Raw genomic sequence first — 124584 nt, forward strand, 5'->3', positions numbered from 1 at the left:
TGTGTTCTCTTGGTGAAACTCTGTTAGCTTTTGCCCTGCTTCATTACTCGAAGGCCAAACTTGCCTGTTACTCCAGGTATCTCTTGACTTCCGTCTTTTGCATTCCAGTCCCCTATAATGAAAAGGACATCCTTTTTTTGGGTGTTAGTTCTAGACAGTCTTGTAGGTCTTCATAAAACCGTTCAACTTCAGCTTCTTCAGCATTACTGGTCGGGCATAGACTTGGATTACCATGATATTGAATGGTTTGCCATAGAAATGAACAGAGATCATTCTGTCATTTTTGAGGCTGCACCCAAGTACTGCATTTTGGAATCTTTTGTTGACTATGAGGGCTACTCTATTTCTTCTAGGGGATTCTTGCCCACAGTAGTAGATATAATGGTCATCTGAGTTAAACTCACCCATTCTAGTCCATTTTAATTCACTGATTCCTAAAATGTCGATGTTCACTCTTGCCATCTCCTGTTTGACCACTTCCAATTTACCTTGATTCATGGGTCTAATACTCCAGGTTCCTATGAAATATTGTTCTTTACGGCATCAGGCTTTACTTCCATCACCAGTCACATCCACAACGGGAGTGTTTTCGCTTTGGCTCCGTCTCTTCATTCACTCTGGAGTTATTTCTCCACTCTTCTCCAGTAGCGTATCGGGTACCTACCGACCTGGGGAGTTCATCTTTCAGTGTCATATCTTTTTGTCTTTTCATACTGTTCATGGGGTTCTCGAGGCAAGAATACAGAAGTGGTTTGCCATTCCCTTATCCAGTGGACCACATTTTGTGTAGAACTCTCCACCATGACCTGTCCATCTTGGGTGGTCCTACATGGCGTGGCTCATAGTTTCATTGAGTTAGACAAGGCTGTGGTCCATGTGATCAGTTTGATTAGTTTTCTGTGACTGTGGTTTTCATTCTGTCTGCCTTCTGACTGATGAGGATAAGAAGCTTATGGAAGCTTCCTGATTGAAGAGACTGACTGGGGCGGGGGTGGGGGGTGGGTGGGAAACTGGGCCTTGTTCTGATGGGCAGGGTCATGCTCAGTAAATCCTTAATCCAATTTTCTGTTGAAGTGTGGGGCTGTGTTCCCTCCCTGTCGTTTGACCTGAGATCAAACTATGGTGGAGGTAATGAAGATAATGGTGACCTTCTTCAAAAGGAAAACTAAAGAGCCTCTTGATGAAAGTGAAGGAGGAGAGCAAAAAAGTTGGCTTAAAACTCAACATTCAAAAAACTAACATCATGGCATCTGGTTCCATCACTTCATGGCAAATAGATGGGGAAACAATGGAAACAATGAGAGACTTTATTTTGGGGGTCTCCAAAATTACTGCAGATAGTGACTACAGTCATGAAATTAAAAGACCCTTGCTCCTTGGAAGAAAAGCTGTGACCAACCTAGATAGCATATTAAAAAACAGAGACATTACTTGGCCAACAAAGGTCTGTCTAGTCAAAGCTATGGTTTTTCCACTACTCATGTATGGAAGTGAGAGTTGGACCATAAAGAAAGCTGAGCACTGAAGAACTGATGCTTTTGAACTGTGATGTTGGAGAAGACTCTTGAGAGTCCCTTGGACTGCAAGGAGATCCAGTCAGTTAATCTTCAAGGAAATCAGTCCTGAATATTCACTGAAAGAACTGATCCCGAAGCTGAAACTCCAATACTTTGGCCACCTGATGCAAAGAACTGACTCATTGGAAAAGACCCTGATGCTGGGAAAGATCGAAGGCAGGAGGAGAAGGGGATGACAGCGGATGAGATGGTTGGATGGCATCACCAACTCGATGGACAGGAGTTTGAGCAAGCTCCAGGAGTTGGTGATGGAGAGGGAAGGCTGGCATGCTGCACTCCATGGGGTCACAAAGAGTCGGACATTACTGAGCAACTGAACTGAACTGAACTGATAAGCATTTCAGGATTCAGATCAGATCAGATCAGTCGCTCAGTCGTGTGCGACTCTTTGCAACCCCATGAATCGCAGCACGCCAGGCCTCCCTGTCCATCACCAACTCCCGGAGTTCACTCAGACTCATGTCCATCGAGTCAGTGATGCCATCCAGCCATCTCATCCTCTGTCGTCCCCTTCTCCTCCTGCTCCCAATCCCTCCCAGCATCAGGGTCTTTTCCAATGAGTCAACTCTTCACATGAGGTGGCCAAAGTACTGGAGTTTCAGCTTTAGCATCATTCCTTCCAAAGAAATCCCAGGGCTGATCTCCTTTAGAATGGACTGGTTGGATCTCCTTGCAGTCCAAGGGACTCTCAAGAGTCTTCTCCAACTCCACAGTTCAAAAGCATCAGTTCTTCAGTGCTCAGCTTTCTTTATGGTCCAACTCTCACATCCATACATGAGTACTGGAAAAACCATAGCCTTAACTACATGAACCTTTGTTGGCAAAGTAATGTCTCTGCTTTTGAATATGCTATCTAGGTTGGTCATAACTTTCCTTCCAAGGAGTAAGTGTCTTTTAATTTCATGGCTTCAGTCACCATCTGTAGTGATTTTGGAGCCCAGAAAAATAAAGTCTGACACTGTTTCCACTGTTTCCCCATCTATTTCCCATGAAGTGATGGGACCAGATGTCATGATCTTCGTTTTCTGAATGTTGAGCTTTAAGCCAACTTTTCACTCTCCACTTTCACTTTCATCAAGAGGCTTTTGAGTTCCTCTTCACTTTCTGCCATAAGGGTAGTGTCATCTGCATATCTGAGGTTATTGTTATTTCTCCTGGCAATCTTGATTCCAGCTTGTGTTTCTTTCAGCCCAGCATTTCTCATGATGTACTCTGCATATAAGTTAAATAAACAGGGTGACAATATACAGCCTTGACGTACTCCTTTTCCTATTTGGAACCAGTCTGTTGTTCCATGTCCAGTTCTAACTGTTGCTTCCTGACCTGCATACAGATTTCTCAAGAGGCAGATCAGGTGGTCTGGTATTCCCATCTCTTTCAGAATTTTCCACAGTTTATTGTGATCCACACAGTCAAAGGCTTTGGCATAGTCAAGAAAGCAGAAATAGATGTTTTTCTGGAACTGTCTTGCTTTTTCCATGATCCAGCAGATGTTAGCAATTTGATCTCTGGTTCCTCTTCCTTTTCTAAAACCAGCTTGAACATCAGGAAGTTCACAGTTCACATGTTGCTGAAGCCTGGCTTGGAGAATTTTGAGCATGACTTTACTAGCGTGTGAGATGAGTGCAATTGCGCAGTAGTTGGAGCATTCTTTGGCATTGCCTTTCTTTGGGATTGGAATGAAAACTGACCTTTTCCAGTCCTGTGGCCACAGCTGAGTTTTCCAAATTTGCTGGCATATTAAGTGCAGCACTTTCGCAGCAGCATCATTTTTCAGGATTTGAAATAGCTCAACTGGAATTCCATCACCTCCACTAGCTTTGTTCGTAGTGATGCTTTCTAAGGCCCACTTGACTTCACATTCCAGGATGTGTGGCTCTAGGTCAGTGATCACACCATCGTGATTATCTGGGTCATGAAGATCTTTTTTGTACAGTTCTTCTGTGTATTCTTGCCGTCTCTTCTTAATATCTTCTGCTTCCGTTAGGTCCATACCATTTCTGTCCTTTATTGAGCCTGTCTTTGCATGAAATGTTCCTTTGGTATCTCTGATTTTCTTGAAGAGATCTCTAGTCTTTCCCATTCTGTTGTTTTCCTCTATTTCTTTGCATTGATCGCTGAAGAAGGCTTTCTTATTTCTTCTTGCTATTCTTTGGAACTCTGCATTCAGATGCTTATATCTTTCCTTTTCTCCTTTGCTTTTCACTTCTCTTCTTTTCACAGCTATTTGTAAGGCCTCCCCAGACAGCCATTTTGCTTTTTTGCATTTGTTTTCCATGGGGATGGTCTTGATCCCTGTCTCCTGTACAATGTCACGAACCTCAGTCCATAGTTCATCAGGCACTCTATCTATCAGATCTAGGCCCTTAAATCTATTTCTCACTTCCACTGTATAATCATAAGGGATTTGATTTAGGTCATACCTGAATGGTCTAGTGGTTTTCCCTACTTTCTTCAATTTAAGTCTGAATTTGGCAATAAGAAGTTCATGGTCTGAGCCACAGTCAGCTCCTGGTCTTGTTTTTGCTGACTGTATAGAGCTTCTCCATCTTTGGCTGTGAAGAATATAATCAGTCTGATTTCGGTGTTGACCATCTGGTGATGTCCATGTATAGAGTCTTCTCTTGTGTTGTTGGAAGAGGGTGTTTGTTATGACCAGTGCATTTTCTTGGCAAAACTCTGTTAGTCTTTGCCCTGCTTCATTCCGTATTCCAAGGCCAAATTTGCCTGTTACTCTAGGTGTTTCTTGACTTCCTACTTTTGCATTCCAGTCCCCTATAATGAAAAGGACATCTTTTTTGGATGTTAGTTCTAAAAGATCTTGTAGGTCTTCATAGAACCATTCCACTTCAGCTTCTTCAGCATTACTGGTTGGGGCATAGACTTGGATTACTGTGATATTGAATGGTTTGCCTTGGAAACAAACAGAGATCATTCTGTCATTTTTGAGATTGCATCTAAGTACTGCATTTTGGACTCTTTTGTTGACCATGATGGCTACTCCATTTCTTCTGAGGGATTCCTGCCCGCAGTAGTAGATATAATGGTCATCTGAGTTAAGTTCACCCATTCCAGTCCATTTCAGTTTGCTGATTCCTAGAATGTCGACATTCACTCTTGCCATCTCTTGTTTGACCACTTCCAATTTGCCTTGATTCATGGACCTGACATTCCAGGTTCCTATGCAAATTGCTCTTTACAGCATCGGACCTTGCTTTTATCACCAGTCACACCCACAGCTGGGTATTCTTTTTGCTTTGGCTCCATCCCTTCATTCTTTCTGGAGTTATTTCTCCACTGATCTCCAATAGCATATTGGGTCCCTACTGACCTGGGGAGTTCCTCTTTCAGTATCCTATCATTTTGCCTTTTCATACTGTTCATGGGGTTCTCAAGGCAAGAATACTGAAGTGGTTTGCCATTCCCTTCTCCAGTGGACCACATTCTGTCTGATCTCTCCACCATGACCCACACATCTTAGGTTGCCCCACGGGCATGGCTTAGTTTCATTGAGTTAGACAAGGCTGTGGTCCTAGTGTGATTAGATTGACTAGTTTTCTGTGAGTATGGTTTCAATGTGTCTGCCCTCTGATGCCCTCTTGCAACACCTACCGTCTTACTTGGGTTTCTCTTACCTTGGGTGTGGGGTATCTCTTCAAGGCTGCTCCAGCAAAGTGCAGCCATTGCTCCTTACCTTGGATGAGGGGTATCTCCTCACCGCTGCTCTTCCTGACCTTCAACGTGGGATAGCTCCTCTAGGCCCTCCTGCGCCCGCGCAGCCACAGCTCCTTGGATATGGGGTTGGTCCTCCCGGCCACCGCCCCTGGCCTCGGGCGTGGGGTTGCAGTTTTATATATAGAAAAAAGATCAGAAATAATTATGTGAGCATGTGGGTGTATTTTGGATGATGAATGTAATGTGATTTCCCTCGTGTTAAAGTTTAAAATTTTTTTCAATAAATATGCAGATGCGTGTATTTGTACACAATCAGTCCTGTCTGATTCTTTACTACCCCATGGGCTGTAGCCCACCAGGGTCCACTGTCCATGGGATTCTCCAGGCAAGAATACTGGATTGGGTTGCCATTTCCTCCTCCAGTGGATCTTCCTGACCCAGTGGTCAAACTCGAGTCACTTTCATCTCCTGCATTGACAGGCAGATTCTTTAGCACTGAGTCACCTGGGAAGCCCTAATATGCAGATCAGTTTAGTTCAGTCAGTCATGTCTGACTCTTTGCAACCCCATGGACTGCAGCATGCCAGGCTTTCCTGTCCTTCACCAACTCCTGGAGCTTGCTCAAACTCATGTCCATTGAGTAAGTGTTGCCATCCAACCATCTCATCCTCTGTCGTCCCCTTCTCCTCCTGCCTTTGGTCTTTCCCAGCATCAGGATCTTTTCCTAATGAGTCAGTTCTTTGTATCTGGTGGCCAAAGTATTGGAGCTTCAGCTTCAGCATCAGTTGTTCCAATGAATATTCAGGACTGATTTCCTTTAGGATTGACTGGTTTGATCTCTTTGCTATCAAAGGGGCTCTCAAGAGTCTTCTCCAACATCACAGTTCAAAAACATCAATTCTTCAGCACTCAGCTTTCTTTATAGTCCAACTTTCACATCCATACGTGACTATTGGAAAAACCATAGCTTTGATTAGATGGACCTTTGTTGGCAAAGTAATGTCTTTGCTTTTTAATATGCTGTCTAGTTTGGTCATAGCTTTTCTTCTGAAATTAAAAGGAGCAAGCATCTTTTAATTTCATGGCTGTGTTCATCATCTGCAGTGGTTTTGGAGCCCAAGAAAACTAAGTCTGTTACTGTCTGTTGTTTCTCCATCTATTTGCCATGAAATGATGGACTGGATGCCATGACATTAATTTTCTGAATGTTGAGTTTTAAGTCAGCTTTTTACTCTCCTCTTTCACTTTCATCAAGAGGCTCTTTAGTTCCTCTTCACTTTCTGCCATAAGGGTGGTGTCATCTGTGTATTGAAGGTTACTGATATTTCTCACGGCAATGTTGATTTCAGCTTGTGCTTCATCCAGTCTGGCATACTGTGTGATGTACTCTGCATATAAGTTAAATAAGCAAGGTGACAGTATACAGCCTTGATGTGCTCCTTTCCCAATTTGAAACCAGTCCATTGTTCCATGTCTGGTTCTAACTGTTGCTTCTTGACCTGCATACAGATTTCTCAGGAGGCAGGTAAGATGGGCTGGTATTCCTATCTCCTGAAGAATTTTCCACAGTTTATTGTGATCCACACACTCAAAGGCTTTAGCATAGTCAATGAAGCAGAAGTCGATGTTCTTCTGGAATTCTCTTGCTTTTCCTATGATCCAAAGGGTGTTGGCAATTTGATCTCTGGTTCCACTGCCTTTTCTAAATCCACCTTGAACATCTGAAAGTTCTCCATTCATGTACTCTTGAAACCTAGCTTGGAGAATTTTGAGCCTTACTTTGCTAGTGTGTGAGATGAGTGCAATTGTTCATTAGTTTGAATATTCTTTGGCATTGCCTTACTTTGGGATTGGAATGATAACTGACCTTTTCCAGTCCTGTGGCCACTGCTGAGTTTTCCAAATTTGCTGGGATATTGAGTGCAGCACTTCCACAGTGTCATCTTTCAGGATTTGAAATAGCTTAGCTGGAATTCCATCACCTCCTCTAGTTTTGTTCATAGTGATGCTTTCTAAGGCCCACTTGACTTCACACTCAAGGGTATCTGGCTCTAGGTGAGTGGTCACACCATCCTGGTTATCTGGGTCATGAAGAACTTTTTGTATAGTTCTTCTGTGTATTCTTGCCACCTCTTTTTAATATCGTCTGCTATTTTTAGGTCCATATCAGTTCTGTTCTTTATTGTGCCCATTTTTGCATGAAATGTTCCCTTGGTATCTCTAATTTTCTTGAAGAGATCTCTGGTCTTCCCCATTCAATTGTTTTCTTCTATTTCTTTGCACTGGTCACTTAGGAAGGCTTTCTTATCTCTCCTTGCTATTCTTTGAAACTCTGCATTCAGATGGATATATCTTTCCTTTTCTCCTTTGCCTTTGGCTTCTCTTCTTTTCTCAGCTATTTGGAAGGCCTCCTCAGACAACCATTCTTCTTCTTGGGGATAGTATTCTTATATAATTGAAACTTAAAGAAGGAGAAACAGGAGAGTACCAACTCCAGTGTAATTCCACCAAGAATAACTCAGAGGCTGGGGGGAAGGGGTTGAGCCTGTGCTTTGGGGCAGGTCTGGGTCTCAGATGTGAGACTCTGGAGGGCACAAGAGTGAGGAAACGGGCCATTTTGAGCAGAAGTGATGATCATCCACCACCAACCCCCAAGAGTACACACCACAGTTTCCCCAGAGACCTCCTCCAGGATATCCAGCCTCCCTCTGGTACTTCTCTTTGGGTGTTTTCCTCACTGAGGTGTCAGCATGTCCTAGGATTTCATTCATTCATCCATTCATTACTCAGCCAGTATTTACTGAGCACCAACTGTGTGCCCCGGTGCTTCATCCATGGAGTCATGGTGCAAGCGCGCAGCTGCGTCAATCCAACCAGCAGGGCTGGGTCAGCACACCAGAGTTTTTCAGGGTTTCTCTCTTTCATTTTCTAAAAACAGATTTTTTTCTCCTTCTGGTCTGTGCTCCAGCCCCCTCTCTCAGTTCCCTTGGGTGGGGAAGAAGTATTTTTGCCTCTTTTTGTTTTCACTTCTCTGGATGATGCCCGGAGTCAGGCTGGACACTGCAGGCAGGACAGGTTCCAGAGTGGCAGTCATCTATGAAGTGGTGTTGTCTATGAAGTCTCCCCAAGCAGTGACTCCTCTTCCTGGGTCCACACCCCACACAGGAGCCTGGCTGGTTTACTCTGAGTGACTCTTCAGCTTTGATCCACCTCTGCTTCTGCACCAGCCCTTTCTCTCCAGTTATGACACTTCCTGGCCTCTGGCTTCAACCTCATAGGCCACGTCTTTTCTGCTCTGGGCCCGGATCTGTTATCTCCCATTTAATTTTTCTGTCATTATTGCCCTCTCCTCATGACACTGATGTGGCCCAAATGGACATGCATATTCATGGGTTCTCACACTCTGGTATGGCCTTAGAGGTTCAGGAAACAGTCTATTTCTTCAAAGGATCAAAGCCAGAGGTAAGTCTGGACTGTGGCCTCCTGATGCCGGAGCCTCCTTGGTGACTTTCTGTATCTCTAGCTCCTGGCCTTGTGTCTGGCACACCATGGGTGCCTGGTTTCAGTTCAGTTCAGTCGCTCAGTCGTGTCCGACTCTTTGCAACCCCATGAATCGCAGCACGCCAGGCCTCCCTGTCCATCACCAACTCCTGGAGTTCACTCAGATTCACGTCCATCGAGTCAGTGATGCCATCCAGCCATCTCATCCTCTGTCGTCCCCTTCTCCTCTTGCCCCCAATCCCTCCCAGCATCAGAGTCTTTTCCAATGAGTCAACTCTTCGCATGAAGTGGCCAAAGTACTGGAGTTTCAGCTTTAGCATCATTCCTTCCAAAGAAATCCCAGGGCTGATCTCCTTCAGAATGGACTGGTTGGATCTCCTTGCAGTCCAAGGGACTCTCAAGAGTCTTCTCCAACACCACAGTTCAAAAGCATCAATTCTTCGGCGCTCAGCCTTCTTTACAGTCCAACTCTCACATCCATACATGACCACAGGAAAAACCATAGCCTTGACTAGACGAACCTTTGTTGGCAAAGTAATGTCTCTGCTTTTGAATATGCTATCTAGGTTGGTCATAACTTTCCTTCCAAGGAGTAAGCGTCTTTTAATTTCATGGCTGCAATCACCATCTGCAGTGATTTTGGAGCCCAGAAAAATAGTCTGACACTGTTTCCACTGTTTCCCTATCTATTTCCCATGAAGTGATGGGACCGGATGCCATGATCTTCATTGGGTGCCTAGTTTACACCTGGGGAAACAGAGTCAAGACCAGTATCTATGTACATGGGTGGCAGACTCAGGGCAAAGAAAAAAATCAATGAAATGTTGTATTAATTGTTGTTGTTCAGTCACTCAGTTGTGTCTGACCCCATGGACTGCAGCACACAGGCCTCCCTATCCTTCACTATCTTCCAGAGTTTCCTCAGACTCATGTCCATTGAGTTGATGATGCCGTCCAACCATCTCATCCTTTGTTCCCGCCTTCTCCTTCTGCCCTCAATCTTTCCCAGCATCAGGGTCCTTTCCAATGAGTTGGCTCTTTGCATCAGGTGGCCAAGTATTGGAGCTTCAGCATCAGCCCTTCCAATGAATGTTCAGGGTTGATTTCCTTTAGGATTGACTGGTTTGATCTCCTTGCTGTCTGAGGAGAAACAGAATCAATAAGATGTATAAATACAGAAAGATTTACTGTAAGGAATCTGTAGGGTTGGCCAGCAGGCTGGAGACTTGGGGTGGAATTACAGTTCAAGTCTGAAGACTGTCTGCTGGCAGAATTTCTTCTTCCTCGAGGAGATCAGTCTTTCTCTATTAAGCTCTTCAGCTGACCAGATGAGTTCTACTCACATAATGGAGGGTTATCTACTTCATGCACAGCCTACTAATTGAAATGGTCATCTCATCTAAAAATACCTTCACAGAAACACTGAGAATCATTTTAAATTTTATTTTTATTTAAATATTATTTAAATTTAATTATTTTTATTTAAATATTATTTAAATTTATTTTTAATTTATTTTTTAAGGTAACATTGATTTATAGCATTATATAAGTTTAATGTGTACAACATTATATTTTCTACTTCTGTGTACAACTGTAGCATGCTCACCACTAGAATGATGTTTGACCAAGCACCTGGGTACCATGACCATGGCCTTGCCAAGTTGACACAGATAATTAACCATCTTGAATATTATTGTTGGGTTTACTGTTTGCTCTTTAGGTAAGAGCCCTAGGGCAGTAAGAATAACATGTGAAGTGGAAAATGTTGTGTTTCATAGACATGATCTCATTTGTTCTCCTTGGGAGGGACTTCCCAGTCTTGCAGAGAATTCTGACATTCCACGTGCGGTCCTAGTCCCCTCGGCACTTCCAGTCGACACTCAATGGCAGCAAGTTTGTAAGCATGCTGACAGCACCCCCTCTCTCATCTTTGCAGCTGATTCTTTTTATTTACTTATTTTGGCAGCACTTCACAGTGTGTGGGATCCTAGTTCCCTGACCAGGGTCGAAGTGCGCCCACCTGCAGTGCCCACCTAAGGTGGAGTCTTAACCAACAGACAGCCAGGGAAGTCCCTGCAGCTAACTCTTGATTCTCTGTGTCAGTCCAGGTATTTTCCTTCCTGCTCTGCTCGTCATGTTTACCCACACACCCCTGCCAATGCCTCAAACTAAAAACCAAGTACACCTGAATGCAAGATGTGGTAGTTAAGTCACTAAGTCATGTCCGACTCTTTGCAATCCCATGGACTGTAGCCCACCAGGCTCCTCTCTCCATGGAATTCTCCAGGCAAGAGTACTGGAGTGGGTTGCCATTCCCTCCTCCAGGTATCTTCCCAAGCCAAAGGCTGAACCTGGGTCTCCTGTATCACAGGGAAATTCTTTACCATCTGAGCCACCAGAGAAGCCTGCAGTAGTTAAAGTGCTCACTGAATAGCCTGTCTGGGCTGGAATCCCAGGCTGGCCGCATGGGCACAGCTTCACAGAGACTATCTGCCTCCGTCGCAAGGACAATAGCACCTTCTACGCAGGAGGAAGTGAGGTGCTGGGCAGGGTTGCACCTGGTACCTAGCTGGCAGTCGACACTCAGTAAGTGTTCGTGCTCATTGTTAAGGGTCATTCTCCCTTCCAGACTTCCACGTTCAAAGGGGAGAATCTCACTAGTGACCCTGACCTAATCTTTCAGGTCCCGTTTCCACCCCTCCTATCCCTCTATATAAAAATGTCATATTTTTAGCAGAGAGCTTTCAGATTTTTTATCCTTATCCCCCACCAGAATCCAAAAATAAGCTTGATGAGAGTATAAATTTGCTTATGGAGAGTAACAGAGAGAATAAACAAATATTGCTTCAGAGAAACAATGTGTGACACCCCTGTGACAGAATGACTGTGAGAATACATACATGTGTATGTCCCAGGTCACTCAGTCATGTCTGACTCTTTGCGACCCTGTGGACTATAGCCTGCCAGGCTCCTCTGTCCATGGGATTCTCCAGGCAAGAATACTGGAGTGGGTTACCATGCCCTCCTCCAGGGGATCTTCCCCATCCAGGACTGAACCCCCATCTCTGCACCTTCTTCATGGCAGGCGGGTTCTTTACCGCTGAGCCACCAGGGAAGCCTGGTGAAGGTATATAAACATACATAAAGAAAAACCATGTAAAGACACGCACACACACATAAAGAAAGAATGTGTGACTCCAAAGGTCAAACAGTGGAGTCCAGCCAGTGTGAATGGGCACTGCTCCTTCTGCCCCACTCACCGCAGCATGGAGTTTTAGGTTTTATGATTTGCTAGTTTGATAAGTGGAAAATGATTTCTTGATGCTTTAATCTGTATTTTTCCTCACTTCCAAAGTTGAATACTTTCTTCATATATTCATTTCCAACTTGTGAATTGCCTGATCATGCCTGTTCATTTTTTTAAAAGACTTTTTTTTTAAGAGCAGTTTTTGGTTCATAGCAAAGTTGAGAGGAAAATACAGAGATTTCCCATATGCCCTCTACACTGACACATGCACAGCTTCCCCCTTATAGACACCCCTCAGCAGAGGGTACACTTGTTACAACTGATAGCCTACATTGACACATGATAATCATTCAAAGTCTGTCATTTATATTTTACTCTTTGTGCTGTTCATTCTATGGGTTTGGATAAATGTATGACATGTATCCATCATTACAGTTTCATGCAGAGTATTTTCACTGTCCTAAAATTCCTCTGTGCTCTGCCTGTTCATCCCTGCCCCCCTGACCTCCAGTAATCTTTTACTGTCTCCATAGCTTTACCTTTTCCAGAATGTCATAATCACCCAAATACATAGCCTTTTCAGATTGGCTTCTTTCACTTAGTAATATGCACTGAAATTAGCTCCATGTCTTTCATGGTTTGATAGCTCATCCCATTTTAGTTTTGAATACTATTCCATTGCCTGGATGGACCACAGTTTATTTATCCATTTGCCTTCTGAAGAACATCTTGGTTGCTTACAAGTTTTGGCAATTATGAACACAGCTGCTGTAAATAGCTGTGTACAGATTTTTTGGGGTGAATATGTTTTCAACTCCTTTGAGTAAATATCAACGAGCATGATAATGGACTGAATGCTAAGAGTATGTTTAACTTTATAAGAAGCTGTCAAACTGCCTTCCAAAGTGGCTGCCCCATTTTGCATTCAGCGATGCAATGACATTCTAGTTGCTCCACATCCTTGTCAGCATTCGGTATTGTCACTGTCCGGGATTTTGGCTATGCTGACAGGTATGTAGTAGCTGCTGCTGCTAAGTCGCTTCAGTCGTGTCCGACTCTGTGTGACCCCATAGACGGCAGCCCACCAGGCTTCCCCGTCCCTGGGATTCTCCAGGCAAGAACACTGGAGTGGGTTGTTATTTCCTTCTTCAGTGCATGGAAGTGAAAAGTGAAAGTGAAGATGCTCAGTCGTGTCTGACTCTAGCGACCCCATGGACTGCAGCCCACCAGGCTCTTCCATCCATGGGATTTTCCAGGCAAGAGTACTGGAGTGGGGTGCCCTTGCCTTCTCCATGCAGTAGCAGTACCACACAATCCACCAGTCACGCTCCTTAGTGTGAGTTGCAACAACCTGGCGTGACTTAACTGTTTAACACGCAGAGCCAATTCTTGCATCATCTTATACTCATGGAAACTTATTTACTGCAGCTCTCTTTCTAAATCTACCTCACATATACATTTTATGTATTGCCTAAGTGATATATACCACTGCACACTGTTAAAGATAACCAAGTAAAGATATCCGTTTGCTTAATCATTCCCAAATGTAAAGAGATTTCAGTTGTTTCACCCCTTTAACATCATGATGTATGCAGCTGTCCTCTTCCATCTCAGCAGAGATGTCTTTTTGTTTTTCAAATGTATCTGTTTTTTTGTGTGCATGTCTGCTTGTGCACAGCCAGGCTTCTATTTGCTCACTTTTCTGCGTGTTTTTCTACGTTATTGTCTGAAAGAGGATTTGTTGGATCAAGCAACACGGTCAGTTTTATGACTGTTATTAACTAGATTAAAAAAAAGAATGGGGCAATTTTTCCTGTCCCTTGGTAAACTTTTACTAAATAATATTTGTTGGTGAATTACTCATTTCTTTTAGAAGAAATCCCCACCCAGAACCTTCTGAGGTGAGGTCCAGGGTGAGTATTCAGGTCAGCCTTCCTGTTATGTGGACACACCAGTCCTGGGGTCTCCCAGATCTCCAGACCCACCAAACAGGAGTCTCATTTGAATTACATGAAAGGCCAGAGACTCTGCAGGGAAAAGTCCTACATAGACTGAGGTGAAAAGATTAATTTCTAATCACCTTTCTTTTCTGTGGCATAGCCCCATTTCCCCTGCCCCCAATCTAGTCATTTTCACATCCTGGTGACACAGAGGTGACCCCAGCTTCATCTATAGGTACCTCTCATACAGATAGATAATTCCATTATAAGTTTAGACCCTGATCAGTTGTAAAAGGGATTTAGTAGCTAATTATGTTTGTCACCAGCAAAGTCCATTAACAATAACCAGGAAATAAAAATAGAATCTGAGTGATGAAATAAAGCCTGACCTTGTTTCTGTGCTGAGTCTAGTTCCCGGGCTCCCAGGGCACTGTGTGCAGAAGCCTGGAGCTGGACACCTCAGACTGGGGTTCCTGGCACAAAATGGTGGTGACGACCCCTCAGCTCAGGGACCTGTGCAGAAGCTCCGCCCCCAACTCTGAGTTGCCATGGCGGGCCCTGTGCAAAGATGCTGCATCCAGCACTGCCATCTGGAGCAAGGGCAGCAGCTGTGAGATGCCTGAGAGAACCCCGCCCCTTCCCCCAAAGCAGCCCAGCCCTGCTGTTGGCAGAGCGGGTGTTCTGGAGCATGACCTCCCATCTCTCCATGTTTTGATTGAAGAGTCAAGCTTTCCTTTGCTTCTGAACTGAACCTGGCTTCAGTTCTACTGGCTCCAAGGACACTGGGCAGGACCCTCACGGGGGACAGGAGGGCAAGTGAGCTGCTGAGTCAATGCTAGAGAGCCGTGAGTAGAGCACGTGCAAGCCCAGGCAGAGACCTCTCGGGGAGGTGGCTGCTGAGCACATCTCTGGAGGTTAATGGGTTCTGCCAGCAGGCAGAGAAGAGGCTGGTTTTGGCGCAGCGTTATCACAAGATACGCTTAAGAGTTAAATTGCATCTTGTAAGTGCCACCGAGGACTTCACAGCAGTGAAAAGCATAAATTCAAATTAGCCCAATGACCTTTTGGTTTACAAAGATTTCACAGGAAACTTTTGCCTATTCCATCTTTTAAAAATTTGATAAGCCCTCAGTTACATACCATTGGATTTTTATCTCTGCTTAAGTTACATCAGAACCTCTTCGCATTTGCAGAGAATTCCAGAGGAGTCAGGCTGGGCCCTTCTGACCGTCATCCTAAAGTATGATAAACACATTCCTAGGGAACATTATACCTTTAACAAGTGGAGACCTACCCTGGACAGACACTCCCCAAATGCGTCTGGGAGCAGCCACTGTCTCTCCTGCCTGGGAGGGCCTGGTGCATCACTTTGGGGTGATCCCTGGGACCAGGGTTTCCTTGAGGCCAGTTCTTAAGCTCCCAAGGATGACTTGGCCCAGGAGAGGGTATAAATCCATGATGGTGGTCCACAAAGTGTTGGCACTTTGTCAAGAGCTCGCCTGGTCAGAATGAGACATGAGTGAGGAGATTTTAATGGGGTGAGTGTGGGGAGAATAAAACAGATGGGTGATTCTCAGGGGGAAAGCCCGGATCAGAAACTGCTAGGGAGGAACTAAGAAACCACACAAGCATGGCAGACACGGAGGCCAGCGCAGAAGCGAGAGGAATGGGAGGAATGAAAGAAAAACAGGGCATCGGATGAGAAATTCTGCCAGCCCACTTGTCTGGGGTGGTCCTGCCCTTAGGGACCTATTGCAGTGTTAATGGAAACGCCTCCCACCCTGGTTTAGCTAACTTTCAGGAAGTGAGAACTGGGTTGGTTGACTTTGGGGAAGTGAGAAGCAAGGCCAAAGGGAAGCAGTAGGACATGGAGATTCAAGTTGTTCTGCCAGGGATGTGAGGTGGCCTTGCCAGAGCTGCTTGACCATGGTCGCTCTGCGGCTGTGTGGCACTTGTCCTCTGCTCAGGGATCTGAAGACAGGAGGCCCAGTGCCCAGTGCCCAGTGCTGGGAAACTCTGGGCAGGCCTCTTTTCATCCTGTCCTTGCTTTAGATACTAAGCCAAGGACAGGTATCGATACAATAATCTCCATGCTGAATAAGACCTATATTTCATCCATGGCTACTTTTTAAACAATTTAGTCCTGATTTATGTGAATGGGTGATCCTCCAAGCCTGCCCAAGCCAGGGGAAGCTACTGCCCTGGAGGATTCACTGCCAACGGTCAGGGCTTTTATTTGAGAGAAGGGCACTATTTTGACTCTGGCCTTTTAGAATTTCTCTCTGGAGGTCGTGATTGGACGTTCCCACAGCATGGGGTCACCTGGGTGGTGGGTAGCTTCAACGTGGCATCAATAGGAGCAAAACCCAGATAATCAAGGTGGGGCGGTGGTTCACTGGAGAACTGCAAGGTCAGGACAGAGGCCTGAGAGTTTGGTTAGGGGATAAAGTTTAAAGAAAGTTGTTTCCAATCTGAAATGCCACACCTAACTCAAGTACCAATGTCTAAAAGGCTGACATTTCTGTAGTGGATGAGGTGTGCGCTCCACCGTGGAGACAAGCCCGCAGACCCCCAAGCCCGCCTCCGAAGGATGCAAAAAGTCCACCGAGCCGCCTGTTTCTAGCCGGGGCTCTGAGGCCGGGGGTCTGACCCCAGGCCGCAGCATTTTCTGTACCCTGCATAGCAGCTTCCTGCCTACAATGCGCTTCCCCTTTCAGACGCGGACCAGCCTGCTTTGGGGGTAGGAATAGGCCTTTGCCTCTAGAATCACTTCCGATGACATATGGAAAAGCGAACGTGGGGCTGAGACTGGCAAGCGACCTGGGTGTGCACTGAAGCACCCTCCCCACCGCACGAGGAACAGCGGGAGAGGCGGGCTGCATGATCAGACCCTCCTTCCGTCCGACTGCCTCTGTCCAGTGCGCTTAGGCTTCAAAGTGCTCCCAGCAGATCCCGGGTGGACAACATCCCCTTTACCGAGGGGGATGCAGTGTCCAGTCGTGGGCCCCCGCCTCCGCGGGCCGGACCGGTCCTGCCTTCACCCCGTGGCCTGGGAGCGGGAGGCCGGGGGTAGGGTGAGCTCTGCTGAGCCGGGTCCGAGGCCGGGCTGGCCGGAAGGAGGAGGCCCGGTGCCAGGACGCCAGTGGCACGCGGGCGGGGGCCCGGGGGCTGACGACGTCAGGGGCGGTCCTGGGAGCCGGCCGGCGAGGTTCCCCGCACCCCCGGGAGGAGCCGGCGGCGGCCACGTGACCCTCGGCGCGGCCAGAGGCCCAGAAATAGCAGCTGCCGTGGATCCGCCCGCGGGCGGCGCAAGGGGAGGCGGGGACCGCAGGAGCCGGCTGGCGGGGCGCGGAGCGTGGCGGCCCCGGAGGATGCGGAGCCCCTGCCTGGCCCGGCCCCGAGCTCATGATGGCCATCCGAGAGCTCAAAGTGTGTCTTCTCGGGGTGAGTCCTGCGCCCCTGGGGCCGCGGGGCCCCCCCGCCACTCTCAGCGATCTCTTAGTCACCCTCCTCCCTGCGCCCTCCTCGTCCCCGCTTCCCCGCGCCCCCTTTTCTTCAACTTCCCCGCCCCGCCCCCTAACCAGCCCCCCGGCCCCGACGTCTGTGCGCCCCCCGTGTCCCCTGCGCGCACCCCTCTGGCCGGCCAGCTCTCTGTCCCGGCCCCGCCGGTCCCGTCCGAGCCTCTCTCGGGTGCTTCCTGGCTCGTCCCCTCGCCGCGCCGCGTTCCCGGAGCCCTCGTCCTCTCGGGCCGCGCCGGGCCGGGGACCCCTGCGCGGTGACACCAGGCCAGGACCCCGCCTCCGTGGGCTTTCTCCTTCGCCTTTAATAATTTCCTTCCGGCGGAAACTTTAAGTTACTCAGCCAAGGCGCGGAATCCTTTTGCCTCCTGGGGGCAATTAGTTTATTTACTTTTTTAAAAAAGAAAACAGAGCTCAACTCGGGGTGAAAAAATGCGCGAGGGGACGACCTGGCGGGAACGTAGAGGGAGAACGCACCGTAGAAAACTTTTCGTGCGGCGGATCAGGGCAGGACGACAGAGTCCTCCCCTGTCCCCACTTCCCCTCCCGAAGTGGGTCCTTCTGAGCCCAAAGAAACGTGGAAGAAGCCGGAAACAAAGACAGACACAAACTCCCCAGTGGTGCGGACCTGCCCCCGGGGAGTGCTTAGGGAATTCAGCTGGCGTTTTGGATCGCTCGCTCTTGGGTACCCACACCACATTCCGGAATTGCTTCTTTGGGAAGAGCTGGTTTTCAGCCCTGGTTTTAGCAGCTTTTGGCACAGACGGCTAGTGTTCAGCCCTTGGCAGTTCTGGTCTCCCAAGAAAACAGTTTCCGAAAAAAGCAGCAAAGGTTGGACCGGTTCTGTTTATATCAAAGCAGTGCTAACTGGTCTGTCAAGAGGGTTGTGCAGAAGCAGATAAAGAAGGAATGGTTCTAGCTTAGGGCCGGATTGCCCCACACCCTGAGGCTGGGAAAGATTAAGGGCAGGAGGAGAAGGGGGCAACAGAGGATGAGATGGTTGGATGGCATCACTGACTCAATGGATATGAGTTTGAGCAAATTCCAGATGGTGAAGGACAGGGAAGCCTGGCGTACCGCAGTCCATGGGTCACAAAGAGTGGGACACGACTGAGTGACTGAACAGCAACAACAAGGGGCTGTCTGGACTCCCTGGAGGCCCTCCTGGAACCTGGGGAGGTCTGGCCTCACTGTCCTTTGCTAAAGCCCTGTTTACACTAGGTTGTCCGGTTGGCCTTGGTCTCCTGATTCATCCAGGGGCGTCAGGCAGAGGCCCTCCCTCCTCTGTGCCTGCCCCCATGTTGGGCCATGGCCTGGATCTGGTGGATGCTGTCCTGGCCTCCCTCTGTTGACCTTTGTCACAGTTGCAGGGGTAGGTGTCACCGCCAGGCTCTCTAACATAAGCCAGATACAAATTCCAGGAATCGCGTGTTTTCCTCCTGAGGAGTCATTTCAGCCTCCAGAAAGCGCTTCAAAGACTCAGAAGGTCGGGTCCCCGGGAAGCAAGAGGCAACTTTGACGTGTGTTATGTGTGTCAAGATTGGCCTTGTGAATAAATAAAGTCAGAAATGATATGCTTGTCCCAGCACATGAATTATGTTCAATTTTTCTGCTTATAGATAAGTCTGTTTCCTTCTACAATCAGGTAGAAGAGCTCTGATCCAAAGCAGTAAGCCTGGGTTCTTATGCTGTCCTGCTCACTGGCTGTGCAGTTCTGGAAAAGTATCTTGATCACGGTGTCTGTGAAATGGACGTAATAACATCTTCCCGTTTAAGGCAGAGGACTAGAGCAGACGATCTCCTAAGATACACAGTGCCATTTCTTGCTACCCTGTGACTCCAGGATGATAATTAGCAAGGCTGGGAGATGAGAAAGCTGGGGGAAGCCCTTGCACTTCTTTTTGCCTTATCTCTAAGGATGGAATGCACTTGTTCAGTGACTTCCTGGAGACAATGCCTCTCCTTGTGTGCTGGTCCTTTGCAGAGTCCCAGAGGTAGGAGGCTGGGCTTGAAAGAAAAGAACAGCCCCACAGCAGTTCAGGAAGATAAATCTGAGCAGATGAAGACTTTGAAGTTTCAATCCCATCACCCTGTATCTGTGGTCTTCTTTTTTTGAGGGGCTCTAGGTTTTGTTCTTGTTCAGATCAGAAGCCATTTCTTTGAAATCTCGGAAAGGGCCATCGCTCTTAATATCACACCAAATAATGTGTCTTAAGTCCCCCGGTTTGGCTGGTCCCATCCTGTGTGTGTGATAGCTAGGTTCTCAGCTGCTCCTGAAGCAGGGCGATGCTCTGGGTGAGATAGCACTGTTGGTGATGGTGGTTTAGTCGCTAAGTCATGTCTGGCTCTTTTGTGACCCCATGGACTGTAGCCCACCAGGCTTCTCTGTCCATGGGATTGTGTAGGCAAGAATACTGGAGTGGGTTGCCATTTCCTCCTCCAGGGGATCTTCCCTACCCAGGGATTGAACCCAAGTCTCCTGAATTGTAGGCAGATTCTTTTATCACTGAGCCACTAGGGAAGCCCTGAGATCGCACTGGGTGTGGCCAAAGCCAATCTAACTGCTGGTTTGCTCTCTTGGCAGATCCACAGGAGAGAGAATCCTGTGGATCCGCCCCTGGAAAAGAGATTCGGTGCCAAGCTCACAGTCCTCTCAGAATTTTAACGGGAGCCCTGGTTCCTCTGTTCTTTGTATGGGAGGCCTGTCTTTTGTGGATGAAGTGTTGCATATAGTCAACACTCAGCTTCCTATTTCAGCCACTTCCACACCTTCCTGAAATCTCAGGCCCTTGCAGCCACGCCTGCTGCCAGCATCACTGTCTGTCAGCCCAGTTGAGCAGGTGATGGGAGCGGGACCGTTTAGCCTTGCTGGCTCACCCGAGAGGCTGAGGGGCTGGTCCTTTAGTGCCTGGTGATCATCCCTGGCACTCGGTGATCACTGGGAGACCTGCTTCCCATTTAAGGCCGTGGTTGTGCTCAGCTCGGGTGGTGCAGGCGTACCCCCCTCTGAGCTAAAGGTCCCCACGTGGATGAAGATTCCTGACCCGAGGGTAACTTGCAGCAGGTGGCAGCAGGGTGTGCCAGGTGGCATGCACCTGTGCTTTTCAAAGCCCTGCTGTTAGGCCCTGGGGTTCAGAACCCTGATCTCACTTCTCTCAGTGCGTGCTCCCTTGTGGAACCACAGCCATCTGTGGAGCATTCCCCAGATGCTTTGTGCTCGTGGAAAAATGAAGGACCGAGAGCGTGGGGTTTATTTAGGCTACCTGTTACAAATTCTTGGCTCTTGTTTCCATGGGAGGACTTGGTCATACATATTTCTCCCATGCCTTCGTGAGTGCCCTTCCCTGGGATTACCCCGGATGCCTTGGGATCGAGCTGGGCAGCAGACTGTCCGAGTTGGACTCTTAGGACCCATGAATCTCACTCTTGCCAATTAAAGTGCCAATCTTCCCGCTTTGTGAATCTCAGTTAGTATTATGAAACACATAGCTAAAAAACAACTCCATTAAAAACAGCAAAGTATGTTTAAAAAAAAAAAGTAACAAAAACAATATTGAGGCAGCAGCTGTTCCAACCCCAAAAGTGGAAAGCGTCCCAGTTTGCGTTTTTAACACACATCACCACGTGGCAAAAAGCAGGAGGAGGGAGAGAGAGAGAAAGAGAAGGGGAAGGAGGGGTAGGGCCAGGGGAGGGGGAGAGGCGCTTTCTTTTCTTTTATTATTTCCTCTGGGTGTGTGCACTTAAAAACTGCTTCCGAATGGAATCCCAAAGAGATTTATATCTGGATTTTGGTTGTCTTGACGACAGTTTAGAGATTTCTGCCACTTCTTCCGCAGGCATCAGGGGCCTGGTTAGGCCTCTCCTCTGGCCTCTGTTCAAAGAGCAGGCAAGTCCCTGGGATTCGCTGTGACATCTGGGCGGTGAGGACTTCACCAGAGAGGGCTGAGGGGTCCCCGGGGGCACCAGGACCTACGAGGCTGCTCACAAGAAGCAGATCAGCCTGACCTGTGGACCCTGGCCTGGCTGCTCTGGGTCAGGGTGAGCACCCCTTACTGACAGTATTCTGTAAGGTGATGTGAACGTGTGGGGTCCTCTCGGAAAGAACACATGCATAGCATGGGGAGGAGCCACCCAGGCAACCATCAGCGTTGTCTAAGTCTGAGGTTCTGTTGGTGGTGCTGGTGCTAAGCTGTTCAGTCATGTCTGACTCTTTGCGAACCCCATGGACTGTAGCCTGACAGGCTCCTCTGTCCATGGAATTCTCCAGGCAAGAATACTGGAGTGGGTTGCCATTCCCTTCTTCAGGGGATCTTCCAGACCAGGGATCAAACCCGGGTCTCCGGCATTACCGGCAGATTCTTTACCATCTGAGCCGCCAGGGAAACCTACACGTTAAGGCACCAGGACGTGAGGAGATTTGAGCTCAGGCGTTAGAAAAGGTCTTCAAGTTCACTTGTGTCCAACAGGTTAGACTAATGTCTAACTTACTGTACTTCCTTTTGTCTGAGTTTGTATAATTTGTCACATGTATTAGAAATTGGAATAGGCTTTCCTTCCCTCGGGCTTCCCTGGTGGCTCAGCTGGTTAAGAATCCGTCTACAGTGCCAGAGACCTGGGTTTGATCCCTGGGTTGGGAAGATCCCCTGGAGAAAGGAACAGCTACCTACTCCAGTATTCTGGCCTGGAGAATTCCATGGACTATATTGTCCATGGGGTCTCAGAGAGTCAGACACAACTGAGCGACTTTTACTCATTTTCCTTCCCTCAGTTATCCACTGATTATCAACAGCTTCTCTCGTGCCGGGAGCTGAGGGTGGCAGCAGGTAGACAGCACAACCACGAAAGTTGCTCAGTTGTGTCCGACCCTTTGAGACCCCATGGACTGTATAGTCAGGGATTGCGTGTTACATTTGGTTCTCAGCTCTTTCATCTGAGACAGTCCCTCTCTTTTTTTACCACCATGACATTGGCACCTCTGAAGCATCCAGGCCAATGGTCATGTACAAAGCCCTGGGATCTCAATGTTTCTGTTTTGTTTCCTCGTTGCTTCTTCTGGGTTCAGATGGGAAGACTGTGTAGGTGGTGTTGAATGGTCTTAGTTTTTTCTGTATAATGTGGGGAACATCTTTCTCTTTTAGCTCTATGGCTCTCACTCAGTGAACACTCCTGGCCTCTCTGACTGTGCAGTGGTGTGTCTGAACAGAACAAAGGGCCTTGCCCTTGTGGGTCTGGCGCTCTAGCAGGGACTGAAGCCTGAAACCTACTGGGGGTGAGTGAGAAGCCGAGCTCACCCGCCCACCCACCCCGTTCTCCTCTCGGGGCTCCGGGCCCGGTCTTTTTCCATGAGCAATGACCACCTCTTAACAGACCAGATGATTTATTTTCCCCACTTGAGTGCTAAAGCTGCTGAGAGTCGCGGGTGTCCTGAGGAGTTTGTTGGCAGAAATACAGAAAAGTGGGATTTAACATCAGGGGCCCCTGGAGAGCTTTTCCCCGCAGAACCACCAGGAGTCTTTTCTGATCAGTTTCCTTGCTTCTGAGGCCCAGCCTTCTCCCGTTCTCTGGAGGTCACTACTGCGCCTTCTGCTTACTCCAGATCTAACCCAGAATGCAGCCTGGGCCACTTTCAGTCTCCATGGAGGCATCTGGATGACTCGGGCTGGTAGAATCCAGGGGAGGTCACGTCCCTCCTACTTTCTTTCCTTTGAGCAAGATCTGGGGAGCTGGATCCCTTTGTATCAACAGTCTGTGTTTTTCTAGAAGAAACAGACACCTGAGTTTTCCAGAATAACTTCCTTTCTGCTCTCGTGGAGTCGGTAGTCTAATGAGGACATGCAAATGAGATGCCTGGTCCTGAAAAGTACCTCTTCACCAGCCAGCCCTGGAAGGGGAGGAGAAAGAAGGGTGGGGGAGGGGATGGGGAGGAGAAGATAAGAGGAAAGAAGTATGAGTGAGGGAGTAAGAGGATGCAGACCTAGGCTTGCATGCGCGCACGCACGCGCACACACACACACACACACACACACACACAGTGTCACATAACATTTGCCCTCTGTTGGCAAGAGAAGAGAGCAAAGCCTTTCTTGTTCTCCTTCCTCCCTTTCTTATCAAATAATTGGCCAGGGCATTTACATTTATAGCGAGCTTAATTAAGAAAGTCTTTCTTTGTGTGTTTTTGAAGAACATCTCATAGCATCAAAGCTTAATACTTCACAGACCCCTTTCATTTTAGGAGCTAAGATACTTTCTAAACTTTTTCATAACAAACTTCTGAAAAGCTACTTTTTTTTTTTATTGTCTGAGTTCGTCTTCATTGAATTTTGAATCTGATGATGAGGTTGGGGAGGGATTAGGGGTGAGATGGCAGAGACGGGGTCCTCACCAGGATGACGCCTTCAACCTTGTCTCTTTATTAGGACATGGAACTGTACTGCCTCGCCCGGGTCTTGTTGCCTCTGGTGCGATGGAAATTCCGGGGCTGTGAAGACAGCATCCTGCCTGCCCTCCTTCATCTCACGGACACCTCCTGGTGGTTCTTCTCTCCCTGTCTTTTATGTTCAGATGACACCTTCATTTTATGATCAGCATCCAGCCCACTGTCCGCCCCCTGGTTTTCTCTGTGCTTTTCAGCCCCACAGGCTTCCATTGTTGTGTTTCCTTATTCTCTTCTCTTGGGTGAATCTCAGTCTGTCCTTTAAAGAGACACCAGGGCTGGGCTCTTAGAGGAAAATGTTTCTGACTCTGCTTTCCAACCCTCTGAGCAGGGAGGTGTGCTGAGTCCCAGCGAGGGAACTTTCCTTCCGCTGCCAGTATAGACCAGAAACCCAGCCAGCTCACCCTGTGGGGAGTAACACAGGCATTTCATGAGGCTTCTTGTTTTAGTTTTTAAAAAGGGATCTGTAAAAGTAAACGGGGATTTCACTAATGGGAAGAGTGCTGTGGGGATGAAAAGAGACCCTCACGGGTGTGTGCGTGTAGGCAGGTATGAGGACTTGCCACAGAGCTGGGGTGCTGAGGGAAGCTCTGTCCCTGGGTTTCCAGCCCAACAGGGTCCTTGGGCTGATAGAACTGGAAGGGGGAGGTGAAGTAACAGCACCAGGTGACCCCTGGGGTGTCACATGACGTCATGTCACATGACGCTCAATTGCCAGGTAAGGGAGTGGAGCTTGTAGGGCCTTAAAAGGGCCCCAGAAGCACAGACCAGAGAATATTTTTTTAAAGAAAGACATCACTTTAAAAAGATGGAGTGTATTATTTCTAGATCTCCATCTCAGGTTAGGTTAATCTTGGTAAGATAACTAGTAGAATCTTTTTTCAATAAGAGTAGAAAGATTTTTGAAACTCTTGCTAAAGTTATAATTTATGATTTGAACATGTTGCTGCTATTGATGTGAATTGCATGATTGTGCATTTTACTCCTGTCAGCTCTGTGCTTCCAGTTTGTTAATGATAATTATTGTGTCACAACTAACCACGTGCACACCCTTAGTCTTGCTTGTGAGCAGTGTAGTTACAGATGCTCTGCTGGTGTCTTCTCTGTATGTCCTTGACTTCTTCCTTATTAAAATTATCCATGGATAGAAGAAAAACAGTAATTATAAACTTACAAGCACCATAATAATTTTCAGTTGCCCTCAGCCCTGATCACAACAGCGACATCAGTAACATTTGAGGAAGATTGAACACAGGCCTGGAATTGAAGCCAAAACTTACTCTGTTCTTTCTCAGGCAAGAAAGTGCTTTGAGAGAGTAGCGTTGAAATAAACACATTACCCTGTGTAAAATAGCTAGCTAACGGGAAGTTGTTGTATAACACAGGGAGCTCAGCCTGGTGCTCTGTGACAACCTAGAAGGGTGGGATGGGGTGGGAGGTAGGAGGGAGGTTCAAGAGGGAGGGGACACGTGTAAACCTGTGGCTGACTCATGTTGTATGGCAGAAATGAACACAACATTGTAAAGCAATTGTCCTCCAATTCAAAATAAATTTAAAAATTAAAAAAAAAAAAAAAAAAAGAAAAAGAAAGCACTTCAGAATGCCTTGGATGAAGAGGGATGTCTTGAAATTACTCTAGTTTATGAGTATTTCTGTAACCAGGACAGCTGACATGTACCAAGGGTAACTCATGCCAGACACTGTGCTGAGTGTTTTGGCTTTCCGTTGCTTTGTGACAGACCGCCCCAAACTTAGTGCTTAAAACAACAATTTATTGTTCCTCCTCACTGACTGCTCTGGGGGCTGACTGGGCTCAGACGGGCAGTCCTTGCTCAGATGGTGGCCAGGGCTGGAACTGAAGCTGTAGTGGCTTGGGCTGGGCTGGCTGCACCCGCGGGGTGACCAGACATCTGTCTTCACGTGGCTTCTGCACGCCGTCACGTGGGCTTCCTCACAGTGTGGAGTCTCGGGGCAGTCAGACTGCCTCCACGGTGGCTGGCCGTCTCCAGAGCAGGAGTTGTCTTGTGAACTCAAGTTTTCATACATGACATATAGTGAGTCCAAACGAACTGAAACGTCAGAGTTTGCAGCAGAGAAGGGTATTGCAGAACGAGCAAGGGGAACGAACAGCTCACGCTCAGAAAGTCTCAACTCCTCAGTGGTCTGGGGGGAAGAGTTTTATAGGAAAATCTGGGGTAAGGGCAGGAAGCAGGTTGTGTTCCAGGAATCTTGTGCTCAGCCTGAAGTTAGAATCCTCCACCTGGGTGACAGGATTTTGAGCATGACCTTGCTAGCATGTGAAGTGAGCAGCAGTTTGAACATTCTCTGGCAATGCTTTGGCCACCTGATGCGAAGAGCCAACTCATTGGAAAAGACCCTGATGCTGGGAAAGATAGAAGGACATCAAAGCCTGGCGTGTTGTGGTCCATAGGGTCGCAAAGAGTTGGACACAACTGAGCAACTGAAAAACAACAACAGCCTGGTTAAGGGCCTTAGTTCCTGCAGAAGAGCGCAGAGATATTTGCTGTGCGTCCCTTGAGGAGGAACCAGGACCCTGCCCAAGCTGCACTATGATTTCCTGGGTGCTTTCCCTTTGTTTCTGCATCTCCTCCCTTCCACAATTAGAAACTGCTTGAGTCTGCCCTTTGGAACTTGGGGAAGGTCTAGGAGGCCGAAGCCTTTTTCCTACAAACAAGAAACGGGGGACAAAGAAAGGCTTTTGTGCCCACGAGGGCCCCACAGGGTCCTGCTCGGTCTCTGTTCCATGAGCTTTGGGTGGATGCTAACAGGCTCCTTGCTCATAGATCACAGAATGTCATTTCTGTCACATTTCACTGATCGAGTCAGACGGCCAGCCCAGAAGCAAAGGGAGAATTAGACTCCATCTCTTTTTCAGTCTGTTGGACTGCACGAGCATTTCACCCACATCTTGCATTAAAGGAAACTGAAGCTCGGGGCCAGGTAACAGCACAAAGACCCCCAGCTGATAATAATAATAATAAGTGAGCTTTCAAGGATTACAACCAGCTCTGCATGACCCTGGAACCAGCGACACAGCCTTTGCTGGGCTGCAGACTTTCTCAGTCACAAATTACTAGTTCAGATTGGCATGTGGCACAGTAGCATGGGGTCACAAAAAGAAAGAAATAAAATAATTCATCAAATTGAACCAGGTTTGAAGTACTTCCCTGGATAAGAAAGTGAAAGTGTTAGTTATTCAGTTGGGTCCGACTCTGGGCGACCCCATGGAGTGAGTATCCTCCCTGAAAGAAAAGGCAAATAGCCTCAGTGTCAGGGTTCTGGCCAGGGTTGGGGAGGTGAGATGATCGGCCTGAATTAGCCGTGAAGACGTGAAGCGGTGTCTGCAAGGAGGCCGGGACACATGCAGGACACACCGTGCTTGGGACAGTGACGCCGGCCCACCCTGGGTTCACTTAGCGCCTCGCAGCGGCAAACGACTGAATGCAGAGTTGTTCCATTCAGTCTTTGGTCAGCCCTGTGTGGCAGCCCCTGCCTGTGTTTTGTGGTATGAGATGAGCTTTGGTAGGTCCCAGGCATCCCGGACGTCACAGGGCTGTGTGTGCAGAGGGACCTTGGGCTCAGCTTTATCCGTTGCCCTTTTCCCAGTTTGTTTTCAGGAAGCCCTGGATTCCAGGCCTTTTTTTCCTTCACTCCCTCAGGGGATACGTGTTGAGTGCTATAATTGTTTCAGAAAGAGTTGGTTCGCAAACTGTGATCAACCTGCTGGATGGTGGAGCTGTAGGCATTAGGAGTTTCTAGGGCTACAGTTCAACTGTCTTCACAGCTAGATGGGCCTCCTGCCAGCTGAACACAGTGGACTCTGGGTCACCCTCAGGTCGGCAACGTGGCTTGCTCTCGCTTTGTCACGTCCTAGCTCGATTCCCCTGGGAGACCACATAGCTACTGGGGTCCAGATTCCCGCTTTGTAAAATGCTGGCAGTTTGCACAGACAACCCCTCTGACCCGGCCTGGCGTGTCATGTTGAAAAGTTCTCTTACCTCTGCTTCCAAAAACCATTTTACACCCTGATAATCTTGAGGCTTAAGAGAGTCTAAGTAGATTCTTTGCACAAGAGGATCTCCAATTAAGTTTTATTTAATCTGCTTAGCCATGGGATCTGGCAAGGCATAGGTGATAAGTAATAGCTTTTGATTTACTGTGTGATATTGTAGAACTTCATTCTTTTCATGAATTTGACCCAATTTGTAACATACTCTTTAATTAAAAAAAAAATAAATTTGACATTAACACTGAATAAGTTTAAGGTGCAAGCTCAGTCGCTCTGTTGAGTCCAACCCTTTGCGACCCCATGGACTGTAGTCCACCAGGCTCCTCTGTCCATGGGATTTTCCAGGCAAGAATACTAGAGTGGGTTGCCATTTCCTCTTCCAGGGAATCTTCCTGACCCAGGGATTGAACCTGAGTCTTCTGCGTCTCCTGCCTTAGCAGGCAAATTCTTTACCACTGAGTTTAAGGTTAGGTGTGTGTACACTTATGTGTTATAATATGATTGCTGATGTAGTCATATTTGTCACATTGCATAATTGTAGTACAATTTTTGTCTATATTCATCATACTGTGCCCTAAATCTCAATGGCTTATTCACTACTTGTTACAACTTTGTGCCCTTAACAATAGCAGTCTTACCCCTTCCCCCTGGCTGAAGCCCCATCCCCTGGTTACCACCATTTTACTGTCTGTTTCTTATAGGTTTAACTTTTTCAGATTTAACATATAAGTGGTAGCACCCAGTACTGGTCTTTCTCTGACTTATCTCACATAGCATCATGTGTTCAAGGTCCATCCATGTGGTCACAGATGAGAGGATGTCTTCCTTCCTCAAGGCTGAATAATACTCTCTTTTCTGTTTGTACTACATCCTTTTCATCCATTCATTCTTTGATGGGCATTTGGATTGTTTCCATATCTGGGCTCTTGTGAATAATATTGTGGTTAACATGGGGTACAGATATTTCGTTGAAATCCTGTGTTCATTTCCTTCGGATATAAGCCCAGAAATGGAATTACTAGATCATATGTTAAATCTATTTTTAATTTTTTGAGGAACCTCAATATTATTTCCCATAGTGTTAGACCAATTTACATTCCCACCACAGAGCACAAGGGTTCCCTTTTCACTACATTTTCACTACAACCTGTTGTCTCTTATCTTTTTGGTCATGGCCATTCTAACAGGTGTAAGGTGATATCTCATGGTGATGTAACATATTCTTTACATTTTTGTACTAAAGTGTAAGGTTCTTGCAAAAAAGCTCATAGATCTTATAGTGCACAATGGATTTTGACAAATTAAACTGACCTATGTAAATGTCCAGATCTAAGAGTAGAATATTCCTGGGAATTCCCTGGAGGCCTAATGGCTAGGATTCTGTGCTTCCATTGCCAGGAACCCAGGTTCAATCCATGATCAGGGAACTAAGGCCTCACAAGCTATGAGGCATAGCCAAAAAAAAAAAAATTAAAACCAAAATATTCCCAGTAAGTGTTTATGAATGATTTTCTGCACCTTTACCAACACTGAATATCATCAAAACTTTTTATCTTTGCTGATATTATCGATAAAAGTTGATAACTTGTTCTAATTTGATTTCTTTAATTATGGATGACTTTGAGCATCTTTTTATGTTTATTGACTAGCTCTATTTCTTGTTACCTACACATTCACATCATTTACCTAATTTTTATTGGGTTATTTTTCTCATTGACTTTTGAGACGCTTTGTATATTAAGAAACCAAACCCTTTGTCATTTGTATTGCACAAGCCTTTCTTCAATTTGTTGCTCTCTAGTTTACTTTTTTTTTTACTGAATTAAAAATCGTATTAATATTTTAAACTCTTTGTTTAGTCAAATATATCAGTATTTTCCTTTATAGTTTTGGTGTTTATGTCTTGCTTAGAAAGTGCTTCCATATTCTAATATTGTAAAATTTTAACCTATATTTTAATTTTTCTTTTGTTCATTCATAGTGTTTTACATTTTTTTAATTAAAAAATATTTTTTTATCATGTGAAATTTATTTTGGTACAAAGAGTCAGGTTGGGATTCACATTTTTTCTTCTTTACTCCAAATGTCTAGGTAGTTGTTTTAATGCTGTTTGTTGATTAATTCATCATTAGTCACTTGTCTGATATGTTATTTTTTGTCATAAATGAAGTCCCTGTATGTATTTGGGTCTGTTTATGGACTCTGTATTGTTCTACTAAAAAATGCACTGATTTCTGAATCTATCAGATACAGGAAAATTTAGAAATCGTGTGAAGGAACCTGCTTTCGGGTACTGAATGGTGCATGGGTCTTGGACATCCAGGGCTGTAAGTACGATCTAGGTGATTGGTTTGCTCACGGAACGAATATTAATATTAATGAGCACAAGCTTTCCTAGGTGCTGAATGTATTGCGAGTTTTGTTCATCTGTGCCAATGTTCATCTTACCGAGAATGATAATCTGGGACATTGCATATATGGAATTCATTCAGTGGTTAGTGGAAGATGCTTTAATGAGTGAAAAATTTGAGAGGAGCTAAAAGGAAAGAGTGATGTAGTAAGCTGAGCCTTAGCTGGGTGGTACCCAGCTCTGAAGTGTGATGGCTTCTGTGTTTCGACCAGTTTTAGAAAAATACGTAGGCGAAATGATGAGTTAACAGTTTCCACCATCTACAGCACTGGGATATTTTCCATGCTGTGTTTCTTTATTTTTCCCCCTTCAGTATGAGTGGGATTACTTCTACTGGAGTTGGTCCAGAAAGTGCTGTGTCAGTGGGAAAGTGAGGGATACATTGAGCTTAATGTGTAGGATCCTTCATCTCCCACAAATAGAGCAGGGCTGGAGCCCTTCTTGTGACAGGCTGAAGCTTTCTGATACCTGTGGTGATGGACTGTAGGGCATACTCTCTGGTCAGTGAAACAATGACCCCGCATCACAGCGGGTCCAGCACTGCTTGTTGCCGGTCAGGAGGGGCAGAGGCTACTTTCAGAAGGACACTCTTCAGTATCAAGTGTGAATCCAGAGGCACAGGTTCTTCTTTCTAAGTCTGATTCTTCCTCTCTGCCAGGAGTCCCAACCTGAACCCGAAGTGTCATCCCATTCTCCTGGGCTCCCATCATTTCCAGGAGTCGCCCAAGAGAGGTATGGACACAGTTCCTGGGACCATGGGCTGCCACCTGCCTCCCAGCTGGCAACCTCTGCTCCTGCTATCGGGGCGGATCCACATCTCCTGGGTGCTGTGTCCCAGCCTCTCTGCCACTGGCCCCTCCTCTGTCTTTAGACTCATCTTCCCCGCCATGAGCCCTCATACGTGAATCCACGCACATGACTGGTGAAATCTCATGGGTGTGAAATGGGCTCATTGCCCTCTGATGGACAGAACTCCCTTTGACTGGAATGTTAATACTTCTGTTGCCTGTAATCCTCACATATCATGGTATGGTAGACTTCCTTGGGTTAGTTTCCAGGTCACATGTAGGGTGGGCAGGATTCTCAGAGCCCCTGCAAAGTGCCTGAGGAAAGAGCTGCTTCTACCTGAGAACTAAACTGAGTTTCATCTGGAGTTGGGTGTGGCTCCCAGTCGGAGTTGTAGAAGCCACAGAATTACCCGGAACGAATGTGGTCGGTGTTTGTGTGTTATTTTAGGAAATTCCTTAGAGTCTTAATTTTGGAGGGAAGCAGATCCTGCCTCTGAATAAACTCAAGGAGGCTGAGTACCTCTCGGGCAGCGCAGCTATGGGCAGGTGACCTAGTTTGAACAGCCTGAGGTCTGCGCCCCAGACCTGGCCTGGGAGCAAGGCGACAGTGGGGAGCTGTGCCTGCAGACTCATGGTTGGCCTGGGGTTGAGGCATGATTTCGGCTGTGACCACGGCTCTCCAGTTTCCTGAGAATCCCATGAGTAAGCCCTGCGGCTCACCACGTCCCGCAGTGGTGCTCTTCTGGTCCTGAAGTCTTAACAGAGCTCACGCCTCACGGTGCCAGGTGATGGAATGGTGGTCTTACATCAGCAGCATGTGCTGGGCATCTTGCTTGTGATCTTATTCTCACAAAATCTATTTCTTCTTTTGAAAAGGGGCACTTTTCCTCACTCTTTGCCATCTTGATGTAGAGAGTAAACAGCATCTTCTTTGCCATTAAGACGTGTAATTTTGAGTCTGGACTTTGGATCTTGAACCCAGAGCTGAAGCTGTGGAAGCTGGCTGCCTATTGTTGTCACCGATCTGTCTCCCTGTCGTGTCCGCAGAGGGACAGAGCTGGCCCGGGGCCTCCCCATAGGCGGTGCCCTGTGATGCTGGAGGCAGCGGAGCCTTTCCTGTGACAGAGAGGGAGTTCCTGCTTGTTCATTCATAGTCAGAGCTGAAATTTGTTCATTTATAAATTTCTTGACAACTTAGAATAAGAAAATAGTGGCATTCAACCTGGGAGTTCTTGGTAAATATTTACTGATTGTGTTAGCATGATATTGGGTGCCCAAAGGCAATTCGGCAAATGTTAATAATTAATTAGACTTACCAAAGGCAAAAGAAGTCTCCAGTGGGTCACGCTTTCAGTTTCTAAAAAGCCCTCAGACTCCAGTAGTGATAAATTTGCTTGAAATATTGTATAATCTGTGTTAGAATACACAAATGTATATTAAAAGCAGAGTACTGTTTTATGTGAATTTCCAAGCTTTCCCCTAAGACTAAAAGGTAGTGCTTTGAAATATTGGATGAGAAGAACCAGAGGTCATTATTTTTGTTTTTAAATCTGTTTGGTCTTCACTTTACTCTTTCAAGTGTCTATTAAAATGTATCACCTGTTTGCACTTATGAATGTTTTATATGCCAGTTGTAAAAATGGATCAATGGATTTATGTGTCTAGCAGAAGATCAGTTAATTGGTTTTGAATGGTGTGCCAAGGTGACACAGTCAGCTTTATGATTTCCATAGATGATGGATTTTGCTCCCGTGACAAGGTCAAGCACATAAAAATTCCAATCAAATGCCATAAAAAGCACAGTTCCGTATGCCAGTCTGATTCTGCAGGAGTCTTATTGTGGCAGGGCTGGCAATTCCATCTGTCCCAGCTGAAGGTCAGCCCCAGTCATGTCTCTGTAGCAGATGATCACACACACAGCTTCCTGATGCACATAATATAGTGAAAATACATGGATAATATGGATTTACATTATAGGTCATTTAAATCTGAAAGCGTATTTATTTCGATTGCAGTCGAGGCTGAGTGGGAGGTGGAGTGTAGCTGCTGTAATTCAGCAGGGCAGGGGCGGTGTTGGTCTGTCTTGGTGATAGTCTGTTTTCTCTCTCCTGCTTGGTGTCCCAGGGGGAGCGGGTAAATACTGCTGTTAATTACGTGCCTTTCCTAATGGGCAGATGTCTGTCATCCCTGACTGCAGCTCTTGATCAAAAATGGAGTAGCCAACGCGAATAGCTTGTGTTTATTATTCTGGTCATGGAAGACAGCAGGTGTCACAGCACATCAATCTTAGATTGGTAATAGGTCGTTGAGAATGCAGAAAATGGCAGGCTGGGACAAATTGACCCATACCTGTCATATAGTCTCAGGGAACGACGGTAGATTATGCGTGCTGCAGCTGAAATATATAGCTTAAGGCATCTAAGTCAGGGTCAGGGGGTTCCAGCAGATACCCCCTTCTGCTTCTTTCAAGGGCCTCTGTTACTGAATGGTCTTAAAAAGAGTTTTGTCTGCCCTAATGGTAACCAACAAGACAGGATTACCAACGACTTGGTCTTGGCAGGCAGCCAGCGTGTAAAGGACGCTGGCTGTCATGGCACCCTGCTGGGCCTTATGCGTGGAAGTGGATGCAACTGCTGAAGAAGGGGCCAGAGCTGCCCTGTGGGGCAGAGAGCGCAACCCGGATCAGATGATGTCCTGCCAGCCCCGGGTGGTGGAAAACTGAGTCTGGGCAGACAGAACATCTGCCCAATAGCTAAATGTGGGTAAGGGGCATTTTCCAAAGAAGGGCGTAGTCTAGAAAGAATATGGGTTTAAAGAAATGGGGTACTGTCATACTTGTATATAGATAAATAAGTAAAGCTTATCAATTTAGATTTGGAAATTGTGAGATTTCAGACACAGGGCCAGAATGAATCTACCTTATAAATGAGTGAGGAATAAGCAGATGATGAGGTCCAACAAGCTCTAAGGATAATTCTCAGTTTGTTTAGAGGGATGTGTGGGTTTTTAAATTCTTTAATGCACTGTGTTGATGAGGATACAGGCTGAGACCCCAAAGTCCAGGGACTTAGGCAGGAGAGAAATCATCTTTTTCTTCTTGGTCAGCTCTGGTAGCTGATTCAGGACTGCTGTGATGGATTTGGGGGTCAATTTATTGCCTCTGCTTCTATCCCGTTTGCTGGAACCTAGTCTCCTGACCACCTCGACAGCAGGGGTGACCTGCTAAATCTCAGGGCTCTTTTTCTAATGGATGAACGGCAGCAATGATCCTCTCCCATATGCCCCTTTCATGTCCTAACAAGGTCACTGCCGGCATATAAAATTTGAAGACAGCGGGTTTATTACTTGACTGGATCTTTGACATGAGCCATTTCTCAGACTCTGGATTCTAAGGAGAGAGAAACAAGCTTTAAGCTGGTTTGTGGGGCTTCCTCAGCTCAGATCCCTCACTTGTATAATGTTGGTAACAGTGTCTGTCCCAGCGAGTGACAGTTACGCAGCACAGGTAACATGAGACCACGGGGGCCCCTACCTGTCATGTGATAACTTCTAAATAGAAGGAAGTTCTTCCTCTCCAGGAGGACTGGTAAAGGTCATCTACTTCCCTGATGCTTCTGGAAAAACAAGTTGATTTGCTCAGAAGTTACCTTAGTTTGCCTTATTGCACCAGGATTACACCATGTTACTGTAAAAGTGTTTTTACTTCTCCAAATGCAAATTTTAAAATTCTGTGATGGGCTAACAGCGTTCACCCAGAGGCAACTCATACCATCCAGACACATCTGGCCCCATTGCACCAGTGCTAGAAAGAAGGGACAATAGAGCAGGTGTCTGGGGCATGAGGCATGCCCCGTGAGCTAGTCCCCGAGGCAGAGTGGATCTTCTCCACCTGGCCTGTAGCCCGGATCCCTGGCTCTCAAGCCCATTCCTGTCAGGCGAGCTGCTGGTCCTGGGCAGGCCCCTGGCAGGTGCTGCTTTTGGGCAGGTATGATTCCTGCTGGGGAATCTTGTGCTGGAAATGTGAGATGGCCAGTGGCACCCTGGGACATGGCAGCTCCAGATTTGGGGGGACATTGCTAAGTGATGTATCACAGGGACTAAAGTCCTGAGGTTGGAATTGATGAGGCTTTAGTGGGAGGACCCGCCGTTTGGGAAGCCACGTTCTTTCCCATCACTGCCCCTCCCCAGCCGGGGTCCCACATGTGGGCTCCCAAAGCAGCTCCCCTAGTGCTTTGCTGGCTTCCCTGGGCTGTGTGAGGGGGTGTTGCGGAGCACGGACTTTAGGCGTGAGCTTCAGTAGTTGCAGCTCCTGGGCTCTAGACCACAGGCTCAGAGTTGCGGTGCACGGGCTTAGTTGCTCCACCGTTTGTGCGATCTTCCCAGATCAAGAATGGAACCCATGTCTCCCATGTTGGCAGGTGGATTCTTTACCACTGAGCCACCAGGGAAGCCCCTGAATTAATTGTTCACTTTAAAATGATTAATTTTGTGTTATGAAAATTGCACCTCAACAAAAACTACAAGTGTAGACTACTTCCACATGTGATATGGTTTAAACGTGAGCAGTTAGGAGGCAGAGGGTTTAGGTCCCAATATTAACATTTTGCCATCAGAGACACACGACACATGGGGCGTCAGCGATGGAGCTGGCTTCCAGCAGGGTTCCTGTAAGTCCGCCTTTGTTTTGCTCACTCTGATTAGCACAATCACAATGAAGCGCATCCCATAGAGGCCAGAATCTGTGACTCGGGTGATGGCCCTTTAAAATTTGGATAATACAAATGAGTGTGGGGAAAACTTGTTAGTGGAAAAGGTTACGTTTATACAGAGAAGCTTAAAGAAGGAAACAGAATGTGCATGCTGATTCCTCTACGTAGGATCACATCTGTTCCTACTTAAAAATAGACCCAAGGAATCCTTTGTGTAGAATTACAAAGTTCAAAGGCTACAAAAAGGTACGTCATTCCCAATCTTTGTTGTTGTTCAGTCGCTTGGTCTTGTCTGACCCTCTGCGACCCCATGGACTACAGCACACCAGGCTTCCCTGTCCTTCTCTAACTCTTGGAATTTGCTTCCAATCTTGGATGGCTACTGTTAATGTATCTGTGTGATTTTTTTTTTTTTAAGGATGTGTTTCAAGCTTGTGCTCACACACCCAGATATTTTTTTAAAATAAAAAAGTCATTACAGACCTGAAAACGGATTTTTTCAATCTATAGATCTTGGAACGCTTTCCATACATAGCGGCTCATGCAGGTAGGCTTCATTGTTTTAAATGGCTGCATAATCACCACGATGATAGTTAGCCAGCACAGTTCTCAGTGCTGTGGATGTATTATCTTGTTTAATCTTTGCCACAGTCCTACTTGGCGGGCCCTGCTACTGCTCCTGTTTCAGAGGAAGGAACAGAAGCACAGAGAACTAGTAAGAAAATTAAATCTCGTGTGTCAGACCCCAAACACACACTCTGACTGCTCCCAAATTCTGCTCCCCTGCACAGTTAGTTCGTGGGTGGGCTGGGGGCTATCATGAGTTCCGGTTTCCCTACAGGCCACCTCCTGACTGTTATTTTCCATTCTTCCTTTGTCACAGCATCTCCTAGGATGTACGCCCCATGTGTCTCACACTCTGGGTTGTGATCTCTTGGGGTTTGTTTCCTTGGAGTTCTCTTCATGTTTTCCTCCAGTTAAAAGAGACAGGGAACAACTCAGAAGAGCAAAACAATTATGATTAAGGTTTACAAAGTTATTCCCGAATAGTTATCAGATTTGGATCTTCTAGCCCAGAAAAGAGAGCATGCATAATTTCTTTTGCACACAGGAAGAAATCTCAGAGACTCCTCTCCTGTAGGGGAGGCAGGTCCTGGGTGTCCCCCTGGGATGCCATCTGGTTGAGAACCACTCTTGAGATTTTCTGGGTGGCCCTGTCTGCCCTGCCACGTGGTGAGTGGACTCCAGGGTATACAGTGGGGCTGAGGAAGCCCCCACCCCGGGTGCCAGGGCCCTTGCTGTTTATTTCTTCCTTGTCTTGGCACTGGGTCACCTCCCATGCTGAGCTCTAGATTGAACAGTAGCTGGTAACCCAGCCCATGGATCAGAGGGTAGGACGCTGGTACTTGGTGACTTCATGGCATTATCAGATTCAGATGTTACAGAGAAAAGATGTGCACTGATGCTTCACCTTTTTTAGAGAAGCTAATAGACACCTGGGACTTCCCAAGTGGCGCAGTGGTCATGAATCTGCCTGCCAATGCAGAAGACTCAGGAGATGTGGTTTGATCCCTGGGTTGGAAACATCCCATGGAGGAGGGCATGGAAACTCACTCCAGTATTCTTGCCTGGAGAATCCCATGGACAGAGGAGCCTGGCGAGCTACAGTCCATGGGGTCACAAAGAGTTGGCCATGACTGAGCAACTGAGCGTGCAGGCAAATGGACAGTGCAGTGATGCTGGCCAGCCTTGTGGCTACTGTTTTGAGACGCATGAACATTGAGCTGGTTTGGATCTAGAGTCCAGATCAAACGTCATAGAAAACTCAAGTTCCAAAGTGTTTTCCTTCAGTCAGCAGAACGGCAGAATGCTGCCGCTATCTACTTGTCCTGGCTGACTCCGTGTTCCTGGTCGCCAGATACAGTTTGCAGCTTAGATGCATTTAGCAGAAAAGGATTCTGTCTTGTAAAAACACAGGCTTGACGTGCGCCAGCTCTCGGGAAGCTCAGTTAAATATTCTAATCCTTTTCTGGGATAGAGGCAGGCACACAAACAGGATCGTGTCACAGATTTACTTGTGTGTATCTATACACACAGTCAGACCTTGGGCAAGTCTCTTTTGTGCTAGATTGGGTAAGGCACCAGATTCGTGGGTAGGAAAGCAAAGTTTGAATTGAGCTGCTTGGGTCATGTGGTCAGGTCACGGTGGAACAGAAATTTGTGCTCTCAGGTTAGAGAAAGTCTTTAGTTCCATCCCTGACCCCTCAAGCTGTCCAAACCACCGAGTGAAGAAACACTTCCTTTGGTTCGTCTGACCAAATTATTATCTAGCAACTTCTGGCCTGGTTGCCTCAATCAAACTGCAATCTTCCTGCTTGCTTGAGAGAGAGTCCGGTGGGGGAGGCGGGGGCAGTGTGAATGGGTCCCCAGAGTCAGAGCCTGAGTGGACAGAAGGGTCCAAGTTGAAACCTGAATGGTGAGCTCATCCCTGGAACAAGTCATCGTCTTTCCCAGATCATTGCTTTTTCTTCCTTGTTTTGTTTTTTTAATAAAGTCAATCAGTTGTATTTTTGTAAAGCTAGAATGTAGAAATGGACATTCTCGTCTTGTCACTTGGTTTCTGAGTGCATGTGTAGCAATGCCTTTAAGCCATGACCGTGACCTGAGATGCAGATGAAATACGCCCGAGGTTCGTGAGTGGCCGAGGGGGTGCCCCGGCTGGCGGCAGCCAGACTTTACTGCTGGCCAGGCCCAGACATCAGGTGACATTTTTCAGCCTCCTGTTTGATGGGAGAGCAGCACAGGACGTTATGGTTTGGTTGTAACTGCCTGCAAAAAGCAGTAGGTGTGATGATGTGATGGCCTAGTCCAGGGGCGGGAGGAGTGGGCCTGGAGGTGGGGGAAGTGACCGGGGTCAGCAGTAAAACCCTTACAGATGCTTCCTCCTGGGGGTCCAGCTTCGGAAGGGCAGCCTTCTGCTGTGCTTCCCGTGGCCGGCGGGGCAGGTTCCAGTGTACCCTGTGCTAAGTCACTTCAGCCACATCCGACTCTTTGTGACCCCATGGACTATAGGCCGCCAGGCTCCTCTGTCCATGGGATTTCCCAGGCAAGAATACTGTAGTGGATTGCCACTCCCTTCTCCAGCGGATCTTGCCAAGCCAGGGGTTGAACCTGAGTCTCTTGGGTCTCCTGAATCGTCAGGCAGGATCTTTGCCACCAGTGCCACCTGTAGCTTCCTGTGGCCGTCAGGGGCCTTGCACGTGCCCGGAGACCCAGTTAAAAAAGAAGAAAGATACAGAGTGTCCCGCAGAACCCAGAGCAGGAATGTAGCTGGGCCTCAGGAAGGTATCAGAACCGTCTTTGGGCCACTTGGCTTAACTTCTCTCCGCACAGCGGCTTCTGCTTCCCAGCCCAGGGAGTTGAAAGGTGGCTGCCTCCAGCCTCCCATACGCACGGTGTGGTTCTAGCCTCTGGGGGCTTCGTCTCTGTTTCCCCGTCTCTATGTGTCAAGGAGGTGGGAGGGCACACGGAGATTGAGTCCTTCCCCCCAGTGCTGGACTGTATTGATTGTAAATCTGTCTGTGACACCGACAAGGCTATTTGGTTGAACAAAGATGTGAAATCTGGGAGCTGGGGCAGTTACAGCTTATGCCAGTCTCGGCATCCAGGGATTTCTGTATTTGGTGGCATAGTATTGAGAAGATCCTAGTAGGTCATTCTTTTAAAAATTTCTACTCCTGGTTATGTCCTACAGGCTGTCTAATACTTAGTATAGTTTTGCATGTGTGCAGTTTGTAAATAGATACACACCTATCAGAGGATCTACACCTCATTGTCTGCAGTCAGGGATGTTCAGGCAAAGCAGCCTGAGACTCATCCTTTATGGGATGTTCACAGTGCACGGAAGGTGTTGACCCCCAGTGTCTCTGGGAATATTCTCTTCTGGAAATATTCAGTGATTCATACAAGGGACAGTTCCTATCTTGGGAAGCATAAACTACGTATTTTCTTTCTTGACCCTAAAATAAACTTCTTAAAGAGTTGTATGTCCATGAATCTTGATTTATCCACAAGGACGACTTCACGTTGTTGGTACGTGAAGTTCACACACGTTGATCCCCTCCTATCAGCGTGAAGAGGTGGGGCTTCTCCTGGTAGCCCTGATGCAGGCAGCCTTGTGTTTCCTGGTCAAATTTCTTAAACTGAATGTGCTAGTTTAGCATTTATTCCTAAAGAACATAAATGGAAAGTGAGGGGGGCAGTATTAAATAATCTCCCTCCCAATTGGAAATTCACTGCTGCCTTTCCTGTGTATTTTGTAAAGTCTGTGAAATGCTTGCAGAAGTGCTGGATGACTGAGGGACCGAGCCGTGAGAAAGTCAAGCCAGCGTGATGATTATGGGAATGGCTCTCCTTGCACTCTGCAGACTCAGCCCCCACCTTCTGATGCTCAGCTCCCCGCAAATACATCTCCTCCCTTCTGTGACCTCCCCTCCTGAATCTAGCGTGGGCATCAAGTCTGAGAGGAATCCAGTTGACCCTCAGACGTATAGGACAATTCCTCACCTGTCATGGGTCAAAAACTATCACCGTTTATGGGGAACAGTGACAGTCAGGAAGGTAGGCTAGTTGTGAGCAGAGGCTGGCGTCTCGGCTCATCAGTACTTCCCAGATATGTTGACTGTTTGCTTCTGGCCAACGAGGGAGCGTGTGTAAGTGCTGCAATCTAGTGTCGTGACTAAGGATCACAGCAGCTAACTTTCTGCATCATGTAGGAGCTCGGCTTGGGGTCAGCAAAGTGTTGAGTGTTAACTTAGGCCAGTGAGTGGTCTGAGAACAGCAGCTGTCAGGCTTGTCAGGGTCGGGATATAGGAAGGATTCCATCTGCCCGCCCTGCAGCGCTGAGCATGAGCGCCTGCTGAGTCTCTGTGTAGAGTCTTAGCTCTGACACGATAGACTGGCCACTGTCATCTGTGAAAACACCTGGCATATAGTAGATGCTCAGTAAAAATGCAGCAGGTGTGTGCAGTCTCTTAAACACCTCTGTTTCCTGGTTTGGTTTCCTTCCAGTCCTCTTAAAGTTCTCCCCGTGCTGGGTCTTCTTGGTTCCACCGCCCTCGGGACGAAGCCCAGGCTCCAGGGGCTGGAGGGAGGAAGGCCATGCCTCCTTACCCGAGTCCAAGAGCCCTTGGGGTCCACGGCTGCGCGTCCCACTTGAAGGACAAATTCATGGTGTGGCGGTACCAGCTGATCTTAGGGATAGCAGAGCGCCCTGGATGGTCACCGAGAGCTGTGGCTCCGATGTTTCTGTTTCCAGGAGCCCCAGGCTGGGGGCGGGCAACCTGGTGAGAAAGGGGGACCAAGTCTCAGTGTTAAAACCTAACATGGGGGCTGACATCTGTCACTTTCACCATTTTTCTACTTTTTAAGAGCAAGTTGTTAGGTCTAGGCCACATGCCTGTGCTAAGTCGGTTCAGTTGTATCAGACTCTTTGCAACCCCATGGACTGTAACCCACCAGGCTCCTCTGTCCATGGGATTCTCCAGGCAAGAATACTGAAGTGGGTTGCCATGCCCTCCTCCAGGGGATCTTCCTGACCCAGGGATCGAACCAGCGTCTCTTATGTCTCCCAATGGCAGGCAGGGTCTTTACTGCTGTGCTACCTGGGAAACCCCCTAGCCTACACACAGGGGACCAAATACCAGGTGTCAGGAGTCACTGGGAACCATATTAGAAGCTGCAATTATGATCATTCTGTGTCCTTATTTGCTAAACCTGAAACTTGGGAGGAGTGAATATTGGGTGTTTTGTAAGAACATTATAGAACAATAAAATCGCGGGTCGGTACAGGGAGCCTGTGCAGGCTGGTGGGCTCCCCGCTGGGAACAGGCGGCCATTTGTCTCTGCCATTTGTCTGGAGAACCTGGCTTGCCCAGTCGCCACCCCACACGTGCGCTGCTTGAGCGGAAAGAAAGGTGACAGAAGAGCCGGTGGTTCCTCTGGAAGGAAGTGAGATTAAGTAAAACACAAGATTAGACAAATTTTTAAACAGTTAAGGTCACACTTTGTAAGACCCAGACACACGGCAGTGTCTGCTTGGCTGCGCAGAGTCTGTGCATCAGGACGAAGGGCTCTCTGAAAAAGCTGAGAAGCAGCGGGGCTGCTGTGTCGGAAGTGGAGGGTGATGGGACTCGCCGTTCTTCCCCTTTTAAGAAGCATCTTCCTTGTTCTTTTCCTTCTTTAACTTGTCAGAGGAGTGAGGCAGTGATAGGAGGAGACAGGGCAATTCGACTGAAAACTTTTCCACAAACAATAGAAACCAAACTAGAATCTAGACAATGTACTTTAAACTAGAAGATTCTGGATGATGCCACGAAAATCCAGTGTGCTGCAACTGAGTCCCAGCACAGCCAAATACATAAATAAAATAAATATTAAAATAATAGTATATGCATGTTTATTATGTTCAAGGAAATAAAAGTTATGATTTCAGACTTTGGCATGCCATCGAAAACTGTACTGTGAAAATTTTATGGTGGAAAAAATGCGATAACTGATATCAGAAAATCAATAAATGGGTTTATCATCATGTTCAATACATCTTTAAAAAGAACTAGAAGATAGGTCAGAATAATTCCAAACTGAAACTCAGACAAATAAAAGATGGAAAATAAAGAAAAGAAGATAAAGACGTACATGGTACGGTGAAAAAGTATAGTACAAGCACAGCGGAGTCACAGAAGGAGAGAAGAGAGACGACAGCAGAAACAAAGCTTCAGGAGATGATAGTGGACATTTCTCCATAGAAAATGCCTGGCTGGGTGCTGGGAGCTTTTATGGGCTCAGCTTTTGTCATCATCGCTGTGAATGTTTAGTCCACTTCTGCTCCGAAGAAGGGTTGGGATTATTAGCAATATGCCTGGAGTCCAAATGCAGGAGTCCCCCAAGGCGGGCAACAGAGGATGAGATGGTTGAATAACATCACCAACTCAGTGGATATGAATTTGAGCAAACTCCGGGAGATGGTGAAGGACAGGGAAGCCTGATGTGCTGCAGTCCATGGGATCACAAAGAGTCGGACATGACTTAGCAACAGAACATCAAATGTTCCCCAAAGATCTCTTCACTCCTGGAGTGTTCTGCTTGGACTGCAGGCCTGAGAGTCTGGTTGGTACTGGCTGAAATCCCAAGTTTGAAAGTAGAATAAAGTTTCCTATGGAAATAATATTATAAATGGATGTTGGGGCCTTCATTGTAGAGAGCTATAGTGCAGGCCCAAGCTTGGGAAAGAATCATGATTTATTTAAAGCATTATGTCAACAGAAAGATGCATGCCTGAGTTTTAAAAGTTTGGAACCCAGCCATCAGCCGTCCTATTGGCGTCTTGGGGTGGCCTGTGCAGTCCTGGTCACCCTGGCTCTGACACCCTGTCTGATTCCTTTGAAAGTTTAGGTCTGATGTGTAAGTGACCTAGGGGCTTCCCAGGTGGTGCTAGTTATGAAGAACCTGCCTGCCAACTCAGGAGAAGGAAGAGACACCGATTCGACCCCTGGGTTGGGAAAATCCCCCGGAGGAGGGCATGGCAACCACTCCAGTATTCTTGCCTGCAGTATCCCACGGACAGAGGAACCCTGCTGGCTACAGTCCATGGGGTCTCACAGAGTCAGACACAACTGAAGCAGGTTAGCACACAACGCAGCACAACCTATTAGGGAAAAGACTCTGACCAAGAATAGATATGGATACAGATGTACGTGTGTGTGTGTGTGTGACTGAGTCACTGTGCTGTACACCTGAGACTAACGATGAATGACATTTTAAATCAACTATGCTCAATTAATAAAAGAAAAGAATTGGTTTTATGCTGGTGGCTCCTTGGTAGCTGACAGTACGTCCCCCTCCCATTGGGGCAAGACCTAGCAGATGTGTCTTTAGGAAGAATGACTCTCTTATGGGTGGTGAACCTGGAAAGCAGTAGTAAAGGCCCTCCTCATGGGTCTAAGAAGTGGACTTCCTTAAAAAGACATTTACATCTGTCGGGGAGTTGATTTACCTGGTGAGAGCCTGTAGGGTTTTCACGGGACTCGGAAAACTGTGCTCTGACCCTCCAGCCTGCTGTGTGACCCTCAGGGAAGCCACACAGCCTCCTTTCCTGCAGACTCGGGGCTGGATGGGCTGTAACAACGTCCTGTCATTTCAGGAAGCGGACCCAACTTCCTTCCAAGGGCGTCGAGTCCCCCGGAAGTCACGGGGCCGAGGAGAAGGGGTGAGCAGCCTGTGCCTCCCAGCCCTCCTCTTGTTCCTCGGATGCCTTTATCCACCCAGGAGTTGCTGCTTCAGAGCTTTGCAATTTCCTGTGGGACAGGCATGATCCGGGGCGTTTTCCTCCTGCCTCTGTGTGTGTGTGTGTGACTGTCTGAAAGAGGTCCTGCAGGAAAAGGAAGTCACCCAGCTCAGTGATTCATGACAACTGCCCTGCATCCTGCTCTGCCATCATCTGCCATCCGCGGGCAGGGCCTTCCCCTGGTGGCCGGCAGGGGAATGGCAGGCCCGGGAGCAGGCAATCCCCAAGTTGTCACAAAACCTCTGAGCCCACAAGATGATTTTGTCATCGTTCAGTCACTCAGTTGTGTCCGACTCTTTGGAATTCCATGGACTGCAGCACTCCAGGCTTTCCTGTCCTTCACTGTCTCCCGGAGTTTGCTCGAACTCATGTCCGTTGAGTTGGTGATGCCATCCAACCATCTTGCCCTCTGTTGTCCCCTTCTCCTCCTGCCTTCAGTCTTTCCCAGCATCAGGGTCTTTTCTAACGAGTCAGCTCTTGGCAGCTGAAACCCTTGGGCAGAGCAAGTAAATGGGCTGCGAAACGTGCCCCCTGGAGCAGAGTCCTGCCCATGAGAATGCCCTCTCGGGCCAGAGCCCTGGATGCCAGCCGCTCTCTTAGAGGACAAGGGCTCTGCTGCTGGGGGGAGGCTATCAAGGGGCCATTGTCCCAGCTGGGTACGGGGGAGGCCTGGGTGCAGCCCAGTTCTTCCTGTTCAGAGTGGCTGGGGCTGCGAGGACTGCAGGGTGGTAGGGGTCTGCTCTTTCACAGGGACTTTAAGCTCAGCTCAGATGGGAAGGACGGGGCTGTGCTTTGGGAACACTGAGAAGCGTTAGCTGGAGTCCTTCCTGGGGATGCAGCTGGAAATAGCAGTCGCATCGATCTGGAGTCCGAGGAGCTGGTGTTTCCTTCCTGTCGTCACCTCTTTGAACTCTGCACATCGACCCAGGGCTGCAAAGATGTAGCGTCTAGTGCGGCTTTTTCCCGGGGCTTAGAGCCAGTGCAGGCCACATGCTCTGGGAGGTGACACCTTCTGGACAATGACCTTCTGATGAGGATCCCAAGCCCGAGGCCCTCCCGCCCCGGGTTTGTTAGGATTGTCCTGAGTGCGGGAGCGAGAGGGCACGCCCATAATTCAGATGCCAATGGTGTTTCAAATCTCATTTCATGTTTCAGTGTCTGGAGAAAAACACCTTTCTCTGAGCTTCAGCATTTTCTCCTTGATCTGCGGGCTTTTAACGTGAAGCTTTGAAGAGAAGCTCATCACTGTCTTTTCCTTCTTGGGCTAGGTGTGTCTCTTTCCCCTCTCACTTCTCTGTCTCGAGGTTCTGCAGTCCTCCCAGAGCAGATTGGCGTCCTGGATCTCCTCGCCGTGCGGCCACTCTCAAAGGGCAGCGGGAGCAGGAGCTTTGTTCTCCTTTGTCCTGCTTCCTGGGCAATCTCTGGACTTCACCTTGCCAACTCTCCCTTTGAAGTTTCCATTTTTGTCATCATGTTTTTAGTATCTGAGGGTCCGTCTTACTTTCTGAATGATCTTCTAAAAATGCATCCTCTACTTTTCTGTGGGTGTAGATCTCCGGTATTTCTTAGATGAGTATTTCTTTTTAAAAGATTGAAATACATCCCCAGGGACTTCCCTGGTGGTCCAGTGGTTAGGGGTGCACGCTTCCAATGCAGGGGGCACGGGTTTGATCCCTGGGCAGGGAACTAAAACCCCGGCATGCTGCGTGGCTTGGCCAAAAGAAAAAAATAAATAAAAGGAGAATGTTTAAAAAAATAAAATGCCTCCCCAAAGCTCTGTTTGCACACAGGGGCTGGTGGGTGGGGGCACACGTGGCCTCTAGTTGGGGGACTCCACGTGTTCATAGCTGGGTCTGCAAGTGGGGAGACACACTTGCCTCTTCCATCTGGGCTTCAACAGGGTGGGGCAGGGTTGGGTGAGTAGCTCCCCCGGCCCCAACCCAAGCTGTGTGCAGGGTCGTGAGCCAGCCTGTTTCTGACACAGGTTTTCTGGAGTCAGCCTCCAGCATCCTCCAGCATCCTCCCAGAACATCTGTCCTCTAAACCTGTGGCTGGGGCGCCTAGGTGTGATTCTCTGCAGTCTTGCCTCTGGTTCCGATATTCTGATTCTAGCACCGCCTCCAGCTCTTGGTACCTGCAGGGAATGTGGGTGGGACTGACTTGCTCCCCCTGCTGCAGGCCCTTAGGCTCCGGCTCCTTCTTTCACAGTGACCCCACCCTCCCTCCCCCAACTGTTCCTCTCTGTCCTCACTTGTCTGATGGTTGTCTCTTCTCCCATTTCTTTGACCTTGTGAATGTGTTTTTTTTTAATTCCTTAAACCATTTGACAAGGGATTTGGAAAGGACTGGAGGAAAATGCACGTGGGACTTCCCAGGTGGCACTAGTGGTAAAGAACCCACCTGCCAATGCAGGAGACTAAGAAACGCGGGTTCGATTCCTGAGTCTGGATGATCCCCTGGAGGAAGAAATAGCAACCACTCCAGTATTCTTGCCTGGACCTGACTGTAGCCTGGCTGGCTACAGTCAGGTCGCAAAGAGTCAGACACGACTGAGCAACTTAGCATGCACACACAGAGAAAAATGCATGTGTCTGTTTCCAGTGAGTGAGTGGACCCCTTTCCTAACAGCTTTATAGAATTATTTAACAGAGAAAGAGCTGTACAATTGAGCAAAACTGGAGGTTCTTATGCAGCCATCAGATTCTAGAGAGAAAATGATAAACATGCAATAATTAGAATTTATCGTTCTTATAGGATGATACCTAGAAAAATAGATTACGTCTTTTTAGAGTGCTAAATGTTTGAATAAAATCAGTTTCTACCAAAACAAAGTGATATGTTGCCATACTTCTTAGATCCCTCCCCAAATTTCCAAGTTTCTGGAAGCACGTGTATTGAAACATGTCAGTTCTAGGTTAATTATTGTGTATAGATGGCAGATGTTTCTGAAATTTACTTTTAGCATACTTCTTTTATGAAGGCAATACAACTTCACTGTCAGAATTTCTGGTATGAAATAGAAGAAAATATCCCACTTCCCCCCAGCTGGAAGTAAGCTCCTCTGTGCTGGGTTCTGTTTATACTGGGTCAGAATCCGCCCCCATGGTCTTCATGGCTGTATTCTCGTCCTCTTCCAGGACACTGGCGTGGGGAAGTCCAGCATCGTGTGTCGATTTGTCCAGGATCACTTTGACCACAACATCAGCCCGACCATTGGGTAAGTTCTCATCTGTTCTTCCGATCCACCTTTCTTCCTTTCTAAGTACCCAGAGAGGTCACAGTGTCTGAGCCTTCGGGGGTGTTCGTCCCGGCCAGGGAGACTCAGTCCCGACTGTGAAGACTTGGACACAACTCAGGGACTTGGGCGGTGTGTCCGGTCTTCCTGTCCCTGCAGTCCCCTCCACCCTGCGCCAGCCGCCCTCACTGCTGCCTCGGGTTGTTTCCTTGATCTCCAAGTGCGTTATTCTGCAGATCACGCCGACTTTATTTCCAGATGGAAGTCGAGATCTGGGACGATCTGGGACGAAGGTCTTGCTTGAACCTGCCTGCCAGGAAACCTGGGAACGCGTCCACTCACAGCAGAGCCGTCTGCACGGCTCGTGGGCAGATTGATTTTCCTTTCCTGGCTTAATCCAGTGTCGGCTTCTCTGTTCCAATGCTTGGGAGGGGGAGGGGAAGACTGCCCTCCTACCCTCTGCCCTGCCCAGACCCCCAGACCCCAGCCTTGGGACGTGAGAGCACTTCCTGTTCACTTTCTCCTTGCTTCGGATGCCTTTACCAGATGTGCTTCTGCTGTGCTGTTTCGTAGGTGGTTAATTTTTCACCATCTTAGTACTTGGCCCAGTGTGTTTTTCTCCACAAAGACAGCATGCTCTCTGCAGAGAGCAAGGTTTGGTTTTCCTCAGCAGGGAAACAACGAGTGTATCAATTTGGGGAACTGGGTAGGATGGATGAGGACAGGGCAACGGCCTCCATCAGCCTTGAGTGGAGAAGATTCACGGCAGGGCACACGGCAAGCTTCTGACTCACAGCCATCGAGTCCACTGGGAGTCCACCGCCTCCCACGGTGATCACTGCCTTGGGAAAGACCTCAGACTCTGAAAGGGCATCATTTCTGCACCGAAAGTTCATCCTTGTCACCCGATGACTCATGAGAAACCCTGACTGCTATTCAAGCAGATTGTCAACATCATGAACAGACGTGTGCACCTCTCTTTCTAGTTTGACCTTTACAAGGACATCATGTTTCTTCTCTGCCAGATTCTGCTTCCCGCAGGTAGTGAAGCCAGTTCAGCATTGCTCACCCCCATTGCTCGGGAAGCAAAGACGCCTGAGAGTCTGAAGTTGAAAGCTAGCAAGGAGGCTGGAAAAAAAAAAAACAAAAACCCAACCAAAAGAACAACGGTTGTCAGTCTTCATTTCAAACAGTAATCGTCTTTCTCCTAGTGGCAGGAAATCAGGAACAGAGAGAGGTGTCTGCACATATAGGTATGTGTGTGTGTGTGCATGCTCAGCCGTGTCCAGCTGTTTGCGACCTCATGGACTGTAGCCCGCCAGGCTCCTCTGTCCATGGGATTCTGCAGGCAAGAATCCTGGAGTGTGTTGCCATGCCCTCCTCCAGGGGATCTTCCTGACTCAGGGATCAAACCTGCATCTCTAGCATCTCCTGCATTAGCAGGCAGATTCTTTACCAGTTGAGCCACCAGGGAAGCCCCACATATAGGTGAATACATGCATATCTGTGGTATGATATGCATTGCTACTTTCACTAGAGCTGTTCCTCGAGGGCTCACTGTATACCAACGGGGACTTCACAGCTGTCATTTCCTCATTTGACCCTGAAGCTGCCCATAGATCACGCAGGGTGGATTTGGGGCCTATTTCACAGATGAGCAAATTGAGGGACTGTGACCATCATCCCCCAGGGTGGCCATGAGGCTCTGTCTTCTCTCCTGACTGTGCCATCAGATTTTTTCTTGACCAGGGTCAAGTGTTGGGGGCCAGAGTGAGGTACTCCGCCCGTGACAAAGGTCATGAGGAAGGAGGCTCGACATACGCAAAGGCGGGATCGAGCCTCAGGAGTCCCCCTGGAAATCCTCGAGCGTCTACCCCCATAACCAGAGCCTGCCTACTTTACTACTTTGTGCTCTCACCTACATCTCTGACTTTACGGGGGGCTGTCCCCTACCACCTCTTTCGGAGAAGGAGTTAACCTAGAGCTCCAGTTAATAATAATTCCTGGGCGTGATAAGAGCGTTTTAACCTACAAACTCCTCTGAAGGTTCTCTAGCCTGCCTGACAGGCTTGTCTGGCCACATGTGATTGCTCACAGCCTCCCAACTGTGAGAGGCACGAGATGCTTTAAACCTTCTAAAAACAGGTTCCTTAGAAAAGTTAGAAAACTATTAGTATAAGTATAATGGGCTAATTAGAAATTGTGTTGGTGAAGGGTTTTTCATTTGTTGAGCCAATGTTTGTTGCTAAGTCTCCATATCCCCTGCCCTTACACACATTAATGAATATATAGAAGGAATAAGTATTAACCTTTGATATTAATCACGTTAGACCTTAGGCTAAGTAAATTCTTTCCTTAACTAAAACCCACTACACCCTCACCCTGTAGGAATGTAACTATATTTGGGTGGCGTCTGTTTTGAGAATAATCACCCCTGGAGAAATAAGTGTCCTGGTTGACTGACCGCTGTCACAAGGAGAGGGTCGTAAATTGTCAGCAGGCCCCCCTGGCCAGAAGATGATGTAACACCCCTAAGACCTCTGTATACATTTGTATGAAGCACCTGACTTTGATAAAAGTCAGGACTGCTGACCCCGCGTGACTTTTGCATAACATCTCAGTGTATAAAAACAGACTCTGGAAAATAAAGAATTGGGATCAGTTTCTCGAAATACTGGTCTCCCCATGTCGCTCTCTCTCTCACTCTGGTTGAGTCTCCATCTGGAGCGCGGAACCCACCATGCTTACTAATTATGCCTGGGCTTCTAAGATCCGACCGGGGAGGCCTCAGTGTCTCCTCTCCTTCGGGAGAACGGAAGGACGCCTGCGGCCTACGTAAGTGGTGCAAACTTCTTGTCTTGAAGTTTTATTGGTCCCCCGCGTAAACCAAGCTACTCAGCCTCTTTTCTCCACTGAATTTTCCTACTGAGCTATCCTTATTCTATTACTCTTTATATCTCTAATTAATATCTAATTGAAGCTATCGTATCCTGATCCTCGCCGACGCCGTCTCTCCTTCGAATACCCTGGATCAGCCGGGGCTGGTCCCCGGCAGTCAAGGCCGTTTCAGGTCTCAGGCTTACCTCCGTCTTATCTGTAAAGTGAAAAGTGTAGTCTGGGTATATTTTTTTCCCCTAGCTCATAAAAGTCTTAAGATTTTAAAGGCATGAACTTAGTTTTCTAAACCTGAGAACTTTTTGTGAGCAGAGTTGCTGCGTTATTTATCCCATTGCCTAGAATATATTGAAGAATGAATGAAAATCTGATTTGTTGTTTAGTTGCTAAGTGACTTGTTTAGTTGGTAAGTGACTTGTTGTTTAGTCGCTAGGTCGTGTCTGATTTTCTGCGACCCCATGGACTGTAGCCTGCCAGGCTCCTCTGTCCTTGGGATTTCCCAGGCAAGAATATTGGAGTGGATTGCCAATTCTTTCTCCAGAAGATCTTCCTGACCCAGGATTGAACTTGCATCTGCTGCATTGGCAGGCAGATTCTTTTCTACTTTACCACCGAGCCACCTGAGAAAATCTGACTTACATCAATGTAAAAACAAAAATAAGCATCAAGACAAAATGTTGATATCGCTGTCTACATACAATTTTAAAAAGCATTTTTGGAAAATGTTCCATAAGCCAAGTTAAAGGGCGAAGGTTAAACTGGAAAAAAAAATTTTTTTAATACACTGTTACAAAAAGTTGGTATAAAATAGTCAAAAAGGACACAAGAAGCGGGATGACCATCCCTGCTAAAAAGTAGGCAAAGGTCATGAACTAAAGATTCACAAAAGGAAAACAACTGAAGAGAAAATACTAAAATGATGTCAGACTTACGACAACCATGACAAAAATCAGAAATGAAATACCATTTCCTGTGTGTCATCCTGGAGCAGATTCGAGAGGCTCTTGTTTGCGGAAAAAATCATCTCATACATTTAAGCGGGTGTAGAGGTAGGTACAAGCTACCATTTGGTGAGCATAGCAATGTGGAGAATATATGCTTCTAAGAAGTCCAAAGAATAGTTGTACAAGGACACAAAGATTCAGGTTCAAGGATATTCATTTAACCATTGTCATAATAGTGAAAAATAGGGGACCATGACATGGTGTGTAATATGCAGTCACCAGGTAATGATGCTGATCTGTAGGCACAGAAATAGAAAGATGTCCATGATATATCAAGTGCAGGAGATACAAAATCTGTGTACCATCGACTTGGGGGATAAAAGTTGTGTCAACACCATTTGGAAGACAGTATCAACTTATTAGCAGTGATTATGACTGGGTAGTGAAATTACAACTGATTTTATGTTCCTCCTTTATATTCATTAAAAAATTTTTTTAATGAAGTACTAATTTTTAATAAAGTACTAATATTGCTTTTATAATGAGAAAAGTCATCAAGAGATTTTGATTTTTGGAGTATATTTGCTCTGACGAATAAGCTGGGACGTACAGTTTAAGAACTCTTAAAGAAATGAAATGTCATGCGGCAGATGTGATTTTGATAATGTTAGGTTATATCACTTAGAAAAATGCTTAGAATTTCCATCTAGTGCAATTGCGTGTTAATAATAATCTGACTATTCACCGTGGTGTTCAGTACATTGTGGGGACAGTCATGGGACCTACAGGGACGAATATCTTCCTCCCTGGAACTTCTGTGGTCTGCCCTTAGTCTCAGGGAAGAGTAGAAATTGAGGAAATCTTACCAGGCTGAGCACTGAGTGGTGGCAGGGCTGGCTCTTGCTGGACTGTGAGGGCCCTTGGGGTCTGTGAGAGTGAGGGAAGACATCCTGATGCTTACCCCTGCAAACTCCAGTCTGCATCCTGAGAAGAACAAGAGGAGGACACCTTTATTGTCCCTAGAAAGTAAATTTGGTTCAGTGATCATATCTGACATATAGTCTAAATTTTCATTTTGCCAGTTTCATTTGTTCTCAAAACTTTGGAGTACTTTTCCCACTAATCCAGGGTCCAGTCAAGTTCCATACAGTGCATTTGGTGGGTTTGTCTCTTTCCTCTCTCTTAATCTAGATTCTAAAACAACCCCCCCACCACACCCCGGTCTTTGGTTTTGTTCACTTTTCAGGACATTGACTTGCTCCAAGCATTTGGGCCCATCATCTGTTAGAATGTTGCCTATTCCAGATTTACTGGATTGCATCCTCACGATTAAATTCACACTAAACATTTTTTGGCAGGAACTCTGCACAGGTGAACAGGTGATGCGTGTACTGACCACACCACGTCAGGAGGCTCCTTGTGCCTGCTTCTCGCACAGTCAGAGGCTTGTGTTGTTTAATGAATGGGAAACTTTATCACACAGGAAAAAAAAAAAACTAAGGCTACTCAACATTCCTTGTGTTGGACTTTTACATCTTTTCTGAGCACTGAGAAAAAGCTTAAGAGGAACTATGCAAAAAAAAAGTATCAAGTGTTTCATTATCTACTGAGAGTTTCAAATCCTCCCTTTTTCATGGAGAAAACAAGTATTTGTTCATCTACCCATCTTTATCCCTGCATTTGCACAAGCAGGATGAGGGTGAGACACAGTATTCTAAAGGTTGCTGTCAGTGCTGGGGTCAAAGAGCAGGGAGTATGCACCACTGTTTACACCTCTGCAAGGCCCACACTCTCATGTGCCCGGATACAGCTGCTGTTTTCACTCTTAATTGTGGTGATGATACATTTTTAAAATCTTAAGTTTTTTTTTCCCTGATTTCAAGCATCTAATGTCTTAGGACTGTTGAAGATAAGTGTTTTGAAACACAGTGTTCTGAATACACTTTTTGCCTCCCCCCGCCCAAGTCCCTTGTTGGACTAACAGAAGAGGCGGGATTTCTTCTTTGGGGTGACAGGTCCCCTTTCCTCTCCATGGACCCTAGAGGAGAGCCTATTGGGTCCTGCCAAGGCCCCGCCATCACCTGTTGGAAACAGAGTCTTCGTGAAGATCGCGGGGGTGATCGGTAATGTGCCAATGTTGCTTCTCTTTTTCAGGGCGTCTTTTATGATCGGTAATGTGCCAATGTTGCTTCTCTTTTTCAGGGCGTCTTTTATGACCAAAACTGTGCCTTGTGGAAATGAACTTCACAAGTTCCTCATCTGGGACACTGCTGGTCAGGAACGGGTAAGGACACGCTGCTGCTGGCTTCCTGGGGAAACGCTGCCAAACAGCACTGGTTTCTTTGTATCTGGCAAGACTTGGTGACTAGTGATAGAAACCCAGCTTCAAATGAGTTAAGCACAAAAGGAAACACGCTCTTTAGGCATGAGGAACGGGAAGGGGCTGAATCCCATCCCTGCCAATGTGCCCGTCAAAGCTGCACGACTCTATTCCATTTTCTTTGCTTGCTGACCTTGAAATTGACTTCTTTTTAGGCTGACCCCCTGGCTCAGCAACCCCAAAAATAGAGCAGCTCTTCCCAGGCAGGAGGCTCCTCCTCTACCTGGTCTGAGCTGTGTGCTCAGGGGATGTGGCGCCCCTGCTGGCGGGGCCAGGGAGTGCACTTGCCCCAGGAGGTGGCTGTGCTCAGTTCCACCCGAGCTCCATGGCCTGGGAGCTGGACAGGCTTTGTTTCCTGAAGTCTGGGTTCCCATCCTGGGAAACGAGGGAATGGGTCCTGGGTTACCAGGAATAATGGATGATGGCTGTCTTATTCCTGTTGTTGTTCAGAGCCTAAGTTGTGTCCAGCTCTTTGTGATCCCCCCTGCACTGCAGCATTCCAGGCTTCCCTGTCCTTCACTATCTCCTCGCATCTCTTATTCCTAATTCTTTTTAGTTCCTGAAAATGTTTATGGAGAAGATAACTCCAGAAGCTCCATCTCTAGATTTTAAAAGGTGAAACAATAGATACCCACAGACTGTCTCGAGCAGGGGAGCAGGGAATGTAATAACTAGGGCATATGTTATCAGAGTTGAGAGGAGTGGCCTTGATGGGTGAACACAGGGCTCACCAGTACCTTCTCTTAACCAATCAAAACTGGCCCCAGAGCTGGTTATCGCAGAGTAAGACAGGTTGAACTTGCCCTGGTCTGTTCCCAGCTCAGATGTTGCCGTCTCTTCCCACCCCACTTAGAATGTTAGCACTTCCTCACTCCCCACCCCAGCTCGCTCCCTTTTGCTCCACAGCCCTTGCTATGTGTGTTCAGGTGCTCAGGTGTGTCCCCTGGACACAACTTTGCGACCCCATAGACTCCTCTGTCAGTCTCCTCTGTCCATGGGATTTCCCAGACAAGCATCCTGAAGTGGGTTGCCATTTCCTTCTCCAGAGGATCTTCCCAATCCAGGGACTGAACCCATGCCTCCTGCATTGGGAGGCGAGTTCTTTAACCACTGCGCTACCAGGGAAGCCCACAGCCTTCACCAACCTCTAATATGCCCCTCAGTTCGCTCGTCGATTCTGTCAACCGTCTCCCTCTCACAGGAGAATCCAGGACTCAGGATAATCCATCGTTTTCATTATCAGCTCCTCACACACCAAGTGTGTGTTTATACGAATTTCATTTTCTATAAACCCCCTCTTAAAATGAACATTCCAGTGTTTGTAGATGAAGCTGTCTCAGAGGTTTCCTTTCCTTTAATGAGGACGAATCTTCTGGCCTCAAATGCTACCCTTGTTAGAACATCTGCTACTTCGCTGTGGAATCGAGAACTCAGATTAGCACACAGGAAGCTGCTACCTGGGGCCCCTCTTTCTCTCTGACCATGGGCCATACCCACTCCCAAAATTAGGGGGCTGGAGTCCAAGGGAAGTGATAGTGTAGGGGTCTCTTCTCTATGTCCCTGTGTGTTCTCTGTAGCGATCAGCTAGATTTCTGTTTTTGGAGTTGGGGGTTGTTCCTTAAGCAAAGAGGTTTTCTTCTTCCCCATGTTACTTTTGCTCATGAAATAGTTGCTTATGCAGCTGCTTTTTAAAAACTAATTTTATTTACTTGTTTCTGGCTGTGCGGTGTTCCTTGCTGTGTGCAGGGGCTTTTCTCTAGTTGCAGTGAGCAGGGGCACTCTCTAGTTTGTGGCGCACTGGCATCTTATTGCAGTGGCTTCTCACTGCAGCTCCTAGGCTCTGGAGCACAGGCTCTGTAGTTATGGCCCACAGGCTTAGTTGCTCTGCGGCATGTGGGATCTTCCCGGACCAGGGATCGTAGCTGTGTCTCCTGCATTGGCAGGCAGATTCTTTACCACTGAGCCACCAGGGAAGCCCCTGCAGCAGCTCTTCCAGAGTGTCGTAAGTCTGTTTTACACGGAGAGGCAGCGTTGCGGCTCTTTCTGGCGCTGCATGTCCTCTAGGCTGTGCCCCGGTCTTGTGCTCAGTGCTTACTGCGTGCTTACTACACTAATGCGTGTAGCCCACTCACGGCGCTCAGCTGGGACTGTCTTGATCGCCATCCACAGGGGAGGTCACCCCGGCTCAGAGAGGTTGAGTAACCTGGTCAAGACCACACAGCCAAGAAGGTATAAAGCAGAACTCTGAATTGAGCAGTCTGGGTCCTGGGATTGATAGTTCTGTATTGATGGGAAAAAAGCACACAAAACCGCACAATTAAAATGATCCAAAATCCCACGGCCCAGGTATTATTTCTATTGTTGACATTAGGTGGCCATTCTCCAGATAGCTGACTGTGTGTGTGTGGGATAATTTCTTATCAATAGGATCCTGATTCTTTATAACCTGCTGTTTTCACTTGTGTTGAAGTGTCCCTAGAGGGAGATTTCTGTGTGATGAAGCAGGGTTCTTGACATTGACTTACCTAGTCTAATAGTCATGAGATCAATTACTTTGGGTGAAATTTGACTCTAATGTGACTATCAGAGTTTGGAGTCTGGCCCACTTAGCATCTCAAAGCAAAAGCACCGTAACATTTCTTTCATAGGCCTGTATTTTTAATTATTCTAATTGCTTTTCTAAAATGTATCTCTCAGGTTGTAGATACCTGTGACTATATCACTGTGTCTATAATTTGAAAAGCATAAGCCTCATATTAGGGCTTCTTCTTGTACTCCAGGGAAGGGAGCTTGGGTTTGGGTGGTCATTTCAGGTGAATCCAGGTTTGTGGATCGTGAGTGGACAGAGTCCGCCTGACCTCGTGGTCACAGATCCCTCTGGCGTGCTCCCCCCAGGCTGACCTTGCCTCGTCCCTCCATGCAGCCTGCTCTCGCTCCAGTGATGGCAATTTTTCAGTCGTTTTGGCAGCTTCATGCTGGACTTAATCGTGCTTGTAATGACGTTGCCTCATGTTTGAGCTAAAAATAAACTCCCTGCTGTTGCTGGTGCGGATTGCAATTGGTTCTCTCATTAATCGCTGGAGTCCAGTGCATTTTATTTTCCCTCCTTATCGTTGTAGAAATCTACTGCTCTTCTCCTTAGTTTTTACAATGCTAAACCCAGTCTCTTTGGATTTATGAGTTGACCGTATCAAGACAGATATAACTGCTCAGCGCGGTGCTTTGCATGTGACGACTCCTCAAAACTGGACCATGTCTGAGTCTGCCTGGCACACAGAGCGCTCCTGTCAATGTCCTACTTACTGTGGTGCTGTGTCTACAATAGATGTGGCACAGATTTGTACTCTCCAAGGATGACTTTTCCCTCTGAGCACTGAAGATGTAAAAGGATCCTGGTCTCCTGTTCTTGTAGAAGAGTGCATTCACTCTTTTTTGTTTGTTGTATATTTTATTTAAGTGTAGTTGATATACAATGTCGTGTTAATTTCTGCTGTATAGCAAAGTGGCTCAGTTATACACACACACATATGTATTCTTTCCATATTCTTTTCCATTATGGTTTATCATAGGATATTGAATATAGTTCCCTGTGCTGTAGAGTAGGACCTTGTTTATCCATCCTGTGTGAAATAGCTTGCATCTGCTAATCCCAGACTCCCAGTCCATCGTCTGTCTTCAGCCCTCTGTCCCTCTTGGTAACTACAAGTCTGTGCTCTGTGTCTGTGAGTTTGTTTCATAAATAAGCTTATTGGTGTCATGTTTTAGATTTCACATATAAGTAATATCATGTGATATTTGTCTTTCTCTGTCTGACTTACTTCACTTAGTATAATAATCTCTAGGTTCATCCACATAGCTGTTGTTTCATTCTTTTTTATGTCTGAGTAATATCCCACAGTTTGTAAGTACCGCATTTTCTTTATCTGTTCCTCTGTTGATGGACACTTAGGTTGTTACCACATCTTGGCTGTTGTGAATAGTGATGCTATGAACATAGGGGTGCATGTATCTTTTCCAACTAGCGTTTCTTCTGTGTATAAGAGTGCATTCATTCTTGACATGTTGTCTTTTGCTTTTAGTTCAGCCCTGTATGATGGGCATCCTTCAGTTCTTTCAGTGGCAAATGGTAATTCATCAAGTGCCTCTGTAAAAAAAAAAAAAAATGGTTAAAAAAGTGTAACCATTTCCAGTTGATTGCTGAATCCAGTTTGTTAAAAGCTTACTGTCTTTGAGATTTGTGCATTGACTGGGGTGTTGTTTCAAGAGAAGAGGGCCCTGTCGGAGCTCGGAGGCGGCTCCTGGGGTGTTTACCCTGTCCTGTTCGCAGGGGTTGTCCTGTTGATTTCTGCTTCATGCTGATGGGTGAGGAGGGGCAGCAGTAGGTCAGCAGAGCCTCTAGCAGGATGCTCTCAGGGACTGGAGCTCAGAGACAGCCCTGGGGAGAGAAGGGAATTTATCTGCCGAGCTTTGCCTTCCCAGCTCCCATTGTTAGGATTTGTGAGGGGAAATGAGACTTCTGTGCCAGGTGTCAACTCATTCCTTCCTTCTGAGTTTCCTCTGATTTCCTCTTTTGTTCTTTCATTTCAACTGGGGACCAATGTATCCTCATTGCTACTGAGTATCACAATGTGAAATGAAGCTTTACCTTTCTAGATGTATACTTCCAAATCTTTCTGTGCCTGCTTTAAAACACAATGACAATCCATAGAATAACTCCATTAAAAATGTCAGCATCCAGGAAAAATGTCAGACTTCCTTTTCCTGATGCGATCCATCAGAGCAGCATTATTTTAAGAATCTAACCTGGAAAAAAAATGAACATCATCTTATTGTTTTGTTTCATTTGGTTAGAGTCATCGTTGTAGTTGTCCGTCTTTCCTAGTTGGCTTGTTTAGTTGCTAAGTCGTGTCCTACTCTTTGTGACACCATGGACTATAGCCCGTCAGGCTCCTCTGTCCATGGGATTCTCCAGGCAAGAATACTGGAGTGGTAGCTATTCTCTTCTCTCAGGGATCTTCCCCACCCAGGGACAGAACCTGAGTCTCCTGCATTGCTGAGATGTGGGTTCTTTACTGCTGAGCCACCTGGCAAGCCCGCTCATTTCCCTTCTTGGGCTCAGCTCCTCCCATCTCCCATAACTTGGAAGCTTACATAACGGAATCACAGATGCTAGGGTGCAGCTGAGAAAGCCGTGGCCTCAATATTGGGTCAGAATGAGTCCTTGGGAAGGAAAAGAGAATCGAAGACAGCAAGTTTAAGGTCAAGTTCAGGCTCTTTCCAAACATCAAAAGAAACTTCTGCTCCCTTTCCTTCTTTCTTAGGGCCCTGGAGTTCGTGGTCAGGAAAATGGTTCACTATTCATAGGCTGTGGCTAAAGTCAGAGGAAAGTTTGACCTTCAGGCCTCCTTGAAGAAAGAGGCCTCTTACAGTCTCTGAAAGAGCTGATCTTTGTTTTCTCCCCAACTCGCCCTACAGCCCCTGGAGAGAGAGGCCAGCTCCCAGCTCCCAGCACCGAGCCTACACTCTCAGCGCTGCTGGAGGGCGGGGGGCTTCACCCTTGGCCCCTCCTCACAGACTTCCATGGAGGGGGATCTGCCTTCAGTGGGAGGAGGTAGGGTCCGTACAACACCCCTTCTTAGAGAACAGGGCTTCCGCAGTGTGGACTGAGGTCTCAGTTAGGGAACTATGCCCTCCCTCCATCCCCCCACCCACAAGAAGGCTCTCAGAAAGGAAAAGTGGGTGAAGGTTGTGTGTGAAGCTGATGGCTCAGAGGCCTGCAGATGTGCTATTAAATGAGAGCAGCGGCTGTCGATGGGGCCTGGGAGCCTCAAGAGTCACTTTTTAGTGAAAAGTCACCCAGAGGGGCAGAGACCCGGCGACAGAAACCGAGGAAAAGAGTGTGACAGTGGTGTTTGGGCTGGAGCAGAACCAGCTGCTCGCTGACCTGGCTCCCAGGGTTTGTTCTGTGTGGGGGTGTTAGCGTCATTTAGGAAAATAAGATTTTACGTGCAGAATTGTCCTGCTGGGTGTCAGAATGTTGCCGACGGGAGAGAAAGAGGAAAGACACGTCCGTGTACTGAAAAAATAAATCCAGTAAGTCCTTCAGGAAACACTGAAAAGTCTCTGCCCTCGGTGGGTGGGATGGGAATGCTGGGAAGGGGGAGGGGACGGGGAATGGGGACTCAGGAGCAGTGGTGGGGTGGGGGGTCTCAACCCTGAGCTGGCCTGAAGGGACCCAGCCCCTTCCTCCGGCATCCTCCCCACCAGGACTGACCCTCGGCTCCCCAGAGAGCATCTCCCCCTCCTGGGGACTGATGTGGCTCCTCTGGATGAAGACTCTTGGCTCCTAGGGCTTTTTCTGTTTGTCTTTAGTCTGGGATGTGATGCCATAAAGTCTTCCCAGGTGGCACTAGTGGTAAAGAACCCACCTGCCTATGCAGGAGACTTAAGAGATGTGGGTTCAATCCGTGGGTCATGAAGATCCCCTGGAGGAGGGCATGGCAACCCACTCTACTATTCTTGCCTGGAGAATCCCATGCACAGAGGAGCCTAGTGGGCTACAGTCCATAGGGTTGGACACGACTGAAGCAACTTAGCATGCATCCACATGATGCCATAAGTGACTTCTCATTGTGAGGCAGGGTCTGCACCTCTTGGCTAAAGGCCAGTCTCCTCCTGTGACTCTCAGGGGACCTAGGGCAGAGAGCCCAGGTGGTGGGGCCGGAGGCAGGACTTTGGGGCCCGGCTGGGGTTGTGCTTGTTAAGAACCTGAGATGCCCTTTACCTGGTCGGCCTCTCTCCTCCCCTGCTTTCCCTCTTTTCCTTTTACACAGCTGATTTCATACCCCTGGTTAAAATACAAGCAATAAATGTCGTTCCTGACAAGGAAGTTAGACACACAGACTTTGTGTAGCATGGAAAAGCATGTCTGTGAGCCCCTGCATGTCCTGTTATGGGGACAAAGGTGTGTCCTCTGAGCGGGAACTTTATCTTCAGAGCGGCCCTGAAGGAGCCACCTCCTCCGTCCACTCTGAGGAGAGTGAGCGCTTCTGAAGGACAGGGGTTTGTCGGCGTCTTCACCGTCTCTGTTTCCCGTGGCTGTTGTAATGCACATGTAGTGCCTTCTAACAACCTGGGTTCACAGCCTCCCAGGTCTGGACTGTGGGCCGGCAGGTTCATATTTGGAGGCTCTGAGAAGAGTCGGCCCACAGTCTTTGCCTTGTGGCCCATACATCCATCTTCAAAGCAGAGCATCTTCAAGCTTCTCTGACTCCCCCGCCTCCCTCTTCCATCGGAGAGGACGCGTGTGGAAGACCCTGTGTGATGCCACTGCCCCAACCTGGTAGCCCGGCATAACCTCCCTTCCCAGGACCAGCTGCCCACCTCCGGCCGCCCTGTGCTGTAAGAGGTCACAGGTCCAAGGATGAAGCTGTGGACATCTTGGAGGACTATTGTCCTACCTGCTGACCCTCTGTCTCCATCACTTAGAATGGCCCTGTCATGTACCAGATGTCCAGTAGATGGGTATTGAATGAATGAGTAAAGTTAGTGCCAGCCCATATCTTCATTACACCTCTGAAAGTGATGCTTCATTTCAGAGAAGAAACTGAATCGTGGAAGAAGAGTGGAATTTGGGGTCAGAAGACCTACATTTAAGGACTTTTAAGAGCTGTGTGTCTGTGGGCAGTTTGCTTAATCATCCTGAGCCTTGGTTTTCTCATCTGTACAATGGGACACCCCCCCACCCCCACCACCACCATCTAGCCTGCCCATCCACACAGGGTTATTGGCTCTTTCATTGCTGAAAGTTTGTTGAGTTCCTGCTCCTGCCCAAACAGGGGTTTACAGACGGTTCTGGGTGGATTCGGTAGCTGAGAAAAGGTGTGAATGGAGGAGGGGCGAGCTCTGTGGATGTGATTCCTGAATGCTGAGGAAATCCTTTGGCATTGGCACTTTAAAAGAAAAAAGAAAGTAAAGGGGGAAAAAAATCCCTTTTCATTGCAAACATAATGTATACAGTTAACATTTTAAAAGAGTTCTTTCAGGAACCGTGAAAACAAGTGATGGATTTGCCTGTAATGGCATTATTCAGAAACAGCCATTTTGATAGGTTTTTCTATTCAACTTTATTTATTATTGGGTTTTTAGGACATCTGAGTAGGCATATTAAATAGGCCTTTCTGCTTTCTGTGGAGAGAGAGGGTCTGTGTAAAACTCAGAAACCTTCTTCTGAATGGCACAGAAGGTACATTCAGTGATGGTTTTTCCATTCAGCCTCTGCCAGCTGGGAATGTCGGGAATGTCAGAAATGCCCTTCCCCCTCTTCCCCCTTTGTTTGAACCCTGAGGGACCTCAGGACATGTTCTGGCTTCTGCCCTAGACTGCCCACTGCCCTGGCATTCTGGGGGAGGCTGAGGATTTCTGCTTGTGTGCTGCCCCCACCCCCAGGACAGAGTGGCACGGGCCCCCGGACTATGAAAGCATCACACAGGGACCAGCGCTGAGATCCTCAGACAACTGAGCCCTGCAGCTCGTGGGCCTGATGCCAGTGCCCTCGGCTGGGGCAACTCTCACCCGGGAGGCAGAGCCCAGCTGGGGTTGGTCCTTTTTAGGAAACTTCATGTATTTTCCATCACTGCTCCTTCTTGACATGCAGAACATTGCTTCTACGGAATTTATGATGCCACAAACCCATATTAAGGAATTCTGCCTGAAGTCGACTGGGTGGTCTAAAGGATGGGGTTTCCTGGAATGGTTCTTTCCACTGGGTGCTGACTGTGCGTGTGTGCACACAGAACACTGTGGAATGGGATGAAGGGAGCTTTGTGTTGCAGGTGAGGCAAGAGCGGGGCGAGAATTCCATCCAGAGTCTGTCTGACCTTGACCATGAGTCCTCACAGAGCTGGGAAAACCTTAGCTGTCACCACCCACCCCTGCCTACCCCAACCCAGACTGGTACTGAGCCAGATGCAGGTCAGCACCCTGTCTTGAGTCGAGATCTCTTCACCCTGTGCCCCTAAAGTGGGTTCTCAGGACACTCACTAGGTCCCTAGATGTTAAGAAATATTGCTTGAAAAAAGGTAGAAAATAAAGAATTCTGAGTGAAAGCAAAATAAATAAGTTTCTTTATTATAGAAAATTTCAGAGCCTTTCATGTACCAATAATACTTTGTGAACTCCAGGGAAGCATTATAATATGTTGTTCAGTTGCTAAGTTGTGTCCGACTCTTTGCAACCTCGTGGACTGCAGCACGCCAGGCTTCCCTGTCCTCCACTGTCTCCCGGAATTTGCTCAGACTCATGTCCATTGAGTCGGTGATGCCATCCAACTATCTCATCCTCTGTTGTCCTTCTCCTGCCTCAGTCTTTCCCAGCATCAGGGTCTTTTCCAATGAATCAGCTCTTCACATCAGGTGGCCAAAGAATTGAAGCTTCAGCTTTACCATCAGTCCTTCCAATGAATATTCATGGTTGATTTCCTTTAGGATTGACTGGTTTGATCTCCTTGCTGTCCAAGGGACTCTCAAGAATCTTCTCCAACACATGGTTCGAAAGTTTTAGTATGTAGCAGTTCCTGAAACTTACTTGGCCAAGAAACCTTTCTCTCCAAAAAGCACTTCAAGGGCACAGTGTTCTGCAGGACACTCCCCTTGGGAAATACTGAGCCGTCTTGATTTCTATGCCATTTAATATTTTTCAGAAACTTGAGTTTAATTGCTGCCCAGTATTCCAGCTATTAAACCAACCAATTATGGTTTCTTTGAGGCCACCTCTGATCATCCCCTTCAGAAGTGAAACTGTTGAGTCACAGTGTACGAATGTTTCAAGACTTTTTTTTAATTTTAATTTTACTGGAGTTGATTTACAATGTAGTCTTAGTTTTAGGTGTATTGCAACATGATTCAGTTATACATATATTCTTTCGTTTTTAGATTCATTTCTCATGTAGCTTACTTATCACAGAATGCTGAGTACTGTTTCCTGTGCTACACAGTAGGTCCTTGTTGGTTATCTACTTTATATATAGTAGTGTGCCTGTGTTTATCCCAAGCTTCTGATTTATCCCTCTCCCTCACATTTGCTCTTTGGTAACTGTAAGTTTGTTATCAATATCTATAAGTCTGTTTTTTAAGTAAGTTCATTTGTATCTTTTTAAAAAATTAGATTCCACATATAAATGATATCATATGGATTTGTCTTTCTGTGTCTGACTTACTTCACTCAGTATGATAATCTCTGGGTCCATCCATGTTGCTGCAAATGGTATTATTTTGTTCTTTTTGTAATAGCTGAGTAATATTCCATTGTGTACCCCAGGGATCGAACCTTCATCCCTTAGTCTCCTGCATTGGCTGGTGGATTCTTTACCACTAGTGCCACTTGGGAAGCCCATATATATACCACATCTGCTGGATCCATTCCTCTGCCAGTGGAGTGTAGGTAAGCCTTTGTAAATGCATTGTCCAGATGCTTTCCAGAAAGGCCATGCCCACGTATCCCTCTGGTGGTTGCTGGAAGTGGGTGGCACTTTGCACCTGTGAAAGCTGAGGGTCTAAGACGCTCAGAGGAGGGCAATCCCTTGCCCTCACCCTGTAGACATCCGGCAGTTACAACACAGTCACACACATACACGGACATAAACAGTTATTTCTTTTGAGCGAACACATTTGTCTGTTCTCGGCGCCCTGTGCTTCTTCGAAACGATTAAATGTCACCTGAGAGTTATCTGAACTCTTTAATGTGGCATTCTAGATATAGTTAGGGAGGAAGGGATTTTGAATTGACCTCTATTGCGCTGATTTTCAAATAACCTTTCAAAGTGAGTTGTTTTGATAAGTTTTGTCAACCTCCTGTGATTGCGCACTTGGTTTCTAGAAGAATCTTTTACTCAAGTGTTTCATCAGTCTTAATTCCGACCTCATGGAAATGGAATGATGTCATGTTGAATACTGAGGCTGTTTGTGGTGCCTTTGTTTTATATTTGTGGGGGAAGCATACACATTGTAGGCAAGATGTGATTTATCTTTCTGTCCTCCACAAACGTCCTTTGGTCAATGCGTTATTGGGTTTTAGAACTGAGACTCGAACTTTAGCTCATTAAAACCCCCAAGTCCCCGGCAATAAAGTTGAAGTGGCTTCACCCCCGGATTTATTTCAAAATGCTTCCATTTGGAGGAAGGAAACAGCAAGTAATGCATTATATAGAAAGCTCTAATCAATAATTCATGAGACCTGTAGACCAGTGACTGTTCCAGATTCACTCCATGGCGTTACTGCTGAGAACAATTTTAGAAGATCCACAGTTTGTGTCTGAGTTCGCGAGTGTCTCGATTTTCGAGATGTACATTTGGTACTGCCTCTCCTACTTCAAGTGTTTAAGTGGACTTTTCTTAGATGGAGGCTGTTTTGGAAAAATGGGCATTTTATGTAATTGGGCTGCAGGGACACTTTATTCCTTTCCATTAGCAAAGCAGGAATGTCTAGCAAATACATGGCCTTTTCCTCCTTTATGGCAGGGATTCTGATTTTGGTTTCTGCATCTGGAGTGGGTTGCCAAAAAATGGACTAAAAATAGATGTTTGAGGGCTGACAAGGACAGCCCAGAGCTGGGTAGTCAGTGCTGATGGAAAGCTCTGTCCTCAGTGAGTCATGGTCAGTGGCCAGGGCCCTCCTGCTGGGAACTCCTGTGTCCATCCTGAGCTCCGTGTAACATGTGCCCCCTTTTGAAAACCACACGGGTGCAGGGCAGCTTCTCATGGAGTGGAGACTCGCCCGAGGGCCAGAGGCTGGGACAGGGGCCTGGTGAGGCCGTGCTAACATCCTGCAGTAGAGGGGAACCTCGGGAGTGGACATGGCGTCCAGTTTCCAGATAGGATCATTTCAACTTGGCCAGTGTTGGTTCAGTGAAAAGCATTGCTCAGAAAGTAAACAAATGATGGTTTTATTGTTTGCTGGGAAAATGTCTGTCCTTCCTCCCCTCCCTGCTCCCCCCAACCCCGACTCTCTAGTAAATATGGCTGCTTTTATTTTTATTATTTTAAATTTGATTTTTATTTCATATTGGAGATTTACAGCGTTATGTTACTTTCAGGTGTACAGCAAAGTGATTTTTATACACATATATAAATCCATATAAGAGACATGGGTTTGATCCCTGGGTTCGGAAGATCCCCTGGAGTAGGAGATGGTTCTTGCTGGAAAATCCCATGGACAGAGGAGCCTGGCAGACTATGATCCACAGGGTCGCAAAGAGTTGGACGTGACTGAAGCGACTTAGCAAGCACATATCCCTCTGAATCTACTGTTTTATATATAGTAGTGTGTATATGGGGCTTCCCAGGTGGCACCAGTGGTAAAGAATCCATCTGCCAATGCAGGAGACACAAGAGATGTGGGTTTGATCTCTGGGTTGGGAAAAACCCCTGGAGGAGGAAATGGTGACCCACTCCAGTATTCTTGCCTGGAGGATCACATAGATTCATCATAAGCTACACATAAGTTTAATCACATAAGCTACAGTCCATAGGGTCACAAAGAGTCAGACATGACTGAAGCAACTTAGCCTGCGTGCATGGTGTATATATGTTAATCCAAAACTCCTGACTTATTCCTCCTAGCTTTCCTCTTTGGTAACCGTAAGTTTGTTTTCTATGTCAGTGAGTCAGTTTATGTTTTGTAAAGAAGTTCATTTGTGTTGTTTTTTTTAGATTCCACATATAAGTGATATCATAAGATACTTGTCTTTGTCTGACTTTCCGTAAGCAGTTCTTTTTATTTTTTCTCCTTTAAATATTTATTTATTCATTTACTTGGCTGCGCTGGGTCTTAGTAGTAGGTTACAGGATTTTCGTTGTGGTGTGCTGGGCCCCTTGTTGCGGCATGCGGGATGTAGTTCCCTGACCAGGGCTCGAATCCGGGCCCCCTGAATTGGGACTGTGAAGTCTTAGCCACTGGACCACCAGGGAGTTCCCTCGGAAGTCACATCTTTAAATACATTCTTGTGGATGAGTAAGTGCCTCCCTCCCCAAAGCCACACCAACTCCAGTTATGATGACTTTTTAATACTTAATAAATTAATAGTCCATCATTGCTTTTGTTTTCATTTCTTTTATTATCATTGGACATGTTTAAAAATATTTATTGGCAATTTATAACTCTTCCTCTGTGATTCATCTATCTATATTCTCTGTTCATTTTTCTATTGAGCTGTTATCTTTTTCTCATTGTCTTTCAAAACCCCTCTGTGAAGTATTCTTCAGATATATTCAAATATGTTTAAAAGTATATTCTTCAAAATAGACATAAAATCTGTGTGTGTCCCCGCGATATGTATCCATCCTACCTGGGGATAAGTGGTTCTTGGGGGTCAGTGGTTCTGACCAGCGATGATTGCTCTGTTCACGTTTAGAGTGAAGCTCATCTCTCTCACCGTTTGTTGAGAATTTGTAGGAATTGCCCAGCCCCGAGGGCAGAGGCTGAGGTGCCCCAGCTGAGGTGTTCCTCCCTAGAGGCTGGCCCCAGATTGTGTGATCTGTGTCCTTAGTAGACATCTTATTGTTGTATCATCCTAATGAGATTGTCCTGGTCCATCATATAAGATAAACAAAGAGCAGTAAAGAAAAGAAAATTCCTAGGATAGCCACACTGATAATAACGTTTACTTTTGGCCAGGCCCAAGAGTGAGTTTCACGGTCTGTAAATCACAAGGGTATGAGCTGTGGTGGAGGAAAATGTATTATCTGAGTCCTGGGGAAGTCCTGTGGGGGAATCCAGGGATCCTGTGGGGCTGATGTAGAATGATAATGTTATGGTCATGTGGAATTGTATAAACATGCTTACCTTGGCCTAAAACTGTCCCTTGTTCCTCAGTTTCACTCCCTGGCCCCCATGTACTATCGCGGATCTGCAGCGGCTGTCATAGTGTACGACATTACCAAGCAGGTAGGAGCCCCCTTTAGAACGCGGGTGCCATTTATGGCCTCTCTCTGTTCTGGAAAGACCGAAGCAGGGACTTCACTGCCTGAGTCCTGCCTGGAGCCTGGGATGAGGTTGCATAGTACGGTGCAACAATGGTTGCTGGGAATGAACACTAAATGCTGAGTTTATCTTGTCTATACGTAGCAAGTGGAGAAAGAGTTGGGAACCCACACAGGTATTCTTACCTGGAGAATCCCATGGACAGAAGAGCCTGGTGGGCCACAGTCTATAGGGTCTCAAAGAGTCAGACACAACTGAACGACTAAACAACAACAACATGTAGCAAAGCCTTTCAAATCTATTTGCTAAATTAAACAACAGTCATCATTCATTTTTAAAATTGATTCTCTGTTCGTAGGGCTAAGGTCATGCCTGCTAATACTGTTCTCCAGAATGTTCAGTTTTTTTAAGAAAAGGAAAAGTATTTTTCAGTTTTGCATCTTTGGTTATTGTTGTTGTTTAGTCACTAAGTCATGTCCAACTCTTTTGTGGAAAAAAAAAGATAGATATATATATATATCTGTTTTTTCTTTTCTGATAAATCATGAACAACATTGTTCAGCCCTGTAGCTTCATCTTATTCATGTTAAGGCAGGGCTTTAATTTAAAATTAATGTTATTTGTAGAAGGAAATTACTAACATGATTATCTTCATCAAGTTTATGTTTTACATAAACCTTTTATAGCCTATGTGAGTAAAACTTAGCTAATACTAAATTTTGTGCCAAGATTGAGGTAGTGTGTTCATCTGTATGTGTGTGCCCCCTGAAAATATTTTTCTTCAGTGGATTATATTGGGTTTGTATTTCTGTGTGGTTGAGGGGTCTTTCCCAAGGTTGACTACACTTTTGGTTTAGGATTCATTTCATACCTTGAAGAAGTGGGTGAAAGAGCTGAAGGAACACGGTCCGGAAAACATCGTGATGGCCATCGCCGGGAACAAGTGCGATCTCTCGGACATCAGGTGAGAGGAATTGAAAAGATGTGTGTGGGGCTCATGTTCTCCACCTTGAATGTCTGTGCTTGAAACGCTGTCATACCCACGTGGTTAAGTCTGTTCTGTCATCATTTAACCCATGTCATCCACTTGTGGTCATCAAGGTGTTATTCAAGCAGAGTAGAGTTGAGGGGAAATAATTGGGAAATGCAAATATGAGGGAGCACTCACTCATGAATATTACCATCAAGTCTCCTGTACAGAGCACAGTTACACTCCTGACTCTACATGTCTTTGGGCTAAATGGTTTCCTTATTTTTTTTAATAATATATTTATTTTACTTGGCCTCACCAAGAGGCTTGCAGGATCTTAGTTCCCCAACCAGGGATGGAACCTGGGCCTGGCAGTGGAAGCTCGGGGTCCTAAGCTGAGGACCACCAGGGAATTGCCTTATTGTTGTTTATTGTTACCTTTTCTGTTGTTTTTGTCATTGTTACCACCATTACCATTTTCATATGGGAAGGAGTGTTAGAATTCTTCACATTTTCCATAACGTCCTGTTCGTTTTCTTTCCAGACTTTAATTTAAAGGATGTGGCCGGGTCAGTATGAGCTCACTGTTTTGTTCCAAGATCTGAATTTGGTGCCTCATGTGTGAACACTTGGGCTTCCCCCAGAGAGAGTGGAGTGTCTGCCTTGGCTGTTTCTGGGCAGTCATTGTGAGCAAAGAGCAGTTAGGAAAATAGGACCCTATAGCGTGTGTGTACGTATGTACGTATATACACATGTTTTTTCTTTTCTGAAAAATCATGAACAACATTGTTTCAGTCCTGTAGCTTCATCTTACCCATGTTAAGTCAAGGCTGTAGTTTAAAATTAACATTATTTGGATATTGAACTTCTGATGGAGGAAGGTTTGTAGGAACCCAAATTACGTGGACGAGAGCTGTGATGGTGGCTTTATCTAGTCTGATAAGCAAACTATTTTTTACTAAATAAAACTGAAATAAAAAAGGAAACGGTGAATTTGCATTGTCTCCCTTCCCTGGTTAATTTAATTCTCAGCAATGCGAGTACTTGATTTCCGTAAAGACCACAACCCACACTTCAGGTTTTGCTAATCCAAACATGATGAAACCAAAGCGTGATGAATATTGAAAACAGACCTTGTGGAAACCCTGAAGGTAGTCTCTGCCAGGTTGCTCTGTTTCTTTGGGATTTCAAAAGCTTTATATCACATTGCATCAGGTTGGTTTGTAATCACACCTGTAACCACCACTTAATTGTTTGTTTTTCAGGGTACAAATCTTTAACTCTCTAGACTTAGTTTAGGGCTCTGCCTTCTTTCCTGTAATCCTGAGACAGCCTGATCATCTAGAATTCCCAGCTGAATGGCCTTCACTTCTGTTGTTGGAAGGAGGTGGGGTGGGCAGATGGAGGTGGGCTCTGCTGAGAGAAAGCCTCTGCTGTCAGCCGACACCACGGATTGTGGTAAAGGTGTGACTTTCAGTGAACTAAGCCTTGAAGATCGTGGGAACACTGGTGGGTGACAGTTTAAGCAGAAAATGATTTAAACGTGAATGGAATTAGGACTCTTGATTACAGGGAATTGAAACCCAATTGAAATTAATTTCAGGAAAGAGTGGAATTTGTTGCAAGACACTCATGGCTCAGAAAGTAAAGAATCCACCTGCAATGCAGGAGACTCGGATTGGATCCCTTGGTCGGGAAGATCCCCTGGAGGAGGACAGGGCAATCGGATCCAGTATTCTTGTCTGTAGAATTCCATGGAGAGAGGAGCTTGGTGGGTTATAGTCCATGGGGGCGCAGACAGTTGGACATGACTAAGTGACTAACACTTTCAGTTTTCACTGGTATCCACATGGTGAAAAAACAGAGGTGCCTTTAGCTCTGGTATTTGGTTTGCTCCATTTTTGGTCTCTTGAAAGATCCTGGCCTGACACTCTGTTTCTAAATTGCCGTAGAAGGATTGCCCCACATCATGACACAGCATTTGTGGCCGAGGAAGAGGATGTGATTGGTACGTGATTTACATGAATATAAAACTCTGGAAGACAGTTGGGCAATTTCTTTTAAAACCAAGCATGAAACTATTGTGTGTTTAGCAATCACACTCTTGGGGCATTTATCCCAGAGCAATGAAAATGTGGGTTCACAGAAAACTGGCACATGAGTGTTCATAGAAGCCTTGTTAGTGGCAGAATCAGTCCGGCTGTCCTTCAGTGGACACAGCAGGCGTGTCACACTGTGGAATACTACTCAGCAATGTAAAGAAACAGAACAGATGCAAGCCACCTGGACGAACCTGCAGGGAAATACAGCTGAGTAAGTAAAGCCAGTACCAAGGGTTTCATGGTGTATGATTCTACTTGTATAATGTTTGGGGAGTGAAGCCATTTTTGAAACAGAGAGGGATTAGTGGTTGTGGTCAGGATGATGTGTAGGGGGCCGGGGGAGGAAGGGCAGCAGGGACATCCTTGTGATGCTAGAACTGTCACCTCTCTGTGGGGGAGGGGGTGGCACACAAACCCACATGGGTGATAAAACTATGTAGAACTTAATTCACACAGAGGAGCACCAGTAAAACCAGGGGAATCTGAATGAGATGGAGTGTGGGTGTCAGGATTCTGGGTGATATTATAGTTTTGCAAAATGGTGCCATTTGGGAAAACAGGGCAACGTGTACAAGGACTCTCGGTATTATTTCTTGTAACTCTGTGTGAATCCACAGCTACTCCAGTAAAAATTTCAGTTCACAAAGACTGGATTTAGATTAAAAAAAAAAATAAGTAAATCTTAGGCAGTGGTGTGTGTGTGGATATATATATGTGCACATACATGCATGCATATTATATATGTTGTATACGATGAACTAAAGCTTTGTAAACAGACTGAGCCAAAGAATGAATTTAACCACTCCCTGTGCGCCCCCCCCCACACATGCTGTACAAAAGAACAACAGGGGAACTATGTAAAAACTCCCATTTAGGAAAACCTGGAGGGGGAAGCCTGCTGGACTGGTCCTTGCCCCAAGGATAAACTTTCTCCCTCTAGACATAAATAGTCTGGTAAGTGATAGGCCTGTGAACCTCATGGGCACCTGCTGTTGATTCCTGTCCATGGCAGTAGAGTTGAGTTCTTGGTCAGCCAGTCCAGCTGCTCCGGATTCCGCCTGCTGGTACGACTTTTCTGGGGCATTAGCCAAGTATCTACACTCAATACCTTATTTAGAGCTTGACCTTCTTTTACTTTAATCAAGTACTTGGCTTCTTCTGTAATTGCCAGAGACTACAGTTTGGTTTTCACTGGGAGTTGGAGAAGGAGCGTATATAGATTGGGGTGTGTGTGTGTGTGTAGGGGGAACCAGGCTCACCTAACAGACTTTGGTTGGTTGTGTAAGCCTCTTAATCCTTGTGCCGAGCTATGCCTGGCATAGTTTGAAAGTGCCCTGGAATTGAAATGGGATTAACTCCCTGACTCGACTCAGCCCACTGGAGGCACTATGGGAAGTACAAGGAAAGAAAAGCAAGTGCCTCCTTAGACCGCTTGCCTTTGTTTGGGGAGCCAAGGGGGCCACAGGGTGGGAGAGCGAGAAGGTGCCTAGTGAGCGATAAAACTGTGTTAATAAAGTTCCGTTCGGGTGCAGGGAGGACAAACGGATTCAGGAACAGGAAAGCCCACAGTCACGGAGGTGATGGGGAAGGCTTGTGGATACCACGTGTCACACATTGGGCTGTTCAGGAGGAGCTGGGTAGGAGGCGACTCCGGGAAGGGAAGACAGTGGACAGAGGCATGCATGAGGGAGGGCCTTTGACAGGTCTACGCTTGGGAATGGGGAGAAGATGGTGGGTGGTACGTGGACAGTCTGTAAACAGCTTACAAGTGTGTGGAGTGTCTGGGTTGATGTGCGTGGCCGGGGTGGTGATCCCCTGGGGTCCTGCCGCCTGCTTGTGTCTCTCATACCCGGGGCTCCATCGTCCATCAGTCATGACTCTGTCTTCTCCTGAGCCTCTGTGGCCACAGCTTCTTCTCAATGTAGAGCTTTGTGGAGTCACCAATAACTAAAGCTGGGGAGCCTACCTGCCAGCCTCAGGGCAGGCATGGGGGCCACTAAGGTTCCTGCAGCTTCCCGTGTAACAGCCAGACCGAGGGCCTGGGCTGACGCCCGGATGGTGCAGGCTCGGCCCCGCTGTGCAACTGCCTGAAACACACACCAGCCCCATCAGAAGTCACCAGGCACCAGTGGTTTCAAGTTTGGGGAGAAAGTCAAGGGCTTTAACAGATGAGAAATATATTTGGAAATACATATTTTTGACTAAGAATACACAAATTGCTTTCACTTCTTACATTTGACTTTAAAGCTCATTCCAGTCTTCACAGTGGGCCAAAATTGGTCTAAGTGTTTCTTTAAAATTATACAGACCAAATAATTGAACTTTAGATGTTGGGTGATAAAAATCCAATTTATTCCAAATACCAAAAAGCACAAAAGCCAGTAAATGTCAAAAACCACTCCTGTACAAGATGTGGAAATATGCTGGAAGTTTTAAAACCCACCCAGGGAATTCCCTGGCAGTCCATTAGTTAAGACTGAATTTTCACTGCCCCAGGTTCAATCCCTGGTCGAGGAACTAAGATCCCACAAGCCTCGAGGTGCAGTATAAACAAACAAGTAAGTAAAGGTCTGTCTAGTCAAGGCTATGGTTTTTCCTGTGGTCATGTATGGATGTAAGAGTTGGACTATAAAGAAAGCTGAGCGCCGAAGAATTGATGCTTTTGAACTGTGGTGCTGGAGAAGACTCTTGAGAGTCCCTTGGACTGCAAGGAGATCCAACCAAAGGAGATCCTCCTAAAGGAGGATCCATCCTAAAGGAGATCAGTCCTGGGTGTTCACTGGAAGGACTGATGTTGAAGCTGAAACTCCAATACTTTGGTCACCTGATGCAAAGAGCTGACTCATTGGAAAAGACCCTGCTGCTGGGAAAGATTGAAGGCAGGACGAGAAGGGGATGACAGAGGATGAGATGGCTGGATGGCATCACCGACTCGATGCACATGGGTTTGGGTGAACTCCGGGAGTTGGTGATGGACAGGGAGGCCTGGTGTGCTGCAATTCACGGGGTCACAAGGAGTCGGACACGACTGAGCGACTGAACTGAACTGAAATGAGTGAATGAAATCAACACACCCAGCATTTTCCTCATGTGAGATAAGGAGGTGTAGAGTCTGCCCTGTTACAGTGTGTGCTCTGAGCCCTGAGGTGCATGATTTTCTGTGCTATGTGGGGGCTGAGCCTGCATCTCTCATCCAAGCAGGGGGAAGGAATTGATGATTGTCCTCCCCAGACAATGATCTGGGATTGCTTTCCATTTCAGTTATAAAGTAGTCTATAAAGACGGTTGGATGGCATCACCAACTCAATGGACATGAGTTTGAACAAACTCCAGGAGATAGTGAAGGACATGGAAGCCCGGTGTGCTGCAGTCCCTGGGGTTGCAGAATCCAACACGACTTAGAGACTGAACAACAGCAACAACTTAATGAAGAGTCTATAAAACATTTATGTGTATCTTAAAGAATCATATGAATTTTAAAGAACAAAATGAACAGCTCTGAACCTACGAGTGCGCCTCCCTCTCCAATCACATCCCCTTCCCTCCCCGCACAGGTCTCTGCTGCTGACTTCTGCGATAGCCATGCTTTTTTCCTTCATACTTTGCCACCCATGTTTGCCTTTCTAAACAATAGGCTCAGGCTTGCCTGCTTTTGAACTTTGCACAAATGAAATAACCTATGTGTCTTAGATGATGTCTTGTCTCTCACCCTGGGAGATTCCTGACGAAAGTTAACTGTACTTTGCCTGTTTCCAGCACACGGTTCTATTTGAACTGAGTGTAACACAGCTTGTCTCCCCATCCTGCAGTGGTGGGTATTTGCGTGATTTCTGGCTTGTTGTTACTATGAACAGTGCTTCTTGAGTATTCTTGCACATTTCTTAGTGCCAAGTGTAAGCATTCCTCTAGGCTCGAGTGTGTGAGAGTCTAATTGCTGAGTCATGAGCTCAGTTTTACCAAGGTGACACCAGGGTTCTCCAAAGGGGACACAGGCTGTGCAGGAGACACCCAGTGCTTTCTGCCCTTAGTGCTGTAAGACGCCAGGGCGAGGAGAGACAGATGATAAGAATTTCAGTTTGCTTTTCCCCAGTTACCAGCCAAGTCGGCACATTTTTATTTATTGGCCATTGAGATTTCTCCTTGTGTGAAGAGCCTGCTCATTCTTTTCTATTGGGATGTTTACCTTAATCTTACTTATTCATAGCATGTGGTGGCTCAGTGGTAAAGAATCCACCCACCAATCAGAAGACATGGGTTCCATTCCTGGGTTGGGAAAATCCCCTGGAGAAAGGACTGGCAACCCACTTCAGTTTTATTGTCTGGAGAATCCCATGGACAGAGGAGCCTGGGGGGCTACAGTCCATGGAGTCGCAAAGAGTTGGACATGAGTGAGTGGCTGAACAACATTTGTCTATCTATCTATCTGTTATCTATCTTTGATAGTATATGCTGAAATATCTTCTTCAAATTTATGTCTTATATTTTCACTGTCTTTATATTTTTACATCATCAGACGTCTATAATTCCTGCCTAAGAGAATTAATCAATTTTTTTCCTTTATACCTTTTTAGGCATGGAGGGTAGAGGGAGGATGAGTCATTTAAGAAATCTTTCCACACCCCTAAGATCAAGAAGATATTCCCTGTGTTGATTATCTTTGAAAAGCTTTGCAGTTTTGTTTTCCTGTCTGTCCTTAAGTCACTTGGCCTCGATTTTGTATACACTGCCTCGGTTCTCCTATGTAGATGGCCATGTGTCTCTGCACTGCTGGTTGTAAAGTCCGTTCTCTCCCATCTGCAGTCTCTCCATCTCAGTCCTATGTCACGTGCCCTGGTGCATAGGTCTGTTTCTAGGGCTCTCAGTTCTGTTTCACCAGCCTGCTTGGTCACCGTCACACCTATACTCCTCTGATTTAATTATCACAGCCTTATCATGAGTCTTGATAAATGGTCTTAGACCTCTGATATGGCCCAGAATCTCTGTAACTGATACTTGTAGGCCGCAGAGAAGGTTTCATGAGAGTGTATGGTGTGACTGTGGATTTGTATGTTCTGGTCTATTGGAGATTAGGAGAGAGTTGGGGCCCAAATCTCCATGTGTGTATTGGGGAGTGTTTATTTTTATAGCTAATTTTAAACTTAGTAGTCTGTGTGTGTTCAGTTGTGTCTGACTCTTTGCCACCCTCTGGACTGTATCCCGCCAGGCTCCCCCATCCATGGAATTCTCCAGGCAAGAATACTGGAGTGGGTTGCGATTAACTTGTCTTCAGGGGATCTTCCTGATCCAAGGATCAAACCCTGGTCTGCCCGTTGCAGGCAGATTCTTTACCATCTGAGTCACCAGCTCAGTTCAGTTCAGTTCAGTCGCTCAGTCATGTCCAACTCTTTGCGACCCCATGAATCGCAGCACGCCAGGCCTCCCTGTCCATCACCAACTCCCAGAGTTCACTCAGACTCACGTCCATCGAGTCGGTGATGCCATCCAGCCATCTCAGCCTCTGTCATCCCCTTCTCCTCCTGCCCCCAATCCCTCCCAGCATCAGGGTCTTTTCCAATGAGTCAACTCTTCGCATGAGGTGGCCAAAGTACTGGAGTTTCAGCTTCAGCATCATTCCTTCCAAGGAAATCCCAGGGCTGATCTCCTTCAGAATGGACTGGTTGGATCTCCTTGCAGTCCAAGGGATTCTCAAGAGTCTTCTCCAACACCACAGTTCAAAAGCGTCAATTCTTTGGTGCTCAGCTTTCTTCACAGTCCAACTCTCATATCCATACATGACCACAGGAAAAACCATAGCCTTGACTAGATGAACCTTTGTTGGCAAAGTAATGTCTCTGCTTTTGAATATGCTATCTACGTTGGTCATAACTTTCCTTCCAAGGAGTAAGCGTCTTTTAATTTCATGCTGCAGTCACCATCTGCAGTGATTTTGGAGCCCAGAAAAATACAGTCTGACACTGTTTCTACTGTTTCCCTATCTATTTCCCATGAAGTGATGGGACCGGATGCCATGATCTTCGTTTTCTGAATGTTGAGCTTTAAGCCAACTTTTTCACTCTCCACTTTCACTTTCATCAAGAGGCTTTTGAGTTCCTCTTCACTTTCTGCCATAAGGGTGGTGTCATCTGCATATCTGAGGTTATTGATATTTCTCCCGGCAATCTTGATTCCAGCTTGTGTTTCTTCCAGTCCAGTGTTTCTCATGATGTACTCTGCATATAACTTAAATAAGCAGAGTGACAATATACAGCCTTGACGTACTCCTTTTCCTATTTGGAACCAGTCTGTTGTTCCATGTCCAGTTCTAACTGTTGCTTCCTGACCTGCATACAAATTTCTCAAGAGGCAGATCAGGTGGTCTGGTATTCCCATCTCTTTCAGAATTTTCCACAGTTTATTGTGATCCACACAGTCAAAGGCTTTGGCATAGTCAATAAAGCAGAAATAGATGTTTTTCTGGAACTCTCTTGCTTTTTCCATGATCCAGCAGATGTTGGCAATTTGATCTCTGGTTCCTCTGCCTTTTCTAAAACCAGCTTGAACATCTGGAAGTTCACGGTTCACGTGTTGCTGAAGCCTGGTTTGGAGAATTTTGAGCATTACTTTACTAGCATGTGAGATGAGTGCAATTGTGCGGTAGTTTGAGCATTCTTTGGCATTGCCTTTCTTTGGGATTGGAATGAAAACTGACCTTTTCCAGTCCTGTGGCCATAGCTGAGTTTTCCAAATTTTCTGGCATATTGAGTGCAGCACTTTCACAGCATCACCTTTCAGGATTTGGAATAGTTCAACTGGAATTCCATCACCTCCACTAGCTTTGTTCGTAGTGATGCTTTCTAAGGCCCACTTGACTTCACATTCCAGGATGTCTGGCTCTAGGTCAGTGATCACACCATCGTGATTATCTGGGTCATGAAGATCTTTTTTGTACAGTTCTTCTGTGTATTCTTGCCAGCTTTTCTTAATATCTTCTGTTTCTGTTAGGTCCATACCATTTCTGTCCTTTTCGAGCCCATCTTTGCAGGGAAGCCTAAATAAACTTTATTTTAGAATAGTCTTATATTCATAGAAAAGTTGAAAAGTTAGTATGCAGTTCTCACATATCCCACATCTAGTTTTCCCTATGTAAAAAAAAAAATTTGTTTATTTATGACTGCACTGGACCTCCTTGCTGCATGCAGACTTTCTCTAGTTGTAGAGAGCAGGGGTTACTCTCTAGGCGCGGTGCAAGGGCTTCTCAATGCAGTGGCTTCTCTTGTAGCGTATCACAGACTCAGTAGTTGTGGCACAGGGGCTTAGTTGCCCCACAGCATGTGGGATCTTCCCAGACCAGGGCTCAAACCAGTGTCCCCTGCATTGGCAGGTGGATTCTTATCCACTGTGCCACCAGGGAAGCCCCATTTCCCCTACTTTTTTTTTTTTGTTAATCTTTTTAAGCTCTAGGGATGTCATGCCTTATAGAGATGTGTCTTTGTTTGTCTGGGATCCTTGTGTTGGATGGTCTAATGTGATATAAGCCAGATTATAACAGTGTGATTTAGGGTAAAGTGAAAGAAGAGTGAAGTTGCTCAGTCATATCAGACTCTTTGCAACCCCATGGACCGTAGCCTATGAGGTTCCTCCATCCATGGGATTTTCCAGGCAAGAGTACTGGAGTGGGTTGCCATTTCCTTCTCCAGCATTTCCCCTACTTTTAACACCTTACAATGATTACTGTGGTACATTTGTCCAAACTGAGCAATCTATCAGTTCAGTTCAGTCGCTCAGTCATGTCCGGCTCTGTGACCCCATGGACCACAGCATGCCAGGCCTCCCTGTCCATCACCAACTCCCGGAGTTTACCCAAACTCATGTCCATTGAGTTGGTGATGCCATCCAGCCATCTCATCCTCTGTCATCCCCTTCTGCTCCTGCCTTCAATCTTTCCCAGCATCAGAGTCTTTTCAGATCAGTCAGCTCCTCTCATCAGATGGCCAAAGTATTGGAGTTTCAGCTTCAACATCAGTCCTTCCAATGAACACTCAGGACTGATCTCCTTTAGGATGGACTGGTTGGATCTCCTTGCAGTCCAAGGGACTCTCAAGAGTCTTCTCCAACACCACAGTTCAAAAGCATCAATTCTTCAGCATTCAGCTTTCTTTATAGTCTAATTCTCACATCCATACTTGACTACCAGAAAAACCATAGGCTTGACTAGACGGACCTTTGTTGGCAAAGTAATGTCTCTGCTTTTCAATATGCTGTCTAGGTTGGTCATAACTTTCCTTCCAAGGAGCAAGGGTCTTTTAATTTCATGGCTGCAGTCACCATCTGCAGTGTGATTTTAGAGCCCCCCAAAATAAAGTCTGTTTATTTTTTACTGTTTCCACTATTTCCCCATCTATTTGCCATGAAGTGATGGGACTGGATGCCATGATCTTTGTTTTCTGAATGTTGGGCTTTAAGCCAACTTTTTCACTCTCCTCTTTCGCTTTCATCAAGAGGCTCTTTAGTACTTCTTCACTTTCTGCCATAAAGGTTGTGTCATCTGCATATCTGAGGTTATTGATATTTCTCCTGGCAATCTTGATTCCAGCTTGTGCTTCTTCCAGTCCAGCATTTCTCATGATGTACTCTGCATATAAGTTAAATAAGCAGAGTGACAATATACAGCCTTGACGTACTTCTTTCCTGATTTGGAACCAGTCTGTTGTTCCATGTCCAGTTCTAACTGTTGCTTCCTGACCTGCATATAGGTTTCTCAAGAGGCAGGTCAGGTGGTCTGGTATTTCCATCTCTTTCAGAATTTTCCACAGTTTATTGTGATCCACACAGTCAAAGGCTTTGGTATAGTCAATAAAGCAGAAATAGATGTTTTTCTGGAACTCTCTTGCTTTTTCCATGATCCAGCAGATGTTGGCAATTTGATCTCTGGTTCCTCTGCCTTTTCTAAAACCAGCTTGAACATCAGGAAGTTCACGATTCACATATTGCTGAAGCCTAGCTTGGAGAATTTTGAGCATTACTTTACTAGTGTGTGAGATGAGTGCAATTGTGCGGTAGTTTGAGCATTCTTTGGCATTGCCTTTCTTTGGGATTGGAATGAAAACTGACCTTTTCCAGTCCTGTGGCCACAGCTGAGTTTTCCAAATTTTCTGGCATATTGAGTGCAGCACTTGCCGAGCATCATCCTTTAGGATTTGAAATAGCTCAACTGGAATTCCATCGCCTATACTTGCTTTGTTCGTAGTAATGCTTCCTAAGACCCACTTGACTTCACATTCTAGGATGTCTGGCTCTAGATGAGTGATCATGTCATCGTGATTATCTGGGTCATGAAGATCTTTTTTGTACAGTTCTTCCTTGTATTCTTGCCAGCTTTTCTTAATATCTTCTGTTTCTGTTAGGTCCATACTGTTTCTGACCTTTATTGAGCCCATCTTTGCATCAAATGTTCCCTTCGTATCTCTAATTTTCTTGAAGCAATTAGTCTTTCCCATTCTGTTGTTCCCCATCTATTGTTTTCCTCTATTTCTTTGCACGGATCACTGAAGAAGGCTTTCTTATCTCTCCTTGCTCTTCTTTGGAACTCCGCATTCAAATGGGTATAATTTTCCTTTTCTCCTTTACTTTTCGCTTCTCTTCTTTTCACACCTATATTCCTTAGTTATTGATTCTTCATTTCTGATACTTTTATTAACTTTATTGATGGTATTGATAATTTATTATTAACTAAAGTCCATACATTACTGAGATTTCACTCCTTCCCCCTTATATCCCTTTTTTATTCTGGGATCGCATCCAGAGCACTGTATCACATCCAGTTGCCAGGTCTCTTTAGGATCTTTGGGCTGGGACAGGTTCTCAGACTTACTTTGTTTTTGATGACCTTGACAGTTTTTAGTACTGGTCAGGTAGTTTGGACCTCTCTCCTTTGGCGTCTGTCTGCTGTGTTTCTTGTGACCGGACTGGGGGCGGGCATGTGTTTAGGGGAAGAAGACCACAGAAGTAAAGTGCTCTTTTCGTGACTTTATTACCAGTTAAGCAAGGGTTTGTGTTACCAGCATGACAACATCCCTGGTGAGGTGGACCTTGACCTCCTGGCCGAGGTGGTGGCTGTAAAGTTACCCTCCCCTGCTGTTTGGAAGGCGGTCCCTGGGCACAGCCCACACTTGAGGGCGGGGGCTGTGCCCCACCTCCTTGAGGGAGGAGTCCCGATATAAATTATTTGTAATTCTTCTGCAGGTGAAATTCGTCTCCCCTCCCTGATTTTTTTTATTTCGTCATTTATCTGTATCAGTGTGGACTCACAGATATTTATATATAGTTTAAGTTATAGTGCAATATTGTGTTACTTAACTTGTTGCTCAAATTGCTCCAACTTTGGCCACTGGGAGCCCTTTCTGTTGCTTCTGTGTTCCTTTAACAAATTCCCATCATTTTGGTTCTTTAGCACTTCCTTACTTTTTGGCACAAGGAGATGTTCCAGACTCATCTTGTATGTTTTAGGATACAGCTCTAGACTCAGCCATTTCTCCAAGCAGCTCTTGTCGCTTCTACTGGAAAAGGGTATTTAGAAACCAAGATCTGGGGTGACTGTGCTCATTGCTACTGGAATGTTGTTGAGTCTAGGTAAACGGAGCTAGGAAATATGTGTATGGATGCTAACTGGAGTATACACTCACATGTATCTATAATTATTTCTATAATCATTCATTTGTATCTATATTAAGATAAACATAAGTTTATACTGATGCCTCTGACTCTAATCCAAAACCACAGTACTCTTTCTAACCTTCTTTAGGGGGTGAAGGAGAGATTTTTTAAAAAGTCAGCGACTAACACACAATTAAGCAGAGACAAGCTTTTGCTCCTGGAGATTTTCTTAGAATATACTAGTCTTTCATCTTTCATTTTGCACATTGCCCAGACCTTTCAGAGTTCAAAATGTAACTTCTGTGAAGAATTATAGCCATGTCAGTGGTTACTTTCAAATGGCACAATATTTACTTAAGTACTGTTCACTTAGATAGTGGACTGAGTCATCACTGTCAACCTGAACTGAATGCTTACTGTGTGCCAGAGACTGTTATGAGTAGTTTATCTTAATCTTCACAGCCCTGCCTGTAAGAGTTACCATCATTCTCCCAACGTACCAATAAGGAAACAGAGACACAGATTGAGGAACTTACCTGGGTCCTGTGGCTGAGAAGGTGTGGGGCCCAGCTTCAAACCCTGGTGTCTGTCCCAGACATCACTTTGCCAACTAAGGTCTGTCTAGTCAAAGCTATGGTTTTTTCAGCAGTTGTGTATGGATGTGAGAGTTGTACCATGAAGAAGGCTGAGCACCAAAGAATTGATGCTTTTGAACTGATGCTGGAGAAGACTTTAGAGTCCCTTGGATTGCAAGGAGATCAAACCAGTTAATCCTAAAGGAAATCCACCCTCAATACTGATTAGAAGGACTGATGCTGAAGCTGAAGCTCCAATACTCTGGCCACCTGATGGGAAGAACGAACTCACTGAAAAAGACCCTGATGCTGGAAGATTGAGGGCAGGAGGAGAAGGAGGCGACAGGATGAGATGGTTGGATGGCATCATCAACGTAATGGACATGAGTTTGAGCAAACTCCGGGAGATAGTAAAGGACAGGGAAGCCTGGTGTGCTACAGTCCATGGGGTCGCGAAGAGTTTGACATGACTTTGCAACTGAACAACAACAGCATCTGTCCCAGAGCCGATGTTCATGTTTTGTTCATCTCTTAAGAAGTAAGAATAGGATCCAGGAGAAACAGTGATTTCTGAATTACCGAGAGAAAAATAAACGGTAACTGATTTGATAGAGAATTTCAAGCTAACGACCTTTTCCAGTGGTTTCTCTGGCCCCTTGGGCCTAACCTACGTTTCTGTCTGGAGAAGGCGTGTTAGGAGGCTAGGAGGCAGAGGAAACGGCCAGGCCTCCCCCTTGAGACCCTGTGTTTTCTGCTCAGTCCTCATTCAATTCAAATTGTGGCATTTCCATGAGAAAACAGGCCATCTAAATCTGTGGCAGGAACCTGACACTGCTTGTTTGAACTTGACACCAGGAATGTGGCCCGGTGGATAGCATTTACAGACACAGAGTAACAAGCAGACTTGGCCCCCTGGGAGCAGAAATCCTTCCCAGGGTACACATGCCAAGTGCTTTAACTGTAAGTGCCTAGTATCATTAAAAAGAGTTATTGTCCAATCAGATATTTATTGCAAAGGTAGTAATTCTTGTTTTTTTTTTTAAAGTTCATTTAAGTTTTAGTTCCACCTTACAGATAAGCCAATCTGAGGATCTAAAAGTACTGGCATGTTGAAAAGAGATTTTGCGGCTTCACTTATTGCTAAAATGGTTGCCTCTCTGGGTGTGACACAAATATCTTGGATATTTAGATAAAGTATGAGCTGGCAGGAGCATAGTAAGCCTTGATTATTCATTTCAGTGGCTGCTCGAGGGAGCTGGGGAGACGGAGACCACTTCAGGGCACATGACAGCCTTTGCAAGCAGCCTGCAACCTGCCTCTGCTGGGTCTTGATGGGATGTTGCTTGATTTCCATTGCTTTTGGCTAGAATGCCTTAAACACGTGGGAGGTTTTGGCAAAAAGTAATGCCAGCAGACAGTCAACAGCCTCTCCCACTCATAGTGCCGTGTTGTGTCCTCATGGCCAGCTGAGTCAGTGGTATAAGCTTGACCTTGGAAGGGGGCTACGGTTGGAGGAGAGAGTAAACTTACAGGGCAGATATTTTTCAGTGAAATGGTAGCTGTCTCATCCCAGGTGGTTGGCAGAATATCAAATGCTTGCTCAATGCTGGTATGGTATTTTAGAAATATAATGTCCACACTAGCACACACCAGAACCACTAGCTCTTTGGTAATAGCTCAAGAGGCCATTGTTCTTTTATCACTTGTAAAATGGTGTCTGATAAATGTATACTTTAATATGTCCTGAGTATATAGTCATCATCTTAATAGAGATATCCAAACTCTGGACTTCATAGTTTGGGATTATGAATCGCATAGACTGCAAAAATATCGAACTCAGTAGCTTAGAGTCTACCTTCTACGAGAGTTGTTCTCAAGCTATCAAAAGTGTAAGAAGATATTCAGAAGTTGATACAATGCCTGTTTCTGAGATGAGCCCACTAAACATTCTGGTTCAGTAGGTCTGGACACAGGGGTCTTCATTTCTAATAAGCCCCGAATTATCATGGGATCGGAGGTCTGTAGAACACACCTGACCCTGACGCCCTTCAAGATGCCTGGCGGCATCCTCTGAAGACATCTAGAGAAGCTTCGTGACTATTGTCATGAGACAGGGAAGAGCAGGAACCTCGGATGTTTGTCATTTCGCTTCTTTGTTTTTAGCATCAAAGTGTTTTGTTTTTTAACATACGTGTTTACTCTTCTGGGAGAGTGGAGACTTTTGTGCACTTTCTCTAAGACACCTGAAAACGTCTTAGAAGATGTGGTTGGGTTGTTTTGCATTTACCCACGAACTCTTTGGAATCACATGGTGACCCTGCCTGCGGAGTTTGAGCCTTCCTCTCTCTCCACACGCTAACACTGCAGATAGTAATCATTTCATCTTGACCAGTCTGATGTGTGAATAATGTGATCCTCATTTTCATGTACATTTCTTCCATTGCAAGCAGGATTAGGAAAACTAAGATTATCTACTGAAGAACTATCCTTTACTTATATACAATAAATAATCAATTGAAATATTGTTAATTCCTAGGAATAAATTTAGCAAGAATTGAGCTAGACCTATATAGATAAATGTTACAGTTCTAGGTAGGATAAAAAAGGTGCTTTTCCCTTGGATAGGAAAACTGAGTAGTATTGTAGAAATGTCAGTTTGTTCTAAATTAAATCATGAATTCACTGAGATTCCAGGTAAAATTACCTCAAATAATTTAAAGTAACATTTTAGAGAGGGTTTTACAAAATGATCCTAAAATTCACCTATAAAGATAAACAGGCAAAAATAGTATTGAAAGGACTGATCTCAGCATATATTAAAATATATTTTAATGATTCAGTAATAAAACAATATAGCATGTCACAGAAATGGACAGAAAATCAATGAGCAGACCACAGAATCTAAGACATAGGGTGAAATATGTAGGGACATTTAGTATATGATAAAGGTGATATTTAAATAAGTGCAAAAAAGGGGATAGTTAAGTACATGGTTTGGTGATAATTAGGAAAAATGAGAGAAAATAAATTCAAAATGGATCAAGGATTTAAGTGCAATTTAACAAAACCATAAAAGTTAGAGAAAGCAGTTGAATCTTTAAAAGTAACCTTGGAATGAACTATTTAATAATGATACAAAACTCAGAAGACATAGAAGAAAATGATCACTAAGTCTGATTATATAAAAACTTCTGTATGGCAAAAATGCTACAGATAACATCTAAATACAAATGGTAAGTTGAAAGAAATGCAGAAAATATATTACAAAAGGCTAAGTTCCTTAATATGCAAAGAGCACTTACAAATAAGAAAAACCCAAACAATCCAAACCAAAGTTTGCAGAGAACAAGCATGAGAATTTCATAGAACAAGAGGTATCTGTGGCTTATACCTCAGTGTTCCATCTCTGAATAAAAGTTACTCTAAATTAATGTCAGATCTTCCTCATGGGGAAAGAACTTTATGATGTAATTTTACTCTTGGAGTGATTTATGAAAGTTAGTGTATCCAATATTTTGGCCACCTGATGGGAAAAACTGACTCACTGGAAAAGACCCTGATGCTGGGAAAGATTGAGGGCAGCAGGAGAAGGGGACCAAAAAGGATGAGATGGTTGGATGGCCTCACCGATTCAATGGGCATGAGTTTGAGCAGGCTCCAGGAGTTAGTGATAGACAGCAAGGCCTGGCATGCTGCCGTCCACGGGTTCGAAAAGAGTTGAACACGGCTGAGCGATTGAACAACACCCACAAATGTATTTAATGCTGTAGCCTGTGTTCCCTGTTCTTCTGTGGAGTGGTGACGCCTTGCCTGGGAGCCTTTCTGGGTAATTAAACAAGGGGCATGAGTCAGATAAACCTCCTCGGGCTCGGAGGTACTTTGAGCCTTCCGTTTGCCTGTTTCCTCCACTTGATTCATTTCCTCAATCTTTGGGACGTTTGCTAAGAAAGTGGTACCGTCTTTGTAAAGATTTATTCTGGAAACTTTGGTCTATCTTATCTATGTGCCAGGTACTGTTTTGAGCACTTTATGATATCAACTTATATTTAAAAAGGAAAAGCGTTCATGCCATCTGGCAGCAAAGGGGGCTGAGACCTGAGTGAGGGAGATGTGAAGAGGCTGGCCACTGAAGGAGAAAATTTCACTCCCGTGAGCAGCAGGCTGGGCTGCCTTTCTGATGTGAGTGCTGTTCACACATTGTGAACAAGAGTTCAAGGCCAGAGCACTTCTGCATGGGAGGCCCATGGAGGTCACCGCTCCCTGCTGTCAGGAACGGTGCCCGAGGGCAGAGTGCTGGTCTGCCCCGGCCTGCCGACTGGACTCCCCTCCTCACGGGTGGGGCCCCCGGAGTGCCTTCTTGGGGTCCCTTCCCCCCTCTCCCCCTGCCATTCGTGGAGGAGGCTCGGGGGGAATTAAATAGCCCGAGACTGGAATGAGTCAGCTGCTGCGTTGCTGGGTTACACCCGCCAACAACAAAACAAGGACCCTCGTTGGGCAGCCTGGCCTGTGGAGAAATCTGCAGCCACAGGAATGTGGGTTCCCGCCCTCCTCCCCGGTGGGGAGCCTCCCAGAACCCGTGGCCTCTGCCTGGATGGCGGTGCGTGGACCTTCTTGCAATGTGACCTCTGAGGACTGTTGGAGCTTGGGGCTGGGGGAGATGCCCCCTCTCGTGTGTTTTTCAGCCCTAAGTCTCCCTCCTGGCTGGGTGAATCTTCGCCCCCTCCCTGTCCACACTCCCCATACTTCCCCTGAAGTCTGCTTGGACCCTCTACCTGAGTTCTCCTCTCTGCTGAAGGCCACTTGCGGAGACAGTCACCCTGCCATTCAGCAGGTGCTAACTGATTGCCTGGTAGGTGCCTGGCCCTGTTAGGATTCCTGTGCTCAGTCACTCAGTCATGTCCAATTCTTTGCGACTCCATGGACTATAGTCTGCCAGGCTCCTCTAGCCATGAGATTCTCCAGGCAAGAATACTGGAGTGTGTTGCCATTCCCTTCTCCAGGGGATCTTCCTGACCCTGGGATCGAACCTGGGTCTCCTGCATTGCAGGGCCATTTCTTATCATCTGATCCACCAGGGAAGCCTCCCCAAAACAAACCATGGTCCTGATCGCAAGAATCCACAGCCCATTCAGGTGACAAGTCTCACCAGGGCTCTGGGCTCTCATGGAGGGGTTGCTACGCTGCACTCTCTAGGAGCCCTCGTGTGGACAGTCGTCAGGGGGATGCAGAGGGGTGGATGAGAGCAGGGGCCCAGAGACAGACGTGAGCTCCAGAAGCACCCAGAATGGCTGTCGCCTGGGCATGAACAGGGAGGTCTAAGGCAGGAAGCCTCTAACTCCTGCTGAAGTGCTGGGTTTTACAGTTTAGAAGACATGGAGGAATTCTGTTCACAGGAACATTTGGTGGATTTGTGTGTTGATCCCCTTGGTGGGCCTGGGGGTGATGACTGCAAGAGCTGGAGGACCAGTCAGAGGCACCCACGGGAACCTGGTTGAGGCACAGCATTTCTGGAAGTCCTGCCTTCCTGGATGTAACTTCATCTTGAAAGTCTAAAAGTACTCTTTCCCATCAAAATTGACCTGCTGTGTGCTTATGCCTTGGCTTGGGTGGACTCACTTCAGTTTACCTATTGAAAGCCTAACAAAGCACCCAGCCTATGGCAGACACTTGGTAAATATTTGTTGAAAGAACTGAAGGAAAGTTATGGATGCCATGGTGTTCTGTGAGGGTGATCACAGAAGGCCCGTCTCCGAGGTGCCCTCCAGCCCCCTCCCCAGGCTGTGCCTGACCTCTGACTCAGCCAAAGGGCTTCCCAGGGCCACCCGCTGGTCACACACGTCTGCTAGAGGCCCGGGGCAGCACACGCTTACCTTCCCAGGGTCTCCTTTCAGATTGTAGCTGTACTGTTTGTCCCAACAACAGTTCTCTGACACCCATTGGGTGTCCCGCAGTCCAGCTCATTTCTGATGCTAAACGGACGCCCCTGGCTCCCCAGGCTCCTAGGGCAGGAACCTGTTCTTCAGGACAGGCTACACTTGGCCCCTGCCCCCAGCCCTGCCTGCACCAGGCTGCACTCTGGGGATATTTCTTTGTCTGTAAAGACTGAAGGAACAGCCTCAGGAGTGTGGGTTCCTATTGGGTGGTTGGATGGGAGCAGTGTGAGCAGAACCTGCTGGGCTGGCCCTGCCTCCGCCCCGAGTACCGCGTCGCCTTGGCAGGTCATCTGTTTAACGAGACCTGTTCTAAACCTGGGGGAGATCGGTGGACATACTTATCCTCTCTCCACTTTCCAGGGCCCAGCGTTGTCAGCTGTGACAGCATCTGCCCTTCTCGAAGGCTTCCCGTCTCCCTCAGGGTGGGTGGTTTGGACTTTGTCATGAGTGACTTTGTTCTCACCATAATCCTGGTAGACGGTGTTCTGTTCCTCTTGGGCCCCCTAGAAGGACACACGGAAGCCTGAACTGACCTTCCCTCCCTGGAGAGGAGGGTTCTCCACAGCTTCCACGGTGGCCAGAGGGCTCCCCCCACAACCACACCTGTGAACAGTCTCCTCTGCTGCACCTTAGGGCAGGGAGGAGCCCCATCCTATGAGCTTTGGTTTGATAAAGACGGCCAGGAAGAAAAAGAAAAAAAAAAGTAGAGTAACTTGCCAAACTGAACCTAGAAAAGCCCTCTTCTGGGATATTTCCTCTGTAAAATTCATCGCTACCAAAAAGACCAAAGACTTTTTTTTTTTTATAATAACTGAGAGGCCTGGGGGCTTGTCTGTTAGAAATGAGGAAGAGGGTAGATTCAAAAGGGTCATTTTGCCTGGGGTGTCCTTGGTAAGAATGATAAGGCAAGTTTAGAGTCCAGCCGACATGGCTCAGGTGTCCACGTGGCAGTGGGTCCCACACCGCAGGAGGGGTGAGGGCGCACCCAACCTGGGGGGCCTTTGTCAGGCTCTGGTCCGTGTTCTTGCTGCCCCTGGTGGCCACACTTCAGTGGCCGCTTCTATGGCACCTGCCCTGGTTCCTTGGATCAAACGCTCGGCTCTCTACCCTCTACTCCTGAGCACTTACTTTGTTATCTCCGTGTTACAGACATTATAATAGTGTGGCTTAGTGTGTCCATAGGTGTGTGTTTCTTTGCTCTCTGGTGTATGTTCCATAAGGCAGGGACTGCCTACAAGAAAGGGCTGGCATACAACTGTTCTCTCTAAATATTGGTTGAATCAATGAATAGACTTCTGGAGAATAGGAACTGTGTCTTTTTTAATCTTTCAGTCCGCTGCAGTATCTTCACCTGAGAAAGTACATCAATAAATGTTTTTTTAGATTATTCATCTGGAATGAGTTCATGACCTAAACCTTTAGAGTAACAGCCTTTTAAAGGAGAAAGTTCAAATACGCCATTGGAACTGTAAATGTGTTCATTGCCAGTCTTCCAGATCACATCATGTATTTTCTCTGATTTGTAAAAGGCAATATACAGAAAGTGTTAGAAAAGCACATATGCGAGTGTGTGCACATGTGCAATTTTTAAAAAACATTGAGTCATTATTATGGGAAAAAAATTTGGAACGAATCCTAACTCGGAAAGCTGGCCTCACTTACAATGCCTTTCCTACTGTTCTGGAGTTCTCTCCTTTGGTGGGACCAGGGACAGTAGCTTATACACGCATGTCCTGTCTCCATGGATGCCACAGACTGGGTTTCAAGCTTGAAAAAGCTTCACCCACGTTTCTAATACTTACTGGGTGACCGAGTTGTTATTCTGCAGGCCCACGAGGAAGCTATTTGCATGTGAGCTGTTTCTTTGCTCTGCAGGGTTATTTATTCTGTACAGACGGGCATTCACCTCTGCTGGTCTGCCCTCTTTTCCAGGGAAGTGCCTTTGAAGGATGCCAAGGAGTATGCGGAGTCCATCGGAGCTGTCGTGGTTGAGACAAGTGCAAAGAATGCAATTAATATCGAAGAGCTCTTTCAAGGAATCAGTAAGTATCTGGTTTGTGTTTTCAGGATAGTTTGCATCTTTATGCTTCTGGGGCTCAGAGGATAAAAGCCACGGAGCTCTGGAGCAGAGCATTTCCTCTGAGTTAATTTATCTGGTGCCACAGACACTAAACCCTGCAGCCTTGCCCAGGTTCCTGCAGACCCACACGACCCCTCGCTGTTCTCTGTCTCCAAGAGTCTGTGCTTTCACCCTTCCAGTCTGTGTTTCACGACTCAGAATGAAGTAACTCCGTTGCCAAATAAAATTTATTTTACTTACACAATTACACATTCTATAGCATTTTATGTTTGTATGTTGAGGGGAGGAAAAAAAAAAGAGTGAGAAAGATATGGAAAACCAAAGTCACCCATGAAGCTGAATGACTCTGGGCAAAGGAGACAAGAGAAGCTTGTAGTCATTTTTCGTGTCTGGTGATCATCAACAAGAAACAGTGTCTCCCTCGTACGAGACCTGTGGATAAAGAGTCGATGTGGAAAGGTTTTCCTCATTTCTGATCTTTTTTTTTTTTAATTAGAGTATAGTTGATTTACAATGTCATGTTAGTTTCAGGTGTACAGCAGAGTCATTCAGTTATACACGTGTGTGTGTGTCTGTATATGTATTATATATATGTATGTATTCTTTTTCAGATTGTTTTCCCTATAGGCTATTACAAGATACTGAGTAGAGTTCCCTGGGCTATACAGTAGGTCCTTGTTGTTTATCTACATTATATACAGTCGTGTGTATTTGTCACCCTGTCCCCATGCAGCTCCCCGTATTTTCCAGAGCTCTCTCCCAGCATCAATGCAGCTCTGTGTATCTGAAATTCACCCTGGGATTTCTGCAAGAGCTAGGAGACCTCCCTAGGTTTATGCAAAGTCATGTTTTCAATAAAAAATGACGTAAAGACTTCACAGAAGAAGACAAGCCTAAATCCGAGCATTAGTCTCTTAATTCGAAAGGTATTCCTTTGCACGGCTCAGCCAGTGTAAATCTCTTCATGCATATGAGGTCTTTTTTCTTTTCCCCTCCATGTGGCATGTGGGATTTTAGCTTCTCAACTAGGAATTGAAAGTGCCCCCCTTAACCTCCCCACAGTCCCCCCACAGAGTCTTAACCACTGGGCTACTAGGAAAGTCCCTTTCTTTTTTTTTTTTGTATAAGGTCTTTATGGCTCAAAGTGATGGGGACTTTGCATAAGGAATTCCTGAGAGCCTGGTGGTCTACTTCATTTAGGAAAAACAAATGTTTTGCTTATGTAGTGCTTAGTCACTCAGTCGTGTCTGACTCTGTGACCCTTTGGACTATAGCCCGCCAGGCTCCTCTGTCCATGGGATTTTTCAGGCGTTTTTCTTATACTGGGTAATTACGTCTGAAATAAATAATTGCTTCAATGTTTACTAGCTCATTAATGCCCCATTTATCTTATGAAGTCGTCTCTGTTATCGTCCCTGCTTTACATGAGGACATTGAGGTGTGGAGAGGTTTGCAACTTACTCCCGGTCACAGGGGGTCAGTCCTGGGAGCAGGACTCCAGAACCCATGCTCTGAGCCTCCAGTCTGCCCACTTCTTATTGCAGATGGCAGCTTCTGGTGAAAAACAGGAAATGACTTAACTGCCCAAAACTTGGGAAACGATTTTTTAGTAATCCTGGAACACCAGTGTAAACTAGTGATTAAAAACAAGGATGTAAATCTGTCTTTACTGACATAAAAAGATAAATTGTTGTGTGTGAAACAGAAATTACAGAACACTTTGTATAATACCCTGATTTTATAAAATGTGAACCATAGACTACATTCCCTGGCAGCTCAAACGGTAAATAATCTGCCTGCAGTGAGGGAGACTTGGGTGCAATCCCTGAGTTGGGAAGATCCCCTGGAGGAGGGCATGGCAACCCACTCTAGTATTCTTGCCTGGAGAATCTTCACGGACAGAGGACCCTGGAGGGCTGCAGTCCATGGGGTGGAAAAGAGTCAGACATCACTGAGAGACTAAGCACGTAGACTGTGTAATTGTAAATATATTATTTTGGGCGAAGAGTCAAAGGGAACACACATGTTAAGATGTTAACAGTGGTTGTTTCATGGTGGTCAGATTGCAGGGGACTTAAAGACTTTGTTATGGAAAACTGTAAACATATACACCAGTAAACTGAAGAATGTAATGAACATCAGGTACGGTCATCACTTGGTGCCCTTTGGAGGATTGCTTCTGGGACCACTGACACCAAATCCAAAGATGCTCAATCCTTTGTATAAAAGGGCATTGTGTTTGTGTATAAGCTAAGCACATCCTCCCATATACTTTAAATCATCTCCAGATTGCAAATAATACCTAAGACCATAACAATGCTATGCAGTTGTAAATACAATGTAAATGCTATTCAAATAGTTGCCAGTGTGGCAAAGTCAAGTTTTGCTTTCTGGAACTTTCTGGAATTTTTTTCTTGAATATTTTCAGTCTGAGGTAAGTTGGATCCGAGAATACAGAACCTGCAGATATATAGGGCAGACCATACTCAAAACCAAGCTGCCTTCATCCCTACCCCACACTTCCCCCAGCCTGCCCCTCCCCCCACACCTGTATTATTTTGAAGGCAATCCAGAACATCATTTCATCTGTAAATATTTTCAGTATGTAACTTTTTTTTTTACAAAGCAATTATATGGTGGCATTCATCGTCATAATGCTATTATCATATTAATGACATTGAACATGTGATGTTCAAATTTTTAGTAGCTTATAATTATCAGAAATGATTTGTTTTCATTTAACAGTATGTTTGGGTCAGGATGCAAATAAGCTCCATGTATAGTGATAAAATTAGCTGGTGTGCCTTTCAAGCCTCTCCTTCACAGTAGGTTCCCTCCATGCAGTTTCTTTATTCGAGCAATTAGGTCATTTGTCCTGATCCAAGTTTGTTGTTCAGTTGCTAAGTTGTGTCTGACTCCTGTGACCCCATGAATTGCAGCACACCAGACTCCTCTGCCCTCCACTATCTCCAGGAGTTTGCTCAGACTCATGTCCATTGAGTTGGTGATGCCATCCAAATACCTCATCCTCTGTTGCCCCCTTTTCCTGCCCTCAGTCTTTCCCAACATCAGGGTCTTTTCCAATGAGTCAGTTCTTCACATCAGGTGGCCAAAGTATTGGAGCTTCAGCTTCAGCATCAGTCCTTCCAATGAATATTCAGGACTGATTTCCTTTAGGATGGACTGGTTTGATTTCCTTGCTGTCCAAGGCACACTTAAGAGTCTCCCATGGCATTCCATAGCATGAGTAAAAATTTGTTAATCCATTCACCTACACATTTGGGTGGTTTTCAGGTTTTAGTGATTACAGGCAAGACTGTGATGAGATTTCACGCGCAAGTTTCTGTGTGGATAAACACCTCGAAGGAGTGTGGCTGGCTCCTCTCATAGGCAATAGTCCATATTCTATGGGTCCCCCAGCCTGTGTCCCAAAGCGGTGTTAGCATTTTTCATTCCCACCCCTAATCCCGCAGAGCTCCAGTAGCTCCAGCTCCTTGCCAGCAGGTGGGACGATCAGTTGTTAAATTTCAACCATTCAGATGGGACTGTGATGGTCTCTCCTTGTGGTTTTGACATCCATCTTCCAATGACCGACAGTGTTGAGTGCCTGTTCATGTGCTTATTCACAATCCTTGTGTCTCCTCTGATGAAGTGTCTGTTCAACATTTTCCCATTTTGTATTGATTTGCTGTTTTTTTTTTTTAAGTATTTATCTATTTTGACTGTGCTGGGTCTTTGTTGCTTAATGTGGGCTTTTCTCTACTCCAGCATTCGGGGGCTACTTTTCGTTTCGGTGCTCTAGCTTCACATTGCGGTGGTTTCTCTTGCTGTGGAGCACTGGCTTCCGCAGTTGCAGCATGTGGGCTTCTACTGAAGTCTTGGCTTGTGGGATTAGTTGGTCTGCAGCATGTGGGCTCTTCCTGGACCAGGGCTCGAACCTGTGTCCCCCTGTGTTTGCTGGCGGATTCTTAACCACTGGACCACCAGGAAGTCCCTTGAGTTGTTTTCTTATTTCTTCACTTAATGATCAGCAGTGGCTCTTCAGTTGTAATAAATGGTCCCCACGCATGACAGGTGTTAGAGGACATTGGGGATGAGGAGGAGGAGTATATGTAAACTCTTTGAACTTCATGCCTGATTTTTTCTGTAAACCTAAAACTGCCCCTCCCCCCAAATATAGTCTACTAATTTTTTTAAAAAGGGAAATAGTGCCTTTGAATAGCAAGGAAGCCTAATGATTTTAAAGGAACGTAAGCCCCTCCATGTTGAAGACATTTGGTGTTTTGGATTCAAGGTCAATGGTGATCTCGCCCCTTACTTCTGTCTTTGCTGGGGCACCACCGTTCCCACGGCTCCTGGACTTGAACTTCAGTTTTCTTCCTCTCTCTCTCATCTTCCCGCCTCCGACCAGTTGTCACGTCTGCCAGGTAACTTCCTGCAGTCCTCCTTCCCTCCCTATTTTCTACTTCTCTCCATGGCACTCTCATTATCCCCAACCAGGATTTCCTGCCAGCATCCTGGCTGAATCCACTTCCTGAATCCTACGCTGTGCTCATCCTGCACAGAGCGTTAGCGCCTTCCTAGGTCTAGACGCTAATGTTCCAGGTTATCTCGCAGTCCCAATGTTGTCTTCTTGATGGCAGCAAAAGGACAGTTTAGAGGGTGACCTCAGGTGTCACCAGTGTGGTGCCAGCTCCATTCTGTATTCCTGGGGTGGGGCCACCTGATCGTGAGCTCTGCAGTGGGTCAGAGAGGACCCCTCCGCCCCAAATAGAGAGACTGGGAGATCGTGATTAACAGCAAATGCTGCCAAGTCCTAGTAGACACAGTCAGTTTGTTAGTGTGTTAGTCATTCAATCGTGTCCGACTGTTTGTGACCCCATGGACTGTAGCCCACCAGGCTCCTCTGTCCATGGGATTCTCCAAGCAAGAATATACTGGAGTGGGTTGCCATTCCCTTCTCCAGGGGATCTTCCTGACCCAGGGATTGAACCCAGGTCTGCTGATTCTTTCTTGCAGGCAGATTCTTTACCATCTGAGCCACCAGGGAAGCTGGTAAGCATAGTCAGTCTACTTCTCTGGATAATTCAGAAAATCAGAATTGAGAAATGGAAGTGACAGGCAGGTCCCAGCCCCTCTACCACCCATCCAACCAAAGTGGAGCCTGGTAGATCCTGGGACCAGGGTGAGAGAGGGAAGTACCCAGACAGCAGCTTGGCAGGAAGACGATGCCAGGCCTGTGCAGGAAGCGGCCATCCCCAGGACAGCTGCCGCTGAGTGTGCTGTTTTATTTTTGTTGTGTATAAAAGCGTCACAGCCCCAGTCCAGAGCCACCATAATATACAGTTTACAGGCTTGGAATCAGTTTTCTCCCATAACTTTGTTCTTGAGGAATCATTTACAAAACCTGCTTTTTCTCTGAGCTGTCAACTTTCAGGAAGATAGAACTCAAAAAAAAAAAAAAAGTCTTTTAACTTTTCCTGAGCAAAATCTTGCACAATACAAACCTTATTAAAATAAACACCCTGCTGTGGGATTTATCCTCCGGAGGAGCTGTTTGGAGACTGTGCCTATGCTCTCAGAGGACATTTTGTAACAGCACAGACATGGTTGGATGCCCAGAGCCTTTTCAGATGTGTGTGTGTGTTTGCCCTATTCTGTGCCCATGTAATTAATACTGATTCAACAGTGTTCCAATGTGATCACCTTGGTACCGAATGCTATGGCATTTTCTGGAACTCTTCTTTTGTGTAAATATATTTAAGCTTTCAGTAAGCTCCAGGTAACTCAGACCACAGGTTCTGAGTTCTCAGTGTGTTTCCACAGCGCTAGTGGCTTCCTGCTCTTTTTAAGGGGCTGCCTCACTGTTGTTGTTCAGTCACTAAGTCAAGTCTGACTCTTTCCAACTCCATAGACTGCAGCACACCAGGCTTCCCTTCCTTCGCTATCTTCTGGAGTTTCCTCAGACTCACGTCCGTTGAATTGGTGATGCCGTCCAACCATCTCATCCGCTGCCACCCCCTTCTCCTCCTGCCTTCAATCTTTTCCAGCATTATGGTCTTTTTCAATGAGTCAGCTCAAGTGACCAAAGTATTCAATCTTTTCCAGCATTACGGTCTTTTTCAATGAGTCAGCTCAAGTGACCAAAGTATTGAAACTTCAGCATCAGTCCTTCCAATGAATGTTCAGGGTTGATTTCCTTTAGAGTTGACTGGTTTGGTCTCCTTGCTGTCCAAGGGACTTTCAAGAATCTTCTCCAGCACCACAGTTTTATGACTTAAGAAATCATAAGAGTATTGCAGTACTTCCCTGGTGGCTCAGCAGTAAAGAATCCGCCTGCCAATGCAGGAGACTCAAGTTCGAACCCTAGGTCAGGAAGATACCCTGGAGAAGGGAATGGCAACCCACTCCAGTATTCTTGCCTGGAGAATCCCATGGACAGAGGAGCCTGGTAGGCTACAGTCCATGGGGTCACAAGCAGTCAGACATGACTGAGCGACTAACATTTTGCTCTGCTTGTTTATGGCATTAAGATACTGTTTCCTGTGAAGAATGTCTCTAGAGGCTTTCCCGTTAACTCTCTGTGTGCGTTGGCAGGATGAGGGATGGAAACCTGGTGTTAAAACGCAGTGTTGCTGGGACCATCGCAGTTCCCCAGCCAGGTCTATTTTAAGAAGCTGAGGCCTCACTGTTGCTGTTGAAACTGAGAGGCAGTCGTTCTAGTGGGCGGATGGGGGAAGGCTGGGAGCGAGCAGTGTGCTGATGCCTGTGTGGAGAAGGCGGATGCAGAAAGCTGGTTTTACCTTTCCTTTCCTTTCTATGTTTGACGTCACACAGCCCAGGCTGGGGGGTGGCATGGTGGGGGAACACTGGAAGAGGTAGCCCCTCCACCTGGTTGCAGCCTGCAGGTTGTACACATGACGTCGGGGAGCGGGAGCAGGCCCCCATCTGCACAGGGGGTCAGCTGGGAACAAGAACTCACCCTTGGCCTCCCTTCCTTGCAGGTCGCCAGATTCCACCCCTGGACCCCCATGAAAACGGAAACAGTGGATCCATCAAACTGGGGAAGCCAACCTCGCAGGTCGGCCGGCGGTGCTGCTGACCCGGGGCAGGGTCCCCTGTACTTGAAGAGGCCGGAGCTCCCTCCCTGGGCACTTCCTCAGGGCCTCCCTCCTCGGTAGTCTGGCCCCTGGCTCAGAGGGAGGAGAGCCCCGCAGAGAACAGGGCAGGAAGTGTCCCTGGAAAAGGATTCTGGAAAACTCTGGGAAAACCCACCACCCTGCCACAGAATGGCCTTTGGTGTATGAAATTCACTCAGAGGGAATGGATTTTAGGTATTAAGTATAGTTGAGTTTTTTTGTTAAAAGCCTTAAAATATTCTTAAATTTGTACAAAAGTCTTACTGGCTTATGTGTGTGAGGTTCTAAAGTGATGTTCCACTCTGATTTCCTGTGTTTCTAATCAAATGTCAGGAACTTCTTCAGTGCTGTTGCCTTAGTTACTCCACCAACCTTTGCCGAAAGGTTCCCTTAATTTTCCTTTCAGTGAGGTGTAATTGGACCATCTACGGTAGAACTCGAGCTTGTTATGAAAGTGGAGAAAGATGTATTAGGAACTGTTGTCTACATCTCTGACTTTTATTCCATGAACACTTTTCTAAGCCTTGGTCATATAAACCAACCGAACCCGACTACAGTATTTCACGTTGCGCTGGGAGTTGGAGGCCTGGTGTTGGAAATCATTTGGAGTCATTACCGTGTAAGCAGTGACAAATGCAGGATATAAATGTTATTCCAGAGACCACCTGGTTTGCATGACCTGCAGGGTAATAAATCCCGACTCTCTTAGGGAAGTTTCTCACAGAGTGTTATTTTACTAAAAGAGTGTGACATAGTGCCATATCCCAGGAACAAATTACCTGGATGATGTTTGAATGTAAATTGTAGGGCAAACTTCTCATATTAAACAATATCAATGAATAATTGATTACAGGAAAGCCAGCCAGAAGTACTGGCACAGTAAGATTCTAGACACCTGCCCCCCTGCTTGCCCCTCCTCCCTGCCCCGCCCAAAACCACGAAATCAGAGGGTCTTTAGGAAAGGGCCAAGCTTTGGTGGGGTGGGTATTAAGGTTGAACACAAGCCTACCCCTGGAATGCCTGTTAGCTGGGAACAGGCTCCGATGAACCTTCCCTTTTCAGACTCCCTGTCAGCTCAGTGAATTGTTTTGTGCTCAGTCGTATCTGACTCTTTGTGACCCCATGGACAGTAGCCCACCAGGCTCCTCCTTCATTGGGATTCTTCAGGCAAGAATACTGGAGTGGGTTGCCATTTCATCCTCCAGGGGATCTTCCTGACCCAGGGATCGAACCGGCGTCTCTTATGTCTCCTGCATTGGCAGGTGGATCCTTTACCACTGAGCCACCTGGGAATCCCAGTGAATTAAGGATGTCTGAATCCAGTGGAGGGGAAGGGAAGAAAACTGTCCCTATTGAAAGTTCACATCCTGTTTTCTTTCTAATTTTCATAAAAACCTGGGGTTGAGAAGCGGTTGTTTTCCTAGGAAGGCTCAGGATGGGAAGTGAACTTTGGAGGAGATTCAGATTGGTGGCTTTTGTGGGGTGAGATGTGGCTGACCAGGTAGTGTGGTAACAGGGCCAGTTGGTACCTTCAAAGGCTCAACAAACACTCATTGAAGACCTACAGTGTAAAAATCAAGAAAGAGATCATGGGCCGATGAAAGACCTCAAACTTTCTGTAACTTGGTTTGAGCCATTCTTGAGCCCTGCCATGCTGGTCCCACCAGCCCTTGATGGTTGGGGATACTGAGTCTGCTGTCAAAAAAAGTGAGAGTCCTTGAGAGATCAGGGCCCCATTCACACTTCTTCACGTGGGCTGCAATGAAGAAAACAGTTTGAAATCTCAGACGTAGGTTTTTTCAACTTGAGAATATGTTGTTAATTTGGTGCTCTTACCACTTTATTCAGCTTGCCAGAATCATTTGACAATCTTAGGACATGGAAGCTGAAAACACTTATTTTTGGTTCAAGAGCTTAAACTCCAGACGGGTTCCCCTAAAACTGTTGGCAAATTGGAACTTGGACACCTTGGTACACTTTGCAGGGCTTTAAGGATTTTGTGCACCTTGTCAACATTATGGGCTCCGTGATTCTGCTTGAAGGCTGAGCCATTATCTTGCCTCTTAACAAAGTTTAAAAAAATGTGGGTTGCACATTCAAGTGACCTCGTTCCAGGTGGCATGCAGGCTTATTTTGGAATTTTACATCACCTGGCAGTCCCTAAGGACCAGAGCTTGTCTCTAGACAAAGTTCCCTAGCTAAGGAGGTGCATGGCCCTGAGGAGTTTGCAGCTTTGGGCTGGCTGTTCAGCACTCCCATCTTGCATAAAAGAGCTGGTCTTAACCACGCAGAGCAGGCTACCCACCCGTGAGCCTATGGCTTAGTTTCAGAAGCCCACGTGGTTGGGAGCCACTCGTTTGCCTTTCTGTGCAGCCTTAACTTTTCAAGGCATTGGCCGGCCGCTTGCCTATAGTCACTCCTTGGAGCAGTTGTGGAAAGAGAAGACGGGCACATAGACATTTGCAGGAACCTGGGGTCTTTTCTGAAGATGGGGGCTCGAGCTTTGTCCACAAGGAGCCTTGCTTATCTTCCTTTATTTTGCCTTGAGATTACTTTCTGACTGTTCTAATCTCTGAACCATAACCGTGTGATGTGATGTAAAGGCCTGGACATTACTGTTGTTCCAAGTTGTTCAGCAGCGTCCTTCACCCAGTTCCCCCAAATGTGCTCTTCTGTTTTCCTTCACGTGTGTAAATACAACTTCAGATTCGTTACAGCTACATGTGATCCATTCCCCTGGCTGAGTGTGGCTCATGACTCAATCGTGGAAATCGGGCATGGGCTCTCAGGGGGATTGTCTCCCCATGGGAATTCCCCCAAGTGGCAGTGGAATTGTGCCAACGCTGCACGCTCGTAATTGAGCTGCCATCTTTATAGTGGGGAGCAGTGTGTCAGGGCACTTGCTTGCAGACCAGAGAAATCTGGAGAGCTGAAGCCAGCCTTTAGCCAAGCAAAGGGCTGGACCCCGTGGAGTACCCAGGGGAGCTCAGGTGACAGAGGTGTGTCCCCTGAGGTTGAGGAACATGACCTGTGATGGCCCAATAGGCTCCCCTCAGGGCCCTGCATCTCTCTACTCTGTGACGCTGATCACAACTTGAATAACGAGCGAAAGAAAGGGCTCTGAGCCACATTCAGCCCCGTTAGGTTCTGGTTTAACCTTCGTTACTAAAACCAGACCCAGAGATCCAGTGTCAGCACTTGACTGTGTACACTGCCCCCTCCCTCGTGTTTTCATAAGGGGCCTCTGTCTGGGCTGGACCCAGTTCTCACGTATAGAAGACGCCGCTGCAGACCTTAGGACCTACCTGTCCACCTTGTATTCTGTAGTAAAGCACTGCCTTCCACGTGGTCCAATTGTATCTGTTATTTTTGGTTTAACGCACACTGATTCATACTAATAAATATTTTAAGTTTTATCAAGTTTGTCTTTTTCTTACTATAACGTTGGGTTGAATAATTGTAATTTTTTAAGTCAATTGCTGGCAGTGGGTGGAGGGGTTGGAAGACCAATGTCTCTAAGCTTCAGTTTCCTCATATATAAGATGCAGAGTGTAATTCAAATGCACCCTTACCCACAATTCTGGAATCTCAAAAGCCTCAGAAGAGACTTTTTCTGAAGTTTGATACAGACTCCTCTGGCTGTGAAATCAGAGCTGAGCGGATGTGATGTTCTTTGTAGTTATTCATCCCACCAAGGAGAGGGACAATGTCTGCATGTCCCATTGCAGAAATCCTGCTGTTTGCTCATCGGTTGATCCTTGGCTCTGCTGTAGGCTCTGTGATAGATGCACCAGATTGCTGTCAGAAAACCCAAGCAAGATTCTGAGTTCCCAAAACCCCTGCCCCCAAGGTGTCACACAAGGTATTATATCCACCATATTCATGAGGAACTGTCCGTGGGGGCTCTGGGCAACCAGCGGGGCCATGTGTACACAGTCTCCGACACCCTAGGGGTCTCCTGAGTGGGCTGCACGGTTTCACTCGACAGAGAACACCTCTTTCAGTCCTGGCACAGAGCCGATGCTCATAAGCAAGACACTCGAGTATAGTGACCTGCTTTGCCCTGGCTGCTGCACCAGGTGTTTTATATCACATGACCTTCTGTTTTCACAATCCCTGTATCAGGCAGATACCATGATTGCATCCATGCTACAAATGAGGAAACAGGCCCAAGAAGTTAGTAAGTCACATAAAACCATAGACTAGGAAGAGCTGTTGTTATTTAGTCACTAAATTGTGTCTGACTCTTTTGTGACTCCTTGGATGTAGCCCACCAGGCTCCTCTGTCCCTGGGACTTCCTAGGGCAAGAATACTGGAGTGGGCTGTCATTTCCTCTCCTGGGGATCTTCCTGGACCAGGGATTGAACCCACATTTCCTGCATTGGCGGGCGGATTCTTTACCACTGAGCCACCAGGGAAGCCCAGACTAGGAAGAAAGGAGGAGCCAAATGTCAGCTTCTGTTATTTTTTCCTTTTTCAATTAAGATTTTTAAAAAACTTTTAAAATGGAGATATAATTAACACATATTAGTTTCAAATGTACAACATAATGATTCTATATTTGTGTATCTTGTGAAATGATCACCATGTAAGTCTAATTAACATCTGTCACCACACATAGTTAAAATTTCTTTTTCTTGTGATGAGAACTTTTAAGATCTACTCTCTTAGCAATGTTCAAATATGCAGTGTGGTGTTATTAATGATTAATTACATATTAATATATTGATTAATTGTGGACACCACGCTCCTGGGGGATTTCAGCCTAAGGAACATGGTTTCACTCTGGTGACAGCTCTGTCTTCCGATTCCTGCCCTTTCTCCGTAATATGTGGGTATACAGGGCTGTGCGAACTCTGGCTGGTTGTGGGTTCACAGGGCTGTATGGACTTGCTGTTCCTGAGCCCCCTGCCTCCTGCTGGTTCCCAGGTGAGGCGGTTGGTCTGGCCTGGTCCTGGAACTGGGAACTGTTAAGGATGGAGGAGGCTGTCTGGTGTTAGGGCCCGTGCTGTCACCCCCTGGTCAAGCCTGTGCCCCTGTCCTTGCCTCTCACTGCAAATCGCCCTGTACTGTGGCTTCTTTGTTCTCTTGAGCTTCTCCTGGTTCGAAGAGAAGCTCAAGTCTTAGAACATCACAGCCCCATTTGGGATGAGAGGACCTCCCTGGCCCAGCAATCTCTGCCCATCACCCCTACTGCCATGGGCACATGGAGCCCACATGGCTGTGGCATTTCCTAGGCTTCCAGGTGGTGCGGGAGGCAGGTGCTCCGCTTCCAGCTCTCTTCTGAACACATCCAACCTGGGTCCTTGCTGAGGCTTCTGCCTGGAGAGGGGAGGCCAGGATTCTGTCACATGGATGGGGAACCATCACTACTGCCTCTTCTCAGTTAGAAAACTCCTCCATGTCATAATCTCCCTTCCCAATATCCAAACTGGACATCTGATTAGCAGGTAGGACTTTGCAGAAGAGGGTGTGTAGTTGAGAGGAGACCTGTTGTTGCTATTTAGTCATTCAGTTGTGTCCGACTCTTTTCGACCCCAATTGCAGCACGCCAGGCTTCCCTGTCCTTCGCTATCTCCTGGAGTTTACTCAAAGTCATGTCCATGGAATGAGTGATGCCATCCAACCATCTTATCCTCTGTTGCCCCCTTCTCCTCCTTCCTTCAATCTTTCCAAGCATCAGGGTCTTTTCCAATGAGTTGGCTCTTTGCATCAGGTGGCCTAAGTATTGGAGCTTCAGCTTCAGCATCTGTCCTTCCAATGACTACTCAGGGTTGTTTTCCTTTTAGATTGACTATTTTGATCTCCTTAAAGAGTCTCCTCCAGCACCACAGTTCGAGGAGATCACAGAGGAGACCTTAGTAGATGGTTGTGGTGGCCGAGTCATAAAGAGAAGGCTGTGGCTGGGGATGACCTGGAGGAAGGGGGTAGGAAAGATGGTTTCAAGTCACCCCCCTGGATGGGGCACTCGGCAGGCAGCCCAGCCCAGTATCAGGAGTGTGGGCTCGGAACCTGCCCCACAGATGAGCTCTGGGACCTTGACTTGGTCCCATAACTTCTCTAAGGCTGAGTTTTCTCACTTGTAAGGTGGAGATCACAATGGGACTTACCTCAGTGGTTTGTTGTAGGAAATAATGCCTGTGAATTCACTTCAGGCACGGCATGGCCCCACACACAGAGCAGCCCCAAAACGCAGAGTGTCATGAAACTCTCAAATGGGACACTTGTGAAAACAGAGAGGGCAGGCCGGCTGTAGGCTCTACCCCAGTACAGGTTGTTACTCGACATATGATGTTTGGTTGGAGAAGGTCGAAGGGGATGGCCTTGCTGGTGCCATGAGGCACCTGTGAAGTAGGGGTGGGTAGAGACCAGGAACTGGAAATGGAAAGTGATGAAGCTGGGGTCCTGGAGGAACCGGAAATGAGGTCAGACAACCAAGGAGAAACAAATGAAGGTGAGGATAAAGGTCAGGAGGAGGGAAGGGGCTGCTTTGGGGACCTATGTGCTTAGGGGGTCAGCTGCAGTGTCAAGCTAAGCAGAGAAGTTTGTAGTTAAAGGGGAAAAAACCTAGGTGAAGATTACGTGTAATCACATGCCGCTTGGTCTTGTGTGGAATATGAGTATGCAAATGAATGTATCAGTTAGAAGACTACCTTCACGCGCTCTAAGAAGGACTCCTGTCCGTCTTCCTTGGAGTAGATGATCAGAATGCTTTTATTTCTTCTCTGATATTTTTTTTTTTCCTTCAGAAAGCCCATTATTACAGGTTATGTCCAGCCATGTGACTCTCCAGGTCCCAGCACACCCCCTGGAGGCCTTTGTCCACGAGGTCAGCAATGTTCAACGGACACATGTGGGGGCATCCGAAGCCCTGCAGGCTGTGCACACACTCCCACCTGAGCAGAGTGGTGACACCCCCAGCTCTCCAGCCCAGGTTGTCCTGCCTAAGCAGGGGGACTTTCTCAATTCCTCAGCAAAAGCCGTCCTGTCCAACCAGGCTGACACTCCCAGTTTCCCAGAAAAGACCATCCTATCAAAAGAGAGGGAAATTCTCGATTCCCCCCAGCAGAACATTTTGCCCAAGCAGGCTACCACCCTCAATTCCTCAATCCAAACCATTTCACCAAAACAGGGTAACATTCCCAATTTCCCAGAAAAAACCATCCTGCCAAAAGAGGGTGACATTCTCAATCCCCCCAGTAAAACTACCCTGCACAAGCAGGCCAACACCCCCAATTCTTCGGAAAAAACCACCTTGCCCAAGCAGGGCGACACCCCTAAGCCCTCAGCCAAAACCATTTTGCCCAAGGAGGCTGATGCCCCCATCTCCCCAATCCAAACCATTCTGCCCAATCAGTCTTATGCCTCCAAATTCTCAGAAAAAACCATCTCGACAAAAGAGAGTGACATTTTCAACACCCCAGCCAAAGTCATTCCATCATGGCCGGCTGACTCCCCCAATTTCCCAGCCAAGATCAATCCATCACGGCAGGCTGACTCCCCCAAGTTCCCAGCCAAGATCATCTTACCCAAACAGGCTGACTCCTCTAACTCCCCAAACCAAATCCTCCCACCCAAGCAGACTGACTCCCAGTTTCCCAGGCAAAATCATTTCATCACAGCAGGCTGACTCCCCCAAATTCCCACTCAAAACTGCCCTGCACAGGCAGGTGGACATCCCCACTTCTTCAGAAAAAAACATCTCACCCAAGCAGGACAATACCCCCAATTTTCCAGCAAAATTCAGTTTGCCCAAGAAGAGTAAAACCCACAAGTTCACAACCAAAGCCATTCTGTCTAAGCAGGGTGACACCCCAAAGTCCTCAGCCAAAACCATCGTGCCCAAGGAGGGTGAGACCCCCAAGCCCTCAGCCAAAACCATTCTGCCCAAGGCGGGTGAGATCCCTAAGTCCTCAGCCGAAACCATTCTGCCCAAGGAGGGTGAGACCCTCAAGTCCTCAGCCAAAACCATTCTGCCCAAGGAAGGTCAGACTCCCAAGTCCTCAACCAAAACCATTCTACTCAAGGAAGGTGAGACCCCCAAGTCCTCAGCCGAAACCATTCTGCCCAAGGAGGGTGAGACCCCCAAGTCCTCAGCTGAAACCATTCTGCCCAAGGAGGGTGAGACCCCCAAGTCCTCAGCTGAAACCATTCTGCCCAAGGAGGGTGAGACCCCCAAGTCCTCAACCGAAACCATTCTACTCAAGGCGGGTGAGACCACCAGGTCCTTAGAGCACACAGTCTGGCCCGCAGAAGGCAATAGCCTGCAGTCAGAGGAAGACACAGAGCTCCTGGATGACAACCTGGTGAAGGTGATCCTGAGCAAAGACGACTTCAAGGTGGCGCTAAAGGAAGCTGGGGAGCAGCTGGTGGCCGTGGACTTCTCGGCCACGTGGTGCCGGCCCTGCAAGACCATCAAGTCCCTCTTCCAGGCCCTGTCTCTGAAGCACGAGGATGTGGTGTTCCTGGAAGTCGATGCCGACGAGTGTGAGGAACTGGTGAGAGAGTGCAAGGTCGACTGCATTCCAACCTTTCAGTTTTATAGAAAAGAAGAAAAGGTGGGCCAGTTTTCTGGTGCCCTGCACGAAAAACTTGAGACACTCATTGCAGAATTAAAGTGATCATGTGTTCCAAAAGCGTTAGAAATAGTCGGCTATTCATAGCTTCTGATTTTCTTATTTATGAAAAAAGATGAGGGGTGACAAAAGTGTGTGTTCAAGTGGCACCTGCTTGTAAATCAGAAACATTGACTCTACCCTTTCTGAAAAGCCCTAATACCTGTTGTGCCCATGTCCTTGTTGATGGAACGGCTGTGAAATTATAATATCATTTCCTCTGATGTAGATGGGAAGTCCAGCTGTCCTACTTCCCCCCACCTTTTTTTTTTGGCCGCACTGCATGGCAATGTGGAATCTTAGTTCCCCAACTAAGGATTAAACCTGTACCCCTTGGACTGGAAACCCAAAGTCTTAACTGCTGGACCATCAAGGAAGTCCCTGTCCCCTATTTTTTTAATCTTGATTTTTTTTTTCACTCACTCTTGAAAAAATTTGTTTCACTCACTCATGTAGTCCTAGTGGCAACATTGGAAATTTAGATCATTCTTTTGTTGTTGTTTAATAGCTAAGTTGTGTCCAACTCTTTGCCACCCTATGAACTGCAGCATGCCGGCCTTCCCTTCCTTCGCTATCTTCCAGAGTTTGCTCAAACTCACGTCCATTGAGTTAGTGATGCCATCCAACCATCTCGTCCTCTGTCTCCCTCTTCTTCTCTTGCCCTCGATCTTTCCCAGCATCAGGGTCTTTTCAAATGAGTCAAACAGGATATGGCAAGAGTGAACATCAACATTTTAGGAATCAGTGAACTAAAATGGATGGGAATGGGATAATTTAATTCAGATGACCACTGTATCTACTACCATGGGCAAGAATCCCTGAGAAAGAATGGAGCAGCCCTTATAGTCGACAAGAGAATCCAAAATGCAGTTCTTGACTGCAATCTCAAAAGTGACAGTGATTTTGGTTAATTTCCAAGGCAAACCATTCAACATCACAGTAACAAGTCTATGCCCCAACCTCTAATGCTGAAGAAGCTGAAGTTAAATGATTCTATGAAGACCTACAAGACTTCCTAGAACTGACACCAAAAATACTCTTCTGTAGAGGGACATGATTTAATGATGAGTGGGAATTTCTTTTCTGATGTTCATGAACCTTTGGGATTTCTGATAAGATATTTTTGGAAGTAAAGAATTTGAAAGAGTCACGTATCTAACCTCCTTCGTGTACAGGAAGTACTATGGTGACGTCAGGGAATTTCACAGGCTCTGTAAACCTCTAGAGGGTTTCATCGGTGTCAGAGCTGACATGGAGGCCATGGTTCCAGATTTTAAGTTCGGACCTCTTTCTACTGACCCATGCTCACACAATCTGAGACAACGCAAAACTTGTGATTTGCTGCTACCAAGAACTTTATGATTCAAATTTCAGTTAGTGTGACCCTTGCTGCCATTATGACATCAGCACCCTAGTAGCAAGTTCCTGCTTTGTTGTTCTGGCAACTGGGTTTCTGACACCTGCTCTCAGGTGCCTCAGAGTATGTGTGTATGTACGTATATGCATATGTATGTACTCACATGGGCTTCCCAGGTGGCTCAGTGGTAAAGAATCCACCGGCCAATGCAGGAGACACAGGAGACGCAGGTACTGTTCCTGAGTCAGAGAGATCCCCTAGAAGAGGAAATGGCAACCCACTCTAATATTCTTGCCTGAGAAATCTCATGGACAGAGGAACCTGATAGGCTATAGTCCATGCGGTCACAAAGAGTCAGATACAGCTGAGCACATACACACACACACACACACACACACACACATATATTTCATGTGTATATATGTAGTTAAGGGACGGGTACACAACTCTGGGCAGGCAATTCTGGGGGCCTGAGACACCAGGAGCAAATGGGTGGCTCTTGAGGGTCTAGTTTGATCCATGGAGGAAATCTACACTATAAGAGAACTGGTCCATGCTCCTCAAACCACCTCAGCACCATTCTCTTGACTGGATAATGATCAGACAGTGGCCAGGACAGAGTCATGTTCTCTGTACTCAGAAGACTCAAATTTGGACACTCCATTTTGCTAACTAAGAATCATGTACTATGAAAAATGAGCCAAGCAGCTGTTGTCACCTCTAATCTTTAGCATGAAGGAGAAATAAGACACACTTCTAATTAGGAGCATGATTCCAGATAATCGTCTTGACTGTGAATGATGATAAATCTAACTAGAGTCTTTGTAAGAATCAATGGAAAACCTGTTTGAGTTGATAAGAGAACTTGACAAAATGGTGGTATTCAGAGAACATCCAGAAGTCAACAGTGTCCTTTTGATTCAGTGATAAGTGATTGGGAATCTTCATGGGAAAATAGTGATGAAAAAATACCTGGCAACAGTCCTAACTAGAATGGTAAGGATGATTAAGACTAAATCTAGAAGTTTGAAGACATAGTCAACAAACAGGTCTAAATGAAATGAGACAAGATATCGATTATTTCCACTTAATTAGCAGACTATAATTCCCAAGCAACATTTCAATGAGTCATTGGGAGAACCTGAAAAAATACTTAAAAATCATAGATAGGAACAAACAGGAAAAAGTTTAAAAAGAGAAGAAATGAAGAGAAATTTGCCCCATAATAAGTATATAGTATAATTATACTGCTGCTGCTCCTGCTGCTGCTAAGTCGCTTCAGTTGTGTCCGACTCTGTGAGACCCCATAGATGGCAGCCCACCAGGCTCCCCCGTCCCTGGGAGTCTCCAGGCAAGAGTACTGGAGTGGGGTGCCATTGCCTTCTCCAATGCATGAAAGTGAAAAGTGAAAGTGAAGTCACTCAGTTGTGTCCGACTCTTCGAAATCCCATGGACTGCAGGCTACCAGGCTCCTCCGCCCATGAGATTCTCCAGGCAAGAGTACTGGAGTGGGTTGCCAATGCCTTCTCAGATAATTATACTAATATAATACTAATATGTCCTGGCTGTTCTTTGGAAGGACTGATGCTGAAGCTGAAACTCCAGTACTTTGGCCACCTCATGAGAAGAGTTGACTCATTGGAAAATACTCTGATGCTGGGAGGGATTGGAGGCAGGAAGAGAAGGGGACGACAAAGGATGAGATGGCTGGACGGCATCACCGACTCGATGGACGTGAGTTTGAGTGAACTCTGGGAGTTGATGATGGACAGGGAGGCCTGGCGTGCTGCGATTCATGGGGTCACAAAGAGTTGGACACGACTAAGTGACTGAACTGAACTGAACTGAATATACATATAATTAGTATAGTCATTGTGTACAAGTGTGGTGATACCAATAGTAGTATTGAGGAAGGAAGAAAAGAGAGCAATGAATCATAATAATAACCAAAAATCAGAATTTGGTGTGTAAATAGTAGTATAGGAAAAAGAAAATATTTCAGTTCAAAGGACCATGACTAGATTATTATATTTTTAATTGTATAGAAAAATTTAGATCTTTGAGAAAAAAATCAGTTGACATCCTTATTCCCATGCCAGATACCAAATAAATAAAAAACTGGATTAAATATTAAAAAATAAAACATGAAATCATTTAAAAATTGAAGAAGATTTAGTTAAATCTTCCACCCATCTGATTCATGTACGGGCAAAGAATTTTTCAAATACAAGTGCAATTAAAGACTTCTGAACGTGTAAAACATTTAAACATTTCCATGCTAAATTAGAAACACAATAAGAAATAAAAGCTGAAAAAATATTTGCCAAATATATGACATAAAATTCAATGTTTTTACTCTAAAAAGTACTCTAGTAAATCAGTAAGAAAAATGGAGCACCTCAACAGAAAAGTAAGCCAAAGGCACAGTTTATATTAGAGTAAGAACAAATGGGTGATAAACGTGGACATTTTTTACTGATAGGAAAATAAAAGCAAAAGTCACCAAGACTTTGATAGCAGGATTCACTGGGATGCAGGAAAACAGCCACTCACCAGCTGCCAAGAGTTAAGATGCTGCCAAGCCTTGAGACAAGCAGGATAAGGTGCAGACCCTTTGTGAACCTGAGCCTGTGCACACATCTGCTCCAACTGCCGTGGCTGCCGGGACACAATCCCACACACCATGGAATTAAACAGACACGTCTCTCTCACGGCCTTGGGGGCCGGAAGTCCGAGGTCAGGGCGTCGTCAGGGTTGGTCTACGCCGAGGCCTCTCCCGGGCTTGAGATGGTTCCTTGTCACTGTTTTGCCTTCATGCGCAGGCCTGGCATCTGTGTGTCCAAACCTCCTCCTCTTATGACACCAGTCAGATTGGACTAGGGCCCACCCGAACAGCTTCATTTTAGTTTAATCAAGTCTTTGAAGAGCTTATCTCCAAACATAGTCATTTTATGAGGTATGGGGGCTGGGAATTCAATGTGTGGATTTGGGGGAGGACATAATCTAACCCTCAGCAGCTCTAGCTGAGGCTCAGGGTCTGCCCTCTGGGCTGAGTCTCAAAAAAAAAAAAAGAAAAAAGGTCATTTCCAGGGAGATATAGGAGCTCATATCTGGACACTACCAATCAGGGAAGGGGGTGTCCTAAGAAACTCTGCCTCAGGGCCCCATGGAGTCAGCCCAACAGCACCAGCGGGGGCTTCTCCAAAGGCCCGGGAGGACATGGTGCCAAGTGGTCTGTGGTCCCCCTGGAATGCAGGCCTTGAAGCACAGACCGAAAGACCATGATGCTGAGGCCACAGGTGCAGTGAGGCCAGTCAGTGTCCATTGCTCCAGACGATTCCCCTACCTTGAGAGAAGCCTCGGAGGGCTGGGAGGGCTGGTCACCAAGCTCCCATACTGCAGGGCAGAAGGCCTGCGCTGACCTCTTACCCTCAAGCAGGCTGGCCAGGGGGGAGGCGGTGTCAGATCCCCTTCTGCTCCCCCTGCAGGAGGGAGGGGAGTGAACTCAGGGTGGTCAGGACCAGGTTAAACCAGCATTTCTCAAACCACCAGTAATAAAACCACATGCAGAGCTGCTAAACACCCAGATGTCCAGGCATCTGTTCTTGAGAAATCAGATTCAATTGTACATCCAATTGGATTTCCCCTGTAACTATAGGCCTTAAAAATAAATAAACTCTATGCTTTATTCAAAAGACAAATTATAACACTCAAGTTTCACAAAAGATAGCACATGGAACATAAATCCAAAGAGAGTAGGAAACGCTTATGAGCTAGGCACTCAGAAAGATGCAAAGGATACGAGCAGGGTGAGAGAGTTTGGAGGTCTGCTTTTCAAAGTGATGCTTTAGAAATGCATTTTTCTCCAAGTGTGAACAATTTAATTTCATGGTGGGGATCCACACAGAGGTTGAATTCATAGGGGATTCATCCTATTCCTCGGATGCTTAACATGTCTGTCTCTTTGAGGCAGAAATGTTCAAATGTTTCAAATTATACTCAGTAAATACGTAAAAGATGTTGGTAGACTGTTGCTTAGAGAATCCCATTGTGATTTGGGGCAGGTTTTTAAGATCTTGCAAAGGAATTATGAAATGGTACATTCCGTGGAGATAGAAGTTGACTAAAAAACAAAATAAATCAAAAAGTACAAAGAGAAGGTGGCTGCAAATTCTAAAATAATAGCGGCACTTTAATCAGGAGCTCCTTTACACCCGTGGTGAAAAAGAGTCAGCCACGGCAATGATGACTATAAGGATCAGTGCAGCAAGGAGCCAGGTAAAGCTCCATGGTTCGGGAAGATCAAGATTTTCAGCTTCTAGAGCAGAAAAAAATGATTGATTCGAATATATGAAAACATAGAGAGTGGTGAACATGAGGTTAAAGTTGGTAAGGAGAGGCAGTGATTGAAACGAAAGAAGGTGAATTGTTAAAACCGGGAGAAAATGTGATTTTTCTGTTGCCTATCGGTAGAAATTTTGGTGCTTTTATGCTCAAATGTCAAGTCGGCTTCTTTTAGGTTAAGATGGTGATTTCAAGCAAGGGTGAGACGTGGCCTGGAAAGATGGGAGAGGAGCAGGGTCGCTCCGGCATTGAGCGTGTCCATGATCTTGATTGCTTTCACTAAACATCTGGGGGCCTCTGGCCTCCAGAGACCACTTACTGGTGGGGTTTGATGAGGGTAGACAGGAGGGCAGCTTGAAAGGCAAAGCTAAATGCAGCTCTGATGACTCATAGATCAATATCTTTCATGGACATTAAGATGGCTTGGAGGAAGTCACCAGCCAGCTAATGATTCTCAGAAATGGCAGATGAAGCCAGTCGCCTCCCAGAGAAGGTTTTAAGGAGATTTCCTTTAACTCATGCCGGTTAAGGAGGGCCAGGCTGTGGTGTGTTGTTAGGCTCTCACGGACAGCCAAGTAACTGGAATCGGAGAGAAGCCTCTTAGTGAATCAATTCTACATCAGTGGCTTTTGGGGCTCTCCTTCCTATGTTCATCTCCTTAAATAATTTCATCTCTCCCTCTCAGCTTGAAATCACTCTTATGATAAAGGTGATTACTTTCAAATAAACTTTGTTTTTGTATCTGAGTTTTTTTTAAAAAAGCATTTACAAATCTGAACAATAACCTCACTTCATTTTGGATTGCTACTTTCATATACGCATTTAGATGTAAAGATGCTAAAATAAAATCGGGAGTTTTGCACATTGGATAACAGCTGCCATCATTTCTCCTCTGCAAGTCCCACCCATGGTACTGATTCTTTCCTAAAAAAAAAGGGCCAAGATTTATTATATATGGTTCAGACACTACACATGTTTATTGTTGATATTCGGGTTGAAGGCAAAAAGATGGGTGCATGTGTCAGAAATGAGCTCTATTCAGAGCCAGTCGAGAAACTGTTTTGAATACAATGAATACTTGGAAATCATAGGTTCTCCTCTGGGAAAACTATTTAGAGATTCATAGGACACGGAAAACTCCTCTGTTTCCAATTAAAATTAATAAATTGATTTGTAATTCTTAGGACTTTTCTATACCTCATTGACTTGCTTAAATGTGAGATCTTGATAACCCTTGTTTATCTCCCGGATGGAGATTCCATGTCTTTGCAACACTTCAAGTGAAATACATCCAAACATCCCCTCTGTGGGAGGGAAGAGTTGAGCTGACCAGCAGGGGCATGGGGACTTCTGCAGGTCAAGGGTGAGTAAGGTCTCTCTCACTTCTGGCAGCAGAGGATGTCAACAAGCAGAAAATGAAGCAGTGAAGATGAGACCCAGGAAACTGGGAGGGGTCTGCAGAAGTTGCCAAAGCCATAGGGGTGATCTGTGGGTACAATATGGAACCTGGTTACTGGACATGGGAATAAGATAAGCTCAAGGGAGATGACGAGGGAAAGAATGAGAAGCGGAGGAGGTGGTCAAGCGGCAATGAGTGGGGCAGAGGTACAGCGCAGAGCTGGGTCATTCTGGCTTCAAGGCCATAATCAGGACGGATAAACTCTGATGCTGCTCTTTTAATACATTTGTGGTTTAGTCGCTCAGTCATGTCTGACTCTTTGCTACTCCATGGACTGTAGCCCACCAGGCTCCTCTGTCCATGGGATTTCCCAGGCAAGGCTGCCATTTCCTCCTCCAGGGGATCTTCTCCACCCGGAGATCGAACCTGTGTCTCCTGCATTTCAGGCAGATTCTTTACAGCTGAGTCACTGAGGAAGCCCTACAACACACTCATGATTTCTTAAATAAATCATTGGGCTACACCAGAACTCTAGAATTGTATTGCTTATGAAAATGTGAGAAACTGGATGGCTGTAACTAGAGTGTATTTACCAATCTTACTCTAAACTAGATAATAGCCTGGGTGGCCAGAAACTCCATCTGAAATATAGTATGTTTAATCCTGTAATGGGGTTTCCCGTGCCTTATGAAAGACAATAAAAAGTTTGCTAATGTGTGGGGGAAGGAATGAGCTGGATCTGAGGCAGCCTTGGGTATTCTGTGTACTTCAACTTCTGATAATTTTCAACCATATTATTTAAAAAAGAGAGACGCCTAGATTTGTTTAGTAATCACTGGCAAATTTACATATAACTTAGGTAAATATTACTTTTCACATTGCCTCAGTTATTTTTATAAGAGAATTAGAAACAGGGAAATAGTTTTCACATCATATAAAACAATCGGTTGATTGAATGTCTTTTATATTTTCAATGAGTAGTAATTATACCTTTTCCTGTTATTACATTTCTCTACGTTGAGTTATTTGTCAGAGATGATTTTAACCAAATTCTGAAGTTGATGTGAAATTTGTTAGTACACACAGTAGTGGACTAAATGGTGGCTCCAAAGATATTAGATCCTAACCCCAGGAACCTGTAAATGTTACCTTATTTGGAAAAAGGGTCTTTGCAGATTGTAATTAAATTAAGGGTCTCAAAATGAGAAGATAATCCATAATTATCTGGGTGAATCTTAGAGGTCTTCAGAGTGGAGTTATCCAAGAGAGGAAGAACGTGACTCAACACACACACTCACACATAGACACACACGCATGCACAGAGAAGGCCATGTGAACGTAGGGGCCCGTAGGGACTGCCAGCAACCACCAGAAGGTGAAAGGCTTCACCTCGGATTCTTCTCTAGCGTCTCCAGAGGGGTTGCAGCCCTGTTCACACCTTGACTTTGGACTTCTGGCCTCCAGAGCTCTGGGAGAATAAGTATCTGTTGTTTTAAGCCACACTTAGTGGTAATTTGTTACAGAGGCCACAGGAAACTAATATACTGCTGCTGCTAAGTCACTTCAGTCATGTCCACTCTGTGTGACCCCATAGACGGCAGCCCACCAGGCTCCCCCGTCCCTGGGATTCTCCAGGCAAGAACACTGGAGTGGGTTGCCATTTCCTTCTCCAGTGCTTGCATGCATGCTAAGTCGCTTCAATCGTGTCCAACTCTGTGTGACCCCATGGACAGCAACCCACCAGGCTCCTCTGACCACAGAATTCTCTAGGCAAGAGTACTGGAGTGGGTTGCCATTTCCTTATCCATGAAACTAATATACTAATGAATAAAATAATTTTACTGTTTTGCAACAGGTGCATAAACATAAAATAGCAATGAGAGGTTGGTGTTAGGATACACTGAGGATCAACGTGTTATTGCATCTGAAATAAGCATTTCTAGCATGATGCTTTCTTTAATGGTCTAAGAAGTTTGTATTCTGTCCAGTTATAAGAATATTATTCATACACATCTTTTAATTATTTTCGTTCATCATAGGGTCAGGTAGAATGGACATGTCGGCTATTTTATCATAACCCACAAACCATTGCCTGCAAAATACAATTGTATGTTTTATTATATTTCTCTTTTTATTTAGCTCTTCTGCTAGTTTTCTGAACCAAGAGGATGGTCAATATCACAGGTCCCACATGAAAGATGACCTATGAATATTTTTTTTGACAAAAAGATTTTAATTGTTTTAAAAATTTAATTTTATTCAAATTTGGTTGATTTCTCTCTCTATATGTATGTATATTCTTTTCCATGGTAGTTTAACATGGAATATTCAATATAGTTCCCTGTGCTGTACAGTAGGAACTGTTTAGCACAGTTTAGGAACTATTTATCCATCACATATATAATAATTTGCATCTACTAATTCCAAACTCCTAACCCACCCCTCCTCTAACCCCCTCCCTCCTCCATGGCAAATACCAGTCTGTTCTCTATGTCCATGATTCTTTTTTTATTTCATAGATAAGTTCATGTGTATCATATTTTAGATTTCACACAGAAGTGATATCATATGGTGTTTGTCTTTCTCTTTCTGACTCACTTAGTATGATAATCACTAGGTCCATCCACGTTGCTGCAGATGGCACTATCTTATTCTTTTCCATGGCTGAGTAGTGTTCCATTATCTATACGTACCATATCTTTTTTATCCATTCAGGAAGATGACCTATGAATGTTAACACATTCATTGGAAGGCAAACAAAGCTATAGGAAAACAATGGTGTTGGAGCAGGAGACATTTCTAGGCCTTCCCCCCAGGATGGGTGAGAGGATATGCCCTGGAACGGAGGAGCAGTTAGCCAACGGAGCTGCCGGTGCTCTGTCCAGGATCCACTGATGGAAGAAAGGCCAAGTCCCCAGGAGGAAGAAAGGAACACTGCAGTGATTCCCTCAGGACCACCCCCGGAGGGACCCCTGGCCATTGACTCAGGTCACTACATACCAGGGAGAAGGAAACACCCAGATTTTCCAGTGTTTGGGGCATAGTCTTAGCTAACATGTATACTGCAGATCAGAAATGCCACCAGACACGTATCCTTCAGCCTGCCCCCTGCTATCGGGTGCCTTACCAGTGCCCCCCTTACCACCACACCACCCACCTGATGGTCGTTTTCTTGGGCCCTGAGTGTAAAATGCACATCTCAATGATTTCCTAAGAGAGAATGTACGGTTAGGGACCAAGCACCCTTTACTGCACTGCCAACATGCAGTAATTTATGTGTAAATATAAATTCTGGAACTTATATAATCATTTCCAAAATTGCACCATTACGAGGTTGTCTGGGCAGGCACACTCTAATTTCAGCTTAACATATTTCTTCTGAAACTGAACCACACTATAAGCTGGATCAGTGATAAACCCCACACTCTCCAGGCTGGACTTTACATGGAGCTACAGACTCTTAAAGGACAAGTCATTCACTTTAAAATCCACTGCTAGCATATGAATTGTGATTTCATTCCCACTCTTCAGCCTGACAGTTCTTCAAAATTCATGTTTCTATTGATCTTTGGCCAGATTAAAAATAGGAATAATTATATCTTGGTTGCCACATGCTTGTTTTATTTCTCTGAGCTTGTCAACTCACCCTCCTGGGCAAGGACAAAGGGCAAGAAGCAGTCTGGCAGCTCAGCCTGCTGCTGACTCTGGTCGGGGCGCAGTGCGGGTGACCCAGGCTACCTTGGAAGGTGAAACTGGCCAGAGGAGGAATCGAAGCTGCCGTGGAGCCCGGATGTGTGTGTCACTTGTTTTTGCCAGCAGGATCCAGCCCTGGGCTCAGTCATTTAAAGAGAGCTGGGAGGTGGTAAATGGCGTGTGAAAAAGATAGGCATGTGTGCGTGTTTTCAAGGGTTCCAGGCTTTTTTTTTTTAAATCACCTTTATAAGGAAGTAAAAACTTGAAATCACTGAGACTAGGATAAATTAAATTTCTCAGTCTTTTAAAAAAAATTGAAGTATAGCTGATTTACAATGTTTTAAATTGTGCTGTACAGCAAAGTGATTCAGTTATATGTATATAAAATATATTCTTTTTTAAAAATATTCTTTTCCACGGTAGTTTATCATAGACTATTGAATATAGTTCCCTGTACTTCCCAAGTGGCGCAGTAGTAAAGAATCCACCTGTCAATGCAGGAGACATGGGTTCGATCCCTGGGTCAGGAAGGTCCCCTAGAGAAACAAATGGCAATCCACACCAGTATTCTTACCTGGAGAATCCCATGGACAAAGGAGACTGGTGGGCTACAGTCCATGGGGTTGCAAAGAGTCAAACAGGACTGAGCATTAAGACCATTGAATATAGTTCCCTGTGCTATTCAGTAGGACCTTATTTATCCATTGTATATATAATAGTTTACATCTGTCTACAAGCCCTTTAGTTCCAAGGAAGGTCCTCTATCTGAGGAAGCAGCTTGGTGAGTTTCTATGATACAGCTGTGTGATTGCATTGGAATAAAATTAAATCTATGTACTTGGCTTTGATTTCTATTAAACATATAACAAGTAGACAAGGGCTAAAGCCATTGTACCAAGTAAAGTGCTGAGGATATTACAGTGTTAATGCTTCCTCTATCAACTCGATGTATTTCTTTCATCATACAAACCTGCCAGATGAGTTCATGGGGGTCAGTAGGGTCTGGCCACGCCTCCAGATCCACTCAAAAGATGGTTGACTCCAGGGTTCCTGCCCACCTCACAGGTGTTCTGGTGGTGGTGTGTGAACTCATCCCATCCACATTTAGACTGAACTTTCCAGGTTCCTGATTGTAACTGCTCAGGCCCCATAAGGCTGGGTTTCTACATAACCCTGGGGTCACCCAGCCTTCACTCAGGTCACAGGCTTAACCCACATTAGTACAGGTCCTTACTTATCTCTGCACTAAAATGCTAAGTCACTTCAGTCGTGTCCGACTCTGTGCGACCCCATAGACAGCAGCCCACCAGGCTCCACTGTCCCTGGGATTCTCCAGGCAAGAACACTGGAGTGGGTTGTCATTTCCTTCTCCAATGCATGAAAGTGAAAAGTGAAAGTGAAGTCGCTCAGTCGTGTTCGACTCTTAGCGACCCCATGGATTGCAGCCTAACAGGCTCCTCCGTCCATGGGATTTTCCAAGCAAGAGTACTGGAGTGGGGTGCCATTGCCTTCTCCGTCTGCACTGAAAAGTGACCCGAAAATGCATTCTTATTCTTGTTTTTTAATGTCATGGTTAGAAACTTACTTAATATGCTGACAAGATAAATCCAGACTTGGGCAACACACAGGGATCAACAGGAGAACTGGACAGAATTTCTTTGGAAGTAACTATTTGTCAGAGTGTGCTGTTGAGTCTCCAGTGGGATCAGCTTCATTTTTAAAATTATTTTTTTCAGATACATTTATGATTCTAAGGAGATAATACAACTATATAACCTCTAAAAAGGAGCCAAAAATGAATGTTTACCCCACCTGAGAAAGAGCAATTATGAAGTAAATAACAGCAATGGTGACATTTACTATCTTACGAGTGCCAGACATTGTATTTAAATGTTTACAAGGCTCCTCTCCTTTAATTTTTACAACAGTAAATAGTTGTATTATCCCCTTAGATACTAAAAGGCCAGGAATTGAACCCAGATTGGAGTGAGCCTAAGCTCAGATCCCCAGTATTGCTTTTAAAAGGCCAGGAAAAGTGATGTAAAAAAAGCCATTAAGAAGGAAGGAGATGGCCAGGGCTCTGTTACAGAAGGACCTGATTAACTGTGTGCACTGAACAAAAGAAACGCTTTCATTCTTTTATTTTATTGTGATAAAATATCTCTGACACGAAATTTACCATTTTAACCATTTTTCCAGTGTGCAGTTCAGTGGCAGTTTGTCCCAAACAAGACCTCAAGCAACAATTGAAATCAATGAATAAAAAAAAAAAGTTTTATTTTCAGAAAATCCTACAAAATTATCTTCTGTTTAGGAAGTATCTCATTAAGATGATGACATTTGGTTGTGGATTTAAATGTCTAACAACTTATATATGTGTATGGCTGATATTTCAAAGGAGCTATCAAACTGTGGGATCTATCTTACAACAATCATTTATTAAAAGCTCAGTGTTTGCTAACTATCACACTGAGCACTTTGTACTCATCAGCAAAAGTAAACAGAAGTTGGAATGTTGCCATATTATAGATAAGGTCATGAGTATAATTGCAAAACATATAACAGGGCAAAAAGTGATGGAGCCTGGACTCTAGTATCAGTTCAGTTCAGTTCAGTTCTGCCGCTCAGTCATGTCTGACTCTTTGCAACCCCATGGACTGTAGCACACCAGGCTTCCCTATCCATCACCATCTCCCGGAGCTTGGTCAAACTCATGTCCATAGAGTTGGAGATGCCATCCAACCATTTCATCCTCTGTTGTCCCCTTCTCCTCTCTGAGAACCCCAAGAACAGTATGAAAAGGATTCCAGTATGTTGATTAGCATATATGTGCTGTCTGCCCTGGCTCCAGGTTTTGGAAGGCTCTCCAAAGAAGCCTGTGTTCAGAGATTACAAGGAGTCAGATAACATCAAATGGGGATTTATTGTTCATAGGCATCTTTGGATTTCTTCTTGCTTGCTTTCCTTTATGAATAAATATATTTGGGGGCTTCCCTGGTAGTCCAATGGTTAAGACTCTGTGCTTCCAATACAGGTGGCATGGGATCGACTGCTGGTCAGATAGCTAAGATTCCACATGCTGCATGGCTCAGGCAAAAACTATTTTTAAAAGGAATAAATGTATTTGTAGGAGAAAACACATTATTAACTGCAGAGAATCTGGGCTTACAGGGGCTCTGGTCTTTGTAACCTAGAGAAAGAAAATGGAATGAACAGGAGGAGAAGATAGATTCAATGGGAAAGAATGGATTGAGGAAAATATACCATTTTGGAGGCCAAAACTACTGACCCAAGCAATCCAAGGAGACATATATGCCTTTTCTTTAGTCCCTGGTGTGGAGAGGGATCTAGCATTTGGTGAGGCTGGGGGCACTGGGGGTGTGGGGGAGATGGACGCTCTCCTAAGTCCATGACTGGAAATGTGAACTGCTACAACCCTTTGGATGAAATGTGTGCCATATGTATCGAAATAGGAAATAGGCTTGATCCAGAGGTTCCCACCACTGGGCTTCTCCCTGTGGAAATAAAAGCATTCCTGTGGAAATGAAAGCATCTTGTGGTAAGGACACATGTTTATTGCTGTGCTGTTTGTTGGGATAAAAGCCTAGGTCAATTTACATGTTCATCAATAAGGGAACAAGTGGTACCATAGTAGGGTCATCTATTCTGTGGATTCAGCTATTAAAAGACTGAGTTAGATCTTTGCCAGTTGACCTGATTAGATATCCATACTAAACTGTCAGGTGAATAAAGCAACTGGATATGTTTTTATATATTTTATAAGAATTCTTATTTAAAAAAACCCCAAACTAGCCATATTTTTCTAATTCTGGATAAATTTGGGGAGCGGCACACAATCCAGACAGTTATACTGGTCACCTGAAGTGGAGTGACAATTGCGAGATTCAAGAGGAAGCTTCTTATTCATATGCTTTTTGGGTTGTGTCACTTGTTACAATAATCACATATTGCTTCTACAGAATAGAAGATTGAGAAAACATTCTTCAAATTGTTTCTCATAAACAAAGATTATTCCTTATAGTTTTAACTGCTTTCCATAGTCATACAAGGGGCTTCCCAGGTGGCACAGCAGTAAAGAATCTGCCTGCCAATGGAGAAGATGCAGGTTTGATCCCTGGGTGAGGAAGACCCCTGGAGGAAGAAATGGCAACCCACTCCAGTATTCTTGCTGGAGAATCCCATGGAGACGAGAACCTGGCGGGCTATAGTCCTTGGGGTCCCAAAGAGTTGGACATGGCTGAGTGACTGAAATGTATCCTGGGATACATTTTTTTTTTTCTAACTCTTCTTCCAGCATTGATTTGTATCTGGTGAAGCTTCCACCTGCCTTCTCTTGGAATCTCTATTTTTCACAGAAGTCTGAAAAATATGCTATAAGGAGTACCCCCAACATAGCCACACTTTCATCATTGCTTCCCTGGGGTGCTTCCTGACCTCATGCTTGTTTCAGGTGGTTCTCACTCTCCATCGTATTTGAGTGTTTTAGAAAGAGTCCCTCATGCGCAGTGACTGTGTTCCATTTCCGTTTTACCCCAGCTCCCCCTTTTACACCCTTAGATGGATGGTTCCTGGTCTTGCCTTATAAGACCGCTCATTAGATTTCTACACCTCTCACCTTTCTTGGTCCACTCCTGGCTTCCCCGACACCTCCCTCTCCGCAGCCTCTACTGTTATCACAGGCAGGAAGCAGCGCAATTAGGTGCTTACACAACGTGGGGGAGGGGGCAGGCTCTCTAGAGCAGCTGCTGCCTGCGAGGCACCAGGTCCGACCTCTGACCCGGGGAGCTGGACTTTGCACTCAAGCAGGAGCCGCGGCCTCTGCTGATCCTGCACTACTTACTGCCTTTGGAGACCAGGAAGCCCGAGTCTGGGCACTGGATCACTGCTGCAGAAAGCGTCAAGGCTCCCCACTGCCTCCCCAGAAAACAGATAGGGGCAGAGAGCTGGCCTCCGTCTCACTTTCAAATATCCCAGGAGCCTAACTGACTGGTTGAACTGATGCCAAGAACAGAATCCTAGCTGCAAAGGAGCTATTTCATGCTTGTCTCTCCTCTTCAGATGGAAGGGCAGAGGCCATGTCAACTGGCTCACCCCTGAATACCCACCACGTGCTGGGCAAGGCAATAATTTAACATTGATAAAGTATTAACTCATATGATTCTTACGACAAACCTCGGATAGAGCTTTTGTTACTCTTTCCAACTTACAAATGTAGAATAGGCACAGAGAGGTGAAGGCAGTTGCTATGACCACACAGCAGACAACGGTACTTGAACCCAGCCTGTACTCTATACACTTTACTGCCTCAGTATCTGTTGAAGATATGCTCATTTAAATGTTTACTGAAATAAATTATGCAGAGAATTGTCCATAAATTCATAATTATACAGCATCTCTATAGTAAAGGTTAACATATTTAAAGATGGAGAAGACAATTGTACTTTGTTATCATTTGTACTGGAAATTGGTGTTTTTTTTTTTTTTAAATTCTTGCCAAACTCCTAAGAGATAATCTGTACAAAGATGAGTATTACTCATGATTCAAGTGGGTTGAAGTAATATTCGAGGACTTTGTACCTCTTGGACACCTGAAAACTTGGGAGTTAAAGAATATGCTTGAGTATATCTTTGGTTATTATCTTAAGGGATCTTTGGGAAGCTGTGTGTCAATGTAGAAACAATATAAGTCAGTTACACTTAAAACAGTTGTTGCCTTAATCACTTTCGAATGTCATTTTATTGTGGCTTTGGGAAGAGCAAAAATGCACAGAAGAGAAAACTGGGCAATTCCTCCCCTCCAGTGTGGGTCTATTAACTGACATGAGATGCTCTCACCTATGTTTTCATTTCCATATTTAACAACAAAAGTAACACTTGCCAACTGTTTTGAGGTTGTTCTGAGTAGCGAGTGATGTTTGTAAAGTTCTTCGAAGTTTAAGAAGAAAGGTATTTAAAAACACCAAAGCACAAACAAGACTTCTCTGGTGGTCCAGTGGTTAAGACTGTGTGCTTCCAATGCAGGCGGTGTGGTTCAATCTCTGGTCAGGGAACTAAGATCCCACACACCATGTGGCATAAAAAAACTAAAAAATGAAAACAAAGCACAAAGCACTTAAACAGTGCACTGTTGAATGAGGGGTAGGTGATTCAGGGGGACTCTGAGTCATTCACAGTGCAGTGCTCTAAAATAGTAATAGAAGAATTCTTCCAAAGAAGTTTCATGTATTCTTAGACCACCAGATATGTAGATTCTTATGGGTTTAGACTCTATTCCATTTTTGAAGCTATACTGCAAAGAGAAAATCAGTTGATTGCAGAGGTGATAACTCAAATAGGCAGAGGTTTCTGAATGATACAGATGTGGAAACTGCAATATATCCATTTCCGGCTTCCTCCTGAATTTGTGGTGAATAGGCCAACCTGCCCCACAGCAGGGAAACAGGCAAAGCCCTCAGCCTGCTGGGTCTGCTACCGGGGGTTCCCAGTCAGCTTGCTGGGAGACAAGTGTTCACCTAGTCATGGAGGGGCCAGTTGGCCAGGCTAACTTACCCATGGATTAGAGTTCTGCAACAAGCTGAAAAGGAACTTGACTTTGTGATAGCTTAAAGGTCATCAGTTCACGACTAAACATATATGGTACCACATACCATGGGGAGATTGTCAACTTCAACTATTTTGTTTTTAAATCTTAAAGCCTCTTGAACAGATTTTCTGTATTTTCCTTTAAAGAGAATTGAAATTTCAAAATAATTTTGTGAATAGCAGAAAATCAAAGGATAGGTAAATTTAGAAGATGCTTTTCAAACAATTGGCTCCGTGGTAAAGAATCTGCCTGCCAAGGCAGGTGACATGGTTTCCATCCCCGGGTCCAGAAGACCCCCCTGGAGAAGAAAATGACAACCCACTCCAGTATTCTTGCCTGGAGAATCCCCTGGACAGAGCGGCTTGGCGGGCTACAGTCCATGGGGTCGCAGGGAGTCGACAGGACTGAGGACGCACGCATTTCCAACAAATTAAGCTCTGGCATCCTGCTGAAGCTACACTGCTCTCCTTGGGCACAGCCTACAGCCTTGCGCGCATGCTAGGTTAGCTACTCCGGAGAGCTGTTCCCAAGTGGGTTCCGATGCCTGTACTGCAGTGGGGACGTGGACTCTGTGTCCACGGCTAGGCCACTGTCCCATTTGTCTGGTTTGTTTTCTAGAGCAACTGGGCTCCTCCTCCACCGCGGCAGCATCAATTTGAGCGTTGTTACGCGGTGCTTCCCAGGGATTTGAATTCCAGCAGCACCATGACGGCTGATTTACAGCACACTCGTTTGTTACATGTTCCTGTCCCCGACAACCCTGGAGATCCGTTAAAGACTGGTCAGCAACTCTGCTGTTGGCATTTTTTCTCCTTCAGCTCAGTTTACTACAGGCTCTCTTTATACTGCAGATGGAATTCGCTGCCAACATGTGAACGTGACAACTGTTTTGGTTTGGGCTCATCGTTATCAATCAAAACTGAGCAAGAGACAGAGGAACAAACGCTGTAGACTCTGACTTTTATTTCCAGTTTGATAACGCTTGCCTCATCAGGTCCCCAACGACGCGTCCTCGACAGAGGAGGTGTGTTTCCTCAAGGGCTTTTGCATCCCAGAAGAGAATTCGGGAAGCTGGAGAGCTTGGACTGGAGAACCACAGCTGTACCGACGGAGGGATGGATAGAATTAAGGAGGGAGCATACTAACAGATCCTGGCATGTTCTCCTCTGGGAAGCCTCTATACTTCTAACCGGGGAACCTCGGGGCAGTCTCCAAAAGTTGTTTTTCTTTTTTCAGGGCATATGAGACATCCTTTGGGAACCGAAATGAGAGTTGGCAAGCCTCACCCCAGCCTCCAACCGCCCCTTCTTCCCGCCCGCGCTCAGCCGCTACTACAACTCCCAGCAAGCACCACGCAGCGCCGCAAGAGGACCGGTCCGGCTGGAGACCCCGCCCCGCGCGGAGCATGTTGGGAGTTGTAGTCCACGAGCCTGTTCGCTCCTACTTCGGCTATTTGGCATTCCCGCTTGGGAGATGGCGATGGGCTACCTTAGCGGGTTTTCCAGTCCAGTCTCGTAACTGCAGCTGAACATGACCG

At 46.0% G+C, this 124584-nt stretch overlaps 2 protein-coding genes and 1 long non-coding RNA gene across 3 annotated transcripts; all 3 read left to right on the forward strand.

Moving 5' to 3' along the window:
- The first annotated feature begins 17195 nt into the window (after positions 1–17195).
- RAB31 (RAB31, member RAS oncogene family) lies at positions 17196–100450 on the forward strand. Its single transcript, XM_070361846.1, has 7 exons — positions 17196–17384; positions 47310–47389; positions 53449–53530; positions 67496–67567; positions 68461–68567; positions 89748–89857; positions 96900–100450. Exons 1-7 carry the CDS (start codon positions 17346–17348, stop codon positions 96995–96997), a joined length of 588 nt encoding a protein of 195 aa, XP_070217947.1. The 5' UTR covers positions 17196–17345; the 3' UTR covers positions 96998–100450.
- Positions 89865–95999, forward strand: LOC138985429 (uncharacterized). The gene is made up of 2 exons (XR_011462488.1): positions 89865–90562; positions 94190–95999. It is a non-coding gene; the product is annotated as an uncharacterized lncRNA (long non-coding RNA).
- On the forward strand, positions 99812–105656 carry TXNDC2 (thioredoxin domain containing 2). Its single transcript, XM_070361806.1, has 6 exons — positions 99812–99887; positions 101914–101964; positions 103391–103489; positions 103785–104637; positions 104702–105214; positions 105260–105656. The coding sequence occupies exons 1-6, from the start codon at positions 99812–99814 to the stop codon at positions 105654–105656; spliced, it is 1989 nt and encodes a 662-aa protein (XP_070217907.1).
- Positions 105657–124584: the final 18928 nt, after the last annotated feature.

This window comes from Bos mutus, chromosome 24 (genome assembly GCF_027580195.1).
Source record: "Bos mutus isolate GX-2022 chromosome 24, NWIPB_WYAK_1.1, whole genome shotgun sequence".
In the NCBI taxonomy this organism is placed as follows: domain Eukaryota; kingdom Metazoa; phylum Chordata; class Mammalia; order Artiodactyla; family Bovidae; genus Bos; species Bos mutus.

What these genes read in the sequence shown, in the direction of transcription:
- TXNDC2 (XM_070361806.1), top strand. Translation starts at nt 99,812, where the DNA reads ATGGGCTCTCAGGGGGATTGTCTCCCCATGGGAATTCCCCCAAGTGGC. An exon ending in TGCCTCCTGCTGGTTCCCAG is followed by an intron (nt 101,965 to 103,390) that starts GTGAGGCGGTTG and finishes CCTGTGAAGTAG; the next exon opens with GGGTGGGTAGAGACCAGGAA. An exon ending in AAGGAGGGTGAGACCCCCAA is followed by an intron (nt 105,215 to 105,259) that starts GTCCTCAACCGA and finishes TGAGACCACCAG; the next exon opens with GTCCTTAGAGCACACAGTCT.
- RAB31 (XM_070361846.1), top strand. Translation starts at nt 17,346, where the DNA reads ATGATGGCCATCCGAGAGCTCAAAGTGTGTCTTCTCGGG. An exon ending in ACACTGCTGGTCAGGAACGG is followed by an intron (nt 53,531 to 67,495) that starts GTAAGGACACGC and finishes CTTGTTCCTCAG; the next exon opens with TTTCACTCCCTGGCCCCCAT. An exon ending in AGAGCTCTTTCAAGGAATCA is followed by an intron (nt 89,858 to 96,899) that starts GTAAGTATCTGG and finishes CCTTCCTTGCAG; the next exon opens with GTCGCCAGATTCCACCCCTG.